This window comes from Catharus ustulatus, chromosome 36 (assembly GCF_009819885.2).
Source record: "Catharus ustulatus isolate bCatUst1 chromosome 36, bCatUst1.pri.v2, whole genome shotgun sequence".
Classification (NCBI taxonomy): domain Eukaryota; kingdom Metazoa; phylum Chordata; class Aves; order Passeriformes; family Turdidae; genus Catharus; species Catharus ustulatus.
The window spans coordinates 114,058-215,386 of NC_046256.1; the positions used below are offsets into that span (position 1 = coordinate 114,058).

At 50.5% G+C, this 101,329-nt stretch overlaps 7 protein-coding genes and 1 long non-coding RNA gene across 11 annotated transcripts; 7 read left to right on the plus strand and 1 right to left on the minus strand.

The window, feature by feature from the left end:
* Window positions 1–21,476: 21,476 nt before the first annotated feature.
* Window positions 21,477–28,619, plus strand: LOC117009848 (class I histocompatibility antigen, F10 alpha chain-like). The gene is made up of 8 exons (XM_033084224.1): window positions 21,477–21,552; window positions 22,967–23,227; window positions 26,222–26,497; window positions 27,064–27,336; window positions 27,429–27,539; window positions 27,638–27,670; window positions 27,789–27,820; window positions 28,349–28,619. Exons 1-7 carry the CDS (start codon window positions 21,486–21,488, stop codon window positions 27,812–27,814), a joined length of 1,047 nt encoding a protein of 348 aa, XP_032940115.1. The 5' UTR covers window positions 21,477–21,485; the 3' UTR covers window positions 27,815–27,820; window positions 28,349–28,619.
* A 14,913-nt stretch (window positions 28,620–43,532) lies between these two features.
* Window positions 43,533–66,788, plus strand: FLOT1 (flotillin 1). The gene is made up of 12 exons (XM_033084223.1): window positions 43,533–43,727; window positions 48,320–48,395; window positions 48,477–48,567; window positions 51,529–51,672; window positions 53,394–53,513; window positions 55,156–55,251; window positions 56,499–56,651; window positions 57,666–57,847; window positions 58,465–58,510; window positions 61,322–61,459; window positions 64,567–64,722; window positions 66,289–66,788. Exons 1-12 carry the CDS (start codon window positions 43,685–43,687, stop codon window positions 66,370–66,372), a joined length of 1,329 nt encoding a protein of 442 aa, XP_032940114.1. The 5' UTR covers window positions 43,533–43,684; the 3' UTR covers window positions 66,373–66,788.
* A 2,722-nt stretch (window positions 66,789–69,510) lies between these two features.
* Window positions 69,511–70,819, plus strand: LOC117009827. Of its 2 annotated transcripts, XM_033084199.2 has the most exons (3): window positions 69,511–69,825; window positions 70,049–70,314; window positions 70,556–70,819. In XM_033084199.2, exons 1-3 carry the CDS (start codon window positions 69,522–69,524, stop codon window positions 70,817–70,819), a joined length of 834 nt encoding a protein of 277 aa, XP_032940090.1. In that variant the 5' UTR covers window positions 69,511–69,521. The 2 variants fall into 2 exon arrangements, with proteins under 2 accessions (XP_032940090.1, XP_032940091.1); XM_033084200.2 differs by having other exon boundaries at window positions 69,511–70,314.
* Window positions 70,820–71,298: 479 nt separating this feature from the next.
* On the minus strand, window positions 71,299–83,535 carry TUBB (tubulin beta class I). Its single transcript, XM_033084183.2, has 4 exons — window positions 83,333–83,535; window positions 79,148–79,256; window positions 75,518–75,628; window positions 71,299–72,356 (listed from the first exon to the last, which is right to left on the minus strand). Exons 1-4 carry the CDS (start codon window positions 83,387–83,389, stop codon window positions 71,299–71,301), a joined length of 1,335 nt encoding a protein of 444 aa, XP_032940074.1. The 5' UTR covers window positions 83,390–83,535.
* A 1,449-nt stretch (window positions 83,536–84,984) lies between these two features.
* On the plus strand, window positions 84,985–86,529 carry LOC117009820 (pollen-specific leucine-rich repeat extensin-like protein 1). Of its 2 annotated transcripts, none has more exons than XM_033084192.1 (2): window positions 84,985–85,373; window positions 85,822–86,529. In XM_033084192.1, exons 1-2 carry the CDS (start codon window positions 85,008–85,010, stop codon window positions 86,344–86,346), a joined length of 891 nt encoding a protein of 296 aa, XP_032940083.1. In that variant the 5' UTR covers window positions 84,985–85,007; the 3' UTR covers window positions 86,347–86,529. The 2 variants fall into 2 exon arrangements, with proteins under 2 accessions (XP_032940083.1, XP_032940082.1); XM_033084191.2 differs by having other exon boundaries at window positions 85,008–85,546; window positions 85,851–86,529.
* A 975-nt stretch (window positions 86,530–87,504) lies between these two features.
* Window positions 87,505–89,646, plus strand: LOC117009814 (pistil-specific extensin-like protein). Its single transcript, XM_033084181.2, has 2 exons — window positions 87,505–88,865; window positions 89,408–89,646. Exons 1-2 carry the CDS (start codon window positions 87,649–87,651, stop codon window positions 89,535–89,537), a joined length of 1,347 nt encoding a protein of 448 aa, XP_032940072.1. The 5' UTR covers window positions 87,505–87,648; the 3' UTR covers window positions 89,538–89,646.
* A 376-nt stretch (window positions 89,647–90,022) lies between these two features.
* On the plus strand, window positions 90,023–96,527 carry LOC117009766 (mediator of DNA damage checkpoint protein 1-like). Its single transcript, XM_033084096.1, is given in 6 exon segments — window positions 90,023–90,130; window positions 90,785–90,970; window positions 91,753–91,812; window positions 91,814–91,879; window positions 93,614–93,724; window positions 96,179–96,527. Coding segments are annotated over 6 exon segments (849 nt in total). The 3' UTR covers window positions 96,497–96,527.
* Window positions 96,528–97,959: 1,432 nt separating this feature from the next.
* On the plus strand, window positions 97,960–100,020 carry LOC117009861. Of its 2 annotated transcripts, XR_004420554.1 has the most exons (4): window positions 97,960–98,025; window positions 98,385–98,610; window positions 99,075–99,221; window positions 99,922–100,020. It is a non-coding gene; the product is annotated as an uncharacterized LOC117009861 (long non-coding RNA). The 2 variants fall into 2 exon arrangements; XR_004420553.1 differs by lacking the exon at window positions 98,385–98,610 and having other exon boundaries at window positions 97,967–98,025.
* The last annotated feature ends 1,309 nt before the right edge of the window (window positions 100,021–101,329 follow it).

Here is a 101,329-nt window from a genome sequence, read left to right on the forward strand (position 1 = left end):
GCCATGGTTGCATTGTGGTCATCTCTTGGTCACAATCATCTCATGCTCATGGTCATCTCATGGTCACGGTCGTGTCATGGTCACTTTCATGTTTATCTCACTGTAAGCGTCATCTCACAGTCACCTCATGATCATCATCACACATGGCCTTGTGTGTTGTGTTCATCTTGTGGTGACCTCATGGTCAGGATCACATTATAATCATGGTCATGGTGTTGTCATTTCTTGGTCACAATACCTCATACTCATGGTTATCTCACAGTCACAGTTGTGTCATCATCACAGCCATGGTCATTTCCTGATCACCATCATCTCATGCTCATGGTCAACTCTCTGCAATGGTTATCTCATGGTCACCTCATGGTCATAATCATCTCATGGTCATGGTCATCTCCTTATCACCACCACCTCATAGTTGTGGTCATGCCATGGCCACAATTATTTCACAGCCATAGTCATATTGTGGTCACCTCATGGTCATCTCCTGATCCCATAATCTCATGCACATTGTCATGCCACTGTAATGGTCATCTCATGGTCACTGTATGGTCATCTCAAGGTCATGTCTGTGTCATGGTCATTTCATGGTCATGGTCATCTCATGGTCTTGATCTCCTCATGGCCATAGTTCGGTCATGGTCACCCCATGGTCATGTAGCAGCCACAATGACATCATGGTCATCTTGCAGTCATGGTGGTGTCACAGTCATGGTCATTCATTGGTCATGGTCATCTCATTGTAATAATCATCTCATGGTCTTGATCACCACATAGCCATGGTGTGTTGTCATCATCTCATGGTCATCTCTTGATCACAGTCATCACATTCTCATGGTCATCCCACGGTCATGGTTGTGTCATGGTTGTGTCATGGTCATTTTATGATCATCTCATGTTCACCTCATTTGCCACAATCTTACCATGGTCATCTCCCGGCTGTGGTTGGGTCATGGTCATGGTTATCTCATGATCACAGACATCTCATGGCCCCTGCATGTTGATGGGTCATTTCCTGATAGCCATCATCTCATCCTCTCAGGCATCTCATTGTTATGGTCACCGCATGGTCACAATCTCTTCATGGGTCACCTCATGGCCATCTCATGGTCACGATGATCTCATGAGCATGGTTATCTTATCGTCACCTATTGGTCACAGTTATCACATTCTCACAGTAATCTCACATTCATGGTCATCTCATCATAAAGGTAATGTCATGACCATGGGCTTGTCATGGCCACAGTCAGGGTGATTGCATGCTCATGGTCATCTCATGATCATCTCGTGGTCAACTCATGACTGTAATCGTATCATGGTCATCTCATGGCTGTGGTTGTGTCATGGTCAGAATCATCTCATGGACACAGTCATTTCCTGATCACCAGTATCTCATGGTCATGGTGAGCTCATGGTCATCTCACAGTTACCTTATGGTCATGATTGTCTCACAGCAATGGTCATGTTATATCGTGGTTCTGGTTTGGTCATCTCATGCTTGCGGTCATCTCACTGCAATGGGCATCTCTCAGTCACCTCAGGATCACATATGGTCCTGGTGTGTTGTGGTCATCTCATGGTCATCTCTTGATCACAATCATCTCATGCTCATGGTCGCCTCACTGTCATGGTCATCTCATTGTAATGGTCATCCCATGGTCCCTGTCATGTCATGCTCATGGTTGTCTCATTGTTATAGTCATCTCATGGTCATTATTGTATCATGGCCATGGTGATCCCTTGCTCATGTCATGGTCTTTACGACCCCCTGGCCATGGTTAAGTCACGGTCACCTCGTGGTAAGCACATGACCTTGATGAGCACACGGCTGTGTTATGGTCATGAAATGCTCACAGTCATGAAATGGTCATGATCATCTTGTGGTCAGATCATGGCCATAGTCATAGTCATGTCATGGTCATGGCCATTTCCTGAGCATCATCATCTCCTGTTCATGGTCATCTCCTCATCACAATCATGTCATGATCATGGTCACCTCATGATCAGGATCATGTTATAGTCATGGTCATACTGTGGTCATCTCCTGGTTGGGTTGTGGTCGTCTCATGGTCCTCTCTTGGGCACAGTCATCTCATGCTCGTGGTTGTCTCATTGTTATGGTCACTTTAGGGTCATTATTGTATCATGACCGTGGTGATCTCTTGCTCATGTCATGGTGTTTATGACCCCATGGCCATGGTTAACTCATGGTCACCTCATGGTCACCACATGACCTTGATCACCACATGGTCCTGAAAGACTCACAGTAATGAAATGGTCATGGTCATCTTGTGGTCAGCTCACCTCATCTTGTGGTCAGAATCACCTCATGGTCATCTCATGGTCACTATGGTGTCATGGTCATCTCCTGATCACCAGCATCTCATGCTCATGGTCATCTCATGGTCAAGATCACGTTATAGTCATGGTCATACCGTGGTCATCTCCTGGTCACAATACCTCATGCCCATGGTCATCTCACAGTCATCGTCATGTCATGGTCACAGTCAGGGACATTTCTTGATCCCCTCGTGGCGGTGGTGGTGTCATGGTCATCTCATGGTGGCGTCATGATCCGGGTCACCACATGGGCATGTGATGGTCATCTCATGGTCACAGTCCTCTCATGGTCAAGGTCGTGGTCATCTCTTGATCATCTCTTGGTCTCAATATCTCATTCTCATGATCATCACACAGTCACAGTGGGATCATCATCGCAGTCATGGTCATTTCCTGATCGCCATCATCTCATGATCATGGTCAACTCACTGGAATGGTCATCTCACGGTCACTTCATGGTCATCTCATGGCCACAATTGCATTATGGTCACCTTACAGTCCTGATGGTGTCACAGTCATGGTCATTCAATGGTTGTGGTCATCTCATTGTAATGATCATCTCATGGTCTTGATCACCACATGGCCATGGTGTGTTGAGGTCATCTCATGGTCACCTCTAGGTCACAATCATCTCGTACTCATGGTGATGTCATGGTCATCTCATGGTAATGATCATGGTCATCTCACTGTGACCTCATGGTCATCTCAAGGTCAACTCACAGCCACAATGAGATCATGGTCATCCTGTAGCTGTGATCATGTGACAGTCATGATTGTCTCTTGGTCAGCTCATGGTCAGAATCGTGTCATGACCTTGATCATTTCATGGTTGTGGTTGTATTATGGCCACAGTCATGGTCATCTTATGGCCCAAATCACCACATGGCCATGGTTGCACTGTGGTCATGTCTTGGTCACAATCATCTCATGGTCATGGTTGTGTAATGGTCACAGTCATAGTTATCTCACTGCAATGGTTATCTTATGATCATGGTTGTGTCATGGTCGTGATCATCCCATGATCACCTCATGGTCACCTCATGGTCTTGATCATCTCGACTCATGGCCATCTCAGGGTGATGGTCATTTCCTGACGACCAACATCTTATGCTCATGGATATCTCACTGTAATGGTCATCTCACAGTCACCTCACGATCATGATCACACGTGGCCATGGTGTGTTGTGATCACCTCAGGGTCATCTCTTGGTCAAAATCATCTCATGCTTATGGTCACCTCACAGGCATGGTCATCTCATGATAATGGTCATACCATGGTCATGGTTGTGTCAGAGTTATGGTCATTTTATGATCATCTCATGTTCACCTCATTTGCCACAATCTTGCCATGGTCATGTCTTGGCTGTGGTTGGGTCATGGTCATGGTTATCACAGACATCTGATGGCTACCGCATGGTGATGGGTCATTTCCTGATAGTCATCATCTCATCCTCTCAGGCATCTATCTCATTGTTATGGTCATCTCATGGTCATGATCCCATCATGGTCTCCTCATGGCCATCTCATGATCACGATGATGTCATGAGCATGATCATCTTATAATCACCTATTGGTCACAGTAATATCACATTCATGGTCATCGCATTGTAATGGTCATCTCATGACCATGGGTATGTCATGGCCACAGTCATGGTCATTGCATGGTCATGGTCATCTCATGATCACAAACACATCATTCTCATGGTCATCTCATGATCATCTCATGGTCAGCTCATGGCCAAAATCTATCATGGTCATCTCATGGCTGTGGTTGAGGCATGGTCATGATCATTTCATGGTCACCACAATTTCATTATCACCATTGTCTCATGGTCATGTCATTGTCATTTCCTGACCATCTTATCTCATGTTCATGGTTATCTCCTGAACACAATCTTCTTATGGTCATGATGCTCTCATGGACATGGTTGTGTCACATTCATATCATGGTCAGCTCATGGTCTCGATCATGACACACGGTTGTGTCATGCTCATCTGATGGTGACAGACCTCTCATGGCCATGATCACCTCATGGCCATGGTCACAGCAATGGTCATCAAATGGTCATGCTCACCGCATGATGATCTCAAAGTCAAATCATGGCCAGAACCATATCATGGTCATCTCATAGTCATGGTTATGTCATGATGATGGTCATGGTCACCTCATGGTCATGGTCATCTCATGATCATCTTGTGGTCAACTCATGGCCACAATCATATCATGGTCATGTCCGGATCATAGCTGAGTCATCGTCATGGCCATCTCATAATTATTGTCATGGTCACCTCATAATCATGGTCATGGCCATCTCATGGCCATCGTCAGGGTCATTTCATGGTCATGGTCATCTCACAGTCACAGTCGGGTCAAAATTTCAGTCATTTCCTTATCACCATCATTTCGTGCTCACAGTCAACTCACCGTAATGGTAAATTCATGGTCACCTCATGGCCATGGTCATCTCCCTATCACCAACATCTCATAGTTGTGGTCATCCCGTGGCCACAATTATTTCCCATCCATGGTCATATTGTGGTCATCTCATGGTCATCTCCTGCTCCCCATCATCTCATGCCCATTGTCATCCAACTATAATGATCATCTCATGGTCACCACATGGTCATCTCAAGGTCATGACTGTGTCATGGTCATCACATGGTCCTGGTCATCTCATGATCACGGTCATCTCATGGTCACAACCATCTCATGGTCATTTCATGGTAATGGTCATTTCCTGATCACCATCATCTCATGGATTGGGCAGGTCATGGTCATAATTCTATAAAGTTCATATCATGGTCATGGTCATCATATGGTCACTGTCATCTCAAGGTCATGGTTGTGTCATGGTCATTGAATGGTCATGCTCATTTCGTGATCATCTTGTGACTATCTTATGGTCACTATCATGCCATGGTCTTGATCCTGTCGTGGTGATGTTGACGTTATCTCATGGTCATGGTGATCACATGGTCATCTCAGAATTTCCTCATGGTTACAATGGTCTCATGGCCATGGTTGAGTTGTGGTCATCTCATGTTCATGATTGTCTCATTGTTATGGTCATCTCATGGTCATTATTGTATTGTGGCCATGGTGATCGCTTGCTCATGTCATGGTCTTATGACCCCATGGCGATGGTTAAGTCACGGTCACCTTGTGGTCCCACCATGACCTTGATTAGCACACGGTCATGAAATGCTCTCACTTAAGAAATGGTCATGGTCGTCTTGTGGTCAGATCATGGCCATAGTCATGTCATGGTCATGGTCATTTCCTGACCACCATCATCTCCTGTTCATGGTCATCTCCTCATCACAATCATGTCATAATCATGGTCACCTCATGATCAGGATCATGTTATAGTCATGGTCATGCTGTGGTCATCTCTTGGTCACAATACCTCATGCCTGTAGTCATCTCACAGACCTCATCATGTCATGATCATTGTCATGGACATTTCTTGATTGCCTCATGGCCATGGCTATGTCATGGTCATCTCATGGTTACCTCATGATCCTGGTCACCACATGGGCATGTAATGGTCAACTCATGGTCACAGTCGTCTTATGGTCAAGGTCATGGTCATCTCTTGGTCATCTCTTGGTCTCAATATCTCATGCTCATCCCACAGTCACAGCTGTGTCATCATTTCAGTCATGGTCATTTCCTGATCAGCATCATCTCATGCTCATGGTCAACTCATGGTCACCTCATGGTCATAGTCACCTCATGGTCATGGTCATCTCCTTATCACCACAATCTCATGGTCTTGGTCATCCCATGGGCACAATTATATCACAGCCATGATCATCTCATGGTCACCTCATGGCCATCTCCTGATCCCCATCATATCATGCCTATTGTCATCTCACTCTAATAGTCATCTCATGCTCACCGCATGGTCATCTCATGGTCAACGTGTGGTCATCTCAAGGTCATAACTATGTCATGGTCATTGCATTGCATGGTCATGGTCATCTCATGGTCTCAATCACCTCCTGGCCATAGTTGTGTCACGGTAACCTCATGGTCATCTAACGGCCACAATCACATCATGGTCATCTTACAGTCATGGCTGCATCACAGTCATGGTCATTCATTGGTCATGGTTATCTCATCGCAATGATCATCTCATGGTTTTGATCAGCCCACGACCAAGGAGTGTTGCGGTCATCTCATGGTCATCTGTATGTCACAATGATCTCATGCTCATAGTGATGTCATGGTCATCTCATGGTCATGCTCATGGTCATCTCATGGTCCCAATCCCATAACGTTCGTCTTACAGCTGTGGTCGTGTCACGGTCCCGACTGTCTTTTGTTCAACTCATGGTCATAATTGTATCATGACATTCATCATTTCATGGTTGTGGTTGTATTATGGTCTCAGTTGCGGTCATCTCACAGCCCAGATCACCACATGGTTGCATTGTGGTCATGTCTTGGTCACAATCATCTCATGCTCATGGTCATCTCATGGTCAGAATTGTGTCATGGTCACATTCAGGTAATCTCACTCTAATGGTCATTTTATGATCATGGTTGTGTCATGGTCATGATCATCTCGTGATCACCTCATGGTTATCTCATTGTCTTGATCATCTCATCTCATGGACGTCTCAGGGTCGTGGTCATTTCCTGATGACCATCATCTCGTGCTCATGGATATCCCACTGTAATGGACATTTCACAGTCACTTCATGATCATGATCACACATGTCCATGGTGTGTTGTGATTATCTCATGGTCATCTCATGGTCACAATCATGTCATTCTCATGGTCACCTCACAGCGATAGTTATATCCTTGTAATGGTAGTCCCATTGTCATGGTTTTTTCATGGTCCTAGTTATCTCATGATCATCTTCGGGTAAACTCACGGCCATAATCATATCATGGTCATCTCATGGCTGGTCATGATCCCAATGTCATGGTCATGGTCTTCTCATGGTCACCATCTTATGGCCATGGTTGTGTCATGTTAATCTCATGATCAACTCATGAGGTTGATCACCTCACAGCTGTGTTATGGTCATCTGATGCTGACAGTCCTCTGATGTTCATGATCACCTCATGGTCATGGTCACAGTAATGGTCATCAAATAGTCATGCTCATCTCATGATGATCTCATGGTCAACTCATGGCCACAACCATATCATGGCCATCTCATAGTCATGGTTGTGTCATGATGATGGTCATGGTCACCTCATGGTCATGGTCATCTCATGATCATCTTGTGGCCAGCTCATGGCCACAATCATATCATGTCCATGTCAGGATCACAGCTGAGTCATCATCATGGCCATCTCATAGTCATTTTCATGGTCACCTCATAGTCATAGTCATGGCCATCTCATGGTCATCGTCCAAGCCATATCATGGTCATGGTCATGGCATTCTTATGGTCGTCATCATGGCCATTTCACGGTCATGGTCATGGCCATCTTGTCGTCATCTCTTGGTCTCCATAGCTCATGCTCATGGGTCATGTCACAGTCACAGTGGGGTCATCGTCACAATCATGGTCATTTCCTGATCACCATCATCACACATTCATGGTCATCTCATGGCCATGGTCATCTCCTTATCACCATCATCTCATGGTTGTGGTCATCCTGTGGCCACAATTATTTCACAGCCATGGTCACATTGTGGCCATCTCATGGCCATGGTCATGTCCTGATTCTCATGTCATGCCTATTGTCATCTCACTGTAATGGTCATCTCATGGTCATTGCATGGTCATGGTCATCTCATGGTCTTGGTCACCTCATGGTCATCTCATGGTCACAATCACATCATGGTCATCTCACAGTCATGGTTGTGACACAGTCATGGTCATTCAATGGTTGTGATCATCTCATCATAATGATCTTCTCATGATCTTGTTCACCACATAGCAATGGTCATGATCATGGTCATCTCATTGTTTCCTCATGATCATCTCATGGTCAACTCATGGCCACAATCACATCCTGGTCATCTTACAGCTGTGGCCGTGTCATGGTCATGGTTGTCCCTTGGTCAATGCATAGTCGTAATCATGTCATGACCTTGATCATTTCATGGTTGTGGTTGTATTATGGTCATAGTCATGGTCATCTCATGGCCCAGATCACCACATGACCATGGTTGCATTGTGGTCATGTCTTGGTCACAATCATCTCATGGTCATGGTCATCTCACAGTCATGTTTATAACATTATAACAGTTATCCAATGATCCAGGTAATCTCATGATCAGGGTCATCTCATGACCATTTCATGGTCATGGTCATTTCCTGATCACCATCATCTCATGGTCACAGTCGTGGTCACAGTCCTGTCAAGTTCATATCATAGTCATGGTCATCATATGGTCACGGTCATCTCAAGTTCATGGTTATGTCATGGTCACTGCATGGTTTTGGACATCTCATGATCATCTTGTGGTGATCTCACAGTCACTATCATGTCATGGTCTTTATCCTGTCATGGTCACGTTCTGGTTATCTCACGGTCATGGTCATCACACGGTCATCTCAGAATCACCTCATGGTCACAATGGTCTGATGACCATGGTTGTGGTGTGGTCATCTCATGGTCACACTCATCCCATGCTCATGGTTGTCTCATTGTTATGTTCATCTCATGGTCATAGTGATCCATTGCTCATGTCATGGTCTTTATGACCCCATGGCCATGGTTAAGTCATGGTGACCTCATGGTCACCACATGCCTTTGATCACCACATGGCTGTGTCATGGTCATGAAATTCTCACAGTCATGAAATGGTCATTGTCATCTTCTGGTCAGCTCATGGCCACAGTCATGTCATGGTCACAGTCATGGTCATGTCATGGTCATGGTCATTTCTTGAGCACCATCATCTCATCTTATTTCCTACAGTTATGGTCATCACCATCTTCTCATGGTCACCTCACTGTCACCTCGTGGTCACAGTTGTCTCACAGCCATGGTTGTGTCATGATCATCTCATGGTCTTGATCACCACATAGCCATGGTGTGTTGTGGTCATCTCATGGTCACCTCTTGGTTAAGATCGTGTCATGGTCACAGTCAAGGTTATCTCATGGCCATCAACACTTCATGACCATGGTGGTGTCATGGTTATCTTGGGGTCATCTCATTGTCATGATCATCTTATGGTCATCTCATGGTCACAGCTATCTCAGGGTTATGGTCATTTCCTGATCACCATCATCTTATGCTCATGGTCATCTCACTGTAATGGTCATCTCATGATCATATCATTGTCACCTCATGGTCACCTCATGGCCACGATCCTGTCAGGGTCAATTCAAGGCCACGTTTGTGCCATGGCCAATGGTCATCTCTTGGTCCAAATCATCTCATGGTCAGGGTTGTGGGTGTGTCATGGTCATCCCATGGTCATGGTCACAGTCATGGTCATCTCATGGTCCTCTCAGGGTTGTGTCATTCATGGTCACTCTCATCTCATGGCCATGGTCATGGCCAAGGAACCACTCTGAGATCCCAAGTCCCAATTCTGGGACACTCAAGGACCTTTGGGGACAACAAGTGTCACCACTTGGGGGCAGGAATTGCAAAACCAAGTTCTCTCTGTAACTTTGTTCTCCCACAGTGTTCTTTCTCTGGGAACAGAACTGTTGCCTTTCCAGAGCTACCTCTGTACGAGACATTTCCCTAGATCATTGTTAGTCCAAAGCTCTAGTGTGGTACTTCGAGACGAGAAGCATCGTGCAGAGAGAGCGGCAATGTGCCACAATGGTGTAGGTTGCAAAAGAAAAGAGACTGGCCTTTAAATGTGAGTCAAAACCAAGTTTTCACAAGTTTAAAGCATGTGTTCTCCACACTCAACAACACACAAAACAAGCGGTAACACTCGAACACACTCAGAAACTCTTGGGCAAAATCAGGCACACTCAGGCACGTTCGTCCAAACTCAGGCACTCCCAAGCACACTCGCATAAAATCGCTCACACTCGGCAACAAAAACATTCGGGAACTCTCCACCACACTCAGACACACTCGAACACACTCTTGTAAAATCAGACACACTCGGGAACACTCGTCCAAACTCAGGCACTCTCGAGCACACTCGCACACACGCAGGCACACTCAAATACACTTGGGCACTCTCGGACGCATTCACACACACTCAGGAACACTCACAACACTCACAATTAAACGGGAACATTTGGGTACACTCACACACATTCTCACACATGCCCACACACTGACAAACTCCACAACACTCACAACAATTCAGGAACACTCCAGCACGCTTGGGTACACGCGGGCACATTCAGGCACACTAATAAACTTGGGCCACTTGACAACACACACAGACACGCTCAAACACAAATACACTCGGGCATGCACGTACACACTGGGGCACACTCAAATTCAGCGGGCACACTCAACAACACTCAGTGTTGTGCAAATGTGAGTATGCCCTAGAATGCCAGAGTTAGGTAGAGTGTGCCTGCGTGTGTCTGATTTTGCCCGGGTGTGTGTGTCTGAGTGTGTTCGAGAGCGTGCGAATGTGCCCGAGTGTTACTGAATGCATCCAGGCGTTGTCAAGTATGTCCTTGTGTGTGCCAACATGCTCCCGTGTTCCTGAGTTTGCCTGAATGTTCCTGAATACGTGTGAATGTTGTCGACTGTGCCTGAGTGTATTTGAGTGTTATCGACTGTGCCCAAACCCATTTGAGTGTGCCTGAGTGTGACTCAGTATGCTCGAGTGTATCTGAGATTGTCTGATTTCGTTTGAGTGTGTCTGAGTGTGTTCGACTGTGCCCGAGTGTTCCTGCATTTCTGTCCATGTTGTCAAGCATGCACGAGTGTATTTGAATGTTCCCGAGTGTGTGTGAGTTTGCCAGAGATTGCCTGAGTTTGGCCAAATGTTCCCGAGTTTCAGAGTGAGTCTGTATGTTCCCGAGAATGCCCGACTATTCTCGCTTGAGTGCTTCCAGTTTTGCCCAGAGAAGCCTTGAACTCTACTCCTTTTGTGTGATGTTACAGAGAAGATTTCTGTTTTGAATCAGTCGACCAGAGAGGAAGAACCCAGGGCTATGTAGTTCTTCAAGCAAATATGTGTCACCCAGAGGGGTTTCGGCAGAAGTAAAACTTCGTCGGGCTTCATTTCAATGTTTACTGTTTTAGAAGGAGAAGATGATTTGCAATCTCTTGGAAACTCGGACACACTCGGGAACACTCAAATACAGTCCGGCACACTGGACAACATTCACAGACATTCGGGAACACTCGGGCACACTCAAACACAAAACCAGACACATTCAGATACACCCGATCTACTGAGGCACACTCAAGGCACACTAGGGAACACATGGGCACACTCAAAGACACTTGACCAACGGGCACAGTCAACCAAACGCCAGCATTCTCGCGCATACTTGCACACGCCTAAGCAACATCAAATACATGGGAAATTTCCACAACACTCACATAGAAACGAGAACACTCAGGCACAATCCCAAAAACTCGGGCACTCTCCGACACACTCGGGCGCACTCGAAAACACAATATATCAAGGAACTTCTGGGCCACACTCGCACACACTCTGTCACACTCAAATACACTCAGGCACAGTGGACAATATTCACATTCGGGAACATTCAGGCCAATTCAGGAACACAGGAGAAGGTTGGTACACACATGGATGTACTCGACAACACTTGGATGCATTCAATAACTGAATATGGGGGGCTACAGTCCCAGGTTGTGTGTACTGGGGGGGCAACACTGCTTGGGGGCAGGGTTGCAGTACCGGATTTTGCCGACCAGGGAGCAGCACAGCTCACAGAATTGGGGGGGGTGCAGTACCAGGGTGAGTTCAAAAGGGGCCAGCAATGTATCAGGCCTCCACCAGCAGGCAGCTTTTCACTGGATGTGATGGTGCAGTACTGGTTTGTGAACACAATGGGGCAGCGCTACTCAGAGGAAGGGGTGCAGTATTGGGTTATGTCCACCAGGGGGCAGCACTGTCAAAGGGGTGGGGAGCTGCAGTGCTGCATTGTGTCCAGCAGGGGGCAGCATTACTTGCTGGTGGGGGGGGGGGGTAGTCTGAAAACCGGGGAGTAGCACAGTAATGGGGTGAGGAGATGCAGTAGTGAGCTGTGTCACCAGGGGGCACCACTCCCCGGGGGATGATGACAGCGCAGTATGTTGTTTTGTCCATCAGGATGCAGCACTGCCTAGAGCGTTGGGGTGCAGTAGCGGGTTGTGTCCACCAGAGGGTAGCAGAGCTTGGAAGGTGTGGGGCTGCAGTATCGGGTTGCAGCTGCAGTATCGGGTTGTGTCATCCAGCGGACAGCACTGCTGGCGACATTGGGTGCTGAAGTACCAGACTGTGTCCAGCAGGGAGCAGCGTTCCCCGTGGGTGGGGGATGGGGGGGAGTTGGGGGGGCACAGTACCATATTGTGTCCACCAGCAGGGAGCACTGTCAGGGAGGTGGGGATGTTGTGTCCACCAGGGTGCAAAACAGCCTGTGGTGGTGGGAGGCTGCATTACCAAGCTGTGTCCACCAGGGAGCTGAACTTCCTGGGTAAAGCCCTACAAGAGGGCAACAGTGCTCGGGGTGGGGGGCAGGTGGCTGCAGTATTGGGTTGTGTCCACCAGGGGGCAACACATCCCAGGGGCTGGCGGGGTTATAGTACTGGCTTGTGTTTACCAGGGACAGCACTGACTGGAGGGTTGGTGTCTGCATTACAGGGTTGTGTCCACCGGGGGCAGCACAACCTAGGTAAAGCAGGGGAGCGCAGAACCGGGTTGTGTTTACCAAGGGGCAGCACTGCCCTGGGGTTGGGGCAGCAGTTCCGGGTTGGGAATAAAAAAGAGACATTTTGGACTGAAAAAGGAGAAATTGGGAGCAAAAATTGGGTGTTTGGGTCCAAAAAAGAGACATTTACATCCAAAAATACAAAATTTGGGGATAAAAAAGGGGAAATCTGGGTTAAAAGGGGAATTTTGGGGCAAAAAAAAAAGGCACTTTGGGTTCCCAGATAGGAATTCGGGTCTGAAAAGGGAAATTTGGGACCAAAAAAGGAGAATTTTGACCTAAAAATCGGAAATTTGGGGATAAAAATGAGAAATTTGGCAGTAAAAAAGGAGAATTTTTGCCCCAAAAAGGAGAAATTGGACCAAAAATGGGAATTTGGTTCCTAGAAGAGAGAATTTGGGAATTAAAAAGGCGAATTTGAGATCAGAAAGGAAAATTTGGATCCAAGTGTTTTCAAGTGTGCCCGAGTGTGTCGGAGAGTGCCCGAGTTTTTGGGATTGTACCCGAGTGTATGTATGTGAGTGTTGTGGAAATTTCCCATGTATTTGATGTTGCCTTGATGTGTGTGAGTATGCGCAAGAATGCTGTCGTTTGGTTCACTGTGCCTGTTGGTTGAGTGTCTTCGAGTGTGCCTGAGTGTTCCCTAGTGTGCCTGAGTGTGCCTCAGTAGATCGGGTGTATCTAAGTGTGTCTGGTTTTGTGTTTGAGTGTGCTCAAGTGTTCCCGAATGTCTGTGAATGTTGTCCAGTGTGCCGGACTGTATTTGAGTGTTCCCAAATGTGTCCGAGTGTGGCCTGAAAGTTCCTGAATATATGTGACTGTTTTCATGTGGCAACACTTGATTTGGAGGTGTGGGAGGGAGCCCATGTCTCAAATCTGAGCTAAGGTGCAGATTGCAATGGATAACCTGAGTTGAGCAGGGGTTTGGTATTTGCAGATAAAGAGCCCATGCATTTTATGAACCTCTTCAGTGATCTGTGAGAAGAGTCACAGTGGATCTAATCTGTCCTCTTTGTGAATGGTTTTCTTGGCCAGTAAACACCTGAAGTGCTTCCTCTCCAGTGATGTTCAAGAGCATGTTTATTGCTGGTAGGGTGAAAGCAAACCTAACTCTATCCTGGGGCTGAAGTGGGATAATAAAGAAATAGTCCTTTAAATCAATGACTAAAAGATGCCAATCTGCAGGTAGCATTGCACGTAGCTGCATGCAGGGTTGAAGGGCTCACATCGAGTGCATTGGGTCATTCACTTTCCGCAGGTCATGTAGCAATCTCCACTTTCTTGATTTCTTTGGAATAACAAAAATTGGCATGTTCCAGGGACTGATAGATGGTTTGGTATGTCCTGCTTTTAGTTGTTCTTCCACCAGTTGATGTGCCACTTGCAGCCGCTCTTTAGTCAATGGCCATGCTCCACCCAAACAGGGGTATCTGTTTTCCATTGAATCTTTGGGGAGGGTGGCTGCTTGGCAGTGGCCGAAATTAAAAATCCGTAGGGATGATGAGAGAAGCACCCAGTTGAGTCATGGTGTCACGGCTGAGCAAGCCTTCCAGATCGCCTGGCAGGTCCATGACATAAGGGCACGCGGTGACAGTCTGCCCCTCAGGCAATATGAACTGAATGCTGTCGACACTCTGCTTGAGTATCGATCCACCACCTACTCCTTGTGCAGCATCCACTGCAGGCTTTAATGGTCATTCGGCTGGCCATGCTCGCTCACTGATGATTGTTACATCTGCTCCAGTATCGGCCATGGCATGCATGGTACATTGTTGTTGCTTGCACCTTAGCTGGACAGGGATGACGGGCTGCTGTTGTAGCTTCTGCACTAGTGACTTGACTATGTTTCCTTTTGACCCGATACCTCTTGCTTCTCTCCTGGGAATGTGGCAGAAAATATCATTATCAACTGGGCATTTTTGATACAGGATTAATTGAGTAATTTGATTCCCTTTTGTTATAGTTAGTGGCAGAGTAAGTGTAAAAGCATAAACTATAATTTCACTTGTAGAATCAGCATTAATGACTCCTGGTATAACTATGAGACCTGCTGCACCAGATGATGCCCGTCCAAACAACAGTGCACCTAAGGCACTGTCTTTCACGTAGTAGATAGGTCCAGTCATGCCTGTGGGAATCATGTGCATGGCGGAGTCGAGAAGCGTTACATCTACTGCTGCTGCCAGATCGATCCCCAAGGTGCCTCTTGTGACTGGGGGCTGGAGCTGCTGGAGAGTGTTGGGCTGACTACTTGTGTCGTCGTGCGTGGACCCTTTGCGCTGTTTTTCCTGTTTTTTGCAAACCTGCAGGTGGCTCCACTGTGATTATCCTTTTGGCACCGGTCACACCACACTGACGCACGGCAAGCTTTTCGGTAGCGTCCTTTGGCGCCGCAGCGGTAGCAGATGTCAGATGCCTTTGTAGAATTCTTGGACCCCACCTTCTGCACGGCTGCTGCAATCATGTTGGTCGTGGGCTTTATTGCCTCTGCAACAGTTTGCGCGACAACCCGACCCTGAGCGGATTGCTCAGCTCAGCGTGCTAATTCTAACATTTCCCCTACTTCCGCACCCTGGGGCAGAGTAGTTAGCAGGCTTTTTGTCTTGCTATTTGCATTTTCAAAGGCAAGCAACTTTAGCATAAGTTGTTTGTTTTCATCATCTAACTCCCCTCGAGCCTGCAAAGCCTGTGCTAATCTGTCGACAAAGTGAGAATAGGGTTCTAAAAGTCCTTGCTGAACATTGGTGGACGTAGGCAGGGGTTTTGCTTCAGGAACAGTGTAAAAGGTTTGTCGCACTAGCAGGGCTGACAAATTGTACATTTCCCGAGGATAGTGCAGCTGCAGAGTCATGTTGGCAAACGGACCGGCGCCGGTGAGCATTTCCACGGTAACTCCATTTAACGGATCACCGGGCTGCCGGGGACACCGGGCTTCTAAGGTGGCTAAGCGCGTCCACTCACGGCTCCAGGCAATAAACTGCGACGGGGTAAGGAACAAACGAGCTAAATTTTTACAGTCCAGTGGTGAGTTAATGTCTGCCGAAAAAATCCAATCTAAAGCAGCACGGCCATCTTCCGAGTCAACGCTGCTTTCCTGAATGGCTTTTTTGGCTTGTTGCAAAATTTTCCAGTCATGTTGCCCATATGTAACTTCACCATTGCGTAAAATGACTGGACAGGCAAGATTGCCTGCGGGCAACCAGTCCCCTTCCAGGATAGCATCCCGAATAATGCCAGACCAACGGGTAAACGGCACAGGGGCCGCGCTAGGACCCTGGAGTCCCTCAGCTGGAACACAAGGCTGTGCCGGATAAGCGGGGGGAGGAGGTGCGGTGCACTCTGCCGGCAGATGGTCTGCTGGCGGCATAGGCTCGTCCTCTGAAGGCAAAGGGACGTTTTCTGGTTTTTGCGACGGGGGTGGATAAAGTTGAGGGTGACACGCTGATCCACTAAACTCTGCGGCATTGTGCGGAACGTGGGGCGCTTCTACAACCTCGGGCGCTTGCGCAGCGGGCAGCGGCGAGTGTGGAGAGGGGCGAAGGGCCGGCTGTAACTCAGGGGGTGGCGGCGGTGGCGGAGGGAAATCCCCCGGTTGCGCTTCCCCTGTCCCTACCTGGGCTTGTTTTAGCAGCTCTCAAATATTACTACAGGTTTTGCCCATCATACCCATTATCGGACCGCTAGACCCATGCCCGAAAAGCGCTCCAGTGGCATGCGAAGGAGCTGTCGGAGGGACCGCTCCAAGAGTCTGCAACGCGGCGGCAGCAACTTTCGACTCCGCTTTCATCTCACGCAAGGCACCGATGATAGCGTGCCAAGCAGCCCCGTGACCCTGCGCCTCTTTCGAGTCTTTCCTGCTCGCGGAGATTGTGAGCTCCCAGAGTTTATCTCCCACCTCCCTCCATTCTTCTGGGGAAAACAGCAAAGAGGGTGTCTGCAGGAAACCCCTATTACGAGCCCATTGAACGAGCTTCTCCATAGCTTTCTCTGATGGCTCCTCCCCTCGCTTTGCAAGGATACTGAGGAGCAGTTTGCTGCGGCAAACTCTGCTTCCCTGCTCGCAGCCAGGCAGGGGGAAGGTAGCGACCCTTCCTACCTCACTCCCTGGACGCCGTCTGGCTCTCAGCCGGAGGTGAGCTCCTCTGCGGATGCCTCCCGACAACTCGTGCTCTTGGTGATCCACCACTACCGCTACCAAAAGCAAAGAGTCATCTGCACCAAAGTGCTGAGTGTCCCTGTTTGGGTGCCATATGTAGCAAGAGGGCGTTTCGGAGTCAAAGACGAAGCCTCTTAGAGGTATGGTCAATGCTCAGTTTATTGGGCATCTGAGGGGTACATTTATAGTGCAAAGCAAGGGTTCACGCACTTTGTGCTTACATATGATTGGTTTGTGGCTACTGTCCATGCGTCTATATGCTAGCAGCAATTGGTTTGTGTATACTGATCACGTGAATACATGATAACGTAAGCTTGGCAAGCTGGCGTGGGACCCTGGCCTATAGTCAAAGCCACTTCCCAGACCCCTGGATGTTGATGTCCAAGCTGCCTATACTCCCTTCTTTTGATCTCTCTTCTTATCAATGGTCCAAGGACACTACCTCCCAGCTGGTTTCCTTAATCACAGCTACAATTACAGCTACATTCGTCAGTGGCTGTGTCTCCGGTCACGTAGCCTAAGTCCATGTCTTCGTATCCCATGTCCACGTCTTCATAGTCGGTTCCCACAACAATGTTAGGCAGCCAGGCCCGGTATAGTATTTCATGGCCTGTCCCTTCATAGAATCTACCAAAGCCCCTGCCATATCCCCCATTAAGTGACAGCCTGTGACAATGGATGTCTATGTTTGCTTTGTTGTGCAATCCCTCCTGAAGAGGAGGCTGTGACATGACCTGACTGTGGCCGCCATCCCCTGTGCCTCTGGGTGGGGAGGGAATATGGGATGAAGTTAATCCTGGGAAGGAGAGAGAGGTGGGGGGAAGATCTTTCTTTAGGATTTGGCTAACTTGTCATTATAGTGCTCTGATTTATCTGATGATAAATTCAATTAATGTCCCTAAGTGAAGTGTGTAGTGACTTTAAGCAATGATTGAACTGTTCCTACCCTTATCCAGACCCTGGAGCCTTTCTTTATGTGTTCTATTCCCTGCCCAGGGTAAGGAGGGAAGTGACGGAGAGGTTTTGGCCTCTCTCAAGCATCCCTTTCTCCAGCCCAGGCTCCTGCCGAGCCTGCAGTTGGATCCCAGCTCCATCCCAGACTCACTCCCAGCGCCCTCATCTCCCGCTCACCCCGAGCTCCCGGCGGTTCAGGGCAGCAGCGGTTCTTTGGCCTCCTGCCCGGGCCGGGCCCAGCGCCAAGGCCGCGTCTCAGGCGGTTTCCGAGAAATCACCCGGGTTCGGGGAATGGGAGGGGAGTCCGTGCCGTGTGCAGAGCCCGCCCCTCGCTGCGATTGGCTGATTCTGCCGTCACTCCTCATTCTCGCGCGCTGATTGGGCAGACCTGGGACAAGCCCCGCCCCGGTGCCGCCCTCAGGACGCCCCTGACGCAGCCGCCATTTTGGGAGCGTCTGTGCGGGCCTGAGAGCGGCGGCAGCGGCCGGAGCCCGGTGAGGCGGCGGCGGAGCTCGGAGGTTTCATCCCGGTCACCTCCAGTATGCTCCCAGTTACTCCCAGTACTATGCCAGTCACTCCACGTGTGACCCTGTCAGTCCCAGTATGACCCCGCTGCTCCCAGTATGATCCCAGTTACCACTTCATTATTCCAGTGTTTCTTATTCACCCCTACTACAGTTCTGATCACTCTCAGTATGATTCCAGTCAATCTCAGGATGATCCAAACCACTTCCAGTCTCTCCCAGTGTATCTCAGTTGTCCCCTGCATGCTCCCAGTTGCTCCCAGTAGCCCTCAGTGTGATCCCAGTATATCCCAGTATGATCCTCGGTGTCCCAGATCCTGCCCCTCCCTGTCCCATTCCCGGGCACTGGGACCCCCCTGCACCCCCTTTCCTGGGAATCCTCCTCTACCAGCCCCTGGATCCCCTTTTCCCTGACCCCGGGGAGCCCCGGACCCCCATTCCCAGGGCATCTCACCCCCAGGCCTCCCTTTCCCGGGAAACCCGAACTGGGCACGGGGCTCTCCAGCCTCTCTGGGATTTATGATCGCCCAAAGGAAAGGGAGAGAACAGGAGAGAGAGAGAGAGAGAAGGAAATTGGGAATCAGGGACTGGGGTCCCAGGTGGATCCCTGAGGGATCCAGAGAGGTCCCAGCAGGGGATCCAGGTGAATTCCCTGGAATTCCCCTTTTCCCCTCCCCCCCCGCGCTCCCTCGGGCGCTTTCGCTTTCGGGTCTCTCGAGCTGCGCCACAGCCGCGACCGGGGACGGCTGCGATGGCTGCGATGGCTGCGATGGCTGCGATGGCTCCGGCGCTGGGGCTGCTCTTGGGGCTCCTGGGGGTCCCGGGGGACGCCACGAAAGGTGAGTGGGACCCCCCGAAACCGGGACCATCCTGAACCGCAATTCCCGGGCACCGGGATCCCCCTAAACCTCCATTCCCGAGCAGGGGAACCCCCAGAATCCTCATTTTGGGTCCTGTGACCCCCTCAATCCCCTTCCCCAGCACCGGGACCCCCCTGTACCCCCTCATCTGGCACCGGGACCCTCCTGTTCCTCCTTCCCCAGCATCGGGACCCCCATGTACCTCCTTGTCTGGCACGGAGATCCCCCTGAACCCCCGTTTTTAGGCACCGGAACCCCCTTGAGCCCCGAATTCCGGGAAGGAAATTCGCCCTTAACACGCATTCCTCAGCACAGGAACCCCTGAACCCCCATTTTTGGGCACCGGAATTCCCCGTACTCCCTTCCCCAGCACCGGGACCCCCCTGCACCCCCATTCCCGCCCTTCCCACACCCCAGACCGCCCTTTTCCTCGGCTTTTGGACCCCCAGATCTCCCAAATTTCTGCGTCCCCTCAGTTCTCCATTCCCAGCGCTTCCTGGAAGGGGGTCCCAGGAGTTCCCAGGGGGTCTCAGCGGAGATCCAGTGGGATCCAGATGAATTCCCTGGAATTCCCCTTCTCTCCTGTCTCGCTTTCGCGTCTCCCAAATTGCGTCCCCGGGATCCGCCCCCATCTCCCAGCCCCAGACCCCCCTTTGCCGTGACCCAGGGACCCCCTGGACCCCCATTCCTGCCTTTCCCAGTCCCTTTCCTTGGACTTTGGACCTTGAACCTTGGACCCTTCCCGAGTCTTCTGGCTCTCCCCGTTCCGCTTCCTGCCCCCCCAATCTCTGTGTCCCCCCAGATCTCCACCCCCTGCTCGTCCTGCAGGGGGTCCTGAGGGGTCCCAGGGGGGATTCAGGTGAATTCCCATGGTTTCCTCTGTCCCCTCCCCCTCCTCGCTCTCCCCCGATCACTTTCGCGTCTCCCAAGCTGAGGCTTCGGGATCCGCCCCGGGAGCGCCCCCGGCACCGGGACCCCCCTGAACCCCCGTTCATGGGCACGGGGACCCCCCTGCACTTCCATTGCCGGGAGAATCCCCCTTCCTGGGCACTGAGACCCCCTTGAACATTCATTTCGGGGCACCGGGACCCCCCTGTACCCCCTTCCCCAGTCCTAAAAACCCCTGCACCCCCTTGTCTGCAATCTGGAGCGCCCTGAACCCCCATTTCTGGGCACGGAAACCACCCTGAGCCCCCATTTCTGGGCACCGGGACCCCCCCAAACCCCCATTTCTGGGCACAAGGACCCCCCTGAACCTCCATTTTCAGGCACTGGGACCCCTTGAACGCCAGAACCCGTGAAGGGAACCCCCCTGAACTCCATTTCCTGGGCACCGGGACCCCCTGAATCCCCATTACTGGGCATGGGGCCCCTCCCTGAACCCCCTAATTCGGCTCTGCGACCTCCTCCTGGACCCCTTCGCGTGTACTAGGACCCTCTGCACCCCCTTCTCGGGCATCCCGCCCTTCCAGACCCCAGACCCGCCCTTTTCCTTCGCATTTGCACCCCCAGATCTCCCAAATTTCTGCGCCCCCCAGTTCTCCACTCCCGGCGCTTTCTTAAGGGGTCCCAGGTGGTTCTCAGAGGGCTCCAGGGGGGTCGCAGCGGGAATCCAGAGAGATTCTCGGGAATTTCCCCGTCCCCTCCCCCCCCCGCGCTCCCTCGGTCTCTTTCGCTTCCGCGTCCCAACCTGAAAAACCGCGATCTACCCGGCGACCGGTGACGTCACTGACAAATCGCGCGGCCATTGGCGGGCAGGAAATAGCGGAGCCAATGGCGGGGCCAGAGGCGGCTCTGGGGGCGGGGCCGGTGCTGAGGGCGGGGCCATCGCTGGGGGCGGCCCCACAGTGAAGCAGTGCCATGGCTGCAGCGCTGGGGCTGGGGCTGCTCTTGGGGCTCCTGGGGCACCCGGGGGGCGCGACGAAAGGTGAGTGGGACCCCCGAAATGGCGACCCTCCTGGGCTTCCATTTCCTGTTACCGGGAACCTTCTAAACCTTCATTCCCGAGCACGGAGAAACCCCTGAACGCTCATTTTGGATCCTCTTACCTCTCCATCCCCTTCCTCAGCACAAGGACCCTCCTGAACCCCCATTCCTGGGCACGAGGACCCCCTTGAGCGCCGATTTCCGGGCACCGGGACCCCCCTGTACCCCCTTATCTGGCACCGGGACCCCCCTGATCGCCCAGTCCTGGGTCCTGGGACACCCCTAAATCTCCATTTCCGGGACTGGGACCCCCCTGCACCCCCTTTTCGGACACCCCACTTTTCCCAGACCCGAGTCCCGTTCTTTTCCTTGACCTTTGGACCCCCCGGACCTTCCAACTTTCCATGTCCCCCCCGTTTTTCTCTCTCGCCGCTTCCCGAAACGGGGTCCCAGAGGGTCCCGGGTGTCCCAGGGGTCTCAGGGGGTCGCAGCCGGGATCCAATGGGATCCAGATGAACTCCCTGGAATTCCCCTTTTCTCCCGTCCCCTCCCCCACCGCACTCCCTCGCTCTCTTTCCCGTCTCCCAGGCTGCGCCTCCGGGATCCTCCCGCCTCTCCCAGCACCACACCCCTTTCCCGTGGCCCAGAGACCCCCTGGCCCCCCATTCCTGCCTTTCCCAGCTCCCAGACCCCCCTTTCCCTCCACACCGGGGACTCTTGGACCCCCTTTCCTGCGCACATGGACCCCCTTGGATCCCCCATCCCGCCTCTCCCAGTCCCTTCCTTGAACCTTGGACCCTTCCTGGCTCTCCCCGTTCCGCTTCCTGTCCCCCCCCAATCTCTTTGTCCCCCAAGTTCTCCACCCCCTACTCGTCCTGCGGGCCCTGCCCAAGGCGTCCAGAGGGTCCCTGGGAGATTGTGGAGGGTCCCAGGGGGGATTCTGGGCTCTGGGACCCCCCTGAATTTCCAGTCGCAGGCACTGGGACCTCCCTGCACTCTCTTATCCAGTACCAATCCCCCCCTGCATCCCCTTTCCCATCCCTCCCACCTTCCCCAGCCCCACCTTTTCCTTCACCATGAGACCCCTGGACCCCCATCCCTGCTTTTCTCTGCCCCCCAGCCCCTTTTTCCCTCTGCATCAAGGACCCCTGAGCCCCCCTTTCCAACCATCCCAGGTCTCCCCACCTTGTGACCCCTCTTTCCTTGGCGCTGGGGACACCTGGACCCCGTTTCCTGGCTTTGGAACCCCCATCCCACCTCTCCCAGTCCTTGTATCCCCCTTTCCTTGACACTGGGATTTCCCTGAGCCCCCACTTATGGACACTGGGTCCCCTTGCACCCCCTTCCCAGCTCTCCCAGTTCCCCTTTCATTGCTCCATGACCCCTCAACCCCCCAAATCTCCGTGTTCCCCCAGATCACTCCCTGCGTTACCTGGATGTGGCCGTGTCAGAGCCCAGCCCGGGGATCCCCCAGTTCATGACCATTGGGTACCTGGATGGGATCCCCTTTGAGCGCTACAACAGCGAGCGGGGCCGGATGGAGCCACTGACAGAGTGGGTAAAGGAGGCAGCTGATCCGGAATATTGGGATAGGAACACCCAGATCAGCGTGCAGAACCAGCTCGTGTATGCCCGGGGCCTGGATACACTGCGGGACCGGTACAACCAGAGCAGGGGTGAGTGGGGAACTGTGGGGCTGGGATTGGGATCCATGGGGCTGGGATGGGATCTGTGGGGTTGGGATGAGACCCATGGGACTGGGATGGGATCCGTGGGGCTGGGCTGGGGTCTCTTGGGCTGGGTTCTCTGGGCCTGGGCTGGGATCTGTGGGTCTGGTTTGGGATCCGTGGGGCTGGGGTGGGGTCTCTAGGGTTGGGATTGGAATCTGTGGGGCTGAGGTGGGGTGTGTGAGGCTGGGATGGAATCTCTGGGATTGGGATAGGGATTTGTGGGGCTGGAATGGGGTCTTTGGGGTTGGAATGTGGATCCCTGGGGCTGGGCTGGGATCTGTGGGGCTGGGTTGGGATTCATGGGGCTGTGGTGGGGTCTGTACGGTTGGGATTGGAATCTGTGGGGCTGGGATGGGATCTGTGGGGCTGGGATGGGATCCGTGGAGCTGTAGTGGGGTCTCTAGGGTTGAGATTGGGATCCATGGGGCTGGGGTGGGACCTGTGGGCCTGGGATTGGGATCCATGAGGCTGGGATTGGGATCTATGGGGCCAGGATGGGATCTATGGGGCTGGGATGGGCTTCATGGGGCTGGGATTGGATCTCTGGGGTTGGGATCTGTGGGGCTGGGGTGGGATCTGTGGGCTGGGATTGGTATTCATGGGGCTGGAGTGGGGTCTCTAGGGTTGGGATTGGGATCCGTGGGGCTGGGATGGAATCCGTGGGGCTGGGATGGGTTCCATGGGGTTGGGATTGGGATCCATGGGGCTGGAGTGGGATTTGTGGGGCTGGGCTGGGATCTGTGGGGCTGTGGTGGTGTGTCTAGGGTTGGAATTGGAATCTGTGGGGCTGGGATGGGATCTGTGGGACTGGGATTGAGATCCATGGGGCTGGGATTGGGATCCGTGGGGCCGGCGTGGGGTGTTTGGGGTTGGGATGGGATCTGTGGGGCTGGGATGGGATCCATGGGTCTGGAGTGGAATCTATGGGGCTGGGTTGGCATCTATGGGGCTGGGATGGGATCTCTTAGGCTGGAGTGGGATCCGTGGGGCTGGGGTGGGATCTGTGGGGCTGGGATTGGGGTCCGTGGGGTTGGGATGGGATTCTGTGGGGCTAGGATGGGATCCATGGGGCTGAGGTTGGGTTCTCTGGGCCTGGGGTGGGATCTGTGGGGCTGTGGTGGGGTCTCTAGGGTTGGGATTGGAATCTGTGGGGCTGGGATATCTGGGGCTGGGGTGGGATCCATGGGGTTAGGGTGGGATCTGTGGGGCTGGGATTGGATCCATGGGGCTGGGGTTGGAATCTGTGGGGCTGGGGTGGGATCTGTGGGTCAGGATTGGGATCTGTGAGGCTGGGCTGGGATCTGTGAGCCTGGAGTGGGATCTGTGGGGCTGTGGTGGGGTCTGTAGGGTTGGGATTGGAATCTGTGGGGCTGGGGTGGGACCTCTGGGCCTGGGATTGGGATCTGTGGGGCTGGGGTGGGATCTGTGGGGCTGGGGTGGGATCTCTGGGGTGGGATCCGTGGGGTTGGGATAGCAATTTGTGGGGCTGGCCTGGGTTCTTTGAGGTTGGGATGTGGATCCTTGGGGCTGGGATGGAATCCATGGGGCTGGGATGGGATCCGTGGGGCTGGGGTGGGGTCTCTAGGGTTGGGATTGAAATCTGTGGGGCTGAGGTGGGGTGTGTGAGGCTGGGATGGGATCTCTGGGGTTGGGATAGGGATTTGTGGGGCTGGAATGGGGTCTTTGGGGTTGGAATGTGGATCCATGGGGCTGGGGTGGGATCTGTGGGGCTGGGTTGGGATTCATGGGGCTGGGATTGGGATCTCTGGGGTTGGGTTCTCTGGGCCTGGGGTGGGATCTGTGGGGCTGGAGTGGGGTCTCTAGGGTTGAGATTGGGATCCATGGGGCTGGGGTGGGACCTGTGGGCCTGGGATTGTGATCCATGAGGCTGGGATTGGATCTATGGGGCCAGGGTGGGATCTGTGGGGCTGGGGTGGGATCTGTGGGGCTGGGATTGGGATCTGTGGGGCTGGGGTGGGATCTGTGGGGCTGGGATTGGGATCTGTGGGGCTGGGCTGGGATGGAATCCGTGGGGCTGGGATGGGTTCCATGGGGTTGGGATTGGGATCCATGGGGCTGGAGTGGGATTTGGGGGGCTGGGCTGGGATCTGTGGGGCTGTGGTGGTGTGTCTAGGGTTGGAATTGGAATCTGTGGGGCTGGGATGGGATCTGTGGGGCTGGGATGGGATCTATGGGGCTGGGATGGGATCTCTTAGGCTGGAGTGGGATCTGTGGGGCTGGGATGGGATCCATGGGGCTGGGGTTGGGTTCTCTGGGCCTGGGGTGGGATCTGTGGGGCTCTGGTGGGGTCTGTAGGGTTGGGATTGGAATCTGTGGGGCTGGGGTGGGACCTGTGGGTCAGGATTGGGATCTGTGAGGCTGGGCTGGGATCTGTGAGCCTGGAGTGGGATGTGTGGGGCTGTGGTGGGGTCTGTAGGGTTGGGATTGGAATCTGTGGGGCTGGGGTGGGACCTCTGGGCCTGGGATTGGGATCCATGGGGCTGGGATTGGGATCTGTGGGGCTGGGGTGGGATCTCTGGGGTGGGATCTGTGGGGTTGGGATAGCGATTTGTGGGGCTGGCCTGGGTTCTTTGGGGTTGGGATGTGGATCCATGGGGCTGGGATGGAATCCATGGGGCTGGGATTGGGATCTGTGGGGTTGGGATGGGGTCTCTAGGGTTGAGATTGGGATCCATGGGGCTGGGATTGGAATCTGTGGGGCTGGGGTGGGGTCTGTAGTGTTGGGATGGGATCTCTGGGGCTGGGGTGGGTTCCATTTTGCTGATAAGGGATATCTTGTGATCCATGGGTTGGGATGTGGGTCCATGGGGCTGGGATGGGATCTGTGGGTCTCTGTCAGACCCTGGGGCTCCATAGGGCTGGGGCTCTGTGGGGCTGGGACACAATTCCATGGGTCTCTGTGGGTGCAAATCCCCCCAGGTGTCCACACATTGTCGCGAGTTTATGGCTGTGACCTCCTGTCTGACGGGAGCGTCAGTGGATCCCGCCGGTTCGGCTACGATGGGCGGGATTTCCTCTCCTTTGACTGGGGATCCAAGAGATACATGGCGGCCGACAGCGCTGCTGAGGTCACCAGGAGGCGCTGGGAAGATGAAACGAACGAGGCTGAGAGGCAGACGAATTATCTGGAGCACGTCTGCCCGGAATGGCTCCAGAAATACGTCAGATATGCACAGAAGGAGCTGGACCGCAAAGGTGGGAGCAGAATTCCTGTGGGAATGTGGGATTTGGGAATGGAGGAGTTGGGAACACAGGAATTCCTGTGAGAATTCCATGGGCAGATCTCACCCCCATCCCTTTCCACAGGGAATTCCATAGGCACATCTCACACCCATCCCATTCCCATGGGAATTCCATAAACAGAACTCACACCCATCCCATCCCATCCCATTCACATGGAATTCCATGGGCAGATCTCACCCCCATCCCATTCCCGTAGAATTCCATGGGCAGATCTCACCCCCATCCCATTCCAGTGGGAATTCCATGGGGCAGATCTCACCCCCATTCCATTCCAGTGGGAATTCCATGGGCAGATCTCACCCCCATCCCATTCCAGTGGGAATTCCATGGGCAGATCTCACCCCCATCCCATTCCCATGGAATTCCATGGGCAGATCTCACCCCCATCCCATTCCAGTGGGAATTCCATGGGCACATCTTACCCCCATCCCATTCCCATGGAATTCCATGGGCAGATCTCACTTCCATCCCATTCCCATAGAATTCCATGGATGTCTCTCACCGTTATCCCATTCCAGAGCCCCCTGATGTCCATGTGTCTGGAAAAGAGGAATATGGGATGCTGACCTTGTCCTGCCACGCGTACGGATTCTACCCCAAGACTATCGCAGTCAACTGGATGAAGGGGGATGAAATCCGGGATCAGGAGACGGAGTGGGGCGGGGTCGTTCCCAACAGCGACGGCACCTTCCACACCTGGGCCAGGATCGAGGCGCGGCCGGAGGAGCAGGAGCAGTACCGGTGCCGGGTGGAGCATCCCGGAATGTCGGAGCCGGGGATCTTTGCTTGGGGTGAGGCTGGGAGTGTGCAATGTGGGAACTGGGAATTTGGAATTCCCAAATGGGGATTCCCCTCTCCCTCCTCACCATCCTGCGTTTTGTAGAGCCTCCATCTGGTGTGACTCTCACCGTGGTGGTTGCTCTGTCCATCATCGCTGCCATCGTCATCATCATCGCTGCTGTCATCGGATTCATCGTCTGGAAGCGCCAATCCGGTAACTCACGGGATGGGGTTGGGGAAGGGGCACGGATCCACCTGGCAGTGTTCTGGGAATCCTGGGGCACTGACACTGATCCCACTGTTTTTCCACAGTGATGGGCAGTACTGGATACAGCATGGCAGCTGGTGAGTACCAGTGATGGATCCAGCTCTGGATCTCTTCTGTGCAAATCCCAGGAGAGATCCTGGGTTAATGCTGGTACGTGATCAGTGCTGGAATCTCATGGATCTTCTCTTTCTGCAGGAAATGATGTGGGAGCAAAGGCTTGAGTGCAGGTATGGAGCAGGATCAGGGTGGGATTGCAGAGGGGGATCAGGGCAGGATGGACAGATTGGGATCAGGGATCAGAGCAGGGGTCCAGAGCAGGGTCAGATGGAATTGTGGAGTGGGATCGGGGCTGGATTCTGGAGCAGGATCAGGTGGGATGGATGATGGATGATGGATGATGGATGGATGGATGGATGGATGGATGATGAATGGATGGGGCAGAATCAGGGAGGGATTCTGGAGTGGGATTGGAGCAGGATGGATGGAGCGGGATTGTTTTGGGTGCATGGAGCAGGATATGTGCAGGGAGGACAGAGTGGAATCAGTGAGGGATTCCAGAGAGGGATCTGGTGGAATGGATGGAGCTGGATTGTTTGGGATTCCAGAGCGGGATTGGGGCAGGATGGATGGAGCAGGATTGGGCAGGACCAGGGTGGATTCCTGAGCAGCTCCTGCTCTCCATGGACTCCAGCCAGGTCCATCCTGTGGGATGGGGACAGGGACAGGGTGACACTGATCCTTTCTCATTCTGGCAGTAATCACCACCTGAGGGATCCCTGGAGCTGGATCCGGCCCCTTCCCTGTTCCCAGGAAAGCCAAGAGCTGCCAGCAGAGCTCATCTCACTGCTCCTACACACCCACAGCTTTTGCTAACGCATCAATTTCCCATTTTCCAGTGTTTTAAAGGCGAGAACCACAAATATCACCAATGCTTTAGTTCTGGTTTGAGATTATCCTACTTTGGGCAATAAATCCTGCTTGGGGCAATAAATTTTGTTGAGACAATAAATCAGGTTCCCTCCTCCAGTGTCTGGCTGTTCCTCTCTGGGAGCCAGGAATTGGAATGGGGATACTGGGGACAAGGATGGGGACACCAGGATGGGATAGGGACAGCAGAGACAGAGATGGGAGCAACAGGACTGGAATGGGGACATCAAGAGCAGGATGAGGACACCAGAAGCAGGATGAGGACACCAGGACTCGAACTGGGACTTGCCAGCCACCCCTGGCTCCATCCCCCAGGATTCATTTCCCGCTCTCTGTCCCATGTCCGAGGTGTCCCCAGGAGGGTTTGTCCACGTTGGACTCCTGGAGGGGCAGTGGCATGGGGGGAGGGGTCAGGCCAGGCCTCATTGTCCCTAAAGGTCCTTGAGTGTCCCAGAATTGGGACTTGGGATCTCAGAGTGGTTCCCTGGCCATGACCATGGCCATGAGATGAGAGTGACCATGAGTGACACAACCCTGAGATGACCATGACCATGGGGTGACCATGACACACCCACAACCCTGACCATGAGATGATTTGGACCAAGAGATGACCATGGGATGGCCAAGGCATAACTGCGGCCTTGAGGTGACCCTGACATGATCGTGGCTATGAGGTGACCATGACATGACAATGACACGATCATGAGATGATCATTACAGTGAGATGACCATGAGCATAAGATGATGGTGATCAGGAAATGGCCATTACCCTGAGATGACCATAAGATGATTGTGACAATGAGATGACCCCAAGATGACCATGACACCACCATGGTTATGAAATGCTGGTGGCCATGAGATGACCACAACACACCATGACTATGTGGTGACCAAGACCATGAGATAATCATGACACAGCCATGGCTGGGAGACGATTGTGACCACAAGGTGACCATGAGGTGACCATAACCATGAGAAGATGGTGATGACCATAACTGTAGGAAATAAGAAAAGCCCTGCAGAGTAAATGTGGGAAGATAGGTTGAAAGGATAGTGCAGAAGGCAATCTTTGCCAGTTAGTTACACCTGTACTGATTACTGACAAGTAGAAACAGCCTTGCCTGCCCAATTAAGATGGGTGTTTTAATAAAAGACAGGGCTAGCTGGCCACTGGTCCCAGTTACAGTTGGAACAGACCCAGGGACTGCTGCAGTTTGGGATGGAGTCTGCTGGCTGTGCCGGAGGGAGATAAGGGACATGTGGTCGTGCAAGGCACTGATAAGGTAAGAAAATGTTGTGTGAGGCACAGATAAGGTTAGGCAGCTGGGTAAGGGACAGGTTGGGTTTAGCCAGTCCTGTAGAAGGAAGAAGGAAACTTGCAGAGAGGACAGAAGGAGTCAGAGCTGTGTGAAGCTACCTGAAAGAAAAGGAGTCAGAGTTGCCTGAAAGAAATTCATTGAGAGAAGGCATAAAACGTTTTTAATAAAGGGCTGTTGATGATGCCAGTCATGTCCATATTGACATAACAACTACATCCTCCCATGCCCCCACCCATGTCTCAGTTCAAAGTCTTTATTTTTACCCCAAGGTTGGATGTTTTAAAGGGATGAATAGAAATCAAATTGAAAAGCAAATCAAGGCCAAAAGAAAGGCATTTCCTTGTCCATGCCAACTGAGGATCCACGTGCTTGGGTGGGAGGGAAGAACCTTTTTTGGAGGGGTTTCCATCCCCTGTCTCCAAAATCTTGGTCTATGCCCCAGTCCATTGCCATTTTGCTGTGGAAGACATTCTTGGTCAAAAGGAAATCAAAATTGCGGCATCACGGAGGTTGGAAAAGACCTCCAAAACCATTCAGAAGTCCTGGATGCCACCAGAAGACAGGATTGAAAGCAGAAGTTTTTCTGGGGTTGAAAGTCAACAAATCCCCTCTTCCCAAGTGTAAGGGTTGGTCCGGAGATTGCCTGATCTTCCTCACAATCATTGTCAGAGACTGAGACCCTGAGACCCTTCAGACCCTTGAGACCCCAGGACCCCTCATCTTGCTTTGAGCAGGAGTTGCTGGCCCACCTAAGGTGGATGCTTGCCAAGGGACTGTGTACAGTTGTGCTTGCCAGTGCTGCTTCCATGGTGCACTGCTCTCCACTGAGTACTGGTTGTGGTGTTCTGTCCTGCACCTGATTTTGAAGCCACAGGCTCTTGAACACAGTTGTCCATAAATCTCCCCACCTTTTGGCCAACGGCCCCTCACCTTGAAACAGAATATAAAATTACTACTCTCAGAAGAGGCCTTTGAGATTTCTCTCCCCATGGATGGAAGACATCGACAGATGATCTGAGGACGCCCCATCTGTTGGTAGCTATCCCCCTCTTCTCTCTCTCTCTCTACTTCATTATCTTTATCTCTCTCCCTCTCACCATTACCCCAAAACTGAGTTGTTGACCCTCAATAAACTGCTTTGCTGCTTGCTGCTGAACAAAACCTTAGTCTCTTGCTGTTGTCTTTTGCACCCGATGGTACACGCGAACCATCACAACCCCTGCTCAGGTTGTGTGAGCCAGGAAACCATGAGATGACCATGAGGTAACAGTGAGATAACCATGACATCACCACGAGCGTGAGATGATTGTGACCATGAGATGTTCACGAGATGACCACAATACAGCGTGGCCATGTGGTGATCAGGACCATGAGATGATCATTGCGATGAGATGACCACGACCATTGAATGACCATGACTGTGATACACCCATGACTGTGACAAAACCATGGCTGTGACGCTGCCATGACTGTGAGATGACTGTGATGTCATTGTGGCCATGAGATGACCATGAGGTAACCATGAGACAACTATGGCCATGAGGAGATCAGGACCATGAGATAACCATGACAATGCAATGACCATGACACAGTCATGACCTTGAGATGACCATGCGGTGACCATGAGATGACCATTACAGTGGGATGACAATGTGCATGAGATGATGGGGATCCAGAAGTGACCGTGAGGTGACCACAATATGATCATGGATGTGAAATAATTGTGGCCATGGGATGACCACGACCGTGAGATGATGGTGATATGGAGATGACCATGACTGTCATGGTGAGTTGCCCATGAGCATGAGATGATGGTGATAAGGAAATGACTGAAATGATGACCCTGCTCTGACTGTGAGATGACAATGAGCATGAGATATTGAGACCAAGAGATGACCAAGAGATGACCATGACGATGAAATGACCCTGATGATGGCCATCAGATGACCATGACAATAACTCAGCTATGATCCTGACATGACCATGATAAGATTTTGACCATGATTTGACCACAAGATGATCATGAGATGACCCTGACCATGAAGTGACCATGACTATGAGGTGACCATGACGGTCATCATGACACAACCATGACTATGAGATGGCCATGATATGATTGTGGCCATGAACTGTCCATGAGATCATCATGAGATGAGCATGACCATTTGATGACCATTACTGTGAGCATGGTCATGAGGTGATCATGAACATCAGAGGACTGTGACCATCAGATGATCATAACACAGCTGTGAGGTGATCAAAATCATGAGCTGACCATGAACATGACACAACTATGGCCGTGAGATGGTGACCATGAGAGGACGATGACCATGACACTGGGATCATGACCTGCCATGAGATGACATTATGGCCCTGAGCTGACCAGAAGATGATCATGAGATAACGATGACCATGACAAAACCATGACAATGGGATTGCCATTACAATGATATAACCATGACTGTGAGGTGACCATGAGCATGAGATGATTGTGACCATGAGATGACCGTGAGATGATCCCAACACACCGTGGCCATGTGTGATCATGATCGTGAGGTGAATGTGAGATGCCCATTGCAATGAGATATCCATGAGCATAGAACGATGGTCATCAGGAAATGACCACGACGCTGAGATGGCCATGGACAAGATGATCAAGACCATGAGATGACCATGAGGTGGTCATGGGATGATCATGACCATGACACAACCATGATCAAAAGATCATGACCATCAGGTGACTGTGAGATGACCATGAGATAACCATAACCATGACGCAACCACAGCCATGAGATGACCATGGTATGATTATGGTCATGAGTTGACCACATGATGATCATGAGATGACCATGATCATGAGATGACCCTGACTGTGGCCATGACTTGGCCATGAGCTAGAGATGAGCTTTACGATGAGATGACCATGAATGTGAGCTTACTGAGCATCACTGAGTATGTGATGACTGTGACCAATAGGTGACGATAAGATGAACATGCTCATGAGATCATGGTGACCATGAAGTGACCATGAGGTGACCCATGGTGGGATTGTGACAATGAGATGACCATAACAATGAGATGCCTGAGAGGATGGGATGATGGCTATCAGGAAATGACCCATCACCATGCTGTGGCCATGAGATGTCTGTGGTCATGAGGAAACTATGATAGCCACATCCGAGAGATGACCATGGTAAGATTGTGGCCAATAGAGATGAGTATGAGAGGATCACAAAATGACCATAGCCATGACCATGACACAACCATGACATGGTATGACCATTACAAGGATATAACCATGACTGTGAGATGATGGTGAGCATGAGATTGTGACCATGAAATGACCATGAGATGATCACAACACACCATGGCCATCTCTGATCATGATCGTGAGTTGACTGTGAGATGCCCATTACAGTGAGATATTCATGAGCATGAGATGATGTTCATCAGGAAATGACCATGACCCTGAGATGGCCATGAGATGAGATGATCAAGACCATGAGATGACCATGAGGTGATTACTGGATGATCATGACCATGACACAACCATGATCAAAAGATGGCCATTACAGTGAGATAACCATGAATGTGACCATGAAACGACTGTCACCATGAGATGACCATGAACATGAGATGGTTGTGACCAACACGTGACCACAATGCAACCATGACCATTTGGTGATCTGGGCCATGAGATGACCATGACTGTGACCATAATACAACCACAAACATGAAATGATCAAAGTCATGACTCGATTCTGATCATGAGCTGACCAAGGGAAAATCATGACCATGACACGACCACAACTATAAGATGACCATGATGTGATTGAAGCCATGAGTTGACCATGAGGTACCAACATGATGACCATGACCATGACATCACCATGAGCATGAGACGATTGTGTCCAAGACATGACCATGAGATGACCACAACACACCATGACCATGTGATGATCATTGCGATGAAATGACCACGACTGTTGCAAGAGGGCGCTTCGGAGTCAAAGATGAAGCCTCTTAGAGGTAGAGTCAATGCTCGTTTATTGTGCATCTGAGGGTTACATGTATAGTGCAAAGCAAAGGTTCACGCGCTTTGTGCTTACATGTGATTGGCTTATAGGTACTGTCCACGCGTCCATATGCTCGCAGCAATTGGTTTGTACTTACTGATCATGCGAATACATGATACCGTAAGCTGGCATGGGGCTTTGGCCTATACTCAAAGCCATTTCCTGGTCCTTTGGGTGCTGATGTCTAACTGCCTATACTCACTTCTTTTGATCTGTCTTCTTATCAGTTATCAAGGACAATATCTTGCAGCTGGTTTCTCTAATCACAACTACAATTACAGCTACATTAGTCAGTGGCTGTGTCTCTGGTCCGAATCCCAGGTCCATGTCTTCATAGTCTGCTCCCATGACAACATTAGGCAGTCAGGCCTTGTGGACAATCTCATGACCTGTTCCTTCATACAATCCACCAACGCCCCCACCAAATCCCCCAATACACAACCATTAAATGACCATGACTGTGAGACAACTATGACTGTAAGATGACCAGGGTGTGGTTGTGGCCATCAGATGACCATGAGGTTACCATGAAATGACCATTACGGTGAGTTGACCATGGCCATGAGATGATGGTGATCAGGAAATGACCGTGGGCATGACATGAACATGACTGTGACCATGACATGACTGTGGCCATGAGCTGACAATGAGATGACCATGACCATTTCATGACTGAGACCATTTAATGAGCATGACACAGCCGTGTGGTGATCAAGGTCATGTGGTGACCATGAGGTGACCAAGACTTAACCATGGCCATGGGGTCATAAAGACCATGACATGAGCAAGGCATCACCATGACCATGATACGACATACCCATGAATTGACCATAACAATGAGACAACCATGAGCGTGAGATGACCATGAGATGACCACAACACAACCATGGCCATGAGACCATTGTGACCATGAGGTGATTCTGAGATGACCATGTGATGACCATGGCCGTGAGAAAACCACAAGATGAACATGACAGGATCAAGACCATGACATGATATTGACCATGAGATGGCCACAAAATGATCATGAGACGACCATGACCACACAATGACCATGACAAAACCATAAACTTGAGATGACCGTAAACATATGATGACCATTACCATGATATGAACATGACAGAACTGTGACTGTGACCATGACCATGAGATGGTGGTGATCAGGAAATGACCATGACCATGATCATGAGATGACCAGGACCACAGAATGACCATTGTAATGATATAACCATGACTGTGAGGTAACCATGAGCATGAGATGATTGTGACCAAGAGATGACCATGAGACAGCCAAAACACACCATGACCATGTGTGATCGTGATCATGAGGTGACTGTGAAATGCCCATTACAGCGAGATGACTGTGAGCATGAGATGACCAAAAGTGAACTATGACCATGTCATGACCATGACTGTGAGACAATCATGACCGTCAGGTGACTCTGAGATGACCATGAGATGACCATGACCATGACATAACCACAACCATGAGATGACCATGATATGATTATGGCCATGAGTTGACCATGAGATGATCATGAGATGACCCTGAGCATGAGATGACCCTGACTGCAGCCATGACTTGGCCATGAGCTAGAGATGACCTTTACGATGAGATGACCATGAATGTGAGATTACTGTGAGAATGTGATGACTGTGACCAATAGGTGACCATAAGATGAGCATGCTCATGAGATCATCGTGACCATGAGATGGCCATGAGGTGACTCATGAAGTGATGATGACCATGACATGACCATAACAATGAGATGCCTGAGAGGATGAGATGATGGCTATCAGGAAATGACCCATCACTATGCTGTGGCCATGAGATATCTGTGAACCATGACCATGACCCAACCACAGCTGAGAGATGACCACGGTAAGATTGTGGTAGATGCATTGAACGTGAAATGATCATAAAATGATCATGACCATGACACAACAATTAACCTGAGACTACCATTACAGTAAGGTGACCATGACTGTGAGATGACAGTGAGCATGAGATTGTGACCAAGAGATGACCATGAGATGATCACAGCACAGCATGGCCATGTGTGATCATGATCGTGAGGTGACTGTGAGATGACCATGACAGTGAGATATCCATGAGCATAAAATGATGGTCATCAGGAAATGACCATGACCCCGAGATGGCCATAAGATGAGATGTTTTTGACCATGACACAACCATGGTCATAAGACGACCATTACAGTGAGATAACCATGACTGTGACCATGACATGACCATGACCGTGAGATGACCATGAGCATGAGATGGTTGTGACCAAGACATGACCACAATGCAACCATGGCCATGAGGTAATTTGGGCCATGAGATGACCACGACTGTGGCCATAATACAACCAAAACCATGAAATTATCAAAGTCATGAGACGATTCTGACCATGAGTTGACCAAAAGACAGCTATGACCATGACATGAACACAGGTGTAAGATGACCATGATGTGATTGTGGTTATGAGATAAGCATGAGATAACCATGAGGTAATAATGCGATGACTGTGACCATGACCATGAGACGACCAGGACATCACCATGAGCATGAGATGATTGTGACCAACAGATGACCATGAGATGACCACAACACACCATGGCCATGTGGTGATCAAGACCATGAGATGATCATCACGATGAGATGACCACACCATGACTGTGATGCATCCATGACTGTGAGATGAACATCATGTGATTGTGACCGTGAGATGACCATGAGGTGACCATGACCCAACTATGACCCTCAGGTGATCAGACCATGAAAATATCATGACAATGCAATGACCATGACTGAGTCATGTCCTTGAGATGACCATGAGGTGACCATGGGATGACCATTACAGTGAGATGAGAAGGGGCATGAGATGATGGAGATTCAGGAGATGACCATGACATCATGGTGACCATGAGATGATATTGACCGTGACACAACCATGGCCGTGAGCTGACCATGAGCTGAGCATGAGATGACCATGAGCATGAAATGATTGTGATCAGGAGATGACCATGAACATGGGATAAGAGCACTCAGGAAATGACCATGACCATGACCATGACTATGACTGTGGCCATGAGCTGACCACAAGATGCCCATGACCATTTCATGACTGTGAGCATTTCATGATCATGACACAGGCGTGTGGTGATTAAGGTCATGTGGTAACCACAAAGTGACCATGACTTAACAATGGCCATGGGGTCATAAAGACCATGACATGAGCAAGGCATCACCATGGCCATGAGACGACCATAACAATGAGACGGCCATGAACATGAAATGACAGTGACCAAGAGATGACCACAACACAATCATGTCCATGAGACCATTGTAACCCTGAGGTGATTCTGAGATGACCATGTGATGACCATGATCGTGAGATAACCACAACATGGCCATGACATGATAGTGACCATGAGATGGGCACAAGATGATCATGAGATAAGCATGACCATGCAATGATCACAACACAACCATGACCTTGAGATGACCATGACCAGATGAGGTCTGGACTGCGACCATTACGAGGGCCATGAACGTGCAATGATGGTGATCAGGAAATGACCATGACTGTGGTGATGACCCCACTGTGACTCTGAGATGACCATGAGCATGAGATATTTAGACCAAGAGATGATGACAAGATGGCCATGACTGTGAAATGGTCATGACAAAGACCTTGAGAATTCCATGACCGTGAGCATGATATGGCCGTGACAATGGCCATGAGATGGCCATGACCATGACTATCAGGTGACCAAGAAAATGACTATGAGATGGCCATGACGATGACTCAGGAATGATCCTGACATGACCAAGACATGATTGTGGCCATGAGTTGACCATGAGATCATCATGAGTTGAGCATGACCATTTGATGACCATTACTGTGACCATGGCCATGAAGTGATCATAAATATCAGGGGAGTGCGACCATCAGATGACCATAACACAACTGTGAGGTGGACGAGAATATGAGTCGACCATGAGATGAACATGACACAACCATGGCTGTGAGATGGTGACCATGAGAGGACCATGACCACGACACTGGGATCATGACCTGCCATGAGATGACCATGATAGGATTATGGCCTCGAGTTGACCAGAAGATGATCATGAGATAGTGATGACCATGACAAAACCATGACAATGGGATTGCCATTACAATGATGTAACCATGACTGTGAGGTACCAATGAGTATGAGACTATTGTGACCATGAGATGGCCATCAGATGATCACAACACACCATGACCATGTGTGATCATGATCGTGAGGTGACTGTGAGATGCCCATTACAGTGGGATATCCATGAACATGAGATGATGGTCATCAGGAAATGACCATGACCCTGAGACGGCCATGAGACGAGATGATCAAGACCATGAGATGACCATGAGGTGATCATGAGATGATCATAAGATGACCATTACAGTGAGATAACCATGAATGTGACCGTGACATGATTGTGACCATGAGGTGACCATGAGCATGAGATGATTGTGACCAAGACATGACCACAGTGCAACCATGGCCATGTGGTGATCTGAGCTATGAGATGACCATGACTGTGATCATAACACAACACAACCATGAAATGATCAAGGTGATGACACGATTCTGACCATGAGCTGACCAACGACAACAATGACCATGACATTACTACAGCTGTAAGATGACCATGATGTGATTGTGGCCATGAAATGACCATGAGCATGACCATGAGATGACCATGACATCACCATGAGCATGAGATGATTGTCACCAATAAATGACCCTGAGATAACCACAACACACCAGGGCCATGCGGTGATCAAGTCCATGAGATTATCATTGTGATGAGATTACCACAACCACTGATTGACCATGACTGTGACACAAGCAGGACTTTAAGATGACCAGGGTGTGATTGTGGCCATCAAATGACCATGAGGTGACCATGAGATGACCATTATGGTGAGTTGACCATGACCATGAGATGATGGTGGTCAGGAAATGACCATGGGTGTGACATGACCATGACTGTGACCATAACTATAACTGTGGCCATGAGCTGACCATGAGATGACCATGACCATTTCTCGACTATGAACATTTGACACATGAAACATGACACAGCCGTGTGGTGAACACTATCATGTGGGGACCACAAGGTGACCATGACTTAACCATGGCCATGGGGTCATAAAGACCATGACATGAGCAAGGGATCACCATGGCCATGATACAATAATGACCATGAGGTGACCATAACAATGAGACAACCATGAGCACAAGTTGACTGTGACATTGAGATGGCCATGAGATGACCACAACACAACCCTGGGCATGAGAACATTGTGACCATGAGGTGGTTCTGAGATGACCATGTGATGACCATGACTGTTAGAAAACCACAACATGACCATGGCAGGATCAAGGCCATGGCACGATCATGACCATTAGATGGTTACACGATATTCATGAGATGACCATAACCAGTCAATGACCACGACATAACCATGACCTTGAGATGACCGTGACCATATGATGACCATGACCATGAGATGAACTTGACAGAACTATGACCATGACCATGACCATGAGATGATGGTGATCAGGAAATGATCATGACCATGGCCATTAAATGGTCATGAGATGACCATGGTCATGAGATGACCTGGACCATGGGATGACCATTATAATGCTATAAACATGACTGTGAGATGACCATGAGCATGAGATGATTTTGACCAAGAGATGACCATGAGATGATCACAACACACCATGACCATGTGTGATCATGAGGTGACTGTGAGATGACCATTACAGTGGGATATCCATGAGCATGAGATAATGGTCATCAGGAAATGACCACGACCATGAGATGGCCATGAGATGAGATGATCAAGGGCATGAGATGACCATGAAGTGATCATGAGATGATCATGACCATGACACAGCCGTGATCGTAAGATGACCATTACAGTGAGATAACCATGAATGTGACCATGACACGATTGTGACCATGAGATGACCATGAGCATGAGATGGTCATGACCAAGACATGACCACAATGCAGCCATGGTCAGGTGGTGATCTGGACCATGAGATGACCATGACTGTGGCCATAATATAACCACAACCATGAAACGATCAAGTCCATGCCATGATTGTGGTCATGAGTTGAACATGGGACAACCATGAACATGACATGACCACAGCTGTAAGATGACCACGATGTAATTGTGGCCATGAGATGACCATGAGATGACCATGAGGTAACAATAAGATGACCATGACCATGATGATGAGATGGCCATGACATGACCGTGAGCATGAGATGATTGTGACCAAAGGTGACCAAGACATGATCACAACACACCATGATCGTGTGGTGATCAAGACCATGAGATGATCATCATGAGGAGATGACCATGACCATTGAATGACCATGACTGTGACACAACCATGACTCTGAGATGACCAGGATGTGACTGTGGCTGTGAGGTGACCATGAAGTGACCATGAGATGAAGATTCCAGTGAGTTAACCATGAACATGAGATGATGGTGAGGAGGAAATGACCATGCCTGTGATGATGACCCCACTGTGAGTGTGATATGACCATGAGCATGCAATATTGAGACTAAGAGGTGACCAAGTGATGACCAAGAGATGACCATGACCTTGACGATGAGAGGACTGTGACCAAGAGATGAGCATCACATGACCATGTGTAACCAGGATCATGAGGTGACCATGAGATGATCATGAGGTGACAATGAGATTAGCATGACCATGGCCATGAGATAACCATGAGTGTAAGATGATTGTGACCAAGAGGTGACCATGAGATGACCACAACACACCATGGCCGTGTGGTGAGAAAGACCATGAGATGATCATTACGATGAGATGACCATGAACTTTGAATGACCATAACTGTGACACAATCATGACTGTAAGATGACCAGGGTGTAATGACCGTGATATGACCATTACGGTAAGTTGACCAAGACCATGAGATGATGGTGATCAGGAAACTACAATGACTGAAACAATCACCCCATTGTGACTGTGAGATAACCACGGGCATGAGGTATTGTGACCAAGAGATGACCACAGCATGACCATGACTATAACATGATCCTGATCATGAGGTGACCATGAGCATGACATGATGGTGACCATGAGATGACCATGAACATGAGATGACAGCGCTCAGGAAATGACCATGAGATGACCATGACTGTGACCTTGACTATGACTGTGGTCATGAGCTGACCACAAGATGATCATGAACATGAGATGATTGTGAACATTTCATGAACATGACACAGTCATGTGGTGATCAAGGTCATGAGGTGACCATGAGATGCCTGTGACTAAGAGATGACCATGAGATGACCACAACACAACCATGACCATGAGGTGATTCTGAGATGACCATGTGATGACCATGACCATGAGAAAACCACAATATGACCATGACAGAGTCAAAACCAGGACATGATAGTGACCATGAGATGGCCACAAGATGATCATGAGATCATGACCATGATATGAACTTGATAGAACTCTGACCGTGACCTGACCATGACCATGAGATGGTGGTGATCAGGAAATGACCAAGACCATGAAGTGGCCATGAGATGACTGCGACCGTGAGATGACCATGATCATGTGATGACCATTACAATGATATACCCATGACTGTGAGATGACCATTACAATGAGATATCCATGAGCATAAGATGATGATCATCAGGAAATGACCACGCCCCTGAGATGGCCATGAGACGAGATGATCAAGACCATGAGATGACAATGCAATGACCATGAAACAACCATGACCGTGAGCATGAGATGATGGGGATCAGGAGATGACCAGGAGGTGACCACAACAGGACCATGGCTGTGACATAACTGTGGCCACGGGATGACTATTACAGTGAGTTGACCATGAGCGTGTGTGATGGAAATCAGGAAATGACCAGATGGGACGTCCTCGGATCATTCGGCGATGTCTTCCATCCATGGTCTCGAAGGTCTCTTGCGAGAGTAATAATTTTATAGTCCGTTTCAAGGCAAGGGGTCGCTGGCCGAAAGGTGGGGGGATTTATGGACTATTGTGTTCAAGAGCCCGTGGCTTCAAAAATCAGGTGCAGGACAGAACACCACAACCAGTACTCAGCGGAGAGCAGTGCACCATGGAAGCAGCACTGGTAAGCACAACTGTACACAGTCCCTTGGCAAGCATCCACCTTAGTGGGGCCAGCAACTCCTGCTCAAAGTGACAGGAGGGGTCCTGGGGTCTCAAGGGTCTGAAGGGTCTCAGGGCCTCAGTCTCTGACGATGATTGTGAGGCAGATCAGGGAATCTTTGGAGTGACCCTTACACCATGACACAACCATGATCATAAGATGACCATTACAATGAGACAACTGTGAATGTGACCACGACACGACCGTGACCATGAGATGACCATGAGCATGAGATGATTGTGACCAAGACATGACCTCAATGCAACCATGGCCATGTGATGATCTGAGCCATGAGATGACCATGACTGTGACCATAATACAACCACAAGCATGAAATTATCAAGGTAATGACACGATTCCGACCATGCATTGACCAAGAGACAACCATGACAATGACACAACCACAGCTGTAATTGACCATGATGTGATTTTGGCCATGAGTTGACCATGACATCACCATGTACATGAGACAATTGTGACCAAGAGGTGACCACAACACACCATGGCCACATGGTGATCAAGACCATGAGATGATCATCATGATGAGATGACCACGAACATTGAATGTCCGTGGCTGTGACAAAACCATGCCTGTGAGATGACCACAATGTGATTGTGGCCATGAGATGACCATGACACAACTATGGCCATGAGGAGATCAAGACCATGAGATGACCATGGCCATGCAATGACCATGACACAGTCATGACCTTGAGATGACCATGAGATGACCATTACAGTGAGATGACAATGGGCATGAGATGATGGGGATCAGGAGATGACCATGAGGTGACCACAATATGACCATGGTTGTGAAATATTTGTGGTCACGGGATGACCACAACTGTAAGATGGTGGTGATAAGGAGATGACCATGACACAATGGTGGCCGTGAGATGATTCTGACCATGACACAACCATGGCTTTGAGCTGACCATGAGCTGACCATGAGATGACCATGAGAATGAGATTATAATGATCATGAGATGACCTTGACCATGGCTTGATGATGACCAGAACACAACCATGGCCATGAGCTGACCTTAAGTGGCCATGAGATGACAATAAACTGACCGTGAGATGACCCTGAGTGACCATGAGTGACCATGAGATGGTCACTGCCCGGCCCTGGTCTGGATCTCCCCAGTCCCCGTCACTCCGCTCACCTCCCGCTCCGTGCGTTACTGAAATCGTTCATTTCCCGTAAATATAACGGAAATTTGAGCACAGCCAATAGAACGCCGTTAAATCCGTGACGTCACAAGTTGCCAGGCAGAATTGACCTCTCCTTCCCGCCTTTTGAGCGGTAGCCAATGGGAAGTGACGTTTTCGGTTACGTCACCGCGCTAACGCGGATGTGCGGGGCGCGGGGGCTGCCGGGATCGGGGCGGCGGTCGGGGGCTGCCGATTGATCCCGATCGGCTCCGAATGATCCCGATCGGCTCCCATTGATCCCAATTGATCCCGATCGGCTCCGATCGATCCCCGGCTCCCCCTCCGCCATGTTCTTCACCTGCGGCCCCAACGAGGCCATGGTGGTGTCGGGTGAGTTCGGGGGGGGGCCCAAAAATCCCGGGAATCCCCAAAATTCCCGGGAATCCCCAAAATTCCCGGGAATCTCCGAAAATTCCCGGGAATCCCCAAAATTCCCCCAAAATCTCCCAAGAATCCCTCAAAAACTCCCGGGAATTCCCAAAATCCCCCCAAAATTCCCGGGAACCCCCCAAAAAACTCCCGGGAATTCCCAAAATCCCCCCAAAATTCCCGGGAACCCCTCAAAAAACTCCCGGGAACTCCCCAGAATCTTCCCTAAACCTCCCCCAAAAATTCCCGGGAATCTCCCAAAAAACTCCCGGGAATCCCCAAAGACTCCCGGGAACGCCCCAAATCCCCCCAAAACTCCCGGGAATCTCCAAAAAACTCCCGGGAATCCCCAAAATCCTCAAAAAAAAACTTCCGGGAACCCCAAAAATTCCCTGGAATCCCCAAAATCCCCCAAAACCTTCCAGGAATCCCCCAAAAACTCCCGGGAACTCTCCAGAATCTTCCCTAAACCTCCCCCAAAAATTCCCGGGAATCCCCAAAAAACTCCTGGGAACCCCCAAAATCACCCCAAAACCTCCCGGGAATCCCCACAAAAACTCCCGGGAACTCCAAAAAACTCCTGGGAATCCCCTAAATCCCCCCAAACCCTCCAGGGAATCCCCCCCAAAATCCCCTGGGAACTCCCCCCAAAAATCCCGGGAATCCCCAAAATCCCCCCAAAAACTCCCGGGAGCCTGCAGAATCTCCCAAAACCTTACAGGGAATCCCCCCCAAAAACCCCTTGGAACCTCCTCTCCCCAAAAATCTGGGAATCCCCCCGAAAACTCCCGGGAATCCCTAAAATCCCCCAAAAAACTCCTGGGAATCCCCAAAATCTTCCAAGGAATTCCGTCAAAAACTCCCGGGAATCCCCAAAATCCCCCCAAACCTTCCAAGGAACACCCAAAATCCCCTGGGAACCACCCCCAAAAATCTCGGGAATCCCCAAAATCCCCCCAAACCCCCCAGGGAATCCCCCCAAAATCCCCTGGGAACTCCCCCAAAGACTCCCGGGAACCCCCAAAACCCCCAAAAAACTCCCGGGAATCCCCAAAATCCCCCCCCCCCAAACCTTCCAGGGAACCCCCCCCAAAATCCCCTGGAAATCACCCTCAAAAATCCCGGGAATCCCCAAAATCCTCAAAAAAACTCCTGGGAATCCCCCAAAACTCCCGGGAATCCCCAAAATTCCCCCCAAACTCTCCAGGGAACCCCCCCTAAAATCCCCTGGGAACTCCCCCCCAAAAAATCTCACGGGAATCCCCAAAATCCCCCCCAAAAACTGCAGGGAACCCCCAAATCTCCCCAAAAAACTCCCGGGAACCCCCAAAATCCCCCAAAACCTACCAGGGGGCCCCCCCAAAAGCTCTCGGAAATTCCCAAAATCCCCGAAAACCTTCCCGGGAACCCCCCTAAATCCCCTGGGAACTCCCCCCAAAAACCTCATGAGAATCCCAAAAAAACTCCCGGGAATCCCCAAAATCCCGCCCAAACCCTCCAGGGAATCCCCCCCAAAACCCCCTGGGAACTCCCCCCAAAAATCCCGGGAATCCCCAAAATCCCCCTAAAACCTTCCAGGAAACCCCCCAAAAACTCCCGGGAATCCCCAAAATCTCCCCAAACTCTCCAGGGAATCCCCCCCAAAATCCCCTGGGAACTTCCTCCCCAAAAAAACTCCCGGGAATCCCCAAAATCCACCCCAGACCCTCCAGAGAATTCCCCCCAAAATCCCAAAAATCCCCCCAAAAACTCCCGGGAATCCCCAAAATCCCCCAAAAAACTCCTGGGAATTCCCCCAAAAATCCCCAAAATTCCCCTCCCCAAACCCTCCAGGGAATCCTCAGGTTCTTCCCTCATCCAAAATTTCATGGGAACCCCCAAAATTCCCTCCAAAAACTCCAGGGGGAACCCCCAAAAAATTCCTGGGAATCCCCAAACCCTGCCCGGGATTTTGGGGGTTCAGGAGGGGATTTTTGGGGGGGATATTTGAATATTTTTGGGGTTCAGGAGGGAAATTTGGGGGGGATTTTCAGGGAATTTTTGGGGTTTTTGATGGGAGATTTTGGGGGATTTTTGAGGATTTTGGGGGATTCTGGAGAGGATTTTTGGGGAATTTTTGGGATTTTTTGGGGTTCAGGAAGGGATTTTTTTGGGTTTTGATGGGAGATTTTGGGGGAATTTTTTGAGTTCTGATGGGAGATTTTTGGGGGGATTTTTGAGGATTTTGGGGGTTCAGGAGGGGATTTCTGGGTGATTTTGGAGGGATTTTCTTGGGTTCTGATGGGAGATTTTGGGGGTAGTTTTGGGGATTTTGGGGGGATTTTTTTGGGGTTCATAAAGAAAATTTTGAGGGGTTCAGGAAGGGATTTTTAGGTGATTTTGGGGGGATTTTTTGGGCTCTGATGGGAGATTTTGGGGGATTTTGGGGGGTTCAGGAGGGGATTTTTTTAGGTTCTGATGGGGAACTTTGGGGAATTCAAGATGAGATTTTCTTGGGGTTTTTGCTGGGGAATTTTGGGGGATTTTTGAGGATTTTGGGGCGTTCAGGAAGGGATTTGTGGTGATTTTTGGGGGAATTTTTTGGTTCTGATGGGAGATTTTTGGGGGATTTTTGGGGAGATTTTTTAGTATTTTTGGGGGTTCAGGAGGGGATTTTTGGGGGAATTTTTTGAGTTCTGATGGGAGATTTTGGGAGGGATTTTTGAGGATTTTTTGGGGGTTCTGGAGAGGATTTTTGGGGGATTTTGGGGGGATTTTTTTGGGGTTCATAAAGGAAATATTGGGGGATTCAGGAAGGGATCTGGGGGGATTTTTGGCAGTTCGGAAAGGGATTTGGGGGCCATTTCTGGGTGATTTTGGGGAGGATTTCTGGGTTTCAGGAAGAGATTTTGGGGGGATTTTTGGGGGATTTTGGGGATTTTTGGGGGTTCAGGAGGGGATTTTTGGGGGTTGTGACGGTAGGTTTTGGGAGGGATTTTTGGGGGATTTTTTTGGGTTCTGATGGGAGATTTTGGGGAGATTTTTGGGGATTCAGGATAATATTTTAGGGGAATTTGGAGAGATTTTGGGGGGCTCAGGAGAGGATTTTGTGGGGGGATTTTTGAAGGTTCTGATGAGGGATTTTGGGGGGATTTTAGGGGGAATTTTGGGGGTTTTTTGGGGGTTCAGGAGGGAATTTTTGGGGGATTTGGGTGATTTTGGGGGGATTTTTTTGGGTTCTGATGGGAGATTTAGGGGGAGGATTTTTGGGGGTTCAGGAGGGGATTTTTGGGGTTTTGCTGGGAGATTTAATGGGAATTTTTAGGGGTTCAGGAGGGAATTTGCGGGGATTTTTGGGGGTTCTGATGGGAGATTTTGGGGGAGCAGGAGGGGATTTTTTGGGTGATTTTGGGGTGGATTTTTTGTCATTCTGGAAGGGATTTTGGGGGGTTTTTGGGTGTTCAGGAAGGGATTTTAGGGGTGATTTTGGGTGTTGGTGAGGGGATTTTGGGGGGGGGAATTTTTTGGCATTCAGGAAGGAATTTTTGAGGTGATTTTGGGGTGATTTTTGCGTGTTCAGGAGGGAATTTTAGGGGTGATTTTGGGGTGTTCATGAAGGGATTTTTGGGGTGATTTTGGGAGTGATTTGGGGTGTTCAGGAAGGGATTTTTGGGGGGTTCAGGAGGGAATCTATGAGTGGATTTTGGGGTGATTTTGGGGTGTTCATGAAGGGATTTTTTGGCATTCAGGAAAGGATTTTTGGGGTGATTTGGGGGTGATTTTGGAGGTGATTTGGGGGTGTTCATGAAGGGATTTCTGGAGTGATTTTGGGTGCTCAGGAGAGGATTTTAGAGGTGATTTTAGGGGTGATTTTGGGATGTTCATGAAGGGGTTTTTGGGTGTTCATGAAGGGATTTTTGGGGTGATTTTGGGGTGTTCAGGAAGGGATTTTAGGGGTGATTTTGGGGGTGATTTGGGGTGTTCATGAAGGGATTTTTGGGGTGATTTTGGGGTGTTCTTAAAGGGATTTTTTGGGTGTTCAGGAGAGGCTTTTTGGGGTGATTTTGGGGTGATTTTGGGTGTTCAGGAAGGGATTTTTGGGGTGGTTTTGGGGTGTTGATGAGGAGATTTTGGGGTGATTTTGTGGGTGATTTTGGGGTATTCATGAAGAGATTTTTGGGTATTCATGGAGGGATTTTTGGGGTGTTCACGAGGGGATTTTGGGGTGATTTTTGGGATGATTTTGGGTGTTGATGAGGGGATTTTGGGGTGTTCATGAAGGAATTTTGGGGTGATTTGGGGTGCTCACAAAGGGATTTTAGGGGTGATTTTGGGGTGCTCACAAAGGGATTTTTGAGGTGATTTGGGATGCTCACAAAGGGATTTTTGGGGTGATTTTAGGGATGATTTGGGGTGTTCACGAAGGGATTTTTGGGGTGGTTTTAGGGGCGTGTTCAGGAGGGAATTTTTGGGGTGATTTTGGGGGTGATTTTGGGTGTTGATGAGGGGATTTTGGGGTGTTCAGGAGTGGATTTTAGGGGTGATTTTGAGGTCCCCCCTGCTCTTTCCCCCAGGTTTCTGCCGCAGCCCCCCGGTGATGGTGGCCGGGGGCCGGGTGTTGGTGATCCCCTGCCTGCAGCAGATCCAGCGGTGAGGAGGGGGCTGGGAGGGGATTTGGGGGGTCCTGAGGGGCTCCCCCAGATTTGGGGTGACCCTCCCTGGTGCCCCCAGGATCTCCCTGAACACGCTGACGCTGCCGGTGCGCAGCGAGAAGGTTTACACCAGGCACGGGGTGCCCATCTCTGTCACAGGCATTGCACAGGTACCAAAATCTGCACAAAATCAAACAAAAATCAGCCCAAAAATCAAACAAAAATCAGCCCAAAATCAGCCCCAAATCACCCCAAAATCACCCCAAAAACACCCAGAAATACTCCTCAAAATCAGTCCAAAATCCTCCCAAAATCACCCAGAAATCCACACAAAAATCAGCCCCAAATCAACCCCAAAATCAACCAGAAATCCACCCAAAATCAGCCCAAAATCAGCCCCAAAATCAGCCCCAAAATCAACCCCAAATCAGCCCAAAATCAACCAAAAATCAGCCCAAATCAGCCCAAAATCAGCCCAAAATCAAACAAAAATCAGCCCCAAAATGGGCCCAAAATCAAACAAAAATCAGCCCAAAATCCTCCCCAAAATCAGCCCCAAAATCAGCCCACAATCAGCCCACAATCAGCCCAGAATCAGCCCAAAATCAACCAGAAATACTCCCCAAAATCAGCCCAAAAATCATCCCAAAATCAACCCAAAGTCAACCAAAATCAGCCCAAAATCAGCCCAGAATCAGCCCAAAATCAAGCAAAAATCAGTCCAAAATCAGCCCCAAATCAGCCCCAAATCAGCCCAAAATCAACTGGAAATCAGCCCCAAAATCAGCCCCAAAAGCCTTCCTAAAATCAGCCCAAAATCAGCCTACAAATCCGCCCAAAATCAGCCCCAAAATCAGCCCAGAACCAGCAAAAATCAGCCCCAGATTAAGCCCAGAATCAGCCCAAAATCAACCCAAAATCACCCAGAAATACTCCTCAAAATCAACCCAAAATCAGCCCAAAATCCTCCCCAAAATCAGCCCAAAATGAACCAGAAATCCACCCAAAATCAGCCCAAAAATGAGCTCAAAATCAACCCCAAAATCAGTCCAGAATCAGCCCAAAATCTTCCCCAAAAATCAGCCTAAAATTAAACAAAAATCAGCCCCAAATCAGCCCAAAATCAACTCCAGAATCAGCCCAGAATCACCCAGAAATCCTCCCCAAAATCAGCCTCAAATCAACCCAAAATCCTCTCCAAAATCCTCCCCAAAATCAGCCCAAAATCAACCCGGAATCAGCTCAAAATCAGCCCAAAATCCCCCCAAAAATCCCCCCAAAATCACCCAAAATCATCCCAAAATTCCCTTCCTGAAACCCCAAAAATCCTCCCCAAAAATCCTCTCCTGATCTCTCAAATATCTCCCCAAAATTCCCCAAAATCTCCCCAAAAATGCCCCCAAATTCCCCCAAAATTCCCCTCCTGAACCCCCAAAATTCCCCCAAATCCCCCCAAAAATCCCCCCAAAATCCCACCCAGGTACCCCCAAAACCACCCTCAGACCCCCCAAAACCTCCTTGGAACCGCCCAAAAATGCTCCAGGACCCCAAAATTCCCCCCGGGACCCCAAAATTCCACCCTGGACTCCCCAAAATTCCTCCCAGGGACCCCCAAAATCCCCCCAGGGCTCCCCTGCCCCATCCAACCACGGTGACGTTGCCCTTTTAATTGCGGTCCTTGTGGGGCCCACCTTGGGGGGATTCTTAAAGCGGCGATGGCTGCGGGAAGCCCAAACAACGCGTGGGGAAGGGAGGGGCCCTTTTAAGATGGTTTGGATTGTGGGGCCCACCGGGCTCATTTAAAAGGGCAATGACCCCATTAAAAAGGGGGTTTAGGATGGGAAATCCCTTAAAGGAACCCGAAATTTGGGGATCCCCAAACCCCCTGAATGAGATGGGAGGGGAAATCTCCCTAAAAAATGGGATTGGAGAGGTGGGGACCCCAAAAAATCCTTAAGGTGGAGAAAAACCCCTTAAAAAAAACATAAAATAATTTTAAAAACCTCAAAAAACCCATTAAAATTTTAAAAACCTTTAAAGCGCTTTAACAACCTTTAAAAAACCTTTAAAAAACCTTCAAAACCTATAAAAAAACCTTTAAAATTCTTAAAACCCCTTTAAAAAGATTTCTAAAACCACATTAAAAATCCTTTTAAAAACATAAAAAATACTTTCAAAAACCAGAAAAAAACATTTTAAAAAACCTTAAAAACCCATTAAAATCTTTTAAAAACCCTTAAAACCCCTTAAAAAACCCCTTTCAAAACCCTTTAAAAAACTTTTAAAAACCCTTAAAAACACATTAAAAACTCCTTAAAAACCTTTTAAAAAAAGCTTTAAAAGTCTTTAAGAACCTTTAAAATCCTTAAAAAAACTGTATAAACCTTAAAAACTATTTTAAAACACTTAAAACCCTCTAAGAAACCCTTAATCTTTAAAATCTTTAAAACCCTTTAAAAATTAAAAAAACATTTAAAACCCTTAAAAACCCATTAAAAAACCTTTTAGAACACCTGAAAAAATCTTAAAAACCTTAAAAACTCTTAAAAAACTCTTCTAAAAAGACCTTTAAAAAACCTTCAAAAAACCTTAAAAACCCTTTAAAAACTCTCTTAAAAAGACCTTCAAAAAATCTTAAAAGCTCTTTAAAAACTTTTTTTTTAAAGACCTTTCAAATCCTAAAATCCTCTTAAAGGGCCCCAGCTCCAATTCTTAAACGGCCTTGGGCTGGTGGGGACCCCCAAATCCCCTTAAAAGGGGGTTTTGGTGGTGGCGGCCCCTTTAAGAGGGATGGGACCCTCCAAAAATGGGTGGGACCCTCCCCAAGATGTCTTAAAAGGGCAATGCCATGGTGGTCCCCACCTGACCAAGTAACCAGGTTCTTAAAAGGGCAGTGTTGTTGTTTCCCCCTTAAAGGGGCCACACCCATTTTTTGGGGTCCCAGGAGTGGTGGGGACCCCCCCAAAAAAGGATGAGATGCCTTAAAAGGGCACTGCCATGGTGGGCCCCACCTTATCGATCAACCACCCTCTTAAAAGGGCAATGCCACAGTTACCCCCTTAAAGGGGCCACACCCATTTTTGGGTGGCTCTGGGGGTGCCCAGGTGCTCGCAGCCCCTCCCCCTCCGCAGGTGAAGATCCAGGGGCAGAACAAGGAGATGCTGGCGGCCGCCTGCCAGATGTTCCTGGGCAAGTCGGAGAGCGAGATCGGCCAGATCGCCCTGGAGACGCTGGAGGGCCACCAGCGCGCCATCATGGCTCACATGACCGTGGAGGTGGGGCTGGGGGGGAGCCACGCCCACTTTGGGCAAGCCACGCCCCTCTCAGGATAGCCACACCCACTCTGGATCCAACAAATTCACCAGCGTTAGAATGGGGTGTTGCGCCTTTAAGAAATCTGCTTGGAAGCCACACCTACCTGCATGGACGTGCCCCCATTTCACACATAAGCTCTGCCCCTTTAAAATCCACACCCTGAGGAGGCCACACCCACTGGTGAGGCCACACCCTCCTCTAAAGCCACGCCCACAGCACCACCCCAGTTTAAGCCCTACCCCCAGCTCAAAGCCACGCCCACCCCATCTCAAGCCACACCTCCATTTAATACTGATCCCACCCCTTTTATTAGGCCACGCCCACCTGGCTCCACCCTCTCCCAAAGCCACACCCACTTTAATCCTGGTCTAAGCCACACCCCCCAGGACAAGCCACGCCCATCTGGCTCTACTCCATTGTCCAAGCCACGCCCCCAAACAAATCCACACCCACCTGGCTCCACCCACTTTCAAGAGCCACGCCCACTTAGTTCAGGCCACACCCACCCTGCTCTAAGCCACGCCCAAAAACAGAGCCATACCCACTCTCCAAGCCACACTCACCTCAAAGCCACACCCAACTTAGGCCTGATCTAACTCTGCTTAAACCACACCCCCGGATCAAAGCCACACCCCCAGACAAGCCACGCCCACATGGCCACACCCATCCCATCAAGCCACACCCACTGTCTAAGCCACGCCCACCAACCCAGTGCCCTTTCTCTGCTAAACCTGACCTTTTTTGGCCACACCCCTTTGAGCCCCACCCTATTAGGCCCCACCCAATTTAAACGTCACCTCTCAGGCCCTGCCCAGCTAAGCTGCGCCATATTTGAGACTGACCCCACTAAGCCCTGCCCAATTTAAATTCCGCCCAATTTAAACTTCATCCCTTTGGCCTGGCCCAGCTAAGCCCCGCCCTATTTGATCCTGATCCCTCTAAGTCCTTTGAGCTGCACTCTACTAAACCCCGCCTAAGTTAAAATTCACCCCTTGAGCCAGGCCCAGATAAGCCCTGCCCTGTTTGAGCCTAGCCCCACTAAGCCCTGCCCAATTTAAACCTCACCAGTCAGGCCCCACCCAGCTAAACCCTGCCCCACTAAGCCCTGACCAATTTAAACCTCACCCTTTGAGCCCTGCCCAGTTAAGCCCTGCCCTATTTAAACTCATCTTTTTGGCCCTGCCCAACTAAGCCCTGCCCAATTTAAACTCCACCTGTCAGGCCCTGCCCTGCTAAACCTCACCCCACTAAGCCCCGCCCTATTTGAGCCTGACCCCTCTAAGCCCTGCCCTGTTGAGCCTCACTCTATTAAGCCCTGCCCAATTTAAACCCCACCCAGCTAAACCCTACTCTATTTAAACCTGGTCTAGATAAGCCCCGCCCCTTTGAGCCTTGCCCAAACCTCACCTCTAAGCCCCGCCCAGCTAAGCCCCGCCCCTTTGAGCCCTACCCAATCAAACCTCACCCCTAAGCCCCGCCCAGCTAAGCCCCGCCCCTTTGAGCTCTGCCCAATCAAACCTCACAGCTAAGCCCCGCCCAGCTAAGCCCTGCCCCTTTGAGCCTTGCCCAATCAAACCTCACAGCTAAGCCCCGCCCAGCTAAGCCCCACCCCTTTGAGCCCTGCCCAATCAAACCTCACCCCTAAGCCCCGCCCAGCTAAGCCCCGCCCGGCCCCGCCCAGGAGATCTACAAGGACCGGCAGAAGTTCTCGGATCAGGTTTTCCGCGTGGCCTCGTCCGACCTGGTGAACATGGGGATCTCGGTGGTGAGCTACACCCTCAAGGACGTGCACGATGAACAGGTGAGCGCACCTGGGGACACCTGGGGACACCTGGGAACACCTGGGGGCAGCTGGGGACACCTGGGATACAGTTGGGCACATGTGGGGACACCTGGGATACACCTGGGGACACCTGGGAACTGGTGGGATACACCTGGGGGCACCTGAGATACACCTGGGGACATGTGCGATACACCTGGGGACGCCTGGTGAACATGGGGATCTCGGTGGTGAGTTACACGCTCAAGGACGTGCACGACGAACAGGTGAGCGCACCTGGGGACACCTGGGGACAGCTGGGGGCAGCTGGGATATACCTGGAATATACCTGAGGTACACCTGGGGACACCTGGGATACACCTGGAATATACCTGAGCACACCTGGGGACAGCTGGGAAACACCTGGGATACACCTGGGATACACCTGGGGGCAGCTGGGGGCACCTGAGATACACCTGGGCATAGCTGGGAACATGTGGGGACACCTGGGATTCACCTGGAACACCTGGGGACACCTGGGCATAGCTGGGATACACCTGGGATACACCTGGGGTACACCTGGGCACACCTTGGCACAGCTGAGGGCACCTGGGATATACCTGGGGACACCTGGGGATACACATGGGGGCAGCTGGGGACACCTGGGGGCAGCTGGGATACACCTAGGCACATGTGGGAACAACTGAGATACATCTGGGATACACTGGGGTCACCTGGGCACACTTGGGACACACCTGGGATACACCTGGGATACACTGGATACACCTGGGCACTGCTGGGGACACCTGAGATACACCTGAGCGTAGCTGGGAACATGTGGGGACACCTGGGACACACCTGGGCACAGCTTGGCACAGCTGAGGGCACCTGGGATATACCTGGGATACACTCGGGTCACCTGGGGACACCTGGGAAACACCTGGGATACACTGGATACACCTGGGCAGTGCTGGGGGAACCTGGGACACACCTGGGGATTCACCTGGGAACACCTGGGAACACCTGGGGGCAGCTGGGGACACCTGGGGACACCTGAGATACACCTGGAGACAACTGGGCACAGCTGGGAACACCTGAGATACACCTGGGCATAGCTGGGAACATGTGGGGACACCTGGGAACACCTGGGCACACCTGGAGACAGCTGGGAGACACCTGGGGACATGTGGGGACACTTGGGATGCAACTGGAGGCAGCTGGGAGCACCTGGGCACAACTGGGATACACCTGGGGGCAGCTGGGATACACCTGTGGACATGTGGGGACACCTGAGGTACACCTGGACACTACTGGGGGAACCTGGAACACACCTGTGGATTCAGCTGGGAACACCTGGGATACACCTGGGCACACCTGGGCACACCTGGGACATGTGGGGACACCTGGATACACCTGGGGACACCTGGGTACATCTGGAGACAGCTGGGATACACCTGGGATACACCTGGGCACACATCGGGGCACACACCTGGGGGGATGGGTACTCAGGTACCCCCCCAGGTGCCCCAGGTGACCCAGGTGTGTTCCAGGATTACCTGCGCTCGCTCAGGAAGGGTCACACGGCTCAGCTGGGCACACCTGGGTTACCTGGGCACACCTGGGCACACACCTGGGGGGATGGGTACCCAGGTGTGCCCCAGGTAATAACCCAGGTGTGTTGCAGGATTACCTGCGCTCGCTCGGGAAGGGCCGCACGGCTCAGGTGCAGCGCGACGCCCGCGTGGGGGAGGCCGAGGCCAAGCGGGACGCTGGGATCAAGGTGAGTCCGGCCCAGTATAAACCAGTATGAACCAGTATAAACCAGTATAACCCAGTATAACCCAGTATAAACCAGTATAAACCAGTATAACCCATTTCATCCCAGTCCATCCCAGTATAAACCAGTCCCTCCCTGTTCATCCCTGTATAACCCACTATAAACCAGTATAACTGAGTCCATTCCAGTATAAACCAGTATAAACCAGTTTATCCCAGCATAACCCAGTGTAAACCAGTATAACCCAGTCCATCCCAGTATAAACCAGTCTAACCCAGTATGGATCAGTTTGTCTTAGTATAACCCATTTCATCCCAGTCCATTCCAGTATAACCCAGCATAACCCAGTATAAACCAGTATAACCCAGTCTATTCCAGTATAAACCAGTATAACCCAGTCCATCCCAGTATAAACCAGCATAACCCAGTATAAACCAGTATAACCAGTATGGACCAGTATAAACCAGTATAACCCAGTATGGACCAGTTCATCCTACTATAACTCATTTCATCCCAGTCCATTCCAGTATAACCCAGCATAAACCAGTATAAACCAATTTATCCCAGCATAACCTAATATAAACCAGTATAACCCAGTTCATCCCAGTATAAAACAGCATAACCCAGTATAAACCAGTATAAACCAATTTATCCCAGTATAAACCAGTATAACCCAGTCCATACCAGTATAAACCAGTATAACTCAGTATGGACCAGTTCATCCCAGTATAACCCAGTATAAACCAGTATAACCCAGTTCATTGTAGTATAACTCATTTCATCCCAGTCCATCCCAGTATAAACCAGTGTAACCCCATTCACCCCAGTCCATCCCAGTCCATCTCAGTATAAACCAGTTTATCCCAGTATAACCCAGTAAATCCCAGTCCCTCCCAGTATAAACCAGTAACCCCAGTCCATCCCAGTATAATCCAGTAACCCCAGTCCCTCCCAGTCCATCCCACTCTCTCCCAGTCCATCCCAGTAATCCCTGTTCCCATTAGCCCATTCCCAGTCCCTCCCAGTCCCTCCCAGTCCCTCCCAGTTCCATCCCAGTCCATCCCAGTCCCTCCCAGTCCCTCCCAGTCTCCTCCCAGTCCATCCCAGTCCCTCCCAGTACACCCAGTAACCCCAGTTCCCCACAGGAGGCGCGTGCCCGGCAGGAACAGGTCTCGGCCCAGTCCCTCCCAGTCCCTCCCAGTCCCTCTCAGTCCCTCCCAGTATAAACCAGTAACCCCAGTTCCCCGCAGGAGGCGCGTGCCCGGCAGGAACAGGTCTCGGCCCAGCTCCTCTCCGAGGTGGCCACGGCGCGAGCCCAGCGCGACTTCCAGGTGGCCCAGGCTGAGTGCGACGGGGCCGTGAGCGCCCGCAGGGCCACGGCAGAGCTGGCATTTCAGTTACAGGTGAGAGACACACCTGGGACAGGTGAGACAGGTAAATACACACCTGGGACAGGTAACACAGGTAACACACCTGGGACAGAGTGTGATGGGGCCGTGAGCGCCCGCAGGGCCATGGCAGAGCTGGCATTTCAGCTACAGGTGAGAGACACACCTGGGACAGGTAAATACACACCTGGGACAGGTAAATACACACCTGGGACAGGTAACACACCTGGGACTGGGAAATACACACCTGGGATAGGTAAATACACACCTGGGACCGTTCCCTGATGGATTTGTCACCTGTGTCACCTGTCCCTGTTGGATTTGTCACCTGTCCCCTGTCCCTGGTGTCACCTGTCCCATTTCCCTTGATGAATTTGTCATCTTGTCCTCTGCTGGATTTGTCACCTGTCCCTTGTCTTTGGTGTCACCTGTCCGTCTATCGATTTGTCACCTGTCTGTGTCCCTCCCTGACGGATTTGTCACCTGTCCCGTCCCTGGTGTCACCTGTCCCCGTGTTCCCGGTGTCACCTGTCCCCGTGTTCCCAATGCCAACTGTCCCCTAATGGATTTGTCATCTGTGTCACCTGTCCCTGCTGGATTTGTCACCTGTCCCGTTTCCGTTGATGAATTTGTCACCTTGTCCTCTGCTGAATTTGTCACCTGTCCCATGATGGGTTTGTCCCCTGTCCCTGGTGTCACCTGTCCCATGTCCCCAGTGCATTTGTCACCTGTCCTGTGTCCCCAGTGTCACCTGTCCCATTTCCCTTGATGAATTTGTCACCTTGTCCTCTGCTGGATTTGTCACCTGTCCCTTGTCTTTGGTGTCACCTGTCCCTCTATCGATTTGTCACCTGTCTCTGTCCCTTCCTGACGGATTTGTCACCTGTTCCCTGATGGATTTGTCACCTGTCCTGTCCCCTGTCCCCACAGGCGGCGCGCTCCCAGCAGGCCATCGCGGCGCAATGTGGGGAGGTGGCTCTGTCCCTGCTGTCCCCAATGTCCCCAATGTCCCCTGTTGTGTCCCCACAGGCGGCGCGCTCCCAGCAGGCCATCGCGGCGCAGCGGGGGGAGGTGGCTCTGGTGGAGCGGACGCAGCAGGCGCAGCTGCAGGAGCAGGAGGTCGGCCGGTGCCGCCAGGAGCTCGAGGCCACCGTGCGCAAACCGGCTGAGGCCGAGCGCTACCGGCTGGAGCGGCTGGCCGAGGCGCAGAGGTGAGGAGCGGCCCCTTTAAGGGAGGCCACGCCCCTCCCAAGAGGGGCCACACCCTCCTCCGGGCCAGTCTGGTGGGGTTTGGGGGGCCCCACACATTGCCCTTTTAAGAGAGGTGTTGCCCCTTTAAGGAGAAGCCGCACTCACTATGGTGGGTCCCACCATTTTTATAGGGTCATTGCCCTTTTAAGTAAAGTGTTACCCCTTTAAGAAGCCACACCCTCATTGTGGTGGGTCTCACCAGTCTGGGACCATTGCCCCTTTAAGAGAAACCCCATGCCCTAAAGTGAATCACACCTGGTGGGCCCCACCCTTCTAGGTGAAGTCATTGCCCCTTTAAGAAGGAACCACACTCTCCCCCAATGGCATTTTGGGGGTGGTCCTACCCATTGCCCTTTGAAGGGAAGTGTTGCCCCTTTAAGGAAAAGCCACACTCACCATGGTGGGTCCCACCAGTCTGGGGAGGGCCATTGCCTTTTAAAGAAGTGTTGCCCTTTTAAGAGAAGCCACGCCCCTTCAAATAAACCACACCCCCACCCTGGTGGGCCCACTCATAGTGTGGCAGTGCCCCTTTAAGAGCGGCATTGCCCCTTTAAGAGCAGTGTGGCGCCCCCTACAGGACGCAAGTGCTGCTGCAGGCTGAGGCCGAGGCCGAGACCCTCAAGGTGAGTCCGGGGGTCCCGGGGGGGTTGGGGGGATCCTGAGGGGATTTTGGGGGGTCCCAGGTGAGGTTTGGGGGGTCCTGGGTGGGATTTGGGGGTCCCAGATGAGGTTTGTGCCCCAAATTTGGGATTTCCTGGCGTTCCCTGGGAGATTTTTTAGCTCTTCTGGAATTTCGAGGGGTCCCCAACCCCATTTCCATGTCCCAATCCCATTCTTGGTGTCCCCAGTCCCATTTCTGGGGACATTTTTGGTGTCCCCAATCCCATTTTTGTGTCCCCAATCCCATTTTTGGGGTCCCTCATGAGGTTTTTGGTGTTCCCAGTCCCATTTCAGTGACCCCAATCCCATTTTTGGGGTCCCAGGTCACCGGTGCCACCCATTTTGTGTCCCCATTTTTGGGGTCCCCAGTCCCATTTTTGGGACATTTTTTTGTGTCCCCGATCCCATTTTGGGGTTCCTGATCTCATTCCCGATGTCCCCAGTCCCAGTTTTAGGGTCCCTGATCCCATTTTTGTGTCCCCAATCCCATTTTCAGTGACCCCAATCCCATTTTTGGTGTCCCCAATCCCATTTTTTATGTCCCTAGTCCTGGTTTTGGGGTCCTGATTCCATTTTGGTGTCACCAATCCCATTTTTGTGTCCCCTGATCCTATCTGGTATCCCCAATCCCATTTTTGGTGTCCCTGATGTCACTTTTGGTGTCCCCAGTCCCATTTTTTATGTCCTCAGTCCCATTTTTGGGGTCCCTGATGAGGTTTTTGGGGTCCCCAGTCCCATTTTTGGGGTCATTTTTGGGGTCCTGGGTCCCATTTCTGGTGTCCCCAATCCCATTTTGATGTCCCAAATCCCATTTTCTGGGGACATTTTTGTGTCCCTGATGTCACTTTTGGTGTCCCTAATCCCATTTCAGTGTCCCCAACCCCATTTTTGCAGTTCCAGGTCACTGGTGCCACCCATTTTGTGTCCCCATTTTTGTGACCCCAGTCCCATTTTTGGTGACTCCAATCCCATTTTTGTGTCCCTGATCCCGCTTTGGGGTCCCTGATGCACTTTTGGGGTTCCTGATCCCAGTTCTGACAGTTTTGGGTTCCCTGGGAGTTCTCGGGTTCGTCCTCCTTCCTGGCATTTCCATGTCCCCAATCCCCTTTCCGTGTCCCCAGTGCCATTTTCAGTGTCCCCAAACCCTTTTTTCTGTCCCCAGTCCCATTTTTGGGATCCCTGATGAGGTTTTTGGTGTCCCCAATCCCATTTCTGGTGTCCTAATCCCGTTTTTGGGATCCCTGATGTAATTTTTGTGTCCCCAATCCCATTTCCGTGTCCCCAGTCCCATTTTGGGGTCCCTGATCCAGTTTGGGGTTCCTGATCCCAGTTCTGACATTTTTGGGTTCCCTGGGGGTTCTCGGGTTCCTCGTGGGCTCGCACCGAGTTTGGTGTCCCCAACCCCATTTCTGGGGACATTTTTGGGGTCCTCAATCCCATTTTTGGGACATTTTTTTGTGTCCCCGATCCCATTTTTGGGTTCCAGGTGCCACCCGGGCCATGTTTGGTGTCCCCAGTCCCATTTCTGGGGACATTTTTGGGGTCCTGGATCCCATTTCTGGTGTCCCCAACCCCATTTTCAGTGACCCCAATCCCATTTCTGGTGTCCTAATCCCTTTTTTGGGATCCCTGATGTAATTTTTGTGTCCCCAATCCCATTTCCGTGTCCCCAATCCCATTTCCATGTCCCCAATCCCATTTTTGGGGTCCCCAATCCCATTTTTTGGGACATTTTTTGTGTCCCCAATCCCATTTTGGGGTTCCAGGTGCCCGGTGCCACCCGTGCCATGTTTGGTGTCCCCAGTCCCATTTCTGGGGACATTTTTGGGGTCCTGGATCCCATTTCTGGTGTCCCCAATCCCATTTTTGGTGTCCCTGATGTCACTTTTGGTGTCCCCAATCCCATTTCCGTGTCCCCAACCCCATTTTCAGTGTCCCCAATCCCATTTCTGTGTCCCCAATCCCATTTTTGTGTCCCCAATCCCATTTTTGCAGTTCCAGGTCACTGGTGCCACCCATTTTATGTCCCCATTTCCATGTCCCCAGTCCCATTTTTGGGGTCCCTGATGAGGTTTTTGGAGTCCCCAGTCCCATTTTTTGGGACATTTTTTTGTGTCCCTGATCCCATTTTTGTGTCCCCAATCCCATTTTCAGTGACCCCAATCCCATTTTTGGTGTTTAAATCCCATTTCTGGTGTCCCCAATCCCATTTCCGTGTCCCCAATCCCATTTCTGGGGACATTTTTGGGGTCCTGGATCCCATTTCAGTGTCCCCAATCCCATTTCTCGTGTCCCCAGTCCCATTTTTTATGTCCCTGATGTCACTTTTGGGGTCCGTGATGAGGTTTTTGGGGTCCCCAGTCCCATTTTTGGGACATTTTTTTTGTGTCCCCAATCCCACTTTGGGGTCCAGGTGCCCGGTGCCACCTGTGCCATGTTTGGGGTCCCCAGTCCCCTTTCTGGGGACATTTTTGGTGTCCCAAATCCCATTTCCGTGTCTCAAATCCCATTTCTGGTGTCCCCAGTCCCATTTCCGTGACCCCAACCCCATTTTTGGTGTCCCCAACCCCATTTTTGTGTCCCCAATCCCATTTCCATGTCCCCAACCCCATTTTTGGTGACATTTTTGCTGTCCCTGATGTCACTTTTTGTGTCCCCAATCCCATTTTCAGTGTCCCCAGTCCCATTTCTGTGTCCCCAATCCCATTCCTGGGGACATTTTTGGGGTCCTGGATCCCATTTCTGGTGTCCCCAACCCCATTTCCATGTCCCAGGTGACAGGAGCCGCCCGTGCTGCCGCCGTGGCCTCGCGGGCTCGCGCCGAAGCCGCCGCCGTGGCCGCCAAGGCCGAGGCCTTTGGGCAGTTCCAGGACGCGGCCGTGGTGGATCTGGTGCTGCAGAGGCTGCCACAGGTGGGGCTGGTTTGGGATTTCAGGGCTGATTTGGGATTTTGGGATTTTTTGGGATTTTTTTTTTTATTTTTTTGGATTTTTTGGGATTTTTTGGGATTTTTTTGGGATTTTTTTGGATTTTTTTTGGGATTTTTTTGGATTTTTTTTTATTTTTTGGATTTTTTTGGGATTTTTTTGGGATTTTTTTGGGATTTTTTGGGATTTTTGGGATTTCAGGCGGCTGAGGCCATGGCCCAGCCCCTCCTGGGCTCGTGGGATTTGGGATTTCAGGGCTGATTTTGGGGCTGATTTTGAGACTTTGGAGCCAATTTTGGGGCAGATATTTGGGATTTGGGGCTTTTTAGGGGTTGGGATTTGAGATTTTGGAGCTGATTTTGGAGCTGATTTGGGATTTTTTGGGTTGATTTTTGGGATTTTGGGGTTGGTTTTGACACTGATTTGTGGTTTTGGGGCTGATTTTTGGGATTTTGGTGCCGATTTTGATGCTGATTTTGGGGCTGATTTTGGATTTTGGGGTTTTTTTGGTGCTGATTTGGAGGTAATTTTGAGATTTCAGGGTTGATTTTGAGACTTTGGGGCCAATTTTGGGGCAAATTTTTGGGATTTGGGGCTTTTTGGGGGGCTGGGATTTGGGATTTCAGGGTTGATTTTGGGGCTGATTTGGGGATTTTTGGGGCTGATTTTGGGTATTTTGGGGCCAATTTTTGGGCCAGGATTTGGGATTTCAGGGCTGGATTTAGGAGCTGATTTTGGGGCTGGGATTTGGGATTTTTGAGCTGATTTTTGGGATTTCAGGGCTGGATTTAGGGGCTGATTTTGGAGCTGGGATTTGAGATTTCATTGTTGATTTTGGGGCTGATTTTTGGGCAAATTTTTGGGATTTGGGGCTTTTTGGTGGCTGGGATTTGGAATTTTGGAGCTGATTTGGGGGCTGATTTTGGGACTTTGGAGCTGATTTGGGATTTCAGGGCTGATTTTAGGGTTGATTTTTAGACTTTAGGGCCAATTTTGGGGTTGATTTTGGGGCCAGGATTTGGGATTTTGGAGCCTATTTGGGGATTTTGGGGCTGATTTTGGATTTGGGGATTTTATTGGGATTTTTTGGGATTTTTTGGGGATTTTTTTTGGATTTTTTGGGATTTTTGGGATTTCAGGTGGCCGAGGCCGTGGCCCAGCCCCTCCTGGGCTCGTGGGATTTGGGATTTTGGGGCCGATTTTGGTGCTGATTTTTGGGATTTCAGGGCTGATTTTGGGGCTGATTTTGGGATTTTAAGGCCAATTTTGGGGCTGATTTGCGATTTTTTGGATTGTTTTTGATGCTGGTTTTTGGGATTTTTTGGGATTTTTTGGGATTTTTTGGGATTTTTTGGGATTTTTTGGGATTTTTTGGGATTTCAGGTGGCCGAGGCCGTGGCCCAGCCCCTCCTGGGCTGGTGGGATTTGGGATTTTGGGGCTGTTTATGGGATTTTGGGATTTCAGGGCTGATTTTGGGGACTTTGGGGCCAATTTGGGGCTGATTTTTGGGCCAGGATTTGGGATTTTGGGGCCGATTTTTGGGATTTTGGTGCTGATTTCAGGGTTGTTCTTGGGATTTTGGGGCTGTTTATGGGATTTTGGGGCTGATTTTCAGATTTTGGAGCTGATTTTGGAGCTGATTTGGGATTTTTTGGGTTGATTTTTGGGATTTTGGGGTTGTTTTTGACACTGATTTTGGATTTTTGGATTTTTTGGGATTTTTTGGGATTTTTGGGATTCCAGGTGGCCGAGGCCGTGGTCCAACCCCTCCTGGGCTAACAGGATTTGGGATTTTGGGGCTGATTTGGGATTTTGGGGCCAATTTTGGGGCAAATTTTTGGGATTTGGGGCTTTTTGGGGGTTGGGATTTTTTGGGATTTTGGGACCAATTTCGGATTTTGGAGCTGATTTTGGGGCTGATTTTGGGATTTTGGGGTTGATTTGGGATTTTGGGATTTCAGGGCTGATTTTGGGGCTGATTTTTTGGATTTTGAGGCCAATTTTGGGGCTGATTTTGGGGCCAGGATTTGGGATTTTGGGGCTGATTTTAGGACTTTGGGCCTGATTTTGGGATTTTTGGGGCCAATTTTTGGGCCAGGATTTGGGATTTCAGGGCTGGATTTAGGGGTTGATTTGGGGCTGGGATTTGGGATTTCAGGGCTGATTTTGGGGCCAATTTTGGGGCAAATTTTTGGGATTTGGGGCTTTTTGGGGCCTGGGATTTGAGATTTTGGAGCTGATTTTGGGGTCGATTTTGGGGCTGGGATTTGGGATTTTGGAGCTGATTTTGGTGCTGATTTTTAGGCCAGGATTTGGGATTTTGGGGCCAATTTGGGGATTTTGGGGCTGATTTTGAGGCTTTGGTGCCAATTTTGGGGCTGATTTTTGGATTTTGGGGCCAATTTTGGGGTTGATTTTTGGGCGGAATTTGGGATTTTGGGGCCATTTTGGGGGATTTTTGGTGCTGATTTCAGGGGTGATTTTGGGCTTTTGGTGCTGATTTTGGATTTTGGGATTTTTTGGGATTTTTTGGGGATTTTTTTGGGATTTCAGGCGGCCGAGGCCGTGGCCCAGTCCCTCCTGGGCTCGTGGGATTTGGGATTTTGGGGCTGATTTTGAGACTTTGGAGCCAATTTTGGGGCAGATTTTTGGGATTTGGGGCTTTTTGGGGGTTGGGATTTGAGATTTTGGAGCTGATTTTGGAACTGATTTTGGGATTTTGGGGCTGATTTTGGATTTTGGGATTTTTGGGGATTTTTGGGATTTCAGGTGGCCGAGGCCGTGGCCCAGCCCCTCCTGGGCTCGTGGGATTTGGGATTTTGGTGCTGATTTGGGGATTTTGTTGCCGATTTCGATGGTGATTTTGGGATTTTGGGGTTATTTTTGTTGCTGATTTTGTATTTTTGGATTTTTTGTAATTCCAGGTGGCCGAGGCCGTGGCCCAGCCCCTCCTGGGCTCGCGGGATTTGGGATTTTGGGGCCGATTTTGGTGCTGATTTTGGGATTTTGTTGCTAATTTTGATGCTGATTTTTGGATTTGGGGATTGTTTTTGATGCTGATTTTGGATTTTTGGATTTTTTGTAATTCCAGGTGGCCGAGGCCGTGGCCCAGCCCCTCCTCTCCACCCGCCGGGTGACGCTCGTGGGCGGCTCCGGCGCCGTCGGCGTCGCCAAAATCCCCTCGGAGATTCTGGAGCTGGTGACAAAACTGCCCGGGGCTGTGGGGGCGCTGGCCAGGGGGTCACAGGTGAGAGGGGGGATTTTGGGGGATTTGGGGGGTCCTGAAGAAATTTGGGGGGTCCCAGGGGGGATTTGGGGGTCCCAGGGGGGATTTTGGGGGGGATTTGGGGGATTTTGGGGGGTCCTGGGGGGATTTTGAGGTGAGGTTTGAGGGGATTTTGGGGGATCTTGGGGGGATTTTGAGGATTTTGGGGAGTCCCACGGGGGATTTTGGGGGTCCCAGGAGAGGTTTGGAGGGATTTGGGGGATTTTGAGTGGTCCCAGGTGGGGTTTGAGGGGATCTGGGGGAGATTTGGGGGTTCCTGAGGGGATTTTGGGGAGTCCCAGGGGGAATTTTGGGGGGTCTCAGGTGAGGTTTGGGTGATTCTGGGGAGAATTTGGGGTGTCCCAGGAGGGATTTAAGGGATTTTGGGCAGATTTGGGGGTCCCAGGGGGGATTTGGGGGAAGATTTCGGGGGTCCCAGAGAGGATTTTGGGGAATTTTGGGGGGTCCCAGGTGAGATTTGGGGGATTTGGGGAGGAATTTGGGGATTTTGGGGTGTCCCAGGGGGGATTTAGGGAGTTTTTGGGGGGTCCCAGGGGAGATTTTGAGGATTTTTGGGGGTCTCAGGGGGGATTTGGGGGAAATTTGAGGTCCCTGAGAGGATTTTGGGGTCCCAGATGAGGTTTGGGGGGATTTTGGGGTTCCTAAGGGAATTTGGGGGGGATTTTGGGGGGTCCTGGGGGGGATTTTGGGGGATTTTTGGGGGTCTCAGGTGAGGTTTGAGGGGATTTTGGGGATCCCAGGGGAGATTTTGGAGATTTGTGGCTCCCAGTTGAGATTGAGGGGGATTTGGGGGAGAATTTGGGGATTTTGGGGGGTCCCAGCAGGGACTGGGGGGATTTTGGGGGGCCCTGAGGGGATTTTGGGGAGTCACAGGTGAGGTTTAGGGGGATTTTGGGGTTCCTGTGGGAATTTGGGGGGTCCCAGGGGGAATTTTTGGGTGGACCCAGGTGAGATTGGGGGGGATTTGGGGGGAATTTTGGGGGTCCCAGGGGGGATTTTGGGGGGTTTTGGAGGGGATTTGGGGGAAAGTTTGGGGTCCCTGAGAGGATTTTGGGGATCCCAAAGTGGGGATTTGGGTGAAATTTGGGGGTCCCAGGGGGGATTTGGGGCCATTTTGGGGGATTTTGGGGGGTCTCAGGGGAGATTTTGGGAGATTTGGGGCTCCCAGGTGAGACTGGGGGGGATTTGGGGGAAAATTTGGGGATTTTGGGGGGTCTCAGGGAGGATTTGGGGGAATTTGGGGGTCCCAGGGGATTTTGGGTGAAATTTGGGGGGTCCCAGGTAACGTTTGGGGAGAATTTTGGGGGTATTTGGGGATTTTGGGGTTCATGAGGGGATTTTGGGGGTCCCAGGTGAAATTTTTGGGTTCCTGAGAGGATTTTGGGCTGAATCTGGAGAATTTTGGGTGAATTTTGGAAATTTTGGGGTTCCTGAGGTGAATTTTGGGGTCCCAGGTGAAATTTTGGGGTAAATTTGGGAAATTTTGGGCTGAATTTTGGGTGAATTTTGTTCCCTTTGTCCCCTCAGGTGCCCCCGAGCGACCCCGAGACGTCCCCAAGTGTCCCCAAAGTGTCCCCAAATGTCCCCAAGGTGCCACCACCCCCCCAGTGACACCAAAGTGACACCAAAGTGTCCCCAAGTGCCACCCCCCTGCTGCCACTGTGCCCCAAGTGCCACCCAAGTGCCACCACCCCCTGATGTCCCTTTGTCCCCAAAGTGTCACCAAAGTGTCCCCAAGGTGCCACCAGCCCTGGCATGTCCCCAAGGTGCCACCTTGTCCCCAAAATGTCATCATGTCCTTAAAGTGTCATCGTCCCCATGGTGCCACCACCCCAAAGTGCCACCCCTGAATGTCACCATGTCCCTGAAATGTCCCCAAGTGCCACCACCCTGCTGTCACTGTGTCCCCAATGTCCCCAAGGTGCCAACTCCCTAGTGTCACCATGTCCTCAATGTGTCCCCAAGGTGCCACCACTGCAATGTCCCCAAGGTGTCACCGTGTCAATCAAGTGTCCCCAAGGTGCCACCACCCCTTGATAATGTCCCCAGAGTGTCCCCAAGTGCCAGCACTGCAGTGCCACTGTGTCAATAAAGTGTCCCCAAGGTGCCATCACCCTGTTGTCACTGTGTTCTTTAAGTGCCACCACCCCTGGCAGTGTCCCCAAGGTGGCACCCCCGATGTCACTCTGTCCCCAAGGGGGGTTGGGGACACCAAAGAGACACCCTGGGACCCCTCAGGTGATCTCAAACCCACCCAGGTGACCCCAGAGGTGACAGAGGTGACACAGGAGGTGACAAGACAAGGTGATCCAAGTGACATTGGGGATGCTCAGGTGACACTGGGGGCCTTCAAGTGACCCAGGAGGTGACACAGGTGACCCCAACCCTCTTCAGGTGACACAGGAGGTGACACTGGGGACCCTCAGGTGACCCCAAAACACACCCAGGTGACCCCAAAGGTGACCCCAGGTGACCCCAAAGGTGACACAGAAGGTGACAAAGGTGACCCAGGTGACACAGAAGTGACCCAGGTGACACACGAGGTGACACAGGTGACCGCATAGGTGACATTCAGGACACTCAGGTGACCCCACAGGTGACAGAGAGGGTGACACAGGTGACCCACATGATACTGGGGACACTCAGGTGACACCAAAACCCACCCAGGTGACCCCAGAAGGGACAGAGGTGACATTGGGGACCCCCAGGTGACAGAGAAGGTGACACAGGAGGTGACCCTGGAGGTGACACAGGTGACATTGGGGACCCCAAAATCCACTCAGGTGACCCCAGAGGTGACACTGAGGACCCTCAGGTGACAGAGGTGGTGACACAGGTGACCCCAGGTGACAGACAAGGTGACACAGGTGACCCCAAAACCTGCCCAGATGACCCTTGGAAGTGACCCAGGTGACCCCACAGGTGACACAGGTGGTGACCCAGGTGACATTGTGGACTCTCAGGTGACCCAGGTGACACTGGAGACCTTCAAGTGACCCCAAAACCGCCCAGGTGACACTGAAGTGACCCAGGTGACACCAACCCTCCTCAGGTGACACTGGGGATCCTCAGGTGATGCCAAAACCCACCCAGGTGACACCACAGGTGACCCAGGTGGCAGAAAAGGTGACACAGGAGGTGGTGACACAGGTGACTCTGACCCTCCTCAGGTGACACTGGGGATCCTCAGGTGACAAAAAAGGTGACACATGTGACCCCAAAACCTGCCCAAGTGACCCAGAGGTGACACTGGGGACCCTCAGGTGACCCCAAACCTGTCCAGGTGACATTTGGGACTCTCCATGTGACCCCAGAGGTGACACTGGGGACCCTCAGGTGACAGAGAGGGTGACACAGGTGACCTTAACCCTCCTCAGGTGACCCCAAAACCCACCCAGGTGACCCCAAGTGACCCCAGAGGTGACACAGAAGGTGACAAAGGTGACCCAGGTGACACAGAAGTGACCTCAGGTGACATTCAGGACACTCAGGTGACCCCAGATGACCCCAACCCCCCTCAGTTGACCCCATGTGACCCAGGAGGTGACCCAGGAGGTGACAAAGTGACACAGAGGTGACTCTGCGGTGGCTTTTCCATCCCGAGTTTATTCCGGCCCCGGGGGCGACTTTTCAATATGAAAAACCAAAGGAACGGGAAAAGAACGAACAAAAAACACCAAAAACACCAAAAAATAAAACAACAAAAATCCAAAATAACCCAAAAAGGGCGAAACTGCCAGGGGGGAGGGGACAGAAATGGGACAAGTGACAAAAATTGGGGAGAAGTGACAAAAATTGGGAAAAAAACGAACCAAAATGGAGAAAAATGAAAAAAAATTGAGAAAAAACAGGAAAAAAATGAACCAAAAATTGGAAAAATTGAGAAGAAAATTTATTAAAATGGGGGAAATGGATGAAAAATTGGGGAAAAATGAAGAAAATGAATCAAAAATGAAGAAAAATGACAAAAATTGGGGGAAATGGAAAAAAAAATGGGGAAAAAAATTACAAAAAAATGGAAAAAAAAATTAATAAAAATGGGGGGAAATGGAGAAAATTGGGAAAAAATGGACAAAAATTGGGGAAAATGGAGAAAAAAATTAATAAAAATAGGGAAAAATGGACAAAAATTAGGGAAAATGGAGAAAAAAATATTAATAAAAATAGGGGGAATGGAAAAAAATAAAATTAGGAAAATTGAGAAAAATTGTGGAAAAATTACCCAAAAATTGGGGAAAATGGATAAAAAAATGAGAAAAAATGAACCAAAAATGAGGAAAATTGGAGAAAAATTGGGGAAATGGAGAAAAAATGGAACAAAATGAACAAAAAATGAGGAAAAATGGAAGAAAATTGGGAAAAAATGAACCAAAAATGGGGAAAAATTGACAAAAATTGGGGGAAAATTGACAAAAGTTGGAAAAAAATGGACAAAAAATGGGAAAAAAAATGAACCAAAAATGAGGGAAAACGGATGAAAAATGGGAAAAAAAATGAACAGAAAATGGCTGAGCAAAAATTGGGAAAAATCGACCAAAAGTTGGGAAAATGGAATCAAAAATTGAGAAAAATGAAGGAAATTTGGATGAGAGTGGCCAAAAATGGGAAAAAAGATTAAAAAATTGGAAAAAACCAGCAAAAATGAGGAAAAACTGACAAAAAATGAGGAAAAATTGGTGAAAAATGGGAGGTCAAAATGAGGGAAAATGAAGCAAGAGTGGGGAAATGACAAAAAAAAGGAAAATCTAAAAAAGGGAGGAATGACAGAAAAAATTGAAAAAGAACGGAAAAAACCGAACGAAAATGGGGAAAAACGACCCAAAATGGCGGCGAGGGGCGGGGGAGGGGCCGCGGTGGCAGCGGGGGAGGGGGAAGTGAGGATGAGGAGGAAGAAGGTCAACAACTCTTCCATGATGAGGATGATGAAGGTCAAGGAATCTTCCATGATGATGATGAAGGTCAACAACTCTTCCATGATGAGGATGACGAAGGTCAACAGCTCTTGGAGACTCTTCCATGAGGATGATGAAGGTCAAGAACTCTTCCATGATGATGATGATGAAGGTCAAGATCAACTCTCCATACTTGATGAAGGCCAACGACTCTTCCATGATGATGATGAAGGTCAAGGGATCTTCCAAGAGGATGATGAAGGTCAAGAACTCTTCCATCATGATGATGATGATGAAGGTCATGGTCAACTGCCCAAACTTGATGAAGGTCAACAACTCCTCCATGATGATGAAGGTCAGGAGCTCTTGGAGGCTCTTCCATGATGATGATGAAGGTCAAGAACTCTTCCATGATGACGATGATGAAGGTCAAGGCCAACTGCCCAGCCCCAATGAAGACCAAGGGCTCTTCCATGCTGAGGATGATGAAGGACTCCCCCAAGACCATGATGAAGGTTCTGCAAGGAGGAGGAGGATGAAGGCCAAGAAACCTTGGAGGATGATGAAGGTTGGGGAGCCTTCAACAATGATGAATGCTGGAGACTCTTCAAGGATTATCAAGATTGGAGACTCTTCAATGATCAAGACTGGAGACTCTTCAATGATGCTGAAGATTGGAGACTCTTCATGGATGAAGATGACCAAAGTTGGATGTTCTGACCATGATTAAGACTGGAGACTCTTCAAGGATGATGAAGGCTGAAAACTCTTCCAAGGATGGTCAAGATTGGAGATTCTTCCAAGGATGAAAGTTGGAAACTCTTCAAGGTTAAGACTGGAGACTCATCAATGATCAAGACTGGAGACTCTTCTAAGGATGGTCGATTGGAGATTTTCTGAGGATGATGAAGGTTGGAGACTCTTCAAGGATGATGAAGACTGGAGATGCCTTGACAATGATGAACTTTGGGGATCCTTCAACTGTGATGGAGTTGGAAGCTCTGACCTCGATCAAGACTGGAGAATCTTCAACGATGGTGAAGGTTGGAGACTCAAGGATGGTCAAGACTGGAGACTCTTCAAGGATGATGAAGGTTGGGGACTCAAACAATGACGAAGGTTGGAGACTCTTCATGGATGAAGATGACCAAAGTTGGGAGGCCTGACCATGATCAAGACTGGAGACTCTTCATAGGATGGTCAAGATTGGAGACTCTTCAAGGATGATGATGATGAAAGTTGGAGACTCTTCATGGATAAAGACAACCAAAGTTGGGAACTGCAGGTGATGAAGGCCGGGGACTTGGTGACGATGATGAAGGTTGGGGGACTCTTCAAGGTTGATGAAGGTTGAGGACCGTGAGGACAATACTGAAGGCTGGAGATTCTTCCAGAGTGACGATGATGAAGGTTGAGGACAACGCTGAAGGCTGGGGACTCTTCCACAGTGACGATGACGATGATGAAGGTTGAGGACTCTTCCAAGGTGACGATGAAGGGCGAGACAACGCTGAAGGCCATGTGGGAACTCCGCTGCCACCGCCGCCGCTGATGATGACGAAGGACAACGACACCGCGAGGTGACGCCTCAGTGGGACAGCACACCGGGAACGAACGGGGGGAGGGAGAGCGACGGCGCCGCCCCTCAGGCCTCCTCTTCGGCCTCCTCGCCGAAATCCTCCTCCTCCTCGGCCGTGGCGTCCTGGTACTGCTGGTACTCGGACACGAGGTCGTTCATGTTGCTCTCGGCCTCGGTGAACTCCATCTCGTCCATGCCCTCGCCCGTGTACCAGTGCAGGAAGGCCTTGCGCCGGAACATGGCCGTGAACTGCTCCGAGATGCGCTTGAAGAGCTCCTGGATGGCCGTGCTGTTGCCGATGAAGGTGACGGCCATCTTGAGGCCGCGCGGCGGGATGTCGCACACGGCCGTCTTGACGTTGTTGGGGATCCACTCCACGAAGTAGGAGCTGTTCTTGTTCTGCACGTTGAGCATCTGCTCGTCCACCTCCTTCATGGACATGCGGCCGCGGAAGACGGCGGCCACGGTGAGGTAGCGGCCGTGCCGCGGGTCGCAGGCGGCCATCATGTTCTTGGCGTCGAACACCTGCTGGGTGAGCTCCGGCACGGTGAGCGCGCGGTACTGCTGGCTGCCCCGCGACGTCAGCGGCGCGAAGCCCGGCATGAAGAAGTGAAGCCGAGGGAAGGGCACCATGTTGACGGCCAACTTCCTCAAATCGGCGTTGAGCTGCCCGGGGAAGCGCAGGCAGGTGGTGACGCCGCTCATGGTGGCCGACACCAGGTGGTTGAGGTCGCCGTAGGTGGGCGTGGTCAGCTTGAGGGTGCGGAAGCAGATGTCGTAGAGCGCCTCGTTGTCGATGCAGTACGTCTCGTCCGTGTTCTCCACCAGCTGGTGGACCGACAGCGTGGCGTTGTACGGCTCCACCACCGTGTCCGACACCTTGGGTGACGGCACCACGCTGAAGGTGTTCATGATGCGGTCGGGGTACTCCTCGCGGATTTTGGAGATCAGCAGCGTGCCCATGCCCGAGCCGGTGCCGCCGCCCAGGGAGTGGGTGAGCTGGAAGCCCTGCAGGCAGTCACAGCTCTCGGCCTCCTTGCGCACCACGTCCAGCACCGAGTCCACCAGCTCGGCGCCCTCCGTGTAGTGACCTTTGGCCCAGTTGTTGCCGGCACCGCTTTGGCCTGCGGGGAAAGGAGGGGAATGGGGTTTGGGGGGTGTTAAATGGAGATTTAAAACCGATTTTGGGACTTCTAAATCATGTTGGGGACGGTTCAAATCACCTTGAGAACCTTCAACCATCTTAGGGAGCTCAAATATCTTTTGGGACCTTCAAACATCTTGGGGAGCGTCTAACGTCTTTGGGGACCTCCAAACCATCTTTGGGGACCTTTAACCCATCACTGAGAACCTTCAAACATCCTTGGGGACCTTTAACCCATCATTTGGGACCTTGAAACCATCTTGGGAGGTTCAAATGTCTTTGGGGACCTCCAAACCACCTTGGGAACCTTTAATCCAGCCCTGAGATCCTCAAACCACCTTGGAGACCTTCAAACCACCTTTGAGAACCTTTAAACCACCTTGAGAACCTTCAAACCGCCTTGGAGAGCTTCAAACATCTTTGGGGACCTTCAAAGCACCTTGAGAACATTCAACCATTTCTGGGAGGACCCTCAAACCCCTTCTGTGACCTTCAAACCATCTTTGAGAACCTTCAAACCACCTTGGAGACCTTGAAACCTCTTTTGAGATGTCCAAATCACTTCAGGGGACGCTTAAACCAGCCTTTGGGGACCTTCAAACCACCTTGAGAATATTCAAATGGCATTTGGGACCTTCAAACCATCACTGAGAACCTTCAAACCATCTTGGAGACCTCTAAACCACTTAGAGAACCTTCAAACCATCTTGGGGAGCTTCAAATATCTTTGGGGACCTCCAAACCATCTTTGGGGATCTTCCAAAGCACCTTGAGAACCTTCAAACTGCTTTTGGGACATTAAAATCTACCCTGGGGACCTTCAAAACTCTTTTGGGACTTTCAAACCACCTTGGGGACCTTGAACCCATCACTGAGAACCTTCAAACCACCTTGGGGACCTTCAAACCATCCTGAACATCCTTAAACCAGTTTTGGGGACCTTCAAACCACCATGGAGACCCTCAAACCACTTGGTGACCTTCAAACCACCTTGGGGACCTTAAACCACCTTGAGGAGCTTCAAATGTCTTTGGGGACTTTTAACCCATCTCTGAGAACCTTCAAACCACCTTGGGGACCTTCAAACCATCACTGAAGATCCTTAAACCAATTTTGGGGACCTTCAAACCACCATGGAGACCCTCAAACCATCTTTGAAAACCTTCAAACCACCTTGGAGACCTTTAACCCAGCTCTGAAGATCCTTAAACCACTTCTGGAGACTTTCAAATCACCTTGGGGACCTTCACACCGTTTTTGGGGGACCTTCAAACCACCTTGAGAACCTTCAAACCACCTTGGGGACCTTTAACCCATCACTGAGAACCTTCCAAACCACCTTGGGGACCTTCAAACCATCTTGGGGACCTTCAAAACTCTTTGGGGACCTCCAAACCATCTCTTGAGAACCTTCAAATCACCTTGGAGACCTTCAAACCATCTTTGAAGATCCTTAAACCAATTTTGGGGACCTTCAAACCACCTTGGAGACCTTCAAACCACCTGAGAACCTTTAAACCACTTTTGGAGACTTTCAAATCACGTTGGAGACCTTTAACTCATCCCTGAGAACCTTCAAAACACTTTTGGGACATTCAAACCCACCCTGGGGACCTTCAAACCTCTTCTGGGACCTCCAAATCATCTTCAAAGGACCCTTGAATCACCTTTAAGACATTTAAACCACCTTAAGGAAGTTCAAACAGCCTTTGGAACCTTCAAAACATCTTTGGGGACATTCAAATCACTTCTGGGGAACCTCAAACCACTTTTGGGGCCCTAAATTGACCTCTGAGAACCTTCAAACCACCTTGGGGATCTTGAAACCACATTTTGGGATCTCCAAACCACTTCTGTGGACCATTAAACCACTTCTGGGACCTTCAAATCACAATTCAGAACCTCCAAACCACCTCTGGTGACTTTCAAACCACTTTTGGAACCTTCAAACCACATTTATGATCTTCAAACCATCTTTGAGAGCCTTCAAAACCATTTTGGGGACCTTGAAACCTCTTCAGACACCTCCAAATCACTTCTGGGATCCTTAAATCACTTTTGGGGAGCTTCAAAGCATCTTGAGAACCTTCAAACCACATTTGGGGACCCTTAAACACCTTGGGGACGTTGAAACCATCTCTGAGGACCCTCAAGCCACTTTTGGGATCTCCAAAACCATCTTGGGGGTCCCTCAAACCATCTCTGAGAACCTTCAAAAGTGTCTTGGGGACCTTCAAACCACTCCTGGGGACATTCAAACCCTTGGGGACCCTTCACCATTTTTGGGGCCCCTTAAACCACTTTTAAGGACAGTCAAACCACCTTGGGGACCTCAAACCACTCTGGGACACCTGAGGGACCTTCATCTCACCTTGGGACATTTGGGGACTTTTACCTCCCCTGTGGGGCCCTGCTGTCCCCTGAGGCCACCACACTGCTATCCCAGGTGTGTCCCCAGGACCCCTCAGGTATCCCCAGGTGTGACCCAGATATCCCCAGATGTTCCCCCAGGTGTGTCCCAGGTGTGTCAAGATGTCCCAGGAGTGTCCCAGGAGCATCCCAGGAGCCTCCAGCTGTCTCCAGATGTGTTTCCAGGTGCCCTCAAATGTCCCCAGGTGTGTCCCAAGTGTCCCCAAATGTCCCCCCAACTGTATCCCAGCTGTCCCCAGGAGTGTCCCACGTGTGTCCCAGTCATCTCAGATGTCCCCAGGTGCGTCCCAGATGTCCCCACAGTGTCCCAGGTGTGTCCAGATGTCTCCCAATGTCCCCAGGTGTATCCCAAGTATCCCCAGACGTCCAAAAATGTCCCCAGGTGTGCCGCAAATGTCCCCAGGGTGTCCCAGGTATCTTGAATGTCCCCAAGTGTGTCCTAAGAACCCCCAAGTGTCCCCAGGTGTGTCCCAGATGTCCCCACAAGTGTCCCAGGTGGGATTTGGATGTCTCTGAATTTCCCCAGGTGTCCCCCAGATGTCCCCAATGTCCCCAGCTGTGTCCCAGGTATCTCAGATGTCCCCAGAAATGTCCCTCAGTAGCCCCCAGGTATCCTCAGGTGTCCCCAGGTGGTCCCAAAGGTGCCCAAGTGTCCACAGCAGTGTCCCAGGAGCCTCCAGCTGTCCCAAACGTCCCCAGGTGTCCCCTCACCGAACACGAAGTTGTCGGGCCGGAAGATTTGTCCGAAGGGTCCGGAGCGCACGGAGTCCATGGTGCCGGGTTCCAGATCTACCAGGATGGCCCTGGGCACGTATTTACCTCCTGGAATCAACCAAAAATGGGAAAATTTAACCCAAAATATCATCCCAGATCCACCAGGATGGCCCTGGGCACGGAGTTACCTCCTAAAGTTAAAAAAATGACAAAATTTAACCCAAAATTAATCCTAAAATCCACCAGGATGGCCCTGGGCACGGATTTACCTCCTAAAATAACCAAAAATGACAAAATTTAACCCAAAATTCATCCTAAAATCCACCAGGATGGCCCTGGGCACGGATTTACCTCCTGGAATAAACCAAAAATGGAAAAATTTAACCCAAAAACCAGAATAAAACCCCCCAAAAATAGAAAATTCACCCCAAAAATGGCAAAAATAATACAAAAAATAAGAGAAATTGTTCAAAAATTGGGAAAATTCTCCCCAAAAACGGCAAAAAACACCCCAAAATAAGAGAAATTGTCCAAAAATTGGGAAAATTTACCCCAAAAATATGAAAATTCAACCCAAAAATGTCACAAATCACCCCAAAACTAACAGAAATTGTTCAAAAATTGGGAAAATTTACCCTAAAAATGAGGAAATTCACCCTAAAAATAATCCTGAAGTTATCTCAAAATCACCTGGGCAAAGATTTACTTCCTTAAATGAACCAAAATTGGGAAAATTTACCCCAAAAATGGCAAAAAATGGGAAAATTCACCCCAAAAATGGCAAAACTCACCCCAAAAATAAGAGAAATTGTAAAAAAATTGGGAAAATTTACCCCCAAAAATGGGAAAATTCAACCCAAAATCAGAAAAAACCATCCCAAAAATATGAATCATCCCAAAAATAGAAAATTTACCCCAAAATTGGGAAAATTCACCCCTAAAAAGGGAAAATTCACCCCAAAAATGGCAAAAGTCATCCCAAAATAAGACAAAATATTCAAAAATTAGAAAAATTCACCCCAAAAATGGGAAAATTTACCCCAAAAACAGAAAAAACCCCCCAAAAGGGAATTTTTTCCAAAATGGCAAAAGTCATCCCCAAAATAAGACAAATTGTTCCAGAATTGGGAAAATTTACCCCAAAAATGAGAAAATTCACCCCAAAACCAGAAAAAATCAACCCAAAAATAAAAATAATCTCAAAAATGGGAAAATTCATATCAAAAATAAGAGAAATTTTTCAAAAATTGGGAAAATTTGCCCCAAAAATGGGTAAATTCACCCCAAAATAGAAAAAATCACTCTCAAAATAGGAATAATTTCAAAATGAGAAAATTTATTTCAAAAATGGGAATATTCACCCCAAAATCCCTCAGAATTACCCTAAAAATCCTAAAATTTCCCATAAACACCCAAAATTCACCCAAAATTGTCCCTAAAATGTTCAGAATTAACAAAAAAATATCAAAAATCACCAAAATAACCCAAAATTATCCCAAAATGTCCCAATCCACCCAAAATAGCACCAAAATATCCAGAATTAACAAAAAAAATCCTAAAATCGCCCACAACCACCCCAAAAAACCCAAATTTATCCCAAAAAAAAATCCCAAATTTATCCCCAAAAATCCCAAATTTACCCCAAACCATCCCCAAAATCCCAAATTCATCCCAAATTTACTCCAAAATTACCCCAAACCAACAAAAAACCTAAAAAATTCTTTCAAATCCACCCCAGAAATCCCAAATTTATCCAAAATTCACCCCAAAATTCCAAATTAATCCCAAATTTATTCCAAATTCACCCCAAATCCCCAAATTCACCCAAATCCATGCCAAATTTTCTCCTGAAATCCCCCCAAAATCCCAAATTCACCCCAAAAATTTAAATTCATTCCTAAATCCAAAATTATCCTAAAACCAATAAATCCCAAATCTCCAAATTCACCCCAAAACCTCCCCAAAAATCCCAAATTAATCCAAAACCATCCCAAACTCATCCCAAAATCCCCAAATTCACCCCAGAATTCCCCAAATTTACCCCAAAAATCCCCAAATTTACCCAAAATTTCAAAATTTTCCCAGAACAGGACAAGGTGACACAGAGGTGACAACGGGTAGGTGACAAGGGACAATTGACAAATGACATTGGAGACAGGGTGACACCAATGGGGTGACATCAATGGGGACAGGATGACAATGGTGGGGGTGCAATGGACAGGTGACACTGGGGACAGGGTGACAATGGACAAGTGACACTGAGAGGGGTGACGCTGGGGACAGAGTGACACCAGGGGGTGACAATGGAGACAAGGTGACACTGGGGACAGGGTAACAATGGTGGGGGTGACACTGGACAGGTGACACACTGGGACAGGGTGGCAATGGACAAGTGACAATGGGGACAGAGTGACACAGGGGGGTGACACTGAGGACACAGTGACACTGGACAAGTGACATTGGGGAGTGACAATGGACAGGTGACACAGGCAGATGGCAAAGCAGGCAGAGACACCATGGAGGTGACAAGGTGACATTGCAAGTGACAAAGTGACAACAGCAGAGGTGACAACAAAGAAAAGTGACAAAAAGAGGACTGACGTTGGGGACAAGGTGACAACAATGGGGTGACAATAGACAGGTGTCAGAGATGACAATAGACAAGTGACACCAAGGTGGTGACACGGAGAGTGGGTGGACACCAATGAGGTGACACTGGGGATAAGCTGACAACGATGGGGGTGACAGTAGAGAAGTGACACTGGGGACAGGGTGACAATGGACATGTGACACTGCAAGGGGTGACAATGGGGCCAGAGTGACACCAGGGGTGACAATGGGGACAGGGTAACAATGGACAAGTGACACAAGAGGGAGGGTGACACCGGGGACAGAGTGACAATGGACAGGTGAAACTGGGCGCTGACAATGGGGACAGGGTGACAATAGTGGGGGTGACACCAATGGGGTGACACTGGGGACAGGGTAACACTGGGAGGGTGACACCGGGGACAGAGTGACAATGGACAGGTGACACTGGGGGGTGGGTGACACCAATGGGGTGACACTGGGGACAGATGACACTGGGGACAAGGTGACATGGTGGGGGTGACACAGGGCACAAAGTGACACCAGAAGGGTGACACTGGAGACACTGGTAACAATGGTGGGGTGACAATGGGAACAGGGTGACACCAGAGAGGTGACACCGGGGACAGGGTGACAAAAACAATGTGACACTAGGGGACAGGGTGACACTGGGAAGGTGACACTGGGGACAGAGTGGCAAAGAACAAGTGACACTAGGTGGGGGGTGACACTGGGGACAGGGTGACACGGAGCAGTGACACTGGGGCCAGAGTGACACCAGGGGGTGACAATGGACAGGTGACAGTGGTGGGAATGACACTGGAGGAGGGGTGACACCAATGGGGTGACACCAGGGAAATGACACTGGGGACAGGGTGACACCAATGGGGTGACAATGGACAAGTGACAAAGCGAGCACTGACACCGTGCAGGTGACAAAGTGCCACCAACAACGAGCGACACAGAGAAAAGCAGAGCAGCCCTGGTGGGGGGTGACAGTTGCCTCCAACTGTCCCCAATGTCCCCAAGTGTCCCCACCTGTGGCCTCGTTGTAGTACACGCTGATGCGATCCAGCTGCAGGTCGCTGTCCCCATGGTAGGTGCCCGTGGGGTCGATGCCGTGCTCGTCGCTGATCACCTCCCAGAACTGTGGGGACAGCAGGGACAGCTTGGGGACAGCTCAGGGACACCTTGGGGACAGCCCAGGGGTGAAAATTGGGGGTTGGGGGCAAAAAATCCCGGGGTTTTAGGGGGAAAAATGAGAATTTTGGGGGGAAAATTGGAGTTGGGGGCGTGGCCTGGGGTTAAAGGGTGTGGTCAGATTGGCCACGCCCATCCCAGGCCCATTTTGGGAGAAAAATTGGATTTTGGGGAAAAAATTTGGGATTTTAGGGGGAAAATGAGGATTTTGGGGTGGGAATTGGGGGTTTTGGGGCATGGTCAGATTGGCCACGCCCATCCCAGACCCATTTTGGGACAAGAAGTGCAATTTTTTGGGGAAAAAATTGGGATTTTAGGACAAAAGGATGAAAATTTTGGGTAGGAAATGAAGTTTAGGGGCGTGGTCTGGGGTTTAAGGGGCGTGGCTTAAGGAGGGTGGGTCAGCAGGGCCACCCCACCCCAGACCCCATTTTGGGGGGAAAAATCAGAATTTTGGGAGAGGAAAAAAAAAGGATTTTAGGGTTGGGGGCGTGGCTTAATGAGGGTGGAGGCCACGCCCACTTTGCTTCACCTCAAACCCAATTTTGGAGGAAAAAAAATGAAGATTTGGTGCTAAAAAAATAAAGTTTTAGGCTAGAAAATGAAACTTGAAAAATACAAAAAAAATTAAATTTAAAAGAAAAAACCAAGCATTTAAAAATTTTAAAAATCAGGATTTAAAGAAAGAAAAATTAAAATTTTAAAGGAAGAAAATAAAGCATTTAAATGGAATTGGGGGCGTGGTCTGGGTTAAAGGGGCAGAGCTTGTGGAGAATTAAAGTGGGGTAGGCCACACTCAATTTGGGGACAAAAAAAGCAATTTTGGGACATTTTAGGAATAATGGGATTTAATTCTGGCCCCACCCACCTCACCCAGGCTGCGATTTTGGGGTAAAACCGAAAAATTGGGGGAATTTAATTAATTTTGGGGGCGTGGCCACGTGAGGGGTGGGGCCTCCCCCACAGCCAAAATTAATTTTGGGTTTAAAAATTAGAATTTAAAGGGATTAAAAATTAAATTTTTGGCGTGGTCACGTCCTAAAAGGGTAGAGCTACAACCCACAGCCAATTAACAACTTTTTTTGGGGGTAAAAAATGTGAATTTTAGGAATTTTTTAAATTTGTGGGCGTAGCTTCGTGAGGGAGGGGGCGGGGCCAGAGGGGGTAGCCACGCCCCCTTAAAATGGCGGGAACGCGAGAAAATGGCGGCAAGTCGTTAAAAATTCAAATTAAAATCGGGTTTTTCTACCCAAAATCGGCTTTTTTTGACCCTAAAAATAGGATTTTTACACACAAAATCGTCTCTGGGGGATTGAAATTTTGTATTTGAGGAGAAAAATGAAAAAAATTTGGGGTTTTGGGGTTAAAATAGGATTGGAAAGGGGAGGAGGGAGTGAGGCCTGAGGGGAAAATGAGGTGAATAAAAAAGATTTTGGGGTTAAAAAAGAAAAAATGCGGCAAAAAATTGGGATTTTGGGATTGTGGAAAAGGAAATGGGGTTAAAAAAATAATTTGGGTTAAAAAAGGGGAATTTTGGGGGTGCAAATTTAAAAAAAAATTATTTGAAAGAAAAATGGTTCAGGAATCTGAGAGAAAAACGTGTTTCAAAACAAAATTTTGGGTCTGAAACAAATATATTATTTATAACATTTATATTGATAAGTTTTAAATGTTATTAATATTTAAAAATATTAATTTTGGAGCTGAGAAAAGGAATTGTTAAAATTCGGCATTTTGGTGATTGTGGGGAAAAATGGGTTAAAAATTCAGATTTTTTTGGGACAAAAAAGGGTTAAAAAAGAAGTTTGGGGAGTGTAAGAAAAAAATTTACAAAAGAAATCAATAGTTACAAAATAATTGAGATTTTAGGCAAATGAGGGAAAAAAAGGTTTCAAAGAGCAAATTTGGATAAAATTCAGAATTTTTTGGTAAAAAATCGGTATTTTGGAGCATTGCAACAGGGTTAAAAATTAAAATTTTTGAGGATAAATGCGGGTTTGGGGTAGAAATTAAGAATTCAACTTAATTACGGGAGGAAAATATTTTAAAGGGTAAAAAATGCAAATTTTGGGTGAAAAAATGCGGATTTGAGGCTAAAAAAAATTATTTTTGAGAGCAAATTTTATCTGTTAAATACAAATATTTTTGGGGAGTGAAAAATTTTTTGGGGGGGTAAAATCCAAATTTTGGGTTGCAGAGTTAAAAGAAAAATCCATTTTGGGGCTAAAAAATTGAATTTGAGGCGTTCGGGAGAACAAAGATTTCCATGTGGGGCAGGAAATGCGGGCTGGAGACACAAAGAGAAGAATTTGGGGCTGAAAAAAGCGATTTTTGATCAAAAAATAAAGTTTAAAAAATTAAAAATAAAAAATGTGAGGTAAAATGGGACAGTTTGGCGAAAAAATAAAATTTGGGGGTAAAAAACGATTTTTGAAGCAACAAAAATAACATTTTAGACTGCAAAATTATCAATTCCGAGGCCTAAAACATCGCATTTTTGGGTAAAAAATCCTCGATTTTTGCTAAAAAAATTAATTTGAATTAAAAATGTGAATTTTGAAGCAGAAAGGGGATTTGGAGGTGAAAAAAAAGCGGATTTGGGAGCACAAAGCTGCGATTCTTCCCCCGAACCTCCATTTTGGGGTCGGAAACCTCCATTTTAGGGCTGGCAAATCCCTCAAACTGAAAAAAAAAATCCGATTTTTAACCCAAATTATTATTTAAAAAAATAAATCCATCCTTTTTCTGAAATATCACGTTTTTGGGGATAAAAATCCTTATTTTATAAAAAAAAATGAATTTATTTTGTGAAACAAAGATGCTGCGGCTCCATTTTGGGGTGGGGAAAAACAAGATTTTTGGGCAAAATCTTTATTTTAGCAGCAAAAAATCCTCATCGACAAATAAAAACGATTTAAATCCAAATTTTACATTTTAAGAATTAATTTCTTTTTGGTGGGAAAAAAATAATTTTATTTTAGAAGTTATAATGGGATTTTAGGGCAAAATGCTGATTCAACACAAGGCAAATATTAATTTTTGGGATAAATATTGCAATTTAAACGTTTAAAATTTATATTTTAAGTATTAAAAAAACGCATTTTTTGTCATGCAACCCCACAGTAAAAAATAAGTTTAAAGATCTTTAATTTCTGGGGAAAAAAATCCGATTTTAAACAAAAAAAATCGCCATGCGCCTCTTATATAGAGATTCCAAACCTTTATTGTATAAAATCATTTTTTTTGTGTTAAATCCTCCCATTTTTGGGTCTGACCTCTCGGGGCGTCACGCCCCATTTGGGGGTCAAAATTTTTCATTTTGTGGCACAAAATCCGCATTTTTGAGGTTAAAAAAAAAGCGATTTTTCGTGAAAAAAGCGAATTTTAGGGGAAAAAACACCTAAATTTTGGTGTGAAAACACGAGTAGGTGTCTGAAAAATCAGCAATTACAACAAGATGTTAGGAAAACCGAAACAAAGAAGGTTTTAGGTTTGATGAAGAATAAATTATCGCGAAAAAAAATAAACTTGATGTTTAAATCCGTTTATTTCGGGGCTCTCCGCCGCCATTTTGGCGCCTTCCCCGCCCATCCTCGGCGAGACCCGCTCGATTTGGGACAAAAAACGACATTTACGGACAATTTTTTTTAAAATAACCACCCAAACTTGCGAAAAAACAATTATTTTTCTAACAACACCCCGAAAAAAAGCGATTTTGAGGGCGAAATTGCCTCGTTTGTGGCCGCCGCCCTCAGGCGCCATTTTGAGGCCGCGTGAGGGGGGAGCGCGCTCGGCCCCGGCAAATCCTCATTTAGCGCCAAAATCTCCTCATTTTAACCCGAACCCGCCAAATCCAGCCCCGCCTCCTCCCCTCACAGCCGCTTTTCTGGCGGCAAAACGCCGATTTTGGGGTAAAATCGCCTAAATTTGGGTCATCCTTTGTCTCATCGCGCGGGGGGTGGGGGGGGTCTTAAAGGGGCAACGGCGGCGCGGCGGGGAGGAGGTGGGGCCCGGCCCGCTCACCTTGGCGCCGATCTGGTTGCCGCATTGGCCCGCCTGGATGTGCACGATCTCCCTCATGGCGGCGACTGGCGGGGGGGGCTCGGGCCCACCCGGACGGCGCGGAGGCGCTTGGAGAACGGGAGAGAATAAAAAAAAGGGAAAGAGGCGGCGCGGCCCCTTTAAGCGCGGAGATAAGGCGCGAACGCGGCAGCGACGAAAATGGCGGCGGCCTCGGCCCCGCGCGCGCTCATATAGGACAAAGCCGGCGTTCCCATTGGTCGGCGCCGCCCGCTCGAGGCTTCTCATTGGTTAACTGCTGTCAATCTAATCTTCTGATCTCGATTGGTCTAAACCGTCTTTAAGCTCCTCCCACCGGCGCTCTGGCGCTCTCGGAGGACCGCCCCACCCCGTCTCTGTGGTCTGGCGATGATTGACAGGCCCGACAGCCAATGGAAACGCGAATAGGCGTTGGCGCGTGGAGGATCGGCCAATGGCAGCGCTGGGGCGGGGCGCGGCGTTGATGGCGCGGAGGGGTGAGCGGGGGGGCCGGGGCCGCTTTTTGGGGACCCTGAGGGAATTTGGGGAGAATTTGGGGGGATTTGGGATCCCGGGGAGGTCCTGGGATCTCCTGTAGGGATTTGGGTCACAGAGAGGGTTGGAACCGTCCTGGTGGGGTTGGGGCCTCGCGGGGGGAGTTTTGGGGGGTTCCTGAGGGGGGTCCCTGAGGGGGGGTTGGAGATTCCTGAGGAAAGTTCGAGGTCTCTGAGGGAAGTTTGGGGCCTTGGTTTGAGAATTTGGGGGTCCGGAGAGAAATTTGGGGGTCCATGAGGGGATTTGGGCCATGAGGGGGTTCGGCGTTTCTGAGGAATTTGGGGTCCTGAGGGGAATTAGGGTCTCTAAGGGAATTTGGGGTTCCTGAGGGGAGTTTTGGGGGTCCATGAGGAATTTTGGGATCCCTAAGGAAATTTTGAGGTTCCATGAGGAATTTGGGGTTCCTGAAGGGAATTTGGGGGTTCCTGAGGGGAGTTTGGGTCCCTGAGGGAATTTTGGATCCCTGAGGGAATTTGGGATTCCTGAGGGGAATTTCTGGGGTCCCTGAGGGGATTTGGGGTTCCTGAAAGAATTTTGGGTTCCTGAAGGGGGTTTGGGGTCCTGAGGGAATTTTGGGGCTCCTGAGGTAATTTTGGGATCCCTAAAGGAATTTGAGGTTCCCTGAGAATTGGGGTTCGTGAGGGAATTTTGGGTCCCTGAGGGGAATTTTGGGATCCCTGAGGTAATTTTGGGTCCCTGAGGGGAATTTTAGGGTCCCTAAGGGAATTTGGGGTTCCTGAGGGAATTTTGAGATCCCTGAGGGGAATTTCTGGAGTCCCTGAGGAGAATTTTGGGATCCCTGAGGAGAATTTTGGGATCCCTAAGGGAATTTGGGGTTCCTGAAGAGGGTTTGGGGTCCATGAGGGGAATTTTGGGGTCCCTGAGGGATTTGGGATCTCTGAGGGAGGGGTTGGGATTCCCTGGGTGGATTTTGGGTTTTTTGAGGGATCCTTGTGGGATTTTGGGATTTTTTTGGGTGCAAACTTGGGGTTTTTGGGGGTCCTTGGGAAACAATTTTTGGGAATTCCTGGGGAGTTTTGGGGGGTCCTGAACTCCCCCACCCCCCCCCCTTTGCAGCGCCCTGGAGGATCCAGCTGTGCCCCAGATGTTGGGCCCTCCCCCGAACGCCTTCCCCGCCCCCGCGCACCCCAGATGTGGCCGGGGAGGGGCCAGATCCAGATGTGGCGGCGGAAACCCAAATCCAGATGTGCGGTGGGGTGGGCGCTGCGATGGACAGCGACACAGATGTGGAGGAGGATCCAGATGTGCAGCCCCAAAAACGGCTCAGGATGACCCAAAAGGTCCTGGAAACTCCAGATGTGGGGCTGAAGCCCCGAATCCAGATGTTGCACACCCCAAAATCGGCTCTCAGGCGTTCTCAGTGGACAGTGACACAGATGTGGAGGAGGATCCAGATGTGGAGCCCCAAAAAGGACTCAGAATGACCCAAAATGTGCCTGAAAGTCCAGATGTGGAGACCCCAAATCCATGTGCACGCCCCAAAATCAGGCACAAGACACTGGTGGTGGACAGCGACACAGATGTGGAGGAGGATCCAGATGTGGAGCCCCCAAAACGGCTGAAAATGACCCCAAATGTGCCTGAAAGTCCAGATGTGGAGACCCCAAATCCAGATGTGGAAAGGCCCGGAATGGGGCAGTGGGCGCTGGTGGTGGACAGCGAGACAGATGTGGAGGAGGATCCAGATGTGCAGCCCAAAAAAAGCTGAAAATGACCCAAAAGGTGCCGGAAAAACACCAGATGTGGCTGCAAATCCAGATGTTCCGGGCCCTGAAACCAGGAGTCAGGCACTGGTGGAGGCAGTGTCACAGATGTGGAGGATGACGTGAATCCAGATGTGCAGCTCCCAAAAAAGGCTCCGAGTGACGCAAAAAATACCCAGAATTCCAGATGTGGGGGTGGAGACCCCAAATCCAGATGTGGGAAGGCCCAAACCCGGGCACGGGACGCTGGTGGTGGACAGCGACACAGATGTGGAGGAGGATCCAGATGTGCAGTCCCAAAAAAGGCTCAGAGCAACCCGAAAGGTGCCTGGAATTCCAGATGTGACCGCAAAGGCCCCAAATCCAGATGTTCCAGCCCCCGAAATTGGGAGCCAGGCATTACTGGAGGACAGTGACACAGATGTGGAGGACGACGCAAATCCAGATGTGCATCCCAAAAAAGGGCTCAGAACGACCCCAAAAGTGCCCAGAATTCCAGATGTGGAGGTGGAGACCCCAAATCCAGATGTTCCTAATCCCAAAATCGGCTCTCAGGCGTTGTCAGTGGACAGCGACACAGATGTGGAGGAGGATCCAGATGTGCAGCCCCAAAAACGGCTGACAATTACCCAGAACGTGCTGGAAACTCCAGATGTGGCCTCAAAGGCCCCAAATCCAGATGTTCCAGGCCCAGGACTCCACCCCCCGCTGGTGACATGACACAGATGTGGAGGACACGAACCCAGATGTGCAGCCCCAGAAAAGGCTCAGAATGACCAGAACGTGCCAGGGACTCCAGATGTGGGGACCCCAAATCCAGATGTTCCAGCCCCCGAAATTGGCTCGCAAACATTCCTGGTAGACAGCGACACAGATGTGGAGGAGGATCCAGATGTGCAGCCCCCCAAAAAGCTGAAAATGACCCAAAATGTACCGGAAACGCCAGATGTGGCCGCAAATCCAGATGTTCCAGGCCCTGAAATTGGGAGCCAGGCATTGCTGGAGGACAGTGACACAGATGTGGAGGGTGACGCGAATCCAGATGTGCAGCTCCCAAAAAGGTTCAGAGTGACGCAAAAAATGCCCAGAATTCCAGATGTGGAGGCAGAGACCCCAAATCCAGATGTTCCCAATCCCAAAATTGGCTCTCAAGCGGTCTTGGTAGACAGTGACACAGATGTGGAGGAGGATCCAGATGTGCAGCCCCAAAAACGACTGAAAATTACCCGAAACGTGCTGGAAACTCCAGATGTGGAGGTGGCGATCCCAAATCCAGATGTTCCCAATCCCAAAATGGAAGCCAGGCATTGCTGGAGGACAGTGACCCAGATGTGGAGGACATGTGAATCCAGATGTGCAGCTCCCAAAAAGGTTCAGAGCGACCCAAAAGGTGCCTGGAATTCCAGATGTGGAGGCGGAGACCCCAAATCCAGATGTTCCTGATCCCAAAATCGGCTCTCAGGCGTTCTTGGTCAACAGTGACACAGATGTGGATGATGACGCAAATCCAGATGTGCAGCCCAAAAAAAGGCTGAAAATGACCCAAAATGTGCTGGAAACTCCAGATGTGGAGACCCCAAAGGGCCCAAATCCAGATGTTCCAGGTCCCAAAATTGGCTCTCAGGCGTTCTCAGTGGACAGCGACACAGATGTGGAGGGGGAGGGGCCAGATCCAGATGTTGAGTCCCTAAAAGAGCCCCAAACGGTCCCAGGTGTGCCCGGCAGCCCAGATGTGGGGCTGAGGACCCCAGATCCAGATGTTGGCCGCCAAAAAAAACCCCACACCAGCCCCAAACGCACCCGAGCCTCCAGATGTGGGGCCAAATCCAGATGTTTCAGCCCCCCAAATTGAGTGTGGGGTGGTGCTAGGGGGCAGTGGGACAGATGTGGAGGAGGATCCAGATGTTCGGCCCTCAGAGAGACGGAAAGCGACCCAAAATGTGGCCAAAATTCCAGATGTGGAGGCGGGAGAGGAGTCGGATCCAGATGTAGCCACCCAACTGTTTCTGCGCCCGAATCCAGATGTTGGGAGCCCTGGAACGGCCCCGAAGGAGCCCAAAATTCCAGATGTGGAGGAGGGAGAGGAGCTGGACCCAGATGTGGAGGCGCGGAAGAGTCGGATCCAGATGTGGCCACCCAGATGTTCTTGCACTCAAGTCCGATGTGAGGACCCCAAAACGGCTCAAAATTGCCCCAAACCAGACTGGAATTCCAGATGTGGAGGAAGAAGATGGGTCCTACCCAGATGTGGCGACCCAGATGTTCCCAGCCCTGAATCCAGATGTTGGGAGCGCAGACAGCCCCAAAATGCTCCTGCAAGACCCCAAAATTCCAGATGTGGAGGAGGAACATGGGCCAGATCCAGATGTGGCGGGCGAGGAGGAAGAATCAGATCCAGATGTGGCCACCCAGATGTTCCTGCCCCCAAATCCAGATGTTGGGAGCCCAAAACAACTCAAAAATGCCCCGAACCTGCCCAAAATTCCAGATGTGGGGGAGGAAGAGGGGCTGGATCCAGATGTGGCGGGCGAGGAAGAATCAGATCCAGATGTGGCCACCCAGCTGTTCCCGGCCCCCAATTCAGATGTGGGGACCCCAAAAAGACTGAAAACAGCCCAAAACCCGCCCAGAATTCCAGATGTGGCAGAGGAGGATGAGTCAGGTCCAGATGTGGAGGAGGAAGATGGGTCATACCCAGATGTGGCCACCCAGATGTTCCCAGCCCCGAATCCAGATGTGGGGAGCTCAGAAAGCCCAAAAACGCCCCCGAGAGGCCCCAAAATTCCAGATGTGGAGGAGGAAGAGGAACTGGATCCAGATGTGGCCACCCAGATGTTCCTGCACCCAAATCCAGATGTTGGGAGCCCGAAGCGACTCAAAATTAGCCCAAACCCACCCAAAATTCCAGATGTGAGGGAGAACGCACCAGAGCCAGATGTGGAGGGAGAGCCGGATCCAGATGTGGCCACCCAGCTGTTCCTGGCCCCAAATCCAGATGTTGGGACCCCAAAACGGCTCAAAACAACCCCAAGACCACCCGAATTCCACATGTGGAGGAGGACAATGGGTCAGATCCAGATGTGGAGGAGGAGGATGACAGGTCCTACCCAGATGTGGCCACCCAGATGTTCCCAGCCCCAAATCCAGATGTTGGGCCCCCTGAGCTGCCCAGGATTCCAGATGTGGAGCCGGAGCCGCCGGATCCAGATGTTGGGGCTGCACCAGGCCCAGCCCCAGAGGTGAATTTCGGGTCCCTGAGGGGAATTTGGGGGGAATTTGGGGTCTCCAAGGTGAATTTTTGGATGAATTTTGGGAGATTTTGGGGGTTGCAGATGGAATTTGGGGGGAATTTGGGGGATTTTTGGGGTTCCCAGCTGATTTTGGGGGATCCTGGGAGGGATTTTGGGGTTCCCAGGTGAATTCTTGGGATGAATTTTGGGGATTTTGGGGGGGATTTGAGAGGATTTTGGGGTTGATTTTGGGGGCTTTTGGGTGAATTTGGGGAATTTTTGGGTTTCTAGGTAGAATTTGGGGGGGTCCAGGTGGAAATTGGGGGTCCCTGGGAGGATTTTGGGGAAAATTTGGGGGGAATTTGGGGGGCTTTGGGGTTCCCAGATCAATTTTTGGGGGTTCCAGATAGAATTTTGGGGTGAATTTGGGGGGATTTTGGGTGAATTTGGGGTTCCCAGATGGAATTTTGGGGTGAATTTGGGGGATTTTGGATGAATTTTTGGGGCTCCCGTTGCATTCTGGGATCCCCACCCTGGCCCCGCCCCCCCAGGTTCGGCGCAGTCGCCGATTGGCCGAGAGCAGAGGGAGCGGGGCCTGTTCTGGCTCCAAGCCCCGCCCCCAGAGGAGCAGCGACCAATCAGAGGCCGGGATCGAGGAGGCCATGCCCTCTGCGCCCATAAAAGGAAATGGGCGTGGCTTGGACTTGGCCACACCCCCAGAGGAGGAGGAGGAGCCAGCAGGGGCGCCAAGAACCGGCTCCGCCCCAGAGAGCGCCGAGCCCCGCCACATCCGGGTAAGGACCAGTATGGACCAGTATAAACCAGTATGGACCAGTATGGGCTGGTACGGACCAGTATGGACCAGTATGAGCTGGTACAGACCAGTATGGACCAGTACAGACCAGTATGCACCAGTGTGGACCAATATAGAGCAGTGTGGACCAGTATGGACTGGTATGAACCAGTAAAGACCAGTATAGACCAATATAAACCAGTACGGATCGGTACAGACCAGTACAGACCAGTATAGGCCAGTATGGACCAGTATGAACCAGTATGGACCAGTATGGACCAGTACAGACCAGTATGGACCAGTATAGACTGGTATGGACCAGTACAGACCAGTATAAACCAGTACAGACACACATGGAGCAGTATAAACCACTATGGACCAGTATGGACCAGTAAAGACCAGTGTGGACCAGTATGGGGCAGTATGGATGGATACAGATCAGTATGGACCAATACAGACCAGTATGGACCAGTATGGATTGGTATGGACTAGTATAAACCAGTATGGACCAGTATGGACCAGTATAAACCAGTACAGACTGGTATAAACCAGTGTGAGCCAGTATGTACCAGTATGGACCAATACAGACCAGTATGGACCAGTATAAACCAGACTGGACCAGTACAAACCAGTACAAATCAGTACAAACCAGTACAGACCAGTTCAGATCTCTGCCCCACCCCCCGCTGGGTCCCAGCTCCTGTTCCTGGGGGTGGCACCTGGGGATGTCCCCAATGATGTCCCCAATGTCCCCAGGTGCTGTCCCCAGCCCTGGTGGCACTGAGCTGTCCCCCATGTCCCCAATGTCCCAGGTGCTGTCCCCAGCCCTGGTGTCACTCTGATGTCCCCAATGTCCCAGGTGCTGTTCACAGCCCTGGTGGCACTCTGATGTCCCCAATGTCCCCAGGTGCTGTTCACAGCCCTGGTGGCACTCTGATGTCCCCAATGTCCCCAGGTGCTGTTCACAGCCCTGGTGGCACTGAGCTGTCCCCAATGATGTCCCCAATGTCCCCAGGTGCTGTTCACAGCCCTGGTGTCACTCAGCTGTCCCCAGTGATGTCCCCAATGTCCCCAGGTGCTGTTCACAGGCCTGGTGGCGCTGAGCTGTCCCTAATGATGTCCCCAATGTCCCCAGGTGCTGTTCACAGGCCTGGTGGCCTCCCCAGCCCTGTTGGTGGCCCTGGGCTCGCTGGGTGGCACCGAGGCCACCTCAGTGCAGGACTGCACCCACCTGGTGACAGATGGCATCCGCAGGACACTGAAATTCCTCTGTGCCATGGGCAGGGGCGTCCCCATTGTCACCCCTGAGTGGCTCATCCAGGTGACATCGGGGGGGGGTGGGGACACTGGGGGGGTTGGGGACATTGGGGACATTGGGGGTTGGGGACACTGAAATTTCTCTGTGCCATGGGCAGGGGCGTCCCCATTGTCACCCTGAGTGGCTCATCCAGGTGACATCGGGGACATGGGGAGGTTGGGGGGGTTGGGGACATTGGGGGGGTTGGGGACATTTGGGGGTTGGGGACATTGGGGACAATCAGGGGGCTTTGGGGACATTGGGGGGTTGGAGACATTGAGGGGACATTGGGGATTTGGGGACATTGGGGACAGTCAGGGGGGTTGGGGACATTGTAGACATTGGGGGGGTTGGGGACACTGGGGGGGACATTGGGGAGTTGGGGACATTGTAGACATTTGGGGGTTTGGGGACACTGGGGACAATCAGGGGATTTGGGGACACTGAGGGGACATTGGAGGGTTGGGGACAATCAGGGGGGTTGGGGACATTGGAGGGGGTTGGGGACCTTGGGGACACTGAGGGGACATTGGGGGGACATTGAGGTTTGGGGACACTGGGGACAATCAGGGGTTTAGGGACATTGGGAGGGTTGGGGACAATGGAGGGAACTCGGTGGCAATGAAGGGTTTGGGTTCAGGGACAAGGGGGTTTGGGGACACTAGGGTGGCACTGGGGACACTGGGAGGGACTTGGGGACAAAGGGTGGCCCCGTGTGACCGCAGTGTCCCCAATGTCCCCAGAGTTCCCACGGTGGCTCTGTGTGACCCTGCTGTCCCCATTGATGTCCCCTGTGATGTCCCCAGAGTTCCCACGGTGGCGTGCCGCTGTCCCCGGCTCCGTTCCTGCCCCGGGATCCCCCCCCTGGAGCGGCGCCTCCGGTTCAGACTCAGCTCGGCGCTGGAGAGAGCCCGGGGACACCCCCTGCTGCAGGTGACAGTGACACAAGTGTCCCCAATGTCACCTGGTGTCACTTAGTGTCATCTACACACAGCCCAGGGCACGGGGCCACCCCCTGCTGCAGGTGACAGTGACAGCAGTGTCCCCAGTGTCACCTCATGGCACCTACACACAGCCCTGGGCACGGGGACACCCCCTGTTACAGGTGACAGTGACACAAGTGTCCCCAATGTCACTTGGTGTCACTTAGTGTGATCTACACACAGCCCAGGGCACGGGGACACCCCCTCCTGCAGGTGACAGTGACAGCAATGTCCCCAATGTCACCTCATGGCACCTACACACAGCCCTGGGCACGGGGACACCCCCTGCTACAGGTGACAATGGCACTGATGTCACTTAATGTCACCTGGTGTCACCTACACCCACCCCCTGATGAAGGTGACAGTGACAACAGTGTCCCCTAGTGTCACTTAATGTCACCTCATGGCACCTACAGCCAGCCCAGGGCCACCCCCTGCTGCAGGTGACAGTGACATTAATTTCCCCAAGTGTCACCTACACCTGTCCCAGGGCATGGGGCCACCCCCTGCTAAAGGTGACAGTGTCCCCAGGTGTCCACAAATGTCACCCAGTGTCACCTGGTGTCCGCCCTGGGCACAGGGACACCCCCTGTTAAAGGTGACAGTGACACAAATGTCCCCAATGTCACTTAATGTCATCTAGTGTCAGCCCAGGGCAAGGGGACACCGCCTGCTACAGGTGACAATGACATTAATGTCACTTAATGTGATCTACACACAGCTCTGGGCACGGGGACATCCCCTGTTACAGGTGACAGTGACACTGATGTCCCCAAATGTCACTTAATGTCACCTAATGTCACCTACAGCCAGCCCAGGGCCACCCCCTGCTGCAGGTGACAGTGACATTAATGTCCCCAAGTGTCACTTAATGGCACCTCATGCCACCTGCACCCACCCCTTTCTGCAGGTGACAATGACACTAATGTCCCCAATGTCACTTAATGGCACTTAATGGCATCTACACACAGCCCAGGGCACGGGGACACCCCCTGCTCAAGGTGACAATGACATTAATGTCCCCACATGTCACTTAATGTCACCTGATGTCACTTAGTGTCATTTACACCTGTCACAGGGCACAGGGACACGCCCTGTTACAGGTGACAGTGACATTAATGTCACTTAATGTCACTTAATGGCATCTAGTGTCAGCCTTGAGTGAGGGGACACCCCCTGGTGAAGGTGACAATGACAGCAGTGTCCCCAAGTGTCACCTAATGTCGTCTAGTGTCAGTCTAGGGCACGGGGGACACTCCCTGCTGAAGGTGACAGTGACAATAATGTCACTTAATGTCACTTAATGACTTCTACAGCCAGCCCTGGGCATGGGGACACCCCCTGTTAGAGGTGACAATGGCACTGATGTCCCCAATGTCACTTAATGTCAGCCCCAGGGCACGGGACACGTCCTGCTCAAGGTGACAATGACATTAATGTCCCCAAGTGTCACCCAGTGTCACCTAATGTCAGCCCAGGGACACCCCCTGCTGCAGGTGACAATGGCACTGATGTCCCCAAATGTCACTTAATATTCCCAAATGTCCCCAATGTCCCCAATCCTCTCAGAGTCCCCAACATCCCCTCTGTCCCCAATGTCCCCTCACTGTCCCCAATCCCCCCACTGTCCCCTGTGTCCCCTCAGTGTCCCCTCAGTGTCCCCTCACTGTCCCTGTGTCCCCAGGGTTACGGTGTCCATGTCACCCCCGGGGTGCAGCCGTGTCCCCAGGACATGAAGGACATTGTCACCTGCTGTGGGGGCACCTTCCTGCCACTGCCACCGCGGGAGCACCGGGTGAGGGACACTGAGGGGACAATGGGGGGACACTTGGGGACATTTGGGATTTTTTGAGGATTTTTTGGGGAATTTTTTGGGAATTTTTTGGGATTTTTTGGGATTTTTTTGGGAATTTTTTGGGATTTTTTTAGAATTTTTTTGGGGATTTTTTGAGAATTTTTGGGGATTTTTTGGGATTTTTGGGGGTTTTTTTGGGGATTTTTTTGGGAATTTTTTGGGGATTTTTGGGATTTTTTTTGGGAATTTTGGGAATTTTTGGGGATTTTTTGGAGGATTTTTTTGGGGGGGTTTTGGGATTTTTTTTGGATATTGGGGGTTTTTGGGATTTTGTTTGGTTTTTTTTGGGAATTTTGGGGGATGTTTTTGGGATTTGTTTGGGATTTTGGGGGATTTTGGGGGGAGGTTGGGATTTTTTGGGGGGATTTTTGGGGATTTTTTTGGGATTTTTTGGGATTTTTTGAGGGTTTTTTGGAGATTTTGGGGATTGTTTTGGAATTTTTTTGAGGGGTTTTTAGGGATTTTTGGGGATTTTTTAAAATTTTTCTTATTTTTTGGGTTTTTTTTGGGATTTTTTGGGGGATTTTTGGGGGATTTTTTTGGGATTTTTTTGGATTTTTGGGTGATTTTTTGAGGTTTTTATGAAGATTTTTTGGGATTTCTTTGGGATTTTTTGGGGTTTTTTTTAGGGATTTTTGGGGGATTTTTTGGGATTTTGTTGGATTTTTTAGGGATTTTTTGGGGTTTCCCGCTGGGATTTTTTTGGGGTTTTTGGGGGGGTTTATGGGGGATTTTTTGAGATTTTGTTGGATTTTTTAGGGATTTTTTGGGGGTTTTTGGGGGGGAGGTTTTTTGGGAATTTTGGGGGGATTTTTTTAGGATATTTTGGGAGGGGTTGGGAATTTTTTGGGATTTCTTTGGTTTTTTTGAGGATTTCCCACTGGGATTTGGGGTTTTGGGGGATTTTTTGGGAATTTTTTTTATTTTTGGGGAGTTTTTGGGATTTTTTTGGGTTTTGGGGCAATTTTTGGGGGGTTTTTTTGAATTTTTTTGGGATTTTTTTGGGTATTTTTTTTGGGATTATTTGGGATTTTTTGGGGTGTTTTTGGTTTTTTGAGGATTTTTTTTTCGTTTTGGGGGATTTTTTGGGGGGATTTTTAGGATTTTTTTGGATTTTTGCGGATCTTTTGGGGAATTTTCTGGGTTTTTTATTTTTTAGGATTTTTTTTTTGTTTTTTGGGGGGGTTGGGGAATTTTTTGGGGTTTTGTGTGATTTTTTGGGGGATTTTTTGGGGATTTTTTGGGGGATTTTTGGGATTTTTGGGGGGAATTTTTTGGATTTTTTTGAGATTTTTGGGGGGTTTTTAAAAATTTTTTTGGGCTTTTTTGGGATTTTTTGGGGGTTTTTTTATTTTGGGGGGATTTTTTTTAAATTTTTTTATTTTTCGGGGGTTTGGGGGGATTTTTGGGGGGATTTTTTTGGGGGGGTTTTGGGGAATTTTTTGTGGATTTTTGGGGGATTTTTTGTGACTTTTAGGGGTTTTTTTGGAATTTTTTTTATTTTTAGGGATTTTTGGGAGGTTTTGGGGATTTTTTCGGATTTTAGGGGGGATTTTTGAGATTTTTGGGGGAGGTTTGGGGAAATATATTTGTGGATTTTTGGGATTTATTTGGGTTTTTTGGGAATTTTTTGAGGATTTTTTGGGGGGCGGTTTGGGAATTTTTCTGTGGATATTTGGGGTTTTTTGGGCTTTTTTGAGGGATTTTTGGGGATTTTTGGGGTTTTTTGGGGAGTTTCCAACTGAGATTTTTTGGGGCTCTCTCAGAGTTTTGGGGTTTTTTTCAGGATTTTATTGGGATTTTGGGGGTATTTTGGTGTATTTTTGGGGTTTTTTGAGATTTTTTGGGGGGTTTCCTGTTCGGATTTTTTGGGGTATTTTGAGGTTTTTTGGGGATTTTTTTTAGGGTTTTTGGGGAATTTTTAGTGGATTTTTGGCGTTTTTTGGGATCTTTTGGGCTTTTTGGGGGGATTTTTTGGGGTTTTTGGGGATTTTTTTCGGATTTTTGGGGGGATTTTTGGGTTTTTTATTTTTGGGGATTTTTTTTGAATTTTTTTTTTATTTTTCGGGGGGTTTAGGGGAGTTTTTTGGGGATTTTTGGGGGAATTTTTGGGATTTTTGGGGGGGGGGTTGGGGAATTTTTTGGTGGATTTTTAGGATTTTTGGGGGATTTTTTTGTGACTTTTGGGGGTTTTTTTGGAATTTTTTGGGATTTTTGGGGGATTTTTGGGGGGTTTTGGGGATTTTTTTTTGATTTTTGGAGGGATTTTTGGGAATTTTTGGGGGATTTTTTGGGTCTTTCATGGGTTTTTTTTTCCATTTCTCACTCGATTTTCTCCAGGTTTTTTTTATTTCTCTCTCTGATTTTTATTTTATTTCATTTTCTCTCCCCCAGCCCGATATTTTGGTGATCTCGTGCCCCCAGGACCGCGCTCTCTGGGCTCCGTTCGAGGCCGCGCGGCTCCCGCTGCTCTCGGCCGAGTTTCTGCTCTCGGGGGCTCTGCGGCAGCGCCTCGAGCTCCGCCCCTTCCTGCTCCAAAAAACCCCAAATTCCCCCCAAAAACACAAAAAAAAAGTCAAATTCCCATCGAAAATCCAAAAATCCCCAACAGAAAAATTCAAATTTCAGCCCCAAATCAAAAAATCCCGCTGGAAATGCCCCGAATCCCGCGCGAAAAAATTCAGTTTCACCCCAAAAATCAAAATATTCTGAGGGAAAAAATTCAGATTCACCCCAAAAATCAAAAAATTCCCAAGAAAAAACCCCAAATTCCACCCAAAAATCAAAAAATTCCAGCAAAAAAATTCAAATTCAGCCCAAAAATCAGAAAATTCTGAACGAAAAAATTCAGATTCAGCCCAAAAATCAAAAATTCCCAACAAAGAAAATCAGATTTCACCCAAAAATCAAAAGATTCCCAAGGAAAAACCCCAAATTCCTCCCAAAAATCCCAAAATTTCACCCAAAAATCCCAAAATTCTGTCCAAAAATCCCAAAATTCTGCCCAAAATCCCAAATTCCTCCCAAAATCCCCCCCAGGACCCCCCAGGACCCGGAGTGGTCAGAGACCCCCCCAAAAAATCTCAAATCCCCCCCAAAAATCCCCAAATCCCCCCAAAAATCCCAAAATTTTACTCAAAAATCCCAAAATTTTACTCAAAAACCCCAAAATTCTGGGAATTCCTCCCCTCCCCCGAGCCCCCCCAGGACCCGGAGCGGGCGGAGACCCCCCAAAAAATCCCAAATTCGGGAACCCCCAAAAAACCCCAAATCCACCCCAAAAATCCCAAAATCCCCCCCAAAAATCCCAAAATTTTTACCCCAAATGCCCTCAAAAAATCCCAAATTCGAGAAATCCCAAAAAAATCCCAAATTTGCCCCAAAAAAAACCCCGAAACGGCCCCGGGCTGACTCAAGGATTCCGACCCCGATTTTGAGCCCCCCAGGTCTCGGAGCCGTCGGGGAGAGCCACAAAATCCTCCCCAAAAAATCCCAAATTCGGGAAATTCCCAAAAATCTCAAAATCCCCCTCAAAAAACCCCAAATCTCCCTAAAAAAACCCAAAATTTTACTCCAAATCCCCCCCAAATTCCCAATTTAGTGGTCGCGGATCCCCCCTTGGAGCCCCCCAGGACACGGAGCGGGCGGAGACCCCCCAAAAATCCCAAATCCCCCCCAAAAATCCCAAAATGACCCCAAAAAATCCCAAAACGACCCCAAAAAATCCCAAATTTCCACCAAAATCCCCTCCCCGCCCCCGATTCTGGGGCCCCCCCGAGCCCCCCCGCACCCGGAGCCGTCGGGACCCTCCCAAATCTGGGGGGACCTCAATAAAGTGAATTTTGGATTTTGGATTTGGGGTTTTATTTGGGAAAAAATCCTGAATTTGGAGGGGGGTTGGGAGGTTTTAGGGACAATTTTGGGAATCCGTGTGGGCACTTCCGCCTTTAGCCCCGCCCCTCCATCATCAGCCAATCAGTGCTGTCTGAGCAGAGGAAATCAGCCATAGCAGCGCGAGGGGCGGGACTTCTGTTAGCGGGTCACCATGGCAACACGTAAAGGTGCTTCCGGGTTCTTATTCCCGCCTTCTGCCGCTCTCAGCCAATCAGCGCTCGCGGAGCGCGGAGGAACAGCCAATGGTGGGGCGGGAGGGGCGGGAGCGGCGTTGCCATGGGGGCGGGCCCGGGCGGTTGCCATGGTAACGGAGGCGGCCGGGCCTGAGGCAGGAAAAGCGGGAAAAGGTAAAAATGGACGGAAGGAAAGAAACGGGGATTGGTGTGGGATGAGAGGGACTGGGATGGACTGGGAGCGAACTGGGGTGGACTGGGAGCGAACTGGGATGGAACTGGGAGAGACTGGGAGGGACTGGGAACGACTTCCAGGACCCCATTTCCCCCTCAGCACCCCATTTCCCCTTCCAGGACCCCGTTTCCCTCCTCAGGTCCCAGTTTCCCCTTGCAGGATCCCATTACCCCTTCCAGGACCCCCATTATCCCTTCCAGGACCTCATTTCCCCCCTCATGACCCCATTTTCCCGTCAGCACCCCATTACCCCTTCCAGGACCCCATTTCCCCCTCATGACTCCATTTCCCCTTCCAGGACCCGATCCTTTAGCCCCACCCCCGAGCTCTGATTGGTCCATTCTCTTCCTGTGGCCCCGCCCACCTCTCCCCTACACGGCCTCCCATTGGTCAGCGGGGAAGGCGGGAACCGGAAACCGCCGCTTCTGATTGGCTGAGCAGAGAGCGCGGGAAAGCGGCGGCGGGGGCGCCTTCCCGGCGTGCACCGCGCGGGGGAACTGGGAGGGACTGGGGGGAGTTGGAAGGTACTGGGATGAACTGGGAGACTGTGATGAACTGGGAGAGACTGGGAGGGAACTGGGAGAGACTGGGATGGACTGGGATGAACTGGGAGAGACTGGGATGGACTGGGATGAACTGGGAGAGACTGGGAGGGAACTGGGAGGGAATGGGATGGACTGGGAGAGACTGGGATGGACTGGGAGCGAACTGGGATGGACTGGGAGAGACTGGGATGGACTGGGAGAGACTGGGAGGGAACTGGGAGGGACTGGGATGGAGTGGGGGAGACTGGGAGGGAACTGGGATGTACTGGGAGAGACTGGGATGAACTGGGATGGACTAGGAGAGAACTGGGATGAACTGGGAGAGACTGGGAGGGAACTGGGAGACACTGGGAGAGAACTGGGATGAACTGGGAGGTTACTGGGACTGGGGACAGCCTATACTGGTCCATACTGGTCCTTACTGGGAACTGTCCCTCCCACAGGTCGCCGATGGCCGAGCCCCGCCCAGGCCCTCCCAGTGCCTCCCAGTGCTCCCAGTTCCCCCTTCCCAGTCACTCCCAGTGCTCCCAGTTCCCCCCTCCCAGTATGGGGGGGCTCATCCCCCCCTCCCACTTCGTGCTGCGCTCCAGGTGAGGCTCCCAGTAACTCCCAGTAACCTCCCAGTGCCCTCCCAGTAACTCCCAGTATCCCCCATTCCCAGTGCTCCCAGTATCCCCCTCCCAGTCCTCCCAGTATCCCCATTCCCAGTGCTCCCAGTATCCCCCACTCCCAGTGCTCCCAGTATCCCCTTCCAAGTGCTCCCAGTGCTCCCAGTATCCCCATTCCCAGTACTCCCAGTATCCCCATTCCCAGTACTCCCAGTATCCCCATTCCCAGTGCTCCCAGTATCCCCATTCCCAGTACTCCCAGTATCCCCATTCCCAGTACTCCCAGCGCTCCCAGTATCCCCATTCCCAGTACTCCCAGTGCTCCCAGTACTCCCAGTATCCCCCATTCCCAGTGCTCCCAGTATCCCCCATTCCCAGTGCTCCCAGTATCCCCCATTCCCAGTGCTCCCAGTATCCCCCATTCCCAGTGCTCCCAGTATCCCCATTCCCAGTGCTCCCAGTATCCCCCTCCCAGTGCTCCCCCATTCCCCACTCCCAGTGCTCCCACTATCCCCATTCCCAGTGCTCCCAGTATCCCCCATTCCCAGTGCTCCCACTATCCCCATTCCCAATGCTCCCAGTATCCCCATTCCCAGTGCTCCCACTATCCCCATTCCCAGTGCTCCCAGTATCCCCATTCCCAGTACTCCCAGTACTCCCAGTATCCCCGTTCCCCACACAGGTCTCTGGGGGCGGAGCTTGATTCAGGAAAGGGGCGTGGCCATGATGTGGAGGCAGAGCTTGAAGCAGAAAAGGGGCGGAGCCAGCGAATGGAGGCAGAGCTTGAGACAGAAAAGGGGCGGAGCAAAGAACTGGAGGCGGAGCTTAAGGCCCTGAGGGGGCGGGGCCAGCAATTGGAGGCGGAGCTTGGAGCAGAAAAGGGGCGGAGCCAACACCTGGAGGCAGAGCTTGCAACAGAAAAGGGGCGGAGCCAACACCTGGAGGCGGAGCTTGCGACAGAAAAGGGACGGAGTCGTGCAATGAAGGCGGAGCTTGAGACCCTGAAGGGGCGGGGCCAAACGATGGAGGCGGAGCTTGAGGCAGAAAAGGGGCGGAGCCAAATCCTGGAGATGGAGCTGGAGGCGCTGAGGGGGCGGAGCCTCGGAATGGAGGGGGCGGAGCCAAGCCCGGAGCAGGTGAGGCCTCCCAGTGCTCCCAGTAACAGCTCCCAGTGCTCCCAGTAACAACTCCCAGTGCTCCCAGTAACAACTCCCAGTGCTCCCAGTAACAGCTCCCAGTGCTCCCAGTAACTCCCAGTAACAACTCCCAGTGCTCCCAGTAACAACTCCCAGTGCTCCCAGTAACTCCCAGTAACAACTCCCAGTGCTCCCAGTAACAGCTCCCAGTGCTCCCAGTAACAACTCCCAGTGCTCCCAGTAACTCCCAGTAACAACTCCCAGTGCTCCCAGTAACAACTCCCAGTGCTCCTAGTAACAGCTCCCAGTAACCGCTCCCAGTGCTCCCAGTAACAACTCCCAGTGCTCCCAGTAACTCCCAGTAACAATTCCCAGTGCTCCCAGTAACAGCTCCCAGTGCTCCCAGTAACAACTCCCAGTGCTCCCAGTAACAGCTCCCAGTGCTCCCAGTAACAACTCCCAGTGCTCCCAGTAACAGCTCCCAGTGCTCCCAGTAACAACTCCCAGTGCTCCCAGTAACAGCTCCCAGTGCTCCCAGTAACAGCTCCCAGTAACAGCTCCCAGTAACTCCCAGTGCTCCCAGTAACACCTGGGGATACCTGGGGGATGTTGGGGACACACCTGAACACACCTGGGGGACATTGGGGACACACCTGGGGGTTCCCCAGGTGAGTTTGGGGTCCCCCAGGTGTGTTTAGGGTCTCTCAGGTGTATTTGGGGTCTCACCTGTGCCGTCCCCAGGTGTATTTGGTGTCCCCAGGTGTGTTTAGGGTCTCTCAGGTGTATTTGGGGTCTCACCTGTGCCGTCCCCAGGCGCTGCTGGCCCGCTGGCGACACAAGGTTTTCCAGCTGCTGCTGCAGGTGAGGCTGCACCGGGGCCAGGAGCTGCGGCTGCGCGGGCAGGTGAGAGCACGGCTGGGACAGGTGAGGGGACACACCTGGGACAGGTGAGGG

Bases quoted from the DNA above. Each gene is read 5' to 3' on its own strand.
- LOC117009848 (XM_033084224.1), top strand. From the start codon at position 21,486: ATGGCTGCAGCGCTGGGGCTGGGGCTGCTCTTGGGGCTCCTGGGGCAC. The intron at 21,553-22,966 runs GTGAGTGGGACC...GTGTTCCCCCAG, and splicing joins CCCGGGGGGCGCGACGAAAG to ATCACTCCCTGCGTTACCTG. The intron at 23,228-26,221 runs GTGAGTGGGGAA...AAATCCCCCCAG, and splicing joins CCGGTACAACCAGAGCAGGG to GTGTCCACACATTGTCGCGA.
- FLOT1 (XM_033084223.1), top strand. From the start codon at position 43,685: ATGTTCTTCACCTGCGGCCCCAACGAGGCCATGGTGGTGTCGG. The intron at 55,252-56,498 runs GTGAGTCCGGCC...AGTTCCCCGCAG, and splicing joins AGCGGGACGCTGGGATCAAG to GAGGCGCGTGCCCGGCAGGA. The intron at 58,511-61,321 runs GTGAGTCCGGGG...TCCATGTCCCAG, and splicing joins CCGAGGCCGAGACCCTCAAG to GTGACAGGAGCCGCCCGTGC.
- LOC117009827 (XM_033084199.2), top strand. From the start codon at position 69,522: ATGACAGAAAAAATTGAAAAAGAACGGAAAAAACCGAACGAAAATGGG. The intron at 69,826-70,048 runs GTCAAGATCAAC...ATGATGATGAAG, and splicing joins CCATGATGATGATGATGAAG to GTCAAGAACTCTTCCATGAT. The intron at 70,315-70,555 runs ATGATGCTGAAG...GATTTTCTGAGG, and splicing joins TCAAGACTGGAGACTCTTCA to ATGATGAAGGTTGGAGACTC.
- TUBB (XM_033084183.2), bottom strand. From the start codon at position 83,389: ATGAGGGAGATCGTGCACATCCAGGCGGGCCAATGCGGCAACCAGATC. The intron at 79,257-83,332 runs GTGAGCGGGCCG...CTGTCCCCACAG, and splicing joins GCAACCAGATCGGCGCCAAG to TTCTGGGAGGTGATCAGCGA. The intron at 75,629-79,147 runs GTGGGGACACTT...GGTTGATTCCAG, and splicing joins GTACTACAACGAGGCCACAG to GAGGTAAATACGTGCCCAGG.
- LOC117009820 (XM_033084191.2), top strand. From the start codon at position 85,008: ATGTTGGGCCCTCCCCCGAACGCCTTCCCCGCCCCCGCGCACCCCAGA. The intron at 85,547-85,850 runs GCCCGGAATGGG...AGATGTGGGAAG, and splicing joins CCAAATCCAGATGTGGAAAG to GCCCAAACCCGGGCACGGGA.
- LOC117009814 (XM_033084181.2), top strand. From the start codon at position 87,649: ATGTTGGGAGCCCTGGAACGGCCCCGAAGGAGCCCAAAATTCCAGATG. The intron at 88,866-89,407 runs GTGAATTTCGGG...CCGCCCCCCCAG, and splicing joins CACCAGGCCCAGCCCCAGAG to GTTCGGCGCAGTCGCCGATT.